The following is a 122,550-nucleotide window of genomic DNA, read 5'->3' on the forward strand; positions in this document are numbered from 1 at the left end:
TTTCCACTTTTATTGAAGCAATAAATTGATTTTATTTCTTAACATATGCCATAAACATATTGTCCCTAAGCATATTCTTTCAGCACAGGGCCATCAACCCCATCAACCAGTCAGATAAACAGTAGACGTGTTGATATTGAACGTTCATGCCAAATCGCTTGTTTTCCCCCTTTTTTTCTCTCTGGAATGGCATGGGCCTTACCAAAGTTGCCTATTATTTCAAACAACCTTCTATTTTAGACTCGGTTTTAAGACCCTATAACTACCGAACTACTGAGTGAGTCAGAATAAAATTTTATACCTTTAAAAGTCCTTTATCGTAAACACATAGGCCCTATATATGCCAGGAAAGAGTATTTCTTCCTAAATATTTTGAAACGTTTTTATGTGATACATGCTTACACCTGGATAGACGGTCAGGAAGTATTTTGACGTGGGGTAAAATTTGATCTGTGGCAAAGTGAAAGCAATGAATGAATATAAAGTGTCAAGCTATAATCATATAAGAGATAAGAAAAAAATAGTTTGAAATTATCTTTTTCCCCCTTTTCACTGTTTAATTTTAACAAACACTTTTGGCATCTCTCTCTATACTTATGTCATCTTATTATTTTGCAAAAAGTTTACTTAACTCGTGCACGATTATCACATCAGATTCTGGATTCATTCATTTCATTCATGCTATACCTCGGCACAAATCAAATTTCACATCACAGCGAAGAAAATTATCCCAACATAATCATTTACCGCATAAAAGAAATCAAATTTTCAGAGGGAAGATCTGGGAGGGGGCGGGCAGTCAAATGTGTTGCTGTACACATGCGTGACCAAATTATTTTCAAACACCTCCTATAACAAGTTTTTCTTGGTGGGCATGGGACCCTAAACTTTATCCTGATCTTATTTAATGTTTATGAACATCTATTTTTTCCCTCAATGCAGAGGTCAGAGGGTAGTCCGTACGTAGCTGTAGAAAAAGAAAACAAAAAAAATTGTTGTTTAGTATCGACATAACGATGATTAGACCAAATGGTAATTAGACCAGGGGCCTGCAATATAAAAGAAAAACACAATCAATCTCAAACATGATTGACATCAATCATAAATCTATGGTAAACCATGTACTAAATTCTAAGAGTTACAATTTGATTGTATCTCTTCATATAACAGGCACCTAAGGGATATTAGACCAAATGACAATTAAACCAAGGACTTATTAGACTAAATGATGGTAGACCAAATGAGGTTAAACTGGGCAATGGATCAAAATCAATGTGTACACCACATCGGTATAAGACAAATTTGATTTTAAACCATTTGATGGTTTGACAAAATGGCAATTAGACCAAATGATTAACACCAAATGGTTATTAGACGAGATTCCATGTAGGCAATATCTAAAAACAAAATGATAACACCAAAGACCCCCACCCATCAATGCCAATAAAGGATGAACAAAAAAATGGAATTTTATATGAAAGTGAAATTTTATTAGGAATGTTCACATTGATTATTTTACATTGAAATAAAAGTAAAAGCCTTCAATAAACTATTTTAAAAATAACAATTGCAATTCAGTAGCTCAGAAACCACTAATTCCCATTGTGTAAATACATTTACACACAAACAGTGCTATAAATTTTGAATACTTATTGTATTCAATACAATTACATAGAACATGACAATTAAAAACATAGTGTAAAAAACAAAATCAACAGAAGTCACCATATTCATATTTATATACTATACTGACATCCCAAAATATACAAAGACAATCTCAATATGAACCTCACATAAATTATGAATGAAATGTATTGACTCGCCTGGAGCTTTCGATTTCTGAGTGTTTTCTTTTTTATTCCTAAGACTTTTGATTCATGTCCACTTGACTGAATTCCAACAGACTGAATGCAATAAGTACATGTAAGCACATATTCATGTCTGCTCCAGTGTCATGCCGTTACAGTATCATATCTTGTTTGATTGAATTGCTGTTTAGCTTTGGTTGGTGTATAATCTCTGATACTCTTGAGAAAGGAAGTAATCAGAGCCCGGGGGGGGGGGGGGGGGGGGGGGGCCACTTACATTGACGAGTGGATACCATGCGCGACCAAAAAAAACACGTAAAAAGGATGTCTTTTTTAATGATAGGGCACGTTAAGTACGTAACGTGATAAGGGTGTCAAAAACACAAAAATAATGAAAAAAGGGTATCTATTTCGCTAGGAAAGCTACGTGTTTAGGGTCAAATTTGCGGGGATGCTAAAAATATTTGAATGTTTTATAAAGGATGTCTTTTGTGCCCCAACATTACGTGTTTAGAGTCTGATTTGCACGAGGTGTGGAAGGTGGGGCCGTACTAAACCAAATGGTGTGTAAAGGTAAACCGATGACCGACGGACCCGTGACATAATAAAATATCGCTGTACTTTTTTAGGGGTTCATTTCAGGGAATACTTGCCAAGAGTATCGTTTTGTTTCCAATGCTTGTTAAGGGTAGGGTTTCAGACGCCAATACTCGTTAAGGGGTGCATTTTCAGAATATGGAAAATACGTGTTTAGGGTGCTTTTCGAGACCCCATGGTCGCGCATTGTATCCACTCGTCAATGGAAGTGGCCCCCCCGGGAATCAGAGGGAAATTGGTTAAAAAAAATCAGCTTTACTGGTCTTCGGTCTCGTTGACCTCTGGTCAATAGGTTAGACCACTGATGATCCATTGGTTAAATGCTAAAACATACATATATAAATGAACATAGGGTGCAGTGATGAAAAGCCTATCATCATAGCTGCTAGCAGCTGAACGAACAAGATGTGGAACTCGGGATAGGTACAGCATTTCCAGTAATGATATAAAAATTGCATTAAAAATACTCGAAAGTAGCAACACAAACTATAACACCCGTACAAAACTCATTTGAGGACAATTAACATGGCACAATGTTGAAATAAATGGTTATCATTATTCCTTTTGAAGCTGTGCTCCAAGAATTTGAAATCATTCTACAGATCACCTCTGTCTTCAGCATTTTGCATACATGAAAAAGGTGAGCCATAAACTACGCTTACACATAACATTAATAATCACAAAATAAATGTTATGTCATATCGTAAAATGTGCCATCCACATAACTATGGATAAAATTACCCTGGTTTAAGCACTAGTGTCCTTATATAGTGATACAAATTTTTATCAATATTCTGAAACATATCCAGAATAATTTGTTATAATAAAGATAACAATGCTAATAGCTATATTTATCAGGAAATATGCAAAGGTCAGCAGCTTGCAATGGTCTACTAGTACTATAAGGGTAGAATTGAATATCAGGAAGTGAGATGAAATGTATGTGTTGCTACTAGACCTGGTTCAGAACCAATTTTCAAACTGATTCAGCTAGTTCAGGATTTTAATAGAGCAAATATGAGCTCTCAAAGCGATCCAGAACATGAACATTTACCCAGAGATCATACACAAGAAATGCTTTTATATTGAAGGGGGAGATTAACATGTACAGTTCTGAATTACAAGAGTACCTAAGCAATGTGTTTCCATAGCAACATAGCTAAAGGTGTACCTCGTAAGGGTTCCATCTGGTCACTCTAGGAAAGTGACTAAACAAAGTATGTATTAAGTATGCCTTACAAGAGGTAATTAAAGCATTGACATAGCAACACATTTGATTCATGGCATAATCCATAAAATACATTATAGACCTATTTACTAATATTCTATTACACTAAGGTTTTCATTGTCAACTCTGAAGATTGCCCATCATAGCAACAAGTAATGTTTGCACACTGGATTCCTAGTATTCTGTTTTTCTGAAGGAAACACTTTAATATCAAGAAATGTTTTGAACCGAAAGTTTTGAGAGATGACTCATTTGTTGTGAGGTAAAATGATTTGGAACTGCATATATTCTGTTTTCATTGAAAGGACAAGTCAACTTATTTCAGGAATAGTGTATTGTACCCGAGAGGGTAGGAAATAGATCTTATTTTCAGGGGCCATTTTTTTCCACATTGGGGGCAATTTGCAGAATTTTGGGGGCTATTTCTTTCATTTGAATGGCTTTTTTAAGGGTAAAAAGTAATTGTGCAGTAAAAGCAAATGATTATTCTTCTGCCATTTAGAATAATGATTTTTCAAATAGTCTTAAATATTGTTTGGAACAGATATTGAGGCGACTCTAGAAAGAATAGTCGCCCCAAAGCATGCATTTGATTTGGGCTGTCATGAGGGCGAAAACCCCCTCGCCCTCATATTTCCTATGCTAAAATTTGTACCCCTTTATATTATGGTGTAAAGGGTAGACAAAGAAAAATCATTTGTAGCTGCTGTGTATTTATAATAATATTTTTCCTGGTACAGGTATTGTCTAAACTTCCTACCTATCAGTTTCCACATGTTTATGATTTGCTTGTTATGTTTCTGATTCTTGCCCAACCTCTTTGGTTTTGATTTCCTGTTGTGCATTGCAGCAGTAGCAATGTGTAGATATGGTATCTTTTGTGTTGATTGAATAGAAAAATCACGAACAAAGAAAAATGACTTAAACTTTATCCAAAACTAGGTATATTCAGAAGATCTGAATGCAATACTAGTATGACTTCAGCTCATCCAATGCAGTAGAATTTAAATGAAAGCGTTTTTGTTATCCTTTCATATTCTCTGATGACAGATTTACAAGCGCAAAATCAAATATTAATTATGAGTGGATACTTTCCTTTAGTAGTAAGAAATAAATATTCTAATTAATTGAGACAAATATTCTTATTTCAAATACATTCTATTATCCAATCATTTTTTTTCCATTTACATTACCACTAAATGAACTTCTATCTTCTTTTAACCATTAATCATAAATCTTATAATCTGTTTTAATTAAAAAGGATAATGCCAGAAAACTACTGTAGGCTTCTACATGTACATTTTGGCACTGTCATATTACAAGATATATCATGAGTAAAGGATATTGACCACATTCACAAGTCAACCAAACCTTCAACCACAAATGAAAAACACACAATTAAAAAAAAAAGCAAGTGACAGACAAACAACAAGATTTAGTACATTTTCTCACACATAACCCTTCTGGTGAACAATCAAACTATGATTGTATTACAAGTAATCTTCTCAACTTTATATCAAGAGAGTACAGTCAACTCTACTCTAGCCAAACTTGCACAAGATGAAATATTGCCTTGGTTGATACTATATTTGATTTCTTGTTCTTATATTATACTGTCTTCAACCAAAATTTCTCCCCCCCCCCCAAAAAAAAAAGAGGCAAAGCTACTTCTGAGTCCATATGGATTCAACTTCAGCAGAGATGATTTTACATAAAGAGAAGACCAATGATATCAAAGATACATACCTTCACCATATTCATTTCCACTTTATCTTTTCTTAAACTACAAAATAGAAATGGACCAACACTATCTGATCAGTAGTAATCTGAACTAGATAAAATTTTTTCTTTCACAAATCAATTTACTCATATATGCATTTAAATAAAGGTTTAAAGCAGTACTTTCAAGACTTTCCAATAGTGTTTGAAATCACAATTTCACAGACATCAGCCAATCACCAATCCGCACAGATATTTTTGAATAGGAATAGCCATCAAACCCCATCAACCACATTTTCAAAGCTACTTGTAGTGCTGGTTCCTAGAATAAAATACTGAGAATTCTAACAGCTATGCATTATAATCTACACAGGCAAAATAGAGTAGGGATGAATATTGCTATTGCTATAAGTACTGGGAATAAAAAGCTAGTTTCGTCAGCTGCGTATGGGTCCACAGCTTTAGGACCAGATTTATATTTGGCCTTTGAGATCACCTTAGGTGCATCTTCCTCGTCCTTCTCTTCATCTTCGTCACCCTCATCCTCAGGATCCTCCAAACCAGGAAATGGAGGTAATTTGGGAACATCTGTATTCAAAAGGAAGAAAACTTTGAAAGATCAATGGAATCATGACTATTTAAAAATTGTGAATTATAGAGCAGAAAATAATAAAATTTAATGAGAAAGAAAAATCAGACAAACAAAACCCTGAAAATTTCATCAAAATCAGACAAGGAAGATCAAAGAACTTTTTAACATAAAGATTTGCATTATTTGGAGAAATAGTTCTATCCATGTCGTTCAATAAACAAACTGATGATATCATATCCCCACTTGTTCTTTTGTATTTCATTACATGAAATTATGTTTATTCGACTTTTGTCCTCCAAGAACTAAACAAATTGGATTGACAACTGATTTGGTGCATTATGATTAGATATTCATTGCTGCAACTACTTTAATTGTAATTGCATATAGCCGACCATTTTCACAAAATATTACTGAACTTTGAATTTCAATTACTTTGTTATTTGTTATCTGATATTGATGAAACTTGCGGCATTTTGCTAAGTGAATTTAACTCGTTTATTCAGATATAATTATTTTCAGCAGGGATTAGCCTACCCATTTAAAGGTTATTAATTTGCACAATAGAGGACTCTTTTAAAGTGCCTGTGAACCAAAGAGTTTACATGTACTGCATAATGCACCTAAGAACTGGTATTTGCTAAAAAGCAAAGGAATTGCCTACGAGTTTACTCATTTCTTCCAAAGGTCACAACACACAACTAAGCATGTATGGGACTACCCCAAAATTAAGATGCACATAATCTAGTGACAATGACTTATAACTTGGTCACATTTGTTCTACGGCGGCCGTACGGCGAGTCGAAAACAGCCGTTTTAACATTTTTTGTCCAACTACATATAGGTGGTTTGAATCAAAATTAATAAAACGGCTGTTTTCGAACCGCCGTACGGCCGCCGTAGAGCAAATGTGACCAAGGTATAACTATCATTGCATCAAGGGAAGGTTTGCGTTAATAAGTCCATGGTTTAATTAACCCATTTTCCATTTCCAATTAAATGTACATCGTCTGTATGCTAACCTCAGTAGCAGAAACAGTGGACACCGATGGTAAAGAATATTGAGTCATTACTCAAGAAGGACCAGATGTTGATATTTCAGCTGATGATAATCATAATATGGAATTTATATATAATATATATTATTAAATCAAGAATAAAATTGATTGCAAACTACACATTTCAAGGATGAATCTAAAGGCCTCTGTCACTATCCTCTGTACACCTTACAACAGGTTCCAAGATCTGGTTTTGGAACAAATCACATTTTGCTTATTTTTGAAAATGTGAAAGAAAAGCATCTTTCTGTTTCAGGATCAAATTAGCTGTCAGAATACTAACATAACAATTTGGGATGATTGTAGGCCTTTATTTTGGAGTAAAGGCAAAATTGGTTCCAAATCGCAGCCCATTATACGATTGCTATGATGTCACTACAACTAGATTCAATTCGCTTTTATTCTAATAAAGATTGCAACATGGTCACAGATTTGAACATTAATATTCTTACAATGGATTAGAACTTTGCAAAGTAACATAACCATGTCTCAACTATGCTTTATTCCAACATCAGGTCACAGACAAATCATAAGGTGTGGGTGGCCTTTTAATAGCAAAATTCATGTGGCTTGCATTACAAAGAGAGAGAGAGAGAGACTTTGGGAGTCATGCAAACATTTATAATTTAGCATCCAGCATCACAGGACCTCATTCCAATCGTAACATACTTAAAACTTAGAAATACTCAATAGGCCTACATAATTCAAAACAAAGCTGAACCTTATAACCTTATTTATTTCTTTGTGAATTTTGTGAAAAGATAAAAATTACTCACCATCCAATGTACCCTTATAAACAACAAGTGCATTGATTTTAGGATTGTCTAGATCACCCTGGAATGAAAGAAGGAAGAACAATAATTTAAAATAAGATTTAATATGTCTGTGAAAAATTGCTCTTGGCCAATGTCATTATTCCAATACCTTACATATCTGATTGCACATTAAGTAATTCTTAACTTGTCACTGATTATAAAGAGCAGAGCACAGACTTTATTTGGAATTTAGAGTCAAATAATCTATAAACATCAAAGTTGGAAAGGTACTCTAGGCTGAAAATGTGATTTGAACAGAGTAAAATTAAATAATCAAAAAAAAAAAAAAAAAATCATCAAAATTGGACAATAACAGAGTTGAACATATTTTTGCACCATTTCAGTGAAACATTTTTTGCACCTCTTCATGAATTTTCAATGAGTGAGAAGATCTTTTATATTATAGTGTAGGAAATTATATTCAAATCAAACTTCTAAGAATTCAAAACAAAACAAACAAACAAACAAAGCAGGATTAACTTCTGATCTGATGTGCTGGATCATCATTGCTGGAATTCATTTTGTTACACAGGAAACATGTTTTACACACCTATTATTATTTCATCATACAATAAAATAAGAAAAGGGAAAGTGGGGACCTGGCACCGTCAGCCCACCTATTACATATTCATTATAGTATGCATTTAATTTGTTACAAAATATCGCTAAAACATAGAGTTCAATAACTTCAACAGATTTTGATTGAATTTTATTTCATTTGAACTGTTTTACTTGAAACTTTATCAACTTAAAGATGTATTATTATTTTAGACAAGTCACTGGAGTACCCCTTAATGAATGGTATTGCACGATGCTTATCATATTTGCCCACTAATGTTAAAGTTGTAGCCTATATACACTGTACATGTAGATACTAACGACAACAACAAATACCTCAAACACTTAAAGGTATACATGTAGTTGCAGCAAACAATTATAATTTCTTATTAAGATAGTCTTTAAAATCAAGGTTGATAGAAATCTGTGTTTATTTTACTTATTTCTCAGGAATTACAAATTTTCTTCCAGAGCCATTTGTCACATGTATTTTTTATTTACATGCAGTACAAACACTTGAGTGGTCATTTTATTGGTTTCTGTTCGAACTCATTTTGAGATCGTTACCACCAACTGGTATCTCTTGTTAACTGCATTTAGCTTGGCTAGAATTGCATCTTTTGAAAATTTGTGCAATTGATAGAATTTCAAGTATATCTAAATCAAACAACTACATACATGTAAAAATACAATGAAAACTCAGAAGATTGATTATACTCTTACATGTACTTTGTAAACAATATAAAAAAGGGTGATACATAAAACTTTATTCAGGTGGAAAACATGACCTAAATAATCTTTTCTGCATTGTGCATCAAATTGAAGTACGGAATATTATTTGAGGTAACCAGTACAAGTACAACCATATTCTTGCTTTGTTTTCCTTTGTAGTTTTTCATGGGGGGGGGGGGATATCATATTAAGACACTGAAGAAAAAATATGGACTCTTTCCCTAAATGAGGAACACGTATTGTGATAACATGACTTTACCTTTTGAAATTCCACTCTAAGATATCCACTGATGGTTGAGACCTCTCCTAGTACCTTGAGTTTACTCTTACTGACTGTGAAAGGGACATACTCATCATGGGCCGTCCCACGCCCAACCTTGTGGTAAATATCCAGATCAGGAACAACTGTGTGCTGCTCATTCAAGACTACATCAAAGACCTATTACCAACACAGAAAGGAAAAAAAATATTGTTCTTACACCTACCATATCATCTAAATTCACAGACTACACATACATTCGGGTAATGAGTGTTCTTCCAAGGGTAACAGAGCATCTGTTGCAATTGCTATGCATCCACAATGCAGGCATCAGTGCAGAAAGCTATCAGTGAAAATCCTTAATATTGTTCGAAAATGCAGGTTCCTTCATGGAGATTTTGGACACCATACTTTTTTTCTTGAAATGATTCAGAATTTATTTGTCACTGTGTACTCAACTATTGGTGTCGCACTGTCAGAGTGCAATGAGTAGAGTTTTGGAATCTGTTTGTGTTAGTTCTGCTATACAAATAATGTGTAGTTCTTCTTTTACTAGTTCTTGCCTCATCTTTTCAACCCCAAAACTTAATATGATTACCCGACATTTGCTTCAACATAAAATCACAGGGGGGGGGGGTAGGAGGGGTGCTCCAAGAGTTAAGATACATGAACTACCAAGTAATACCTTCAAATTTGATTGATAAATGAATCTAGATGTTTTTTCCCACACTGCACTGACTTAGTGTAAGCCTTTGCTTTGATTTTTTTTCTGGGACACTGTTCGCTCATCCTATGAAACATGCAATAAAAATCACATGAGGTATGCACACCATATAAAATGCAATCTACCAATGTGATCCCAAGGAGCTTGCAGTAGACCTTCAGATAAAGTCACACTATTGTCCCAGCCTTGTATTGGTTCGTTCACATACAACAACAAAATCTGTACAGACAATCACGTCAGGACAAACATATCTGCAGAGTGTAACAGCTGGGTTTTTTTTGCCAATCATTTTGTAAAGAAAAAATAAGTACATCAGTTTGTGAGTTATATGAGTTATGACGAATGGAATGTATACCTCCAATTACATGTAAAAACTCAAATTTAAAGGAGTAGATCTACATGTAATGTGGATGCATACCAGTGCATGGAATCCATGGATCATTGTTACATTCGATCAGAAGTGCATACATGTATAATTGCCTCATATGGAGTTTTAAAATTTGGAGGTACAACATGGCAAAAAGCATGAAATGGAAAATCCTATTTAAAAAACTACATCTAAAATGATTGACAATCCATCACTGAAACTATATAATCATAGAAAGCGACCTCTCCACGAGACTCCACACTACATCTATGTCCGTCAATGTGGTATAGTCTACTATTATAGTCTTAGACTTATTTTTAGTAAAAGCCCTGGGGCGGTATTCTGAAAGCTCAATTAGCGGTCAATTAGCGCTCAATTAGCATTTTGGTATTCTGAAAAGTCACTTAAGTGCCCCTTTCCTTATTTGGCAGGGTTGCGTTGCGCGCACTTGCAACAGTACGCGTTATGACCGCGCGAAGACTTAATTGAGTAGTTACGAGACTTTTGGTATTCTGAAAAGTCTCTTAGCGCTCAATTAGCGGACTTTCCAGTGGGGAAAGATAATGGTGATAAGAGGTCCATTAAGTCTCATTTTCTCTTGCTAAATGTGGCTTTCATTTCGTATAAATATCATCAAATCGGTTTAATACTGCGACCAAATTTAGGAGGAAGCAAGAGAATAAAGGAGAAAGGTATACAAAGGGAATAAAGGGAAAGAAGGTGGTATGGGTGTCCAAACTTGGCGGACTTTTAAACAATATGTTTCAGGCTTAAATTTGTTCAAAAAATATTCACAATTTATACAAGTAAAATAAGGAATGGGGGCTATATTTGGTAATAAAGAAATTAGAAAAGAAGGAAAAAGAAAACAGAAATTGTGTACTTATAGGGGAAATATGACTATTATTTTTCTATATTTTCTTTTATTACAAGCATCATAAAGTATTTTTGCACATTATTTTGACAATAATGAGATTGCCAAGTAACAATATAGATGCAGCAATGTTCAGGGGGGAATCAAACCTTGTTTCCGACAATGAAAAAATAAGCATTGACCCCTTTGGTACAAAAGAAAAAAAATAGTGAGGGATGCCATCGTTTTCCCCACCTATAAAATCTTAAATATCATAACATTTGTACATCCAATTTCAATAAAATTTCGGCTTTTTTAACGATTATGCTAGTTTGATTGTTAAAATCATTTTATTCAAATCAGCATTTTGTTGAAGAAGATTTCTCATAAAAATGAAAAGTATGTTATTTTTAAAATAAGTAGGAATTAAGTTAAAGAAGAACCCCCCCCCCCATCATGACCCCGAGACAGAGGCAAATAAAATATTGTAAAAAAAAAAAAAACAAAGAAAGCTACAATAGGTGGATGTGAAATCAGAACGCGTTCGAAAAAAAAGAGAAAATCACAAAGGTACAATAAATGAGAGAAAGGGAAAAGACAACAATTAGCTTCAACAACATAATGACCCTCCTGTTAATCTCCGATGCAAATGCTTTTAGCATTATTTTTCAGCAAAAATTCTTTGTATCAATATCGTGGTGCAGTGCACCTGCAGCAGCCGGGCGCTGCGCTGCAAGCCAGCAAAGTGAAGAGACACTACGCGCTGGGAGAAAATTTTACGTTGTAAGAGCGCATTTGATTGGCTAATTCGGCTCAGTAGGGGCGTGGCCTAAAGGGAGTTAATTGAGCGCTAATAGAGTTTTCAGAATACGAATTTGGAGGTACATTAGCGCTCCATTAAATGGGTAACTTATGAGGAAACTTAAGTGGAAACTTACGAGACTTTTCAGAATACCCCCCCTGGATTATCAAGGCATACCTCCTTGACTATAAATCAAAGTGGTACCGGGTAATTAAAAAATGGGGAAAAAACACCTTGGCTTAGGCTTTGGATTATTAAAAGCAAACAAAAAATAAATAATTAAATGAACATTTATTCATGATGGTGATCATCATGATCATTGACATTGATAGACACCTTCATTCTTGAAGATGTGAACCAAACTTCACAAAACTTGAGAACTAGGACATAGTCGCCATCTTCCTTGATTGGAACATCATAACCAAATGTTGATAAATGGTAGCGCTCCGTCTGATACAGGATGGCATCACTTGGAGGAACCCTAGCTATCAGCATACTCTTCCCGTAGTCCGATGGGATGCCGATGGTCAACGGGTCTTCCTGATAATGAGTTCCGTACATGTCTGTGTGTGCAGGTCCGCCGCTATTCACTGCATAGATAACCTCACCGATCCCTGCACATTTTGACACCTCATGCATGAGGAAAAAGATAATTGAAATCATATGAGCTCCATAGATAATCAACTTCATTTTGATGAAAAGGTAAAGTGCGCCTAACGTTTAAAGAAGAAATTCCAGGGTTAAAATTTCGTGCCCAAACTACTGACGTTGAAATCCACCAATCCTCTTCACTGCACTGCCGCGCCAGAATACGGGATCAGATCGTCGGAGCGGAGCGCTAGCTTGCTTAGCTAGGCTAGGCGCAGGCCGTACTCCTTGCGCATCGCTCCGAAACTCCGAGATCTTTTGTACGGCTGGAGACGGCCAAAGTTTAGCAGTCGAGCCGCTCATTGACATCACATTAACCCTGACCCTGATTTTACACGTGGGACCCGTTTAGCCAATACAAAGTGCACGCGTACCGGTACCGATACATTGCCAAGCAGAGTAAGGTGAAATAACCGGTGAAATAATCACAAATTACAATGATATGATATAAAAAGAAATATGTTTTGTAATATTTTGAATAAATGAAATTAACGAAATGCCAAATTAATTTAAGATGTTAATTGAATAAATTACACTTATGGATCTATTTATATATTTTTTAATTATAAATGATGAGGATGTCAGACTCAGAGTCAGACGTAAATCATGAACTGAGTTACGGTACGGTACCAAACTAAAATGTTGAATAAATGGATATGGATCGGGCTTACTTATGCCTTCCTTTCAGTTGGTAATAGCAATGCAAGTAAGTTTCTGCTGGGTGGGTTTTATTTAGTGGTATTATAAAACTATTAAGTTTTGAGGACGTACTCAGCTCAGATTCAGATCATATCGTTTAATCGCAAGTTGATATCCGCGATGTTCAGTCCCACGCGTTAAAAAAATTTGTTGGGCCTAGTCCCTAGATCTGCTGCTCAATGAATGCTTTGCCTTTGCTTTGGCTTTGTTTTAAAATTTAGGTAATAAGCCCGAGTCATATCGATTATTTTGTAAACAGGTGTTTGACAGCTTTAATTCTATCAAACATCGCATGCATCGAATTTTGAAATTTTCCACAAATTTTACAAAATCTTCACTGCCTGTCTACCTCAGCATGCTGAGAGTAGACAGGAATAACCGTCGTTTCTGGGGATTTATTCAACAATTTCTGACATTTTACTGTAATCCCCATTTACCGACGGTAGGGTGTACGTGTTGGCTCGCATGTGTTCTCATTCCCTCCCTTTTGTCAATTCACAGTCCAAAGTTTGATGTAATTTTACACATCGAATTTACAATCTAAGGATGTATACAACAAACTTTTAAAGCTTGATATTTTAACATTTGAATACTTTAAACGATATAGATGGAAAAGGCATGAAAAATATACTTTACCGATGTTTAATTGGGTTGAACACGATAAAAATGGTCAAAATGGCAGCCAAACTATAAAATATTTACAAACGAACGTCAACAATCACGAATGTGATATCGATATTGCTTTCGATATTATACGATCTGCTCCATATGCGAACGAAACCGAAGATAAACGATACTAGTTATACTAGTACTAGTACTAGTTATAATCGCGATATATCGATTCGAGACATTAAGTTAATACGATAATGACGTCATTCAAGATGGCAACTTGCAAGAAAAACCGTCAGGTCAGGTGAAAATGTCTTAGATGACAGATTTCTCAATCATCCAGAGGATTTTTTTCAATAACTCCGGCCCAAGGTATGCAATTACTTAAGTTATGTATATTTCCCTGATAATGGAAACCATGAAACTTTCAATTTTGCTTAAAAAACAGTTTTAAATCGCGATCTATAAAACGCTAGTTCACTATACGTTGACTGTAGGTACGGGGCCCCATCCCCTTCAGTCTATGTATGGTGAGTGGAGCCAACGTAGTTCAGCGGAACAACCAAAATACAGAGACTGAAGCTTTTGGTCTAGCTGAGAGTGAGAATGCTCGGGCGATGTTCGTGCAGGCTCCACTCCACTTCACTACCGCTACACTACGCTCCACCTACCCGAACATCGGGACAGTGAACTAGATCGGATATTCTGAGTCATAAAAGGTGGGATGGCAATCATGGTTATCGTAAAAATTAAAGAAAAAAAATATAAAGAGGGATATGAATGACTTAATATCTTACTTTACACCCGTATTTCACTCCGTGTCCATCCTCCGGTTATCCTCAAAATTGGTGATTTTGGGCCAGTATCTTTTTCCTCACACGTATTATTCATGGCCGATTTCAAAACATCGCATGCGATCGCGATCGATTCGACTCAGGCTTATTAGGTATAATCAAAGATACTACAAGGGAAGATTGGACAGTACATAGACCGCGTAATGAAACGCTCGGGAAGAGCGCCCTACAGCGTTGAGTAAATAACGGCCAACCTCTTTTTACCTTCGCGTATCGCGAGATGGTTGTGTACACTCACATATTATGAGAGAAATGGTGAAGGAGTGAAGGAATAGACGATTTTTACCTTTTAATTTTTTTTCATTCAATTTTTTCCCCTTAAATTTGAGATGAATATATTTCAGAGGTTTCTTGGTAATAAAACGTGGAATCATTCCCATGTACCACCCTTGTTGAGCCCTCTCCAAACTCCCCTCTCATTTTACCCAAGGCCAGGGTTCATTACATGCTGCCGCGCACAGAAAATTCAAGCCATAGAAGTCGTGTGTTGTGGACCCAAGAAGTAAGATCCCAGCACGCGCGACCCACTAGTTAGAAATCCACTGCCAAACGCGGTTCGTGGTGCGAGGTTAGTATACTAACCTCGCAATACGTGTGAGTGCTCTCATTTTCCCCATATGTTTTATACACAGTCGCGTGCCGATATGCGAAGGTTTTCTTACTCAACGCTGTTGGGCGCCCTTCCCCATTAGCATTTATCGAGCGTTTCAAAAAATCATCGAAGTGTCCGATCTTCCCCTTGTTGTAGTATCTTTGGTATAATTTAGACCCTACTAGTACTGTTTACGAACAAAGCATGTGGTACTGCTGGTTGTCGTTGGCATTTAATGATTTAGGTTTTTTTGAAAAGTTCCATATGTACCTCCCCCCCCCACCAAAATCAACAAGATTGTTGAGACTTCCGGTTCATTCACCTTAGCCTGGGGAGTAAAAGTCTTTCTACTCAACGTAGGCTTACTCGATCCCATGAAGCCTGGGTCGCGATGCCATAGGCTCACACGCACCGACGAATTGGGCAACAATAATAATGCGCCAAACTGCTAGTTATGTTTAGAATGTGATGTTAACACTTACGTCAATGGGCGATAATGTTGGTTGGCAACGTTTGGCAAAAAATTGTTTTGTTTTTTTAGAATGACGCTAAAATGAAATTATTAAAAGTAGAAGAGCGTTTTACTTACATGTTATTGACGCCATCTTGTCTCCTTTATGATTGCATCCTAGCGACGCGACGCGTCTATAGAGGGTGGCAAAATCATGAGCAGTGCCAACCTAGATTTAAAAAATTACTTGCATCGGCCGGTAAATATAATATACAGTTCGTGATATTTACCGACCGATGCAAGTATTTTACCATTCATGAAATTTATTTTTAAAAATAGCATTTTTTTTGCCAAACGTTGCCAACCAACATTATCGCCCATCGACATTAGTGTTAACATCACATTCTAAACATAACTAGCAGTTTGGAGCATATTGTTGCCCAATTCGTCGGTGCATGTGAGCCTATGGCATCGCGACCCAGGCTTCATGGGGAGTAAGCCTACGTTGAGTAGAAAGACTTTTACTCCCCAGAAGCCTCCAGGCTAGTTCACCTCAGATTTTTCTATCATTTTTTTACTGTTGCTTACCTTAGTTGGGACTCGAACTCACCTCGTTTTATCTGCAGTCAAGACCTCTTCCCGCTATGCTAGCGAGAAGCGCTGATACTGGAAGGGGTATGTTTGACTAGTCTAGACTCACAGACCCTTTACTGACTAAATAAACCGATGTCTATGGACAATTACATGCACTAGATCCTGATCGAAATTTGACGGAATAAAGCCATATTTTGGTATGTATTTCCACTCCCCAATCATACATGTTCTATATTAGGGCTAGATGTATTATTCTGAACCTTTTCCATGTTTTTATTTTCAATTTTAGTGGGGGTGCATATGGAACTCTTGCGGTTTTTTTGTATAGGCCTATTTTCTAAATCTTTTATTTGTTTCTGCTAAAATAAAAAAGAAATTGAAGTTCAAACTTAAAAAAAAACTTCCATCATTGACATTGATGATGAACTGCAATGATGTGACTTTTCTGAAGGTATTTGTGCCATTATTATATCAAATAAAAGGATTGTGCATATGATGAAGTGGACGAAGTTTAAAATTGCTGATGTGCAGATGCAGATGTGCTGAATTAAGAAAGTGAATTCGAATAGCACCATCATACAGCTCGTAATCTACATGAATGCAGTCATATCTCATGTAAACCACTGACCAAACTGAGGGAATCCTTTTTAATCATTTTCTTATTTAAAAAAGAGTATTTCATTATTATCGATATAGTCTATAGTTTGTTTGGTCTTAATGAGACTGATTTTTGTCAAACATTTCTTCTGTTATGTTATGAAGCAATGTTTGCTGTCTTTGAAAATCAATAGTCACAGGACTAGCCCTGGATCAGAACGGACGGAATACCGGAATCCGTCTAATGTGTGCGGGTTCTGGTTTTGTTTTTCCTCTTCCGGTATTTCAATAAAACAATGTAATACATAACAAATAGTTTTAAAATTTTCTTCTGAAGAATATCTTAACATAATTATTGAGTATGTTTTATTTAGTCTTACCAATCATAACCCAGGTCTCTTTGTTACATTTCAGGTGACCGCCGAAAAATATGACAAGATGGGATAAAACTTGCCGATGTTTACATGGCCATCTTGTTTTCTTTGATAGTAGCTAAGCTACTAGACGCATATGGAGGGTGGCAGATTATATGCGTCTCGTAGCTCAGCTACTAACAAAGAGAACAAGATGGCCATGTAAACATCGGCAAGTTTTTTCCCGTTTTCTCATAATATTCTCGTTTTTTAATGAATGTTTGTTTAAAAATTAAATCAATATTGTATAATCTGTGACTTCATTGTACTTCCCAGTTCATTAATTCATTTATCGGGATACCGGATTTCGACCAGCGCAACACTGGCGGATTCCGGAACAAAAAAATTCTGAAATGTCTCAGGCCTACACGGGACATTCATTGTGCGAGTTCTTCTTTATACGAACCTCGCATTAGTTTGAGTGGGTAAAGGACTAAAGGTAACGGTAAATACATGCATATCAATTATTCTTAACTCTATCATCTTGGAAAACTGACTCACCAATTCATGATTCCATGTTTATTTCAGTTAAATTTCAGTTTTAAAGGAAGTAAAATCTGCAGCCTGTCTACTGTCATTAGACAGGCTTGATGGTGATTTATTTCTTTGTTTTTTATGAATAAAGATAAGTGTTTTCTTTTTAAAGACATAAGAAATCTGTAATTGTCTCTTTTTATTGTCCCAGGTGAAGCCAAGAATACCTCTGATATGTGGATGGGTCCAGTCGGATGGGAGTGGATGTGGCTAGCAGTTGCTGCAGTGATTGGAATATTTATCTTTCTTGGACTCAGAAAGAAGGGTCAAGGGTTACATGTAAGGCAGATGACTTACTACACTTATGATTAAAGATATCAATAGATCCTCTTGATAGTGTCTCTTTCCTCCCTCCCTTCCTTCCTCTCTTCCTCCTCATCATTAGCTTTCTTTTATTGTCTTCCTCTTCCTTCTGTTTATCCTCAACCTTTTTCTGCCTCATTTTCTTTGTCTTCCTCCTCTCCTCTTCCGCTTCCTCTTCTTTACTTTCTACATACAAAGTGAGCCAGAATTTTTTTGGGGGTATTGTATTACATGAAATAAAGAATATTTCATTTTTTACTACTCATAAGCAGTAAAAGGTAATTTTAGATTTAAATTCACTGACATTAGCATTTGTGGTTTGGTGATTATTCATGTATTCCTTTAAAATATTCTTTTCATCACATCCAAGCTGAAAAGTAACAAAGTGTGAGTAATCATTGGTATTTGACAGAAACCCAAACAATAGTTAATGTGCCAAAAGTGAGCAATGCAACAAATGATTTTCCAAATTGATCACTGATGTACTATTTTAGTCTTATGGTCTATACCATGCCTTTCTTTCTTAAAATTTGATTGCCATTGCTGGGAATGCTTACACATCTTCATTTGAAAGTGTTAGTGCTCTTCCAAATGAAAAATGGGAAAGGTCATTTGAGAAAAGTTTATCATGAGCTAACCTTGAACTGGTTTATTGAATTACATACTTGTACATTATGTATCATCATAGAGACATTGCTGATGGAAGCACTCCAGACGTTTAACTTGCCTCTGGTACATAATTCAGAAGAGTAGTGATGGTTGGCTAATAGTAATGACTACTTAGACAAAGTTATGCCAGCTTTGATAATTTTTTCTTCCTGTTCTTTCCCTTCTCACCATCCTCCTATCCATCTTCATTATTATTATTGTTGTTGTTACTGTTGTTCATCTTGTTATTTATCTGTTTTCCAATTAAATTTTACTTTGCATATTGTAATGAAATTATTATTTTTTAAATCAACATGGTATTTAACATTTTGGTTGCAGTGAATGGTGGTGCTAATCTTGTGCAATCATCTATTTCATTTATCTTCTGTAGGTAAAATGCAAAGATGATCAGACTATATCCATATCAACATCAAATGAGATATCTTCACTTTATATAATATCAAACGTAAAGATATTCTATGGAACTCAAACTGGTACAGCAAAGGTAAACTAAGATAAAACTTTTTTTTTGTTGGTTATCTCACCTGTACAGCTGAAACATGACATACACACTACTTTAACAGAGATAGTAGGAGCAGCATTGTTAATATCAAAATCTTTAAGGCCACCGCACACCTTACCATGGGCATGTGACGCGATTTTGGAATCAAACGTAGTAAAATTTGATGGGAATATGGAGACATGGAAAATCTTACTCTGTAAAATTATGAATCATTACACCGATTCTTATATTCATGTCTGTGACTTTGTTACCATCCTTATGAGGATTGGCTACGATTTGAAACTAATTTGGAACTTGCTGCAATAAAAAGGCCTGCAATTATCCAAAATTGTCATAAAAATTCTTACCCTTAATTTTAACCTGAAATAAAAAGATACTTTGATTTCACATTTTCAAAAAATAAGCAAAATTTGATTTCTTCCTAAGTTGGATCATGGACCAGTCTAAGGTGAAGGTTTTGAAATAAATTATTTATACGTTATCTCGGAACATTTATGAGAATTTAACGTAATTGATCATTTGACATTGATTTTTGGTCATATAAGCAAGTCTGGGTTTGTTTTTGTTCAATAAAAAATGAAAACTAGGCAGTTGTTATCAACTCGATGATAATCAATATGTTTTGTCCTTGTTTGTAGTCAAATTTTGGATCAATTTTGGCCAAATTGACTTGGTATCCAGAATTGTGTGTTTTCAAGTTCTAAAGCAATAGACAATTATTTCATTTTTTTTTTTGGGGGGGGGAGAGGTACATGTATAGTTATTTATCAGACCTTTAAGAAAAGCAAATTTTTTGGTTGTTTGTTGATAACTTGTTATTTCTAATGATATCGCAGACACAAAATACATATTTCATTTTTTGTAGGACCTTGCAACTCAACTAGCTAAAGATATCCCTAGCCCAGTGAAGAAAGATGTGATTGATCTGAAGGAGTTTGACCCAGAGAAACATGTTTTATTAGATGTAAGTCAGTTTTTAAAACACTTGAATAATGACTGGATAGATTCAATGGATACATCATTTTCTCCTGTATACCAGACTTGATAACCAAGGCTGTTTAATTTGACACCTTAGAATGGAAATTGATATACATATATTTGATAATACATAGAATGCCTGAAGGAGAGTCCAACCCAAATTGATTTTTTTAAAGAAAAAAAAAAGAATTCAGAGAAACATAAAACTGAAAGTGTGATCATTATCATACAATCTACAAAGAATATTGTGAAAAATATGTATAAACCAATATTTCAATGAGGATATTAAAATTAGTGCCCTTTGGATGTAGGGTAGGGACAGCTCCTTAATTTGCTCCAATACACAACATCACTACAATGTTATCTTTTTCAAATGCTTTACTTGGAGTGATTTTCTTATACTTTTGAGCCAGATTAATGGTGCTATGAAATGTAAATAATAATTTCTGTCTCTTTTCAGCAAGATGATGAGACATTATGTGTGTACATCCTATCTACCTATACGGATGGTGAGCCTCCTGAGGGTGGGGCATGGTTCTATCGATGGCTTCATGAATCCGTCAATGATTTTAGAGTGCCAAGAACTTTACTCAAAGGACATAGATTCGCTGTCTTTGGACTTGGGAATTCACTTTATCAGGATCATTATAACACAGTGAGTAGACCTATAGCAATCCATTTGTCCCATTAAGGTCATACGTTCAGTTAATCACTCGACCAAAACTGATTTTTGGGCTGAAAACCAAAAGTAAGTTGATTGGGGAGAAACATGACAAAAAACAGAGTAAATCACCTTTAATTCGAATCATTTTGCCAAAAGGTGATCAGATAATGCTGTCGCACATGGATATCTTCATTTCAATTTAGACCATATGAGACTTGCTCTTTCATTCACATTTGTGCCCACCCTAAACTTCCTGAGCTCAGCCGACAATCATGATAATCCCACTACCCTTACCAGCAACAGTGAACTAAACAGAATACTGACAATACTAATTATTCTACTGAAGGAAAAGGATCAAGAAAATTTTACCTGTAATATGCCTCTGAGGCCAGATTTTAGAACTGCATTTTAAATTTTGTCCCATACTTCGTCCATGCTGTCACCATCTCTTTCACTCGGCTCTGCTCTTTCGCTCAACTAATATTTCAGACAAAGTAAGAGGGACGAACATGGAGTCTCTCTGTCCGTGCCTACAGTGCAGAAGACGTTTGCATTGCATTTTTATTCCACAAGTTTTAGTTGACACTGCTCCTTATTTCTTCAAGAGTGTGTCCAAAATATCTTCATAAGTTGATATTGATTTTGCCTCATAATTCATTTTTATTGTAAGGGGTGTGATTTAGTATCCAGATATGTAATAAAGATTGTTATTTGGTTATAGGTCAGTAAAAATGTACATCAATGGCTGACAGACTTGAGTGCCAGGCCATTCCTCCCAAGAGGAGAAGGGGATGGCAATGTTGCAGCAGGCAAGCATGGTGGTAAGTTCCAGATAGGGACTGGTCCATAAAACTTTAAATTACAGCAATTTTGTATAACTTAATTGTAATAATTGTATATTGATTAATTAATGCATGGTTTCAGACTATAGATTCAAAACTGCCATTTGGAATTAATAATAATAATATAGGGTATTTATATTGCGCACATATCCACCTTGTTAGGTGCTCAAGGCGCTCCTATATTACCCGGCTTTTAGGAGCCAATGTGTTCTGTATAATGTATCTATATGAAAATGAAATATATGATATGTTCTTTACTCGGATCTTAGAGACTTACATATTAGTAAGAATTTATTGGTTTCTGGAGGAATCACTTTGTATGAAGATGTTAAAAGTGTGGTTCTATAATGATTTCATCCTAATTGTTTGAATATTGCATCTTAGCATTTTTTCACTAGCTGTGCTGTGATTGATAACCTGGTATGAGATTATCATGAAGGAAATGGATTTATTATGTTTTCATTCACATTCTTCAACTTTAAAGTAAAATATCTTAATCAATTATTTTATTTGCTCATTGATAGGTACTGAGGCGGATTTTGCTGCATGGAAATCTGATTTTCTTCAGGCTGTAGTAAAGGGCAATGGAACTGGTGATAATGCATGCAGTTGTAATCAAAATGGAACATGCCAGTCGATAAGCAAAGGTCAAATGTCATTGAAGCAGGTGAGGTTTCTAAATATGATGAAACTCATATTGCTTCAGTATCCCAGATTTTTTCCATTCTTAGTTTTTCACAAGCTTTGTATCTTCTATTTCACTGTATAAGTTATTTCACTGTATAAGTTTATCTGTCATTTATGGGTGGAAACATACACAGCAAGAGTTTATGTTGCACTCAACTTTATGTTCATTTGCTAAATATATGTAGAACATACCACTTTATTTTGTTGGTTTTTGTGTGTTGATTACTAGATTTCATACATTTGGTATAACTTGTAAGAGAAAAGAATAATAAATAAGTACATAGTTAGATAGATAAATGATTAGATATATATACAGACCAGTAATATTTCTGTGCTCTGTCATATGTGTTCCTTTTATTTAGAACACTGTGGATCAAGGTCTTGTTAATGATGATGAGGAGAAGGCTGATGATGGTTTGGACAGTGACCAGGAAGATCCTGATGAGATGGATGTCATTGATGTTGAAGACCTGGGATCAGTCATGAACAAGATGAAGAATGCCAAGGTTTGTGTGTTCTTAGACTTTGATTCTTTTGATAGGGGATGTGGTAGAGAAAGATAGAGTTGGTCATTTGCTCTGGTTAACATCCACTTTGCCTACCATCAGATGGTCTAATTCTCGGGTCATATAACACCGTCATGGCTAAACCCAGTTGGTCTAATATCAATTTGGTGTAATTACTGATTTGTACAAATATCACTTTGGTTTATTACTCACTTGATAGAACTGTCATTCAGTTTACTTTATTTCCCACTTTGTTAAATGAAGATTTGGGTAATAAACAGTTTGTCTTATGATATAGACAAGTTGGATAGACCAAGTAAAATGGGTATAACCCAACTGGTGATAAGGCAAGGTAGGAAATGGACTCAATTAGACCAAACTGGGTCGTAGACTCACTGGTTGTAGACGAAGTAGTGTTAGACAATGAAGGATGATACCATACAGAAAATAGACATTGTGGGTGTAGACCAATTTACCTTTACCACATGAGAATGAGAACCCTCCTGCAGTGTTTTCTAAGTGAGATGCCGGATGATGCAAATAGGAGTTGTGACTGGGAAAAATATTTTAGCAAGTCAAGAAAGGAATCAAGTTTTGTCTACTGCGTCGTACTGATCTTTGATTAATTGCTGATAGGAATTGTTGAATGATTTATCCAACAAAGTATGTCTTATCTGACAGTTGATGTAGTAACAGTCATACAACTGTGCTTCACTGGTGCAGGAAAGTTGTTAGATAACAAGTTATGATGTAAGGCTGTACCTGATATGAATTGTTAAAAATAATAGGTTTTACCTCAAAAGTGCTGGGGAATAAAAATTTAAATAGTTTCTATGGCTTACTAATGGGAAATATTGTTAAGTAACATTCATGATATGTGCTTGATTTAGTACCAGTTATGATGGTGCATGATTCTAGTCACAAATTATCAAGCATCTTTTATGACTGTGACTACTTAAAAATCATTTGGAATAGTTTTAGTGTCTAGATACTAAACATCTTTATGTAAAGGTAGTGAAATCTTAAATGAATAGTCAATTTGAATTTCATTGTTGTGTGTAGGCCATGAATGGAGTAAAACAAAGCACTGAACCAAAGGAAATGGTCACGCCTACCATCAGGAAAAATCTTACAAAGCAAGGTAATTATTCATATAATTTAGTAGAAAGAGAGATAAAATGTCATCAAAGTTTTGAAAAAGAATAAAAAATTGAAATGCATTTTTGTTAGTATGAGAGATTCTATGTTTATGTAAATGAAAAACTGAAAGTTTGTAAAGTTTCTAGTTCATTTGAAACTGCATTGCTCTTGAATTATCATGGCTTTTGAAGTTTTTTAAGTGTCATAAGAATGGAGAAAAATGGGGGTTGGAATTATAAAAAGGTTGATAATTTGATGGAATAGCCCAGAAGATTACAAGGTTTCATATTTGAAGTGAAGATATCGGTATGCAGATGGGGCTATTTTCAAATGTTTTACCAACAAACATCTCATTGTTATTGTTTTACAGGTTATCGAATCATTGGTTCTCATTCAGGAGTGAAGTTATGTAGATGGACAAAGGTGAGCTATTAATCATTATAACTCTTAACAGTTCTTACCAAGAATAGAATGTTGGTTTGCTTAGACTCAACATAAGGAGTCATTAGGCTCCCAAATACATTTTTTTTCTTGATATGCACAATGGATTACATTTTAAAAAATTGTCAAACAATTAACATGTCTTATCTGTTTTTTCATGTTGTAAATAAAATGAAAAAGTAATTTTTTTTAAATGATAATTGATCAAGCCTATGAGTTTTACCCCCAACCCCCCCCCCCCACTAAACTGTAGTCTGAAGTTAAGTCTGATTGAAGGCTCCACAATTTCCACCCCAAATATTCTAAACTGTAGTCTGTATATGATTGAAGGCTCCGTCCAAACAGCTTGACCTATGACCTGATATATTATACATAATCTTCTCGGTCATAAGGCTGAGGAGTGATGTTTTTGTTACTTTTTCTTTGGCAATCTTGTTTTTCAAATGCATAAAGTTACATAACAATGTAGGACTTATCCATACAATAAGAGTAGAATAGTCAAGAAAAATTGAGGGTTGAATAACATGATGAATGACTGGAAAATAAAGTGTCAAACTATTTTACAATATGTGTAAATAAAAACTATGATGTTTTACAGAGCATGCTTCGTGGTAGAGGTGGATGTTACAAGCATACATTCTATGGTATTGAGAGTCATCGATGCATGGAGTCCACACCCAGTCTAGCATGTGCTAATAAATGTGTCTTCTGTTGGAGGTGGGTAGTACTAGGTTAACTCACAACATGAGTAACAATTCACATAAAGCCTGTATAGCTGCAAATTCTGTAGCCTTTAACCCTAATATGACTGGGGGCTGATTCACCATCCCGTCAACTTTTTTCGCTGTAAATCTGTAAGGTTAAAAGTTTGCACTGTGTTGTTTAATGACCAAGTTTGTGACCCCCGGATACATGTTTCCAAAATTACATAAAATTTTGTATGTGCATGTCAACAGAAAATTGCTATATCATGTACAAATCCAAAGCACCTTAGAATTTAAACAATGCCAAACTCTGGCTGTTCTCAGATGCGATTGTTATTTGCCTGTTTCTTTAAGACAGTTTTAACCACAAGCAAGTTGAAGCTTTAACCTAAGTAGTCATTATATATCAGTACAAGATTTGAGATATTTGTTGATCTTCAAGCTGTTATCCCTACTCAAAGAAATGAAGTAGTTTTGTTTTACACTTATTTAACTTGGGTAGCTTTTCCCATCATAAGTCTGTAACAGCAGATTCATTCATTATTGCATGCTAATGACCTATTGAAACAAGACCAATCAAAACTAAAATTTATTTATGTGTGTGTGTGTGTGTATGTGGGGAGGGGGGTTGTATTGTAGGTAAGGTAGCAGAGGAGGGGGTGTGGGATAACGGTTTAGGTAGCATGGGGGGGCTTACCTACATGCCACTTTTTTCTTTTCAATTGCTTATGAAGCAAATGTCACCATCTAGTTCTAAATGCTCAATTCGTCAGGGAAAGTTCTCTGTAATAAGCCGAATAGACATTTGGGCTTCTAAAACTAAACTTAGAGTAACCCTTCCTTGTTGTACCTGAATTTTAGCCGAACTCAAGATACAAGCATTTTTGTATTGCATCTATGAAAGCTTCAATATGTCTTTCACATTATAAAGCATACTCCTGATTATATGGTAAATAGCATATATCCATATTATTATTAAAGCTTAGGAAATGCTTTTTCAAAATCTGTAGAATATTACCTGACTTGTTGTGAGTTTTTAGCTGAGTGGTCAGAAATATTCAGAGACATCATTGAGCATGCAGGAATAGTCTGCAAGCATACATGTATTTGTCATAAGATTTTTATTTGTTATGTTTCTCCTTCCAGACACCATACAAACCCAGTTGGTACGGAGTGGAAATGGCAAATGGATGATGCTGAAACCATCGTAGAGGGAGCCCTAAAGAACCACTATAACTTGATTAAACAATTCAAAGGTATGATTCTGGTACAAGATGAGATTTTGCTCAGTAATTACCAAAATAATCCTGCCATCCTAACCGAAATTATTCTTAGCAATATTGATATACATGCCCATGTGTGCTTATTTATGTTTGTGTGATTTTGAGTAAAATGGGTTTTATTGAAGTTTTCATTATTAATATTTGGTTCTCTTTACATATTTCAAACTATTTCAAAACTTAGCCCCCCCCCATAAAATTGTTGACTTGGCGTAATAGGCCAATGAAAATTTGGGTAGGTAGGGTGGATTTTTTTTTCTTTTGGTCGTTGTTGTCGCTTATATTTGCATATTATATGAAAGTAGCAATTTATACACATACATACAGTGGCGTAGCTAGATCCTCAGACCTTGGGGATGATCTGATGAGGGGTAGAACACAATATCATATGTTCAAATAACTCTCCCCACATATATACACACTAATATATATGGACACAGAACGAGCCAGAAATTGTTGAAATCATGAAAGCAAAGAACATCCAGGGTTTTTCCGCATTGCAATATCGATGTTTACGCGATCGATCGCGATCAATATCAGATTTTTTTTTTTAAAAGCAAAGGGTCGGCGATATATTTCGGGTCGGGCGGGTTACGCCAAGTAAACAATTTTTTTGGGGGGACCTTAGTTAGATCGTTGATGATTACAATTTTCTATTGCTATTTATTACTCACTGCAACTACTCCAGTTTGACTGTGACAATGATTATTCTTATGACACATCCAGGAGTTCCAGGGGTAAAGCAAGAAAGAATGATTGAAGCGATGAGGGTGCAACATTGCGCCCTATCACTGGTAGGAGAACCCATCATGTACCCTAAGATCAATCGTCTTGTAGAACTACTCCATAAGGAAAAGATCTCCACCTTCCTTGTTACAAATGCTCAGTTTCCTGATGCAATCAAGTAAGTCTTGGTGGTTTGTTACAAGAATCTATCATTGAAAAACCCATGTCATGTTTATACTGCTGGTAATATTGGCATAGGCTGAAAGGTAAAATCCACCCCAACAAGTCGATTTGAATAAATAGAGAAAAATTGAACAAACATAAATGTGACATTGTAATTGGAATCAAAAAGTTAATTAGAAAGTTATGACATTGAAGGTTTCTGTATTTTTGCAAGACCATTTTTTTTAAGATTCTGACATACTATTCATTTTATATATTGCGATATTTTTACCTTTCTCTTGTAGGAATCTGCTACCAGTTACTCAGTTGTATGTGAGTGTTGATGCTAGTACAAAGGAAAGCTTGAAGAAAGTAGATCGCCCTCTATTTAGAGACTTCTGGCCAAGGTTCCTTGATAGCTTGAAAGCCCTTTCTGATAAGGTAGGGATAGAATCAGTGTACTGTATACGTAATTTACATTTTAATGTTAGTATATACCTGTACATGTACAATTTGGGATTTGAGTCAACGTGGGTAATAAAGTTTGGCAGATAATTTTGGTCTCAGGCTGAGAAATGTATTAATACAAATTATTTAAAAGAAAAGAATATAAAGTGGTGCTCAAAAGCTAGTGAACCCCACCAGAAAATGAATATATTTAAAGTGTTAAAATGTTCTGCCATGTTTAAAGTATTTAATTGTAAAGCAGGTGATAAACTATTCCATTCAATAAAGTTGATTTCTCTGGGCTTGCTGAACATTGTAGCATTGTTGTCTCCATTCAATATTCAGCTTGATGGATTGTATTTACTGATAGGGTTCATTAACTTTTGAGTACAACTGTATATACTCTGTAGCAACTATAGAATCTACAGAATTACAAGAGAACTTGTCCATAATTGGTACTGAATGATTGGCATCATTTCCTTTAGACCCATAAACAAATGTTAAGGCTCTCTTTAGCAACCTGATCCTTTCTTTTAACATAAACACTGCACTTAAAATATTCTTTTTTTTTATTGAAACAGGGCCAGAGAACGGTATATCGTCTTACTCTAGTCAAGGCATGGAACGATGAGGAGATACAGTCCTATGCAAACCTTGTACAACTCGGCAAACCAGATTTCATTGAGGTCAAGGTATAGACCCTCAACTCTTTACATTTAGCCATCCCACCTGGTTATACACAATACTGATGATCTCTCCTTATGGTCTAGGAAATAGTCTGAATTGTTGTTTTTATTGTGGTTTGGAGTGAACTTTGCATGACCTTAGTAAACTTGAAAAATCAATGATCTAGCATTCTGATTTTTTTTTTGCAATGAGAATGATAATCTACATAGATTTGAACTGAGCAGATGTGAATGAAAATAATTAAGAATTTAAATTGGCCACAATGAATAGGTCACAAGCCGTGTATAAAGTTGTTAATGACTAACTAACAGCTTTTTGAAACACCCCCAGATCTCTAAGCCTTCCCTTGTTCTGTTGTACTGTGTGATACAAAGTTCTAGGAGAAACCAGTTGTGCCCAACCAGCTCATAAATCACAATAGGTCTGACGAAATGAGCTCCAATCTTTTAAACTAGACTTTAAAAATGATCTTACATGTAAACAAATTCTTGAATACTAGTATTATTTTTTATTTTACTTCACAATTCACATTTTAATTGTAGGTTATTGATTTAAAAAGGCAGATTTTAGCTTTGAATGAGGTTTAGTCCTGGTCAAGAGTTCAATGAAATAAACCACCTCAAAGTGATTGTTAAAGGTTGTTTATAATCTCTTTAATTGTCTGATTGTGATGGTTGTGGATGGGAAATGTTGAACTTTTAATTTGTTTTATTTATCTCAGGGTGTAACCTACTGTGGTGAATCTAAAGCTAGCACACTGACCATGCAGAACATCCCTTGGCATGAGGAAGTTGTTCATTTTGTACAGAAACTCATGGACCTTCTACCAGAGTATGAGATAGCTAGTGAACATGAACATTCAAACTGTGTTCTGGCAGCTAATACAAAGGTACAACTATTGTATGGTATTGTCCTGCATATAGATGTTACTAAGTTAACAACGATGAGAATTTGTAATACATGTGAAATCTGTTTTCTATCATAAAAAATGTTGTTACTTTTGATTTATGAACTTGACTTGCCCATGTAAGACTATTATTAGTCAATATTGATCTCATCATTGACTGAAATATTTGTTCTGTATATAGTTATTTGTTGTGTTTTATGTTTGTGTAATCAGATGACTCTTGAATTTTCAAAAAAAAGGTGTAGATGTGTTATGTTCTAGTACAGTTGTCACTGTACTTTATCTCACACTCAAACTTTTGATTATGTTGCGGCAATTTAATCCTTTGATATATCTACATTTGCCACTTATCTGACACCACCAAGGTGTAATTGGTTTTGGTAGGAAGGAATTATCCAAATACTGGAAATACTTGTTTGCCTTGTGCGAGTCTGGGATAATATGGGAGTATTTAAAGCAGCTTGTTTGTTGTTCAAGTTTGCTGTATATGTTATAGCCAATAAGGCAACCTACCAATAGTCAGAGCTGTTTCTTTCCTTTAGTAATCTTGCAAGTAGCTTATCATTGCTAATTACATCATAGAAGAAACAATGAGGAATCTAGGAAAACCACTGATAGTGCCTTTCACAGTGAGATTCCTGTTAAAAAAGACACTACACACACTTTTTTTGTAAGGTGCTTTTTCTTTAATAGCAGAAGCAGTTGTAGTTTTCATGTTTACTATATTTTTTATTTCCATGCAGTTCAAGAAGAAACAGAGGAATCTAGGAAAGCCACTGATAAGTGCCTTTACTGTCAGATTCCTGTTAAAAGACACTGCACACACTTTTGATGAGGTGCTTTTTCTTTTCTAGCAAAAGCAGTTGTAGTCGTATTACTGTATTTTTAATTCATCTTTTGTATATTTGATTGCCTCTGGTATTTTCATTAGATTCCTTTATACTTTATTTTTGTTTCCATGTAGTTCAAGAAGGATAGTGAATGGTGGACTTGGATCGATTACCCACAATTCCATGCGCTGATGGCTGAATATGATGCGAGCGAGGGAAAGAAAACATTCACGGCAGAGGACTATATGGCAAAGACCCCTTCATGGGCTGTGTACGGGTGCAAAGAGCAAGGTTTTGATCCGCAGGAGACTCGATTTTACAGGAAGGGAAAGAAGAAGGATATGGGTGGATGCTGAGCTGTCAAGTCTTATAGATAAAGATTCAATGTTGAAGTTAAGAAGCAGAAAGAAAGGAAATACCAGAGGCATTGACTAGGAGTATTCAGATGCAAAGTTAGTTACAGTGAAACAGATAATACCTTGTCAAGTATGAAACAAAATAAGGTATGTCATTTCATGATCAGGTTTAACTAAGTTGGGCAAACACTGTGCTTGTTTTCTGTGGAATACTTGCCAAGGACAAAAACTAGTGTTTTGTTCAGAGGAGACCTGATTCTTCAGGAAAAGAATTTAGTGGATGGTGAATTTGGAAGTCATAAGCAATTTCTAGCTAGGAAATAAAATTGGACTTTCAATTGATGATGGAATAATAAGGATTGGTTGGGTCTACATGGTCTTTAAAGGGAGAAGGCCTATCTGTTGAACGCTATCAATGTCATCTTGGCATTATTCCTTAGTTTTAAACACATGTGCAGAGTATTAGTTACCTAATTAAGACTAAAAACATTTTAAACAATAACATCAGACTGCATCAGGATAGATCAAGGTATAAAATTAGGGCTAAATTATGCCGAAAATGTTTCTTTCTGCATTTCCATTCTGTCTTAAGTAGAAATGCAGTGTTCCATGGGATGGGTTTCTGGAACATTGATGCATTGAAAAGTACATTCTAAGCTATGTATTTTGATGTTTCCAACAACTAAAATGCTGTCTCTGTGTTATAGATATTGTACAACATTGGTTTCTGAACTTCAACCAATGAAATAAAAAGTTAGAAGGATGAGCTTGTATTTTCTCCATTTTCCTGTCTGACGCCGCCAATATTAATCATGTCTCTAGTAAAGAAGAGACTGCCACAGATGGGACTCTAATTTTTAAGATTGCTTGGGCCTACTACAGCCAAAAAACTGTTTACAAGACACATTGTTGAATTTGGGCAATGAAATTAAGTTTTACAGCATGCCTATCAGTATCTTCTATTGGTTGACTTTATTCATGTAAGATATGACTTTGAATATTTTAACTGAGCAGAGTATGATCTTGATTGGCAAACTCAGTGGCTCAATGAGATAACTTGATTATTCTCACTGAAACTCCTGTATTGGAACTAATTCATGATATTTGATGGTCAAGAATATTGATCTAACAGAACTAGTACCTCATTACAAGCATCAATATTGTTTTCTAGTAGTTGGTTAAAACACTCCTAATTTATATGGTTAACCAATACTCATATGACCTAAAAAAATTTGTCAAAACCTTCATCATCATTATATCATATCTTTCACCTTCTTGATTGATAAGTTCATTTTGAATGAAGGGCAAAAAAGAATCTGAAGAGGTGGCTTGCAGATTGATTTTGCCAGGTTTTATAACCAATATTGCTTGTTGGAAGCAAGCAAGGTCATACTTATCATGACAATTTTTTTGTGAAGACTATGAAAGTTTTTTGTGTGTGTGCAAAATCATATATTTTCATTCAATTTTACATATTGACATATCACTTGAAAATATGGCTGAATAAAAACATGTGAATGCCGTTCAAATGACAGTTAAACACGTAAATTTATTCCTATTTTGACAGCCATTGACACTATAGAGAAAAAAGACTTCCCCAGAAGTTGCCAAAATTACACATTTCACATCTTTACATCCATGAAAATGAAATGGTCATCTGTTTTCAATATACCTTGAAATTATTTTGATTAAGTTACAAACCTTCTTCTATCTTGACTCTGAAAGATCATTTTTAGTTGATATCACATGAGATCTTACTATAATGCATGTCTGCATGTGGAATAGAATGCCAAATTCTCTCCAAATATCATACCAATGGATGAGCCATGAATAAGTTATTGGATCATTGATATTGAACTTTATGCCTTTAGTGTCCTTTTCTCAACTTGAAAAAGAAAAATCAAGATGGAGTCAAAAGGCAGGTAAATCAATGAAGTTTTGCTTTACCCATAATGCAACACGATTCTATCTTGAAGGTGATACAATCTTTATCTGTACCCACGGCCTGCTAGTTAACCCTTATCGCCCATTTATTAATAACCTTTTTCAAAATGAATGTAATGACTTGGGCCTACTCGAAAGGAAAGCATTTTGTTGAAGTCTGTTTTGCATTTTATTATGATAATGTTCATATCATTGTGCATATATTTGTGATGCAAAAAATAATAATCATTATATTAATCTATAAAAAGTATGTTCTACTTTCTGTGCCTTGATATGATGAATTAGTGTTAAAGCAGTGATAGATTGATTGTGTAAAATTATTGTATGAAATGTGAAATATTTTTATTTTCTCTTCATTACAACGTGAATCAAAGTTGGATTCCTTCCTGAACATGTGTAATGGTTATCATTGTGACCTACTGTTATTCAATAAACAGTTTCCTTGCTATCAATTCTGCAAGAATTAAGATAAAATTCATGCAATTAATTACAAAAGAATAAGCGAGTGAATGTACCAACTTTCTCATTTTCATATGAATGTGATGTGCATAATATTGTTTTTTTGAAAGATAAACAAAAATTAGAGAATTCATAACTTTCTTAATTACATCTGATTTTGATGAAATTTTCAGTGTTAATGCTTGTTTGATTTCTCTTCTTTTTTAAATTCAAATCAATGTTTTGTTGGATTGGACTTGCCCTTTTTTAATTGAAACACAGGGGAAATGTTTTATTATACAGAGGGAAAAATGCTTTTTATGAAATGATATTTTGAAAGTTTAAAAATTCTTGTATACTTTTATGATCCTAAAATAAGCAACTTTGCTTCATATTGTACCCTTTTCAGAGACATCTTATGTATCCTGGAGGAGTCTTCTATATTATTCTTGTCTCTTGAAACAATTATTTCTAGAAAGTGCCACAAGAACATGTGCCTATAACATTCTCTTTATATGCATTTGCTGTCATGTTGTGTGTAATATATAATATTACTCATATTAGGTATAAAACCAACTTATTTCCATCATACAGGTTACTCTGCCTTAGTCAAATATCTATGGACCCCAGAAGTCTGTTCAACCAAGGAGAATTTTGACTTAAAAGATGTTATTAACACACGTTTTGCATATTCTGGTCTATCAATAAATTGTGAGCAATTTATGGTCATTATTTGGGAATCCCACTACAGGAAAGCAACATTTCAAGTAAGGTTGATATCGTATTTACATCTTAACATTCAAAAAATGAATTTTGCTAAAGATGCAGTCACTATTTGTTCAGGTAGTTTAAGACCTGATCATCATGAGCACCTTGAAAAAAAAAGCTGTGCACACAATTTTAATGGCCCAGCACAAAGACTTAGAATGATTTATTTATTTTAAATGCTGTAAATTATTACACCCTTTGATGGAAATTAACAGAATGTTCTTTCATCGAAGGAGGCCCCTGTTTCATAAAACTTGTTACCAATGACAAGTCTCTAGCTAATGTTATAAGCTACTGAAATGGTGCCATATGATTGATAGACAGCAAATTCACCATCAAATTTTTCGATTTGTAACCATTTAGTTTTATGAAACAGAATTATTGTACTGCAATGATGAAATAGTCAATGAGAATTTTCTAAATATGTGGTATGATGTGGTTTTTATTTCTTTACATTATGTGTCAACTAATTCAGATGAAAATGCAGGGATCAATGGAATTATTCCAATGATGAAAAATGAAGTTACATGATGGGAAAAAGAACCGGTTGGTCAGTGTAAGAGAGGAATATATAATTGTCGAGACAATTAGTCATATCCTTTTTTTTAAGTTTGCTAGATGGGCCTCGAAAAAAATCTGAGAGTCAAAGTGGTCCTCGAGTAAAAAAAGGTTGAGAAGCACTGGTTATGCTATAGTCACAAATAAGTTTATGAATACCATACGAACGGATGACCATGTATTGCTATGTATAAAAATCGTTTGTAAAGGTATTTGCAACCGTAGCTTTAATCATGATTTGAAAGTTAATGAAACTATAATACCCTAATATGTAATATCATGCTTATTTTTATTCTTCTTTGTTTTTGTAAAAATATCTCCATTTATGGATTCATAAGTAAATTGATAATTTAAGTGTGTACATTTATTCACTGACATATTTTCCATGAATAAATTATGGAGAAAAGTCTAAACATTTCGAGTTGTATACTTGTTCTTGAAAATTTGAAATTTTCCAGCTGGTTTGCTATGCTCCCTTTTAAAAATAATTGACACACCTTGAAAAGATAGAATTACAGCCTCCCCCCCCCCCCCCCGATTCTGTCTCCTTGCTCCCCTTGAATGAAGCACAAAAATTGCACGCACTGTTTACATGTAGATGAAAAGACTCTAAAATACATTAATAAAGTTTGAATATGATTTTTTGAGCTCACTCGCAGCTCTATCTCTCACATATTTACTGTACGGTCTATTTAATTACCGAGGCAGGAGGAGAGGGGTTGGGTTGATTTACAGACGGTACGATCCTAGCCCCCTGGCCTAGTAGTTCCCTCTCCATTTCTCCTTGTATGGAAATGAACAATGTCACAAAATTGTATAGCCTCTAGAAGACCCACCCCCCAGAAAGAGATTCAGAACTGCACCAGCAGTTAACATAATATCGAAAACGAGCACAATTTCGTAATGCTCATTCATATTCAACAGTACACAGTAAAAAAAAAATTATACAACGCTGTTTACTATATGAACCTTACACAGTAATTGTTTAAACAGCTTAAACAAGTATAATTTTCAATATCTAATCTTCAATAAATTAAACATGATTGTTTAAACGGTTAAACAAATACTGTAAGGTTCATATAGTAAACAGCGTTGTATAAAATCTTGAACAGCGTTTTTACTGTGTAGAGTTAATTCTGCTCCCATGGATCATGATTTCGTCCCCCCAAAATACCATTGTTCATTTCAATTTTATTATACTGTATAGGATAAATGAAGAAAAAAAAACATAATTGGATTGGCAAGACGTTATTCGATATGAATTAAAAGAAAGGGGGTGTAAGCAATGGAGGAGGAGGGGGGGGGTCGAGATATAAAGAAGAGAGAGAGATATAATATAGATTGTTAGAGAGGGTGAATTGTGAAAGGGGAATCAAATAAATGATTAGTGTAAGTTTACCCGCCAACCTGAGACCATTGGAGAAGTAGGTGGTGTTAGTAGAAAGAATGAGGGGGAATGCGAAAAAGATCTTCATGCGTGCTGCTGTGACATATTTTGCCGACTTCGACTACTCGTTCTGTGCATTTGCTTCGCGGGCTCTGTGTTATTTTAAACCGCAAGCATGTCATTACCACGCGGTTCCCCCGGCATCACATTCATGTTCGTGATTCGTTAGATTGAGCGGGATATTTATGCCTTTGTCGATCATGGGGATTCCCCAACCTCCATCATGGCGTCGGATACAACAATGTCGGATACAACAATGTACTCCACTGTTTTCACTGACTTGAATATGCGGTTCGAATGGTTAATTGGTGAGTCAGATTTTTATACAATAAATTAGAAATATTGAATTCTGATGATATCGCGCTGGTTTTCATTAGCTCTGTATATCATTTTAAGTAGAATAAACTATAGGCCTATTATATATTACTCTAGCTGTATTTCTGAAAAACCACACTGGCAAGTCACGTTGCTTATTATATGGGCATACGCAGGGCATTGAATATGTTTGAGCTTTTATGTTCGTGATGTGCGATGATCTACATTCGTATATTATGTCTCCCATAATGCCATGAATGTATAATAATTATGTAGGAAATATGAAAAGCAGACTATTCGTTTTTTAAATATATTTTGACAGGGATAAGGGAGAGAGAGTGCGACTAAGAGAGAGAGAGAGAAGGCGAATAACGGCGATTCTTCTGTTCAATCATCTAATTCGACTAATTACCGTGGCGGATCCAGTATTTCTTCAGGGGGTCTAAATAAGTCGAACATTTTTCATAAAAAATCAGACTAAAAAGAGGTCAAAACCAAGGTCACCACACTGTTAGTTTCTCTCTCAACCCCCCCCCCCACTCCAATCGACCCCCCGTTGAAAGGGGCTCCAATAAATTTTGTTTCCCCCTATTTTGTAATAGTTTTTTCCTCCCCTGGATCCACCACTGCACTATTCGAGTGTCCAGAATTAGACATTCTGTTTCTCTTCCCACTTGAACGTCAAGTCCACCCTAGAAAAATGCATGATGTGAATAAATAGAGATAAATAAAATTAGCAAATGAGCATAATGCTGAAAATTTCATCCAAAAAAAATTCAATACATCGGATGTAAAATAAGAAAGTTATGGAATTTTAAAGTTTCGATTATTTTTCACAAAACAGTAATATGGACTACTCAGTGACATGCAAATTAGACAGTTGATGATGTCCCTCCCTCACTTTTTCTTTTATTTTTTATTGTTTGAATTAGACAATATTTCATTTGGTTTTCCAGATTTGACAATAAGGACCAACGTAACTGAACTGATATAATACTAAACAATGCTAATTCCACATGTTCAGGGAGGAATTAATCGCTGTTTCACTTGACAATGTGGAAAAAATAAGAATATTCCATGTTGCATTTAATAATATACAAGAGAAATAGTGAGTGGATGATGTCATCAGTCTCCTCATTCATTTGCATACCGACAGCGTGTGTGTATAATTGTTTTGTGAAATTAAGCGAAACTTAAAAATGTCATAACTTTCTCATTCTAAATCCGATTTTGGTGAAATTTTCAGTGTTATGTTTGTTGGGTTTTCTTCTTTTTATCCAAATAAAGTTTTTGTTGGGGTGGACTTGTCCTTTAATCAGAAGACAAAACAGACTATTGCCTTGACTGGCAATGCAATTACCATGATGATGGTTATGGGTAAAAGCAAATGCTATGTTCATTATCCTGCTAGTATTAAACTTACATAATATTTGATTCGGTTATGTAAATACCACAACCTATATCAGCCTTGATAAAAAGTGGGATCTGAATTTAACTTTTGATATGATTTAAAATGTCTGTGTCACGCCTGTGTCATGTTATTCTTGATTATTTATTGAATTCTTTGACAATTATCTTTGGAAATTTTTCTCTTATCGCTAGTACATTTCATAAAAAATCATGTCTTCACAGATTTTGTTAGAAATTTGGGTCTGTATTTTCGAAATAATTATATATATATTATCTTTGCATTCGTTTTTTCAGATCTCTTCAATGAAACGTTGCATAATTATGAACGACCGGTTAAAAGGGGTTTCTTCTGTTCGGATACTTCTATCCGATATCCATATTTTTCGGATGATACTATCAGCATATTCACTCTGTTGTGCATCATAACCGTGCCACTGTTATTTGTAAGTTCAAATGTTTGTATATATTGACCCCAAACAGGGACGGACATTTTAAGGACTATATTTTAGGAATCCATTAAGAGTATACATGTACATACTCTTACTCTGTGGTTGCCACGCAGCCAAGCTAGCTTATAGTGGCAACCCCTGCAACCTTCTAAAAATCGATATGTTTTAATAGAAAATGCAATTTTGTTCAATGTTTTGCTTGTCAGTTATATGTATATTATTATTGTATTTTCTTTGTTAATGTGTTTATGAAAAAGTATTGCAGAAACCAATAGATGAAATGAAACACATATATCTCACCATAGTCATCTAATTCGAGTGCCGAGGCGCCTGCTGATTTTGTTAGAATTGCATCTAAACACATGAGACACTTGTAGTCATTGTAATCAAGATTAACATACGCATCTCACCAATCAAATATTGCGAGCGCGAAGCGCGAGCTGAAAATTTAGGAAATTCAGACCTGAAGAGGGACATTTTAAGGCTTGTTTGTAGGAATTCACAAAGACCATACGCATTTTACTAACCAAATGATGCGAGCGCGAAGCGCCAGCTGAAATTTTTGTATATATTGACCCTAAACAGGGATATTTTAAGGACTATTTTTTAAGGAATCCATTAAGAGTACACATATCTCACCATAGTCATCTAATGCGAGTGCCAAGCGCATGCTGATTTTGTTAGAATTGCATCTAAACACATGAAGTACTTTTTGTAGTCATTGTAATTATGATTTAACATATGCATCTCACTAATCAAATATTGCGAGTGCGAAGCGCGAGCTAAAATTTAGGAAATTCAGACCTGAAGAGGGGCATTCTAACTCTTGTTTGTAGGAATTCACGAAGACCATACGTATTTCACTAACCAAATGATGCGAGCGCGAAGCGCAAGCTGAAAATTTTTGATATTCAGATCAGAAAAAGGGACATTTTAAGGACTGATTTTAGGAATTCATGAAGAGCAGACATATCTCACCAATCCACTAATGCGAACGTTAGCACGGACAAGAAATGTTTTATATTAAGACCTTAATATGGGGCAATCACTTTAAGCAGTTATGAACTGAAAAGAAGCATATGTCACTACATAAAACAATACAATAATTCGAAGAGCGAGAAAATATATATTTTGTGTATATTTACTTGAAAACAGGAGGTTTTAGTACAACAGGATTATATATCTCGTTAAACAGACAATGCGAGCACCAGGAACACTGAAGACATAGGCCCTGATCAAATTATGTTTCATAAAGTTATGAAAAAAATGTTTTTATGTAATATAACATAACATGATTATGATATAATATAACTACGTTTCTCTTCCCGGCTTTATCCCTCTTTTTCTCCTTTTCACCGTTTTTATTTATTTATTTTTTTGGCCAGCCAATGATAGTGATGGTAGTGGTGGTAATGATGATGATGATGATGATAATAATATTAATTGATGATAATGATGGTGATGATGATAATTATGATTGATAACAATGATGGTGGTTGTGGTGGAGATGATGGTGATGACGAGAAGGAGGATGACGAAGATGCATGATGGCGATGATTGTGTCGGTATTTTTTGTGTTGGTTATTATGATGATTGTGATATTATCATCATAATTATCATTATGCCACATTTGAATGATTATTATTTAAAATATTTAGCCAACCCTAGACCCGTTTAATTATCGATTGGCCATTTCCTTTCTTTTCATTCATTTGAAAAATTTCGTCTTTTCAGATGATCTGGCACCAGAGTATAAGTTGGATGCTGGCATATCGAAGAAGTGACGTCGATTCTATCCTCCAACGACCACACCCTATGGGTGTGGTGGGTGGGGCACTTCTCACAACTCTCCTCACTGTCTGTATGAAGCTCGGCATAGGGAGATTAGCGCCCAATTTTTATGAAGGTTGCATGCCGAAGTCAGATTGTTACAACAGTGGCTACTGGAGTGAAGTTCTTAGTCACATGTATATAACTGATTTTACATGTTTCCATCCAGAGAGGTTAAGGGAAGTAAGGTACGATTTATATCATCTTACTTTCTACATTGCTTTGTTTGGTTTTTATTTTTTCTTCGAGAAATTTATTTTGTCTACTATTTAAAGCCATTTTAGAATAAGTTCGAGGCCTTGAAACTGATACTTTTTTTTTATACAAAATGAATTCTACACTTGATTAATGCTCAACCTTAATGAAAAGATGTTATTAATTGAGAGATAAAAAGGCTTAATTTTCTCAAAAAATCTGTAAAGAAATGAGTGATACAAGCGTCAAAAGTATAAATTACTTCTTCATAAACATGATGGGCAATTATTGTGGAAATTTATATATTTTGTACTTTCGGTATTCAAAAAATACTCTTATCTTCACGTGAATTTGAAGCAAAATGCCGGTGAATAGCCTCGTATCCTGACCTTAGAGTGTACGAAGGTATTTTTGTTTTTGCGTATTTTTACGACGTAACTATAAAACCCAAACTCTATATACCTTTATGGCAAAACTACACATTGTTACTGATAATTGTGCACTAATGTATTTCATTTTTACAGTCGATCATTTCCCTGTGTGTACACATCATTGTCATCATTTTCTTGGTTCTATTTCTTGGTAAGTTTTTTTTAATCAATAAATCTTCTTGATCTTGATTAGATATTCACTGCATTCTAAAAAACACTATTCTATTTACATTCTCATCCCCTCTCAACTTAAGATTGACGCCGAGCCATCACAATTTCATTACATAATTAATTATTGTCTTAAAAACACTGACGGTTCATAATTCGGATGAGATGATTTCTATTTATTATTAATGACATATTGTTTTCAGTTCTCTTATGTTTATTAAAAGAAATCAGAAGTTTAAAGGCATTAATAATAAAAGCACAAACGACGTTGCATTGAATAGATGGACGGTTTTTAAGGTATTTTATTTATTTACTTATTTATTCATTTATTTACTTCTGTTACTCCTTTCATTCTACCAAATTCGCTAATATAACAAAATTTGATCAGGCCAGATTATGATCTTTACTTCTTCTGAACTACTTTAGATATACTTGGTATACAACTCCCCAACGCCTAGTCTCCGAAGAACATTCGCTGTCATTACCTGTCTTGCAATCCCCGCCTGTGTCGCATTCACTCGTCTTCATGACAACAGGAGTCATTCAGGTGACGTAATTGCAGGATGCATTCTGGGTATTTCGATCGCAGTTATCTTGACAGTCGGTAGAAAGGCAAAGTCTGATTGGGTGAGATATATTATGGTTTTAGAATGTTTTTGACGGTCATGTTAAAGGATGTCATTGTGGAAGTATATTCCTTGTGAATATGGTTGTGGCTATTTTATTGACTGTGGTTGGTTTTGGTTGCCGCTGTGGTGATTGTTGTAGTTTAATGGTTGTGGTTAGGATTGTTGTTTGGTGGTGAATGAGGTTCTGAATGCCGTTTGCGGTTGTGGTTTTGGTTGCGTTTGAAGATTTGTTGGTTACTGTGGTTTTTGTTTTGACTTAAAATTGTTGCATTGGTCTTGGTTGTACGTGGTTGTGAATGTGGTTTGTTTGCGGTTGTGGTTTTGATTTGGTGCAGTTGTGGTTGTTAGTTGTTACCGTGATTTTAGTTTTGATTAGTATTGTAGTATTAGTTGTGGTTTTGGTTATAAATATCCCTGTGTTTGTGGTTTTTGTTGCAAAACGAAATTTGCACCCCTTCTTCTGCTTTCAACAGCTGATTTTCCAAACTTTAGTTCCACCTGGCCCCAAGATATGCACCCCATACCACTTTAGTTCCACCTCCCCAGGATGTGCACCTCCCCATGCTCAAACCAGCATATGCCCAGCAGATTGCTCTTCATATTTTATCCTTCTATTGGTATTCTTATTCTTTTCATATTTCTAATCACATTCCCAATCGTATTTGTTATTCTACTCTGATGCCCATTTCCGATCAGATATATTCCTTTTTCCGATTCATAATTCTATTGATGTTCTCTTTCGCATTCCCATAATTATTTATATCCCCGTGCTCACAGAAGAATTCCTGGCTCTTCCTCTTCATATTAATATTACAATGATTACTATTCGATTCATCTTAGTATTTCCCCTCCTTTTCATAACTTTTCATTTCCCTTTCATCTAAATATTAATTACTTTGTCATTCTTATTTTTATTCAACACAACACCCCTCTTTCTTTTCCAATTCTTTCCCGGTTTTTTCCCTTCCACTTCCTCTTAATGTTGTTATTTCCCTCTTTTTTTTTCATTTTCTATTCATTTTCCTGATGCTTCTATTTCCCCTTTCTCTGAATTTTCGTCTTGTTCTCTTCCCCCCTTCCATTTCCCCTTCTTCTCGTTCTCATTCATCTCGCTCTTCCCGCTTGACTCTAAACTTGGAAGAAGAATAAAGAAGATGAGAAAATGGAGGAAGACAACGACGACGTCAAAGAAGAGGAAGAAGAAGAAGAAGAACTAGAAAAAGAAGAGGAAGAAGAGGAGGAGGAGGAGGAGGAAGAAGAAGAGATCTAACATAAATCTAATTAAGATGTGGTGTACATGATATTAGAATGATGAATCAAATTTAAAAAAAATGATATAATTATGAAAATAATAAGGTCCTTTTCCATCATTTTTTTTCAGACTGAAGATGATAAAGACGTAGACTTTGAAATGCTATCTATGAGGGAATCGGAGGAAGGTATAAGCCTTAGACAGAAATTTCGTTTTTTAATGAGTTTTCCTTTTTTTTCTTTTACTATTGTGGAGGAGGCTAGTCGAGCCAGACACATTTTCTGCAAAACACTATAATGCAGAATAGAGACTGAAGATTTCTGTATAATGCGGCTTAATGCTCTATTTGTCTTGTTTCCAAAGTAGACATGATTATAATTGTCAAATGCACATTTAAAAAAATGGTCAAATGAGCTAATCTCTTTGTGAATATAATTGTTGGTTGATAAATTGGTTAATATCAGATACTAACCGACACATTGGTTATTTTGACCGATACTTTTTACATGTTTACGAAGGTATTGACTTAGTTGGTGGAAAGGAGAGAGAGCGAGTAGTAACAGAAGCAGCAGCAGCAGTAGTAGTAGTATTACCATAATTTTATTTCCTATTTATACAACAGCGTCTAAAGAGAAGAACCTCAGACCGACGGTTAGAGTTTGCTCATCGGCCTTGACGTCTAACATTCAAGGTTTCATTGACGAGCTCAAACACCGCTTAAACGATTATGTCGTAGGCATTGATCACGTCATACTTCCATACAGCGATCTCGATTCATTTAAACCGACTGGCTGGAATAAGACTGATGTCGTCATATTGTGTCATTCCATCAATAATCGAAGGCTATCGATCACTGACGTGACAGACGCCCTTTACAATGAATTCCTTAAGATGGTTACGAAACATTGCGGTAATTATGTTTTGGTATTTCATAAGCTTTACAATCATCCATTATAGTGGAGCGGTTATGTGACAAAAAATGGCCAAGATGCTCGGATCTGGCAGAAAGTGTGAAATTTGGCATACAGGGGTATTTTTGGGCGCTGATTTCAAAAATTGCCGGCCCCAAGCGATTTGACCATCGGGTCGGCCGCCATTTTGAAATCCAAAATGGCCGCCAAAAAAAATCATTAAATGTCATTTTCTTGAGTTTTACACGGCATGTGACACTGAAATCTGGCATATATGGGTATTTTGGGGCACTGATTTAAAATATTGCCGGCCCCCACCAATTTGACCATTTGGCCGGCGGCAAAATGGCTGCCATCTTGAAATCCAAGATGGCCGCCATGATATATTATTGCAATCATTTTCTCGAGTTTTATATGAACTGCGGTACTGAAATTTGGCACATAGGCTTAATTTTGGGTGCTGATTAAAAAAATTGCCGGCCCCAAGCGATTTGACCATTGGGTCGGCCGCCATTTTGAAATCCAAGATGGCCGCCATGAAAAATCATTAAATGTCATTTTCTTGAGTTTTACATGGCATGTGACACTGAAATTTGGCATATATGGGTATTTTGAGGCACTGATTTCAAATATTGCCAGCCCCCAGCAATTCGACCATGTGGTCAGAGGCAAAATGGCCGCCATCTTGAAATCCAAGATGGCCGCCATGATATATTATTGCAATCATTTTCTCGAGTTTTATGTGAACTGCGGTATTGAAATTTGGCATATAGGCTTAATTCGGGGTGCTGATTTTAAATATTGCCGGCCCCAAGTGATTTGACCATCGGGTCGGCCGCCATTTTGAAATCCAAGATGGCCGCCATGCATATCGAAAAATAAGACCTCAAATTTCTTCTCCCTTTCACTGCAAACGTTCGAGTGCACTTAAGCGTATCACCAATACATAAAGACACGTTGATAGGGGTGCATGGTAGATATACATGTCAGGTGAACAATGGGTGCGAAGGGTGACCGTTGTTGTATGAGCTTGATTTCACCCTCCATGGAATACACTATTCCACCACACAGATTTGTCATGGTACTATCGCCAATCCTTGCTACGAGTCTGAAACTGCGTAGATTTCCCATTTTACAGGCAAAACGATGGGAGCTATATCGCATATGATAGATTTCAACAACTGAACTTCTCTTGCAAATTATATATTGTGGAATTCATAATTTTTCGACAAGAAAATGTAAAATTTTGAGCTAAACAATGTATATCGTCATGGGTTCGATGGCTAAAAATGAAACACAAAATTTGTGCCTGGAAAGTGCAATACTGCAGATCATATGAAGAAATAATTTACAGCCTCTCAACAGAAAATGATTGTTCCGGATGGTTATTATTCAACCAAAGCCACTTCAAATGTGTAACTGCAGAAGAAGCTAGCTGGTTTGTGTATGTATGGTGCTTCATACTTAAGTAACATCTATATCAGCAATTAAGGGTGCCAAAGTATTGTAATCCTTGCAACGGACAAAGATGTGCTTGTGTTCGATTTGTTTTCAGTGCCTATACAATGGGTTATACTCACCATTATAATGTTGTACATCGTTCAAACTTGGTAACCATATTGGAATTCAAAATAGCATCTATTTATTATCTTCTTTTCATTGATCAACAATGCAAAGATCAAGTTTTTCTCCAAATCTAAAGTGTTACAGGCCATACGTAAGACTTGAGCAAATTATCTTTCATGGCGGCCATCTTGGATTTTAAGATGGCAGCCGTTTTGTCGCTGACCTGGAGATCAAATTGCTGGGGGGCGGCAATATTTGACATCAGTGCTTCAAAATACCCCTATATGCCAAATTTCAGTGTCACATATCATGTAAAACTCAAGAAAATGACATTTAATGAGTTTTCATGGCGGCCATCTTGGATTTCAAAATGGCGGCCATTTTGCCGCTGACCAAATTGTCAAATTGCTGGGGGCCGGCAATATTTGAAATCAGTGCCTAAAAATACCCCTATATGCCAAATTTCAGTGTCACACATCATGTAAAACTCAAGAAAATGACATTTAATGATTTCTCATGGCGGCCATCTTGGATTTCAAAATGGCGGCCAACCCGATGGTCAAATCACTTGGGGCCAGCAATATTTGAAATCAGCACCCCAAATTAAGCCTATATGCCAAATTTCAATACCGCAGTTCATATAAAACTCGAGAAAATGATTGCAATAATATATCATGGCGGCCATCTTGGATTTCAAGATGGCGGCCATTTTGCCGCCGGCCAAATGGTCAAATTGCTGGGGGCCAGCAATATTTGAAATCAGTGCCTCAAAATACCCCTATATGCCAAATTTCAGTGTCACATGACATGAAAAACTCAAGAAAACAACATTTAATGATTTTTCATGGCGGCCATCTTGGATTTCAAAATGGCGGCCGACCCGATGGTCAAATCGCTTGGGGCCGGCAATTTTTGAAATCAGCACCCCAAATTAAGCCTATATGCCAAATTTCAATACCGCAGTTCATATAAAACTCGAGAAAATGATTGCAATAATATATCATGGCGGCCATCTTGGATTTCAAGATGGCGGCCATTTTGCCGCCGGCCAAATGGTCAAATTGCTGGGGGCCGGCAATATTTGAAATCAGTGCCTCAAAATACCCCTATATGCCAAATTTCAGTGTCACATGACATGAAAAACTCAAGAAAATGACATTTAATGATTTTTCATGGCGGCCATTTTGGATTTCAAAATGGCGGCCGACCCGATGGTCAAATCGCTTGGGGCCGGCAATTTTTGAAATCAGCGCCCAAAAATATCCCTGTATGCCAAATTTCACACTTTCTGCCAGATTCGAGCATCTTTTTCACATATCTACTGGACTATTAATGCTTATCCTAATTTATGACAGTTATTTGGGATGTTACAAAATTATAACGTATGAAAGCTGATATTCTTTGTTTAATTGTGATTAATAACCTCCGGGATAATAACTGATGAAATATTTTAACTTTGGATTTTGTTTGTATTATTCAGGAAAAGACTCTGTTATTGTGATAGCACATGATTTCGAATGGAAGGAAGATCAGTTACCTAAGGCCCGAGAGGATATTGAAGCGACACTTCGTATCAAGCAGCCTACCACCTTCAAATGCGCGGGAACGGTCATTTTGGCGGGAAAACTAGACAAATGGAAAGCATCTACCTGTTTGTCAGATGTTGACTGGAAAAACATCGAAGCTGTTATCCCAAAATAAAAATTTGCCTGATCGTTTGCTTTAAAAATCCTCAGTTCAAGCTTGAAATGACCGCTCATTATCAGAGAGCCGAGAGGGAGATGAATACAAAGAATGGGACCCATCAAATTTCGCTTAAACCTGCTCCGACATCCTACACTCATGAATGGTAGAGCGAATTACACTTTAAAGAGCTGCGCAAAATCATTTTATATTGTACACGCATGGTGCGCATATTACCCTGGCTATATCATGTATATAGGCCTACTTTTTAAAATGGCCATCTATTCCTTACAATTTTCTTTTTCTCACGTTGTTATGCACTCTTATTTTCCTCCCCATTTATTCAATACAATCTGAAATTTCCTTTCTTTATATATGTATCATCTATATAGTGGAAGTGTCGTGGTGTAGAATTTGATTCTTAACCAATGGTCGATGGTTCGAAATCCCACTGGCGTTAAGGTCCCTTGGCAAGGCACGTTGTCTCTCTCCATCCAGGTGATAAATGAATAGGCCTACCTTGATAGGATGTCAGATTGGCAAGTGTGCACTGGTAAAAGCTATTGCCTGGCCAGGATACTCACCAAAGGAGTGGAGATAATGTACTTTATGGGTGGATGAGTGGTGAATCAAAATGAAAGTGGTATTGTAAAGCAATTTAAAACACAAATCGTGAAGTGCTATGAAAACGTATTTATTATTATTTTTAGTGTGGTTTTGGCAAAACTTATTTCGTTTAATATGATGTAAATATTCATATTTGATATCTTGTACATATAGTGTTCAGTACAAACTCATACATCCTATTGGAAATATGGGGGAGGGGTGACGCTTTGAACTAAAAATTGTATCAAATTTTCCATTTTGCTTTTTTACAGGTCTGTTAATCATTTGTTATCCTCTTTTTGTCAAGCTTTCTTAAAATAAGAACCTCTAACTAAAACGATATAAAATTCAGGAAATTAATCTGCATAAATGTATTTCACATTGCTTTATTTTAAAACAAAGTTCTATTACCGGGGAAAAAGAGGAAGAAATGAAGACGAAGAAAAAAAAGAAAGGTATCAGAAAGACAGTCTTGTGTCGCATAATAACTTGATAATAAGTGATCATTTAATGAACTCAAGGATGTCATCTGCATGAACGTTTCGCAAAGTATATTGTAAACAATTGGTTAAAGTTTAAAAAATGATACGTTGCATTTAATATGAAGTACGGGATATTCAGGCAATGTTGCAATCTCGAAAATATTATGATTACAATATAGAATTATACATCATTCTAGTAATTTTTCGTAAAACCCTTTTTTAACTTTAACTAATTGTTTACAATATGCTTATATTGATTGATTTTTGTATCTATTTTGTTGTCATTTTGTTTTAATTTGCATTACCCCCATTTTTGTCTCACCAGCATAGCAGAGTGAGACTATAGGCGCCGCTTTTCCGACGGCGACGGCGTCAACACCAAATCTTAAATGACAGCATAACTTAGAAAGTGTATGGACCTAGTTCATGAAACTTAGACATAAGGTTAACCAAGTATTACTAAACATCCTGCCTGAGTTTCAGGTCACATGACCAAGGTCAAAAGTCATTTAGAGTCAATGAACTTAGACCATGTTGGGGGAGTCAACATCAAAATCTTAACCTTAGGTATACCTAAGGTTAAGTTTTCGAAATGTCATCATAACTTAGCAAATATATGAACCTAGTTCTTGAAACTTGAACATAAGGTTAATCAAGTATTACTTAACATCCTGCCTTAGTTTCAAGTCAGATGATCAAGATAGTCAAAGGTCATTTAAGGTCAATGAAATTTGGCCAAGTTGGGGGTATTTGTTGAATTACCATCATAACTTTGAAAGTTTATTGGTCTAGTTCATAAAACTTGGACATGAGAGTAATCAAGTATCATTTCAAGTATCTTTCATGTCACTATATAAAACAAATTCTTGTCACTAAATAAAATTTTTGCTCGCGCTTCGCGATCGCATTGCCTTTTAGGTGATTTACATATCTTGTTCAATATGAAGTTTAAATATCAAGTTTGGAAGTCTATATACAAAACATATTTCATCTCGGAAATCGAACTTTCATTATTTTGTGTGATTTACAAATCGATTTTTAAAAAGGGCTCCGTAAAAATGTCAGTTCTATGGTCTGAATATTAGCATTTTCTGCTCGCGCTACGCGCTCGCAAATTTTGATTTATCAGGTACCTATTATCTTCGTATATTCCATAAAGTTTTCAAAATATCCCTTTTCAGGTCTGATTTTCAAAACGTATCAGCTAGCGCTGCACGCTCGCATTTTGATTGGCGAGTTGTTTGTCTCAATATTGATTAACAAAAAACTACTTAAAATCCCCTTTTCATGACAGTGTATACAAAATTTAGGCTCGCAATTTGCGCTCGCATTAATGGTTAATAATATATTAACTGATGCATCCTAGTTATAATTACAAAAGTGCTTGAAATGTCCAGTTTTCAGGCCATCATATCATCACATTTCGCGCCCTCATTAGGCATTAATGAATAAGATATTTATTTCATAATTGATCCCTTTTGTTTCATCTCGCGCTTAGCAAGAGGAATAGGAAGACAGTCTTCATTTTTATATTATGTCCCAAGGATGTGCCGGTCCTATGTCAAAACTCAAAGTAATAATAATGAAAATATCAGCTCTTTATTAAGTGCGATGCATATCCACCTCATGCACAATTTTCCTACAAAGTGCTTGAAATATAGAGCTGAAATTGACTCTTTTTTTCAGATCGGAATATCAAATAGTTTGAGCTAGCACTCGCTTGATTTTCACGATTAAAGATGTATTTAGAATGCCTATATTCTAGGTCTAAATATGAAACACGCGCGCGCATGTTTATTCGATACTCAACTTGTTCTCTATTCAAATCATTATCCAGTTTCAGATCACAATATCAAAAATTTTCTGCTCGCGCTTTGTGCTCACATTATTAATGTAGAAAGATCCCCTATTACTCATTCTATTCATGATTTACAAAACATGAATAGAGTGTCCCGTTTTTTAGGTCTTAATGTCGATTTTTTTTTCTGCTCGCGCTTCACGCTCGCATCAATTGTTTAGTTATAAAGCTATCTTGTTTATGATTAAAAAAAATGATTAAAATTTTCCATTCATTATGTAGAAATGTCAATTTTTTTCAGCTCGCGCTTCGCGCTCGCATTATTTGATTGCTGAAAAATGTAACGTCTTCATGGCTAAGTGGCAGTCCTTAACAGGTACCTTTTCGATCATTTCAAAACGCATATGGAAATTTTCTGCTCGCGCTTTGCGCTCGCATTATTAATGTAAAGAACATCCCCAATTACTCATCATTTTCATGATTTACAAAATATGAATAGAGTGTCTCGTTCAGAAGGTCTAAATCTCGAAATTTTCAACTCGCGCTCGCATCAATTGTTAAGTTATATACCTATTCTGTTTAAGTTACAAAAAGTGCTTAGAATCTCCATTCTTTGGGTAAAAATGTCAAAAATTTAATCTCGCGCTTCGCGCTGGCATTATTTTATTTTTAAAATATGTAACGTCTTCATGGCTAACAGCTTGCAGTCTTTAACAGGTACCTTTTCCATCAGTTCATTTCTGCTCGCGCTTCGCGTTCGTAGTCATTATTTAGTTGCATACACATCTTTTTCAGGATAACAAACATTGCCCAGAATGTTCAAATTTTAGGAAAAAATACATAAGATTTCCAAAAAATTTAGCTCGCGCTTCGCGCTCACATTATATGAATGAGGATTATGATATTATATATTTATGTTGATTAATAAAAATAAAGCTAAAAAGTGACTATTAGGACTACCCCTTCAAAGAAACCAAAAATCATCTTCGAGCGGCCGATCGGGGAAAATATGTAACGTCTTCATGGCTAACAGCATGCAGTCTTTAACAGGTACCTTTTCCATCAGTTCATTTCTGCTCGCGCTTCGTGTTCGTAGTAATTATTTAGTTGCATACACATCTTTTTTCAGGATCAAAAACATTGCCCAGAATGTTCAAATTTTAGGAAAAAATACATAAGATTTCCAAAAAATGTAGGTCGCGCTTCGCGCTCGCATTATATGAATAAGGATTATGATATATATTTATGTTGATTAATAAGAATAAAGCTAAAAGTGACTATTAGGACTACCCCTTCAAAGAAACCAAAAATCATCTTCGAGCGGCCGATCGGGGAAAATATGGCTGAAAAAAAATTCCGGGTCCCCCTATTGGCGAAGGCTGGATCCGCCCCTGGGTATCTGTTGAATTCCCATCATGATCGACTTTGAAAGTTTATGGATCTAATTCATGAAACTTAGACATAAGAGTAATCAAATATCACTGAACATGCTGTGCAAGTTTCATGTCACATGATCAAGGTCAAAGGTCAAAGATCATTTAAGGTCAATGAACTTTGGCCATGTTGGGGGTATTTGTTGAATAACCATCATAACTCTGAAAGTGTATGGATCTAGTTAATAAAACTTGGACATAAGAGTAATCAAATATCACTAAACATCTCATGCGAGTTTCAGGTCACATGACTAAAGTCCAAGGTCATTTAAGGTCATTGAACTTTGGCCAGTTTGGAGGTAATTATTAGATTGCTGTCATAACTTTCAAAGTTTATAGATATAGTTTATAACATGTGGATATAGGGGTAATCAAGTATCACTGACAAGTCTTAGGTTGCATGATCAAGGTCAAATGTCATTTATTGTCAATGAACGTAGTATTGTATCATTATATGGTGTTTTTTTGTGAATAATTATTTCATAGTAGTTTTCAAAGTCAGCAGTGCTGCTATATTGAATCGCGTGACGCAGGTGAGAGTGCCAGAGGCGCTCCACTTGTTTATGTTCAATGTTTTAATCTGGTATATTTAATTATATCATATTTCATAATGTCAGGTAGTCAGTTTCCATTTTTTTGTCAAGGTGTCAGCACCATGTAAAGGCTTTTCTTTCATTTTCTGTCATTCATATTTTACTATTACCACTGTTTATTCCGGGTATATTCTGTTATCTATATTTTCTTTGTGTACATATAATTTTGTTTTTATTGTGTTCTGTTTAATGAATTCATTTTAAAACAATATGTACTTTTTTCAAACATTTTCCAGATTTTGATGAATATTGTATTATTTTACGATTTTCCATCTAATGTATTTTGGACTTTGAATGTACCTTGTTTTGTTCTGTTTTATTTCATGATGAATGTAATAAATACTTTCGTTAAAAACCAGTACAGACCTATATACATCTGAATGTATTTAGAAGAACTGACGTCATCTCATGGTCGACCAGGCACTACTTCTGTTCGGGATATTCATTCATCAATCATGCTATATGTTCATATAATTTCGCATTACCTTGATTTGGTGTATTTGGGAGAAATTATGGCGTTTGGATTTGTAGATCTCTGTGGTAAAGGCCCGGGGGGGGGGGCACTCAGTATATAATGCATAGTGGGTATGTGCCGCGGAGGGGACCCCCATTTTTACACTAAAATTTCCGTTCCAGGGCATAGCATTTTCATCTTATTGAGAAAAAGAACTAAGAAGGCCGCTCCGAAGCATAGCATTTTCTTCTTATCGAGAGAAAAGAAGAAAGAAATACGCTCCAAAGCTTCGCATATTTTTCGTTACGCCGTTCCGGTCGCATTGATCCGCCACAATGAGCTGCAATTTTGGTGAAACGCGACCGCAGAGCGCCGTCCGACCATCGCCTCTGCGCGAGCGCACCCGGCGCCCGTGCCGCTGGGCTAGCTGCATACACGTTGACGTTCCATAGGGATGCACACGCAGGCGACCCGTTCCAAGGACCCCCGTTTTCACAAACATTTGTAGTTCCGAAGCCCGTTCCGAGGACCCTCCTTTTTACAATAAGTCCGCTCCAAGGCCCCCGGTTTTTGTCTCGCCCGCGGCACATACCAACCACTTTTTTGGTCGAGTACCCCCCCCCCGGGGGGTAAAGGCCTTAAATGTGACTAGTTTATGCCATCAGCTTTTCACATTTTATACTTAAATAATCATGTATTTTAAATATTTAGGAATCGTCCAAAAAATGACAGTATAATTCATTATTGCATAATGGCGCATGTATTATAAAACATAAATTCACGCGTGAATAATGAATACCGTATAATATCAAAACGTGAATTCATTGTGCTTGAGAGGGCTACTCCCAATACCACCAAAATAGCTTGCCTCACGAATAAAGTATCCTATAAACTTGTGGGTGACGCGACATTTGCTCCCGCGATAATTGCTCCGGGTTCAATTTTGTCTAAGATGAAGGGTTAGGTTGCAATAGGGTTTTATGTTAGGTTTAGGGTAGCATATAGTGCTAAACCCAGGGTTGATGTTGGTCATTCGATTAGTGTGTGGAATTTAGAGCTGAGCAATTGTCGCCGGAGCAAATGTCATGGAACCAAATTTTGCCACAGGAAGCTCTTCAACTATCCCCTTCCTTTTCTCATCCTCTCCTATCGCTCGTTGGTATGCGTGCTTCTGCTCCTCTTTATGGCCCCCGCTTCACGAAATCTCTTTCCCTACCCTCCCCCTCTCTCCCCTTCCATTTCTCTTCCCTCTCTCTCCCTCCCTCCCTCCATCTCTCTCGCCCCCATATATATCTCTCACTTACACTCCCGTCTTACTCCCTCTAAATCTTTTTTTATCAACCCCATTTATGCCACGGTATGACCTCCCTCTCTTTGTCCATTCACCCAAAACTCGGGGGACGCGTCAAAAGATGCAATTCAAATTTTTGGAAATCATTTTAATATGAATCTATATCTGTCATCAAACAAAAAACATTTTTTTTTTTCTTTTCCTCGTATCAGAGGTATTTATTCATTCAATTGCCAAATCAACATGTATTTACATCCAGGGTCTTAGAGACAACATCCGAGATGTTGTCTAAAAGAATTTCATATTTAAACACATGCCATATAGAATAACTGTTATATGGTTTACCTTGGAAATAGTTAATCATATACATCAAATAGATTGCATATTGAGCATACACAAGGACTGTATTTATATCTGTTGCTTTTTCATGTGTGAAATCAAAACCAACTATTAATAATTTTTCGTTTAATATAATTTTTTCTTTAAACATTAAATTAATCAAATTCACAATACGTTTCCAGAAAAGCTTTACGCTTGGGCATTCTAAAACGACATGATAAAAAGATTCTGTTGTTTTACAGAAAATACATAAGTTGTCTGTTACAATTTTCCACCTCCACAAGTTGTATCTAAACGGTAAAATCCTGTGAAGAGTTTTGAAGTTGAGTTGCTTTATTTTATTATTTTTCAACGTCTTAAACTTAAATTTCAATGTGTCTTTCCAGTCAAAATCAACTGCAAGGTTCAATTTACCTTCCCAGAATGTTAAAGCAGCCGGTTCTCTTTTCTTAAATTCACACAATAAACTATAGAAATTGCGAGACTTCATTGATCGTAGTCTAATAAAATCAAGCGTTCTAATTTCGAATACGTCGCTTCCGTATTGTGAATTTGATTCATCGTTATCTGCATAACTTATGTCTAGAATTCTTTTGATCCAAATTTTTGGTATCGCATTTTTCAGTTTCGAATACATAAAGTCAATTAACAAAGAATTTAAGCCAAGCACTCGACAAATATGTTCTCTTGGCCGAAATCGTCCATTTTCTACAATGTCATTAATCGTTATAATGCCTTTTTCAAACCATCTTTTAAAAAATAAAGGTTTTCTATCATGTGTGATATTACTGTTGTACCACAAAACTTGATTTTTAACATTTACAATATCTGGAAACTGAATATATTTAAGTTCACTCCAAGTTATGAGACAGTCTATATAAAAGTCGGGTACCTTTTGTTTTACGCACAACTTCAACATATCTTTACTGAAACAATTTGTTTTCAAAATTAATAAAATAGGACATATTTTTTCAATCCAATATCTAAACATAAACTTCCACGGTGCATCATTATCATTTTCAAAGAATCTACTCAACCATGATAAATGTAAGGATTGGAATTTAGATTTCAGATCTATCATTCGCAGTCCTCCCCTTATAATATCATTAATTAAGACTGCTCTCTTGACTTTTTCTCGTTTTGAATTCCATAAAAAATTATACATCAGTTTATTGAGATCAACAAAAAACATAAGTTTGGCATATATCCTGTATTTGAAAATATACCCCACAACGGTTATTAAAGCGATTTCAGTGATCCCTCGCCTACTCTTCATGCATACCATTTCCAGACTATTTGTAAATTATCATACAATTTTCAAACACGGAATACATGTATTCCTAATCGGCATAGGCCAATAATCATCAGTGTATGAATTAAGCAGTAATCCGTTATACATTAAAATTCGATAATCGTTGAACACTTAAAAAGGGGGTTGTACGAAAAGTTCTGTATTAAATCAGATGGTTTATAATTTAACAGTATATCGGTATGGGGTTGAAATTTCATAGAATGCTATTTACTATATCGACCTTATATACTCGTTTACAGCTGAAAACAGCTGATTAAAAAATAAACTTTATAGTTCAAGGTTTTATACACTTGTTAATCCATTTAAACTACTATGGGGTTGACATAGTTAACAGTGTTATTTAAACACTTTAAACAGCATTTTTACTGTATAAAGTATCCTTAACGGATAAGTCCACCCCAACATAACCAGCATAACACTGAAAATGTCATCAAAATCGGATGTAAACTAAGAAAGTTATGACATTTTAATGTTTTGTTTTACTTCACAAAATAGTATACACATCGCGGTCGGTATGCAAATGAGGGACTGATGACATCACTCACTCACTATTTCTTTTGTATTTTATTATATGAAATATGAAATATTCTAATTTCCCCCTCATTGTCATATGAAACAAAGTTTTATTTCACCCTGAACATGTGGAATTACCATTGTTTAACATTTTATGGTTCAGTCAAGTTGGTCCTTATTGTCAAATCTGTAAAAATTGAAATATTGTATAATTTAAACAATAAAAAACAAAAGAAATGGTGAGGGACATCATTGATTCTCTTATTTGCATGTGACTAAATTGTGCGTATAACCATTTTGTGAAAAATATGCGAAACTTTAAAAATGTCACAACTTTCTTATTTTACATCCGATTTTGATGAAATTTTCAGGATTATGCTTGTCTGATTTTTCTCTATTGATCCAAACCAACATTTTCTAAGGTGGACTTGACCTTCAAGTTTTGTTTATTCCCAAAATCCTTTTACAATGAAACTTTAGGGTTTATAATACCTAAATAAATTCGGACCTTCTATTCCCTTTTTTAATCGATGTACATAGGGCCTCCGAAACAAGAGGGTTTGAATCCAATGTTAATATCAAATGAGTTATTAACTTGACCCTCCATCATGTCCATAAGTCGAAATCTGGTTTCCAAGTAAGCCTAACCCAACATAGCTACATGTACTGTAAGAAATCCGGTTTCCAAGTTAATCTAATCCAATATAGCAACAAGTACTGTGTGAAATCCGGTTTCAAAATAAGCCTAACCCAACAGCAACAAGTACTGTACGAAATCTGGTTTCAAAGTAAGCCTTACCCAACAAAGCAACAAGTACTGTATGAAATCTGGTTACCAAGTAAGCCTAACCCAACATAGCAACAAGTACTGTACAAAATCTGGTTTCCAAGTAAGCCTAACCCAACATAGCAACAAGTACTGTACGAAATCTGGTTTCCAAGTAAGCCTAGCCCAACAAAGCAACAAGTATACTGTACGAAATCTGGTTTTCAAGTAAGCCTAACCCAACATAGCAACAAGTACTGTACGAAATCTGGTTTCAAAGCAAGCAGTAAGTACATATCGCTGTCTGTTAACGTTTATACACGTCTCTGAACAGCTGAAGAATTGGTATTTAAAAGTAAAATGAGTGTACTGACTTATTTTGTCCGACTGGTACTGTGCAGGGGCCGCGGAAGCGGGGGGGGGGGCTGGGGGCTTCAGCCCCCCCCCCCCCCACTTTTTCCAAAACCGTGTACAAAAACGTAAAAATGACCATAAGATTGTGATTTTTTGCATGGTCAGCCCTCCCACTTTTGGCTCAGCCCCCCCCCCCCCCACTTTGAAAACAGTTCCGCGCCCCCTGCTGTGCAGGAGAGCTGGGAGGCAGTATTTGACAGGGTCTTAATCTTCGAATCTCTACCTTACAAATAAATACTCTACATATTACTGTCAATTTTAGGTGCACGTTTGCATATCATAATCATTACCTCTCCCCCTTTGCATACAGAGTCATATTTCATACTGCAATAATTAATCAATATTTTTTCATCACTTATTCAAAATCAATTACTTGGAAGAGTATTACAAGACAGTGGAATGAAATATCATGGAAATAATATACATGTAGAACTGCATTACACACATAAACATATACAAATAATTATAATAAATAATAAAGCTAACATTTATAGGGCGCTTTATACGGGTGTTTCAAAGCGCACAGGTGGGCTAACTAAAGTTAACAATGAATCTAGTAAAAAAAAGAAGAACGAACGAACGAACGAATACGATAAAACGACAGATGTGCATAACAAGCAAATGGTACGGGAGGGGGGGGGGGCAGCCCCCACTTTTCAGCAAAAACATGAAAATGACCATCAGGCGAAATGATGATTTAAAATAAAATTTCAGTCGTTTAAGAATATCAAATATATAAGAAAAGATACATGTTATAAACAGGAAATAAACTTTCAATTAAAATACACACATTCGAAAAACCTTTCATACATAGTAAAAGAAACGTCGGTGTGGGTGTTGCTTTTTGACAATGTGGTTGCTTTGTGGGAAAATGGAATTGATTTTTTGTGGGACGGAAATATTTTAATATCAATCAAACCGTTCTGTCGATTGTCAAACAGGCCATGACTATGGCATGTGCATGTTATTTAATGAATTCTATTATCCAACCTACACCACTCCACTAACGTAATAACTCAATATTTGGAATGGTTTATAAAAACATTTTTTCAAAGGTCTCCTTCTGAGAGTAATATTCAAGGTCCGACTCAAGATGGCGGGCTTTCACTTCATCATCATTCTCTAGTTTTCCTGGAGACTTCAATATCAACATCAATACAGGCACAACGCCCGCCACAACCACCGTTGCGAAGAACTCTACAGTCGCTGGCAGGTCACTGACTCCGTCAATGAAAATGATAGTTGTCAGTCCGAAAGCGACGACGATGGCGATGAGTAACAGTTGGAATACAATGCCAGCGACCTCGAGGTAAACTGGCTGATACTTTTGAATAACAAGTTTGAAGAGATGAAATGGAATAATGGGAACGCCGTTCTCGTATTTGATGAGCTTAAGGTTTGTTGCAACGGCTTCATCCTCTCCAACATTGGGATGAAGTTCAATAGCTTCATGGTCGGTTGCTTCTGTATCGCTCATTTCACCTTCAGTTTCGCTATTAGGTCGAGCTTGCATCCCCGACGGCTTCTTCGAATTTTGCTTGTCCACCTCCTCTGCTTTCTCAATAATTCTCTTTAGGAGAACACAATATTTGTCATAGAAATTGGTAACTGCCGTGACTAAGTACCCGAAAACCGTGATTATGACGACAACTACCGGGCCTGCAAAATCCGAATTCAAAACAAATCCGATGAAAGTGTATCCGATTAGCTCAGCGACATAGACGAAAGCAGCTACGAAAATGAAAATGACCGCGAAGGAAAGGAACATGGCAGAGAAGGCGGCGAAGATTTCAACGGCGTTGGGCTTTTTACTGGTACACTTGGCAACAGTCCATGTCACCGTGTAGAATAGAGGCACAGAGTTGAATAGGAGGACCAAACAGAATAAGATTAGAGCAAATGGGAAGACGATGACGAAAATGAGAAAGGTGACAAGAAGACGACATTTATTCTTGTTTTCCTCTTGTTTGACTCCTCCTAGGAGACCATAAGTAAAGTTCCATATTGGTGAGAACCAATAACTCCAAAGTGCAGGGTTAATGGCCATAAAGGTTCGATACTTCATGGTATACATAAACGTGCTAAATGCTGTCTTTGGTGAACTTGGTTTCTTTGGGACATACAGATTCTCTGTCAGGGGTATGACAAGCCCAAAGTCAACTCGATCTTCATCCTTTACTTCAAGACTAAACAAATCGTCGTATAAGTAGAGACCAAGGAAGAGCATGGCTATTGCTAAGAATATTACATTCACAAAGATGAACCAGAAGATGACAAGGCCTTTGCTAAGCAGGAGTTCATACGCGACTTCGAGGCGGTAAACGAACGCCTCGCCACTCACGGTGTATGATACAATGAAAGGAATGAATGGAATAATCATGAAAGCGACAACATAAATAAACCACCGGGCAGCAACAACCACGGTGTACTTTTGACAGCTAAAGCATAGTAGGTATTTGAGTCCAAGAGGAAGGTCAGAATTGAGTGCGATGTAGTCCTTTCCATCTCTCTCGATAAGTTCTTGTCCTCTGATGAAGAAACTCCCTGATAATGGCGAGAAAAGTGCCATAATCAATCCAAGGGCAAGGATGACACCAAGCCAATCATGTTTACGAACAAGTGTTGATTCAATCTCGAAGGGATTCCCATCTCCTGCCCAACACTCATAAAGTGTACTCCCTTGAATGATGTAATAAGTACAGAGAGGAAAGCCATATACCCCAACTAGGTCAAAATCGTCAGACCTTTGCTTTTCTAGACAGACCATTGCTCCTTTGTCTGCATAGAATTCTTTGTTGGTGATGTTCAAGGTGTCGTTTGTAGATTGAACGAGACTACTTATGAAGCTAGCTAGAATCCGTTCTTTATCATTATCTGTGGCCTTCTGGAAGCAATCATCAGGAGGAGTATTTACAGGTACCTCAATATTGACCACGCCCAAACTGAGAGTCCCAAGCGAGAGCTGTTCAAAGTCAAAGGGATACGAGAGGAGCAACTCTCCCTTTCCCTCCAGGGCCCATACCCAGGTAGTTGGATCAATGACGTTAGATCTGTTATCATAAACATTCTGGAGATCCGAAATTTTCAGTTTAAAGTAGATGAAAACAGCATTATCCTGGAAGACTTCACGTATCTTATCATCAACATCCTCTTTCTTGTCTGCTTGGAGGGTTAATGTACAATCCGTAGCAGACGACGATTGACCTTGTGTAACCTCCAACGAAGTGTTTTGGGGCACGGCAGTCGTCGTATCGTCACTCCCCATGATTGCCTCAGAGGTTGTTGTAGTATCCCCAGACGCCCATGTCACCAACAGACATATCATCACAATCAGAGTATAGTTCAAATGTTGATATGATTTCCCCATTTTGCTAGTTCACATGCATATGAAGAATGGCTCAAATATTTACCTCACACGGGACCGTTTAAAATGTCACGGGTCATATACACACTCACATTCAGATCGTGCCCTTACATACCAAACACAGCGGGCCTGGAATACTGTCTTGTACTAGAACATGTAGAAGCTGACATACTTTTCACATGCACCACCGAAAAGCCAGAAGTGATAGAGTTTTACTATAAAGTGTTGATTGACCAAAACACATGGATATCTCCTTGAAAATACTTGGTTTGATATTGTAGGCCCAGTACTGTATTTCCCTGTCCAACGCCAAACGCATACATGCATGCCACTCCCGATAATTGTTATATTTATTGTACACGGCTTGTATAGAGCGTAGTTCTACATGTACACTAGGAGGAGTCAGCGGTCCGTGGAGAGGGGCAGTTTTGCACCCATTGAAAGAAAAGTTTTTGTGTGCGGAGCAGGTATATAGAGGTCGGGGGTCTCTTTGCGTAGGCGTAGTGTAACTGTAAGAATGAAATCTGTTCTATTGTCGTGGTCGGTGCATGAAATTCATTGGCGGCGGAAGCCAACAATTTTAGGGGGGACGCAGGAAGCAATATTGACAAGCCCCCCCTAAAAAAAAAAAGGTTATCAACCAAAATTTCAGGGAGGGACTACCAGAAAAATTTGACATGCAAAAAAAAAAAAAAAAAGTCATCAACAATTTTAGGGGGGATCGTCCCCCCACCTCAAATTTTCTGCCGCCTATGATGAAATTGTGTTGGCATAACAAGTATTTCATACTCTCCCCTAACCCAGGGAGCTCTCCCAATCATGTCCATCACATTACCTTATCCATGTATCCACGTTCTCTCTCTCCCCCTCTTACTTCTCTCCCTCTCTCTCTCTCTCCCTCTCCCACCCCAACAACCGTCCAATGTGGTAATATTGAATAGTATTCCTATCAATGCAAAATTACTTTGGGGGTAAAATCGCACTTTAGAAAAATCATCATTGGACTCTTCTTCCCTCACAAGATAATTTGCATTATGATGACTGAATTTTGTTGTCGCGGATAGCTTGAACTTCAACGGACAAATTTTCATGATAATATAGACATAAATTACTTTGGAATTATCTAATCGACATTTAAAAGTATATAAACAAATATCATAATCCCGTTTCATAAAGCTCAAAGAAAAAAATGAAGTGAATTTCATAAAGCTATTTTTTTTTTTTTTTTTTAAACAAGTTCACACCTAGTTACCATTAATGCATATAGCATTTCCATTTGTTTGAAAGCAGGATAAAAGAGCATTGTAGATTAGATGCCTTGCTCACGGGCATAGCTGCCGCGGCCGGGGATCGAACCCCGGACTTTTTTATGTATAGCCAGGCGCCTTAGACCACTCGGCCACGGCACCTCCTAATTTTTTTTTTTTTTAAAGGATGTTTTATTGTATTCTCTCAAATCAAAATAAACATTCACATTCCATAAGCAAGTTGTACAAACTATTTGAAACATGATTATAAATTATACAATAAATCCAGAACAAATATAATTATACAAACTATACATCAAACTTCAAAGATACTAGAAATTAATACTAATGCGTTTCAGCAATTACAAAATGAAATATTAACAAGATGTATGAATGATAAGAGAGAAAAAAAAAAATAAAAGTGTTGTTCTACCTCCCAACCCCCCCCCCCCCCGTCCCTAGGTTAGGAGCACCCTCCCCTTTTTATGCCTATACTCTACATGGAAGGGACTACAATTCTCCGTATTTATTTATTTTTGTATTTTTTGTGTGGTTTTGTCTCTCGTTGTATATATACCTTTGCCTCACTCTCCCTATATATTCTTTTAATTCAGATTTTCCCATTTCCTTAAATGTAGAGACATCTTACCTCTACCTAGCGCCAGCCTTCTTTCTTCCCATTCTTCTTCTTTAAATTTCCTTTTAATTTCATACATGGGTATAAGTGCTCCCTTTTCCCTCCCTTTGAAGATTAAAAATTTAACAAAGATTAGAAAATGATTGACTAAACGTTCCTTTCCTTCGTCCTTTAATTCTACACCTACAAGAATTTCCTCCCAGCTTAAATTGCCCGTCGAAATAAAACCAAACATCTTCTTACAATTATCCCAAACCAGACAAGCATATTCACATTCCAAAAATAGATGGCGATATGTTTCTTCCTCTTTTTTACAATAACCACAAAGATTATTCTGTGAGATTTTAAAACGGAACAAGTGATGATTTGTATAAGCAATGCCGTGTAACATTTTAAACTGAAACTCTCTTAATCTACTGTTCAGAGTACATTGTCTTGGTCCTTTAAAAATCTTTTCAATCTTTTCATAAGAAAAACTATATTTGTTTTTTAACCTTTCGAAAACATCAGGTATTGTGAAGTTACATTTCATAAAATTTGCATAAACGTTTTTAGATACTAACTCCTCTATTGACAAAATTCTTTTTCCAGATATAAATGATATTTCTTCCCTAAGAGAAGCCTCTTTGCTATCTATTTTCATATTTCGTTTCCAGCTGACTGGAAAAGTTTTATAAATTGACTCTATCAAATGAAAATCATTTATGTTTAAACCCTGTCTTTGGAAGTACGAAAATGACCTTAAGTTTCCATCACAATCCATAATATGTTTCAGTCTGTAAATATTTTTTTCATATAATTTTTGGTTAAATATGCATTTCCCTTCAATTCGTACAAATTTATTGTTAAAAAATATCTCATTTCCTTTATATGTTTCAGATTTTAATCGAAAATCCTTCGTCTCTATCCATACTTCTAGCAAATCTATATAAAACTAATTTTTTTTTTTTTTAAAGGATGTTTTATTGTATTCTCTCAAATCAAAATAAACATTCACATTCAATAAGCAGGTTGTACAAACTATTTCAACATGATCAAAAATTATACAATAAATCCATAACAGTTATAATTATACAAATTATACATCAAACTTCAAAGATACTAGAAATTAATACTAATGCATTTCAGCAATTACAAAATGAAATATTAACCAGATGTATGAAGTGATAAGAGAGAAAAAAAAGATAAAAAGTGTTGTTCTACCTCCCAACCCCCCCCCCCCCCCCCCCCGTCCCCAGGTTAGGAGCACCCTCCTCTTTTTATGCCTATACTCTACATGGAAGGGACTACAATTCTCCGTATTGATTTTTTTCTGTGTATTTTTTGTGGTTTTGTCTTTCGTTGTATATATACATTTGCCTCACTCTCCCTAGATATACTTTTAGTTAAGATTTTCCCATTTCCTTAAATGTAGAGACATCTTACCCCTACCTAGCGCCAGCCTTCTTTCTTCCCATTCTTCTTCTTTAAATTTCCTTTTAATTTTATCCATGGTTATAAATGCACCCTTTTCCCTCCCTTTGAAGATTAAAAATTTAACAAAGATTAGAAAATGATTGACTAAACGTTCCTTTCCTTCGTCCTTTAATTCTACACCTACAAGAATTTCCTCCCAGCTTAAATTACTCGTAGAAATAAAACCAAACATCTCCTTACAATTATCCCAAACAAGACAAGCATATTCACATTCCAAAAATAGATGGCGATATGTTTCCTCCTCTTTTTTACAATAACAACAAAGATTATTCTGTGAGATTTTAAAACGGAATAAGTGATGATTTGTATAAGCAATGCCGTGTAACATTTTAAACTGAAACTCTCTTAATCTACTGTTTAGAGTACATTGTCTTGGTCTCATAAAAATGTGTTCAATCTTTTCATAAGAAAAACTATATTTATTTTTTAACCTTTCGAAAACATCAGGTATTGCGAAGTTACATTTCATAAAATTTGCATAAACGTTTTTAGATACTAACTCCTCTATTGATAAAATTCTTTTTCCAGATATAAATGATATTTCTTCCCTAAGAGAAGCCTCTTTGCTATCTATTTTCATATTTCGTTTCCAGCTGACTGGAAAAGTTTTATAAATTGACTCTATGAAATGAAAATCATTTATGTCTAAACCCTGTCTTTGGAAGTACGAAAATGACCTTAAGCGTCCATCATAATCCATAATATGTTTCAATCTGTAAATATTTTTTTCATATATTTTTTGGTTAAATATGCATTTCCCTTCAATTCGTACAAATTTATTGTTAAAAAATATCTCATTTCCTTTATATGTTTCAGATTTTAATCGAAAATCCTTCGTCTCTATCCATACTTCTAACAAATCTATATAAAATTGCGGCAATGCTATCTCCAACAATCCAAGCAAGTAATCACATGAAAATATAAAATTTCCTCCCAGATGTTTTGTGGCATAATTGAAATATTGTTTCCATTTCATTGCATTATTTTCTTTTAGTTTTTTAATCCACATAACTCTCTGTGCCTTTATTAACCATTGAAAATTCATCATTTTCAAGCCGCCTTGATGGTAATCTAAATACATCGTTCTTTTGTTAATCTTATTTCTGCCACCCCACAAAAAAGTAAAAGCCAACTGATCAAGTTCAACATAAACCCATCCTGGGATTGGTGTGAGAGATGCCACAAATATGAATTTTGAAAATATAAATTGCTTTAATAATTGTATTTTGCCCATCAAGGTTAAATCTCTTTGCTTCCACCAGTTTAACAACTTCTTTATTTTACTTAATATTTCTTTATAATTCAATCTTTCTTTTACTTCTACATCTAAAGAAAAAAATACACCGAGAATCTTTATAAAATCCACCTTTTGGCCAAAAGATAAATCATATGATTTTCCTTGAGAGGAACCTAATAATAAAACCTTCGTCTTATCGCTATTAACTCTAAGTCCTGATACTTTTCTGAATTTTTCTAAAATTTCTATTACTTTTTTGACTGAATCTAGGTCTCGAACAAAAATAGACATATCATCTGCATACATAACCTGTTTTACTTCTTCCTTTCCAAAGAAAATTCCTTTAACATCATTATCATATCTTATATTATGCGCTAATACTTCTATGCATAAAATGAAAAGATATGGTGAAAGCGGATCTCCCTGCCTTACCCCTCTTTCCACATGAAAATAGCTTGTAGAATCTCCTCCGTTAAAAATACAACTTTGGCTATTTGTATACAGTATTTTGACCCATTTGCGAAATTGCTGACCAAAACCAAATGAACCTAATGTTTGATGTAAAAAATTGTGGGATACCGAATCAAAGGCTTTTTCTAAATCAATTGCTATCATATACCCAGGGATATTATTATATAACGTATGAAAAAGCATATCATCAATCAATCTGATAGCTTCTCCTATATTCCTGTGTTTAATAAATCCGATTTGATCTGCTAATACAACGCTTTCCAAAACCTCTTTAATTCGTTTTGCTAAAACTTTGGATATGATCTTATAATCTGTATTCAATAACGAAATGGGTCTATAATTCTTTACGTAATGTGGGTCTTTCCCTTCTTTAGCTAATAAAATAATAATTGCTTGTTTTTGTGATGCAGAAAGTTCTCCAAGAGCAAAAGCTTCATTGAATGCCCCAATCAATACATCCCTTATTTCAGCCCAAAATGTACAATAAAATTCAACTGTTAACCCATTATTTCCAGGGGATTTATTTTGCTTCATTTCTTTCAGCACCGAAATACACTCCTCTTCTAATATATCCCCTTCACAGCTTTCAGAATCTTCAGATGTTAACATTGGTACATTTCTAAAGAAATCCTTAAAATCTTCCGTGTATTCCCTAGCATAAAGATGGGTATAAAATGATTTAATTTCATTTAAAACTTCTTTCTCATTTTCAGTAATTTCTCCGTTAACCTTAACTAATTGTATTATAGTACTTTTCTTCTTGTTAGATTGTAATAGTTGACTAAAATACCTTGTATCCCTTTCTCCACTTTCGTACCATGTCGCACGAGACCGAATTTTAATACCTTCATTAATGTAATCGTAACTGTCTGCAAGTTCTTTTCTTTTCTTTTCTATCTTTTTAATCAATTCTTCATCTACTGGATTTACGCAACTACCTTCTAAACATTCCAATTCCTTTTCGAGAGATTCTTTTTTAATTTTTTTTTCCTTAGCCAGTTTTTTCGAAAAAGTTCTTGTGAAAGACATTATTTTCATTTTCAAATAATCCCATACAACTCTTCTATCTTTAACTTCTGTCTTTATTTTCTCCTTTAATGTAAGTATTTCTGTTTTCATCTTTTTCACATATTCTACATTACCACAAAGGCTATTATTAAATTTCCAATAAGAACCATTCTTTTTACGCATTTCCTTATCAGTTTTATCATACAGAAACAAAAAAATAGCTGAATGGTCAGGAGCTATAGATGGTAAAATTTTGCAGCTGATAACAACATTTACCAATTCGTCTGATATTAGCCAATGATCTAATCTGCTTTGCATAAACGGATTATTTTTAGTGAAGGTAAATTGTCTTTTCAATGGATTTCTCTCTCTCCGTATGTCTATTAATTGTAGTTCCTCCATGAAATTTTCTACTTCTTTACTAACGTTGTCATGTATTTTTTGTTTCACTGTTCCATTATAATCTAATTCAGAATTCATAATGATATTAAAATCTCCTCCCATTAAAATAGGTTTATTACAACTATTAATTTTGTTTAATTTTATAAGCATATCCTTTAAAAATTTTATTTGATGATTTTCTTTATCTCTCGTCGGTAAGTAAACATTACAAAGGACCATTCTATGTCCTTGGATTTCACAATCAATGAGTATGTATCGCCCTTCGTCATCTTGTTTTATATTTATAAGTTTAAAGTCTATTGAGGTTTTGATAAGAATGAGTACTCCTCTGCTATGATTTGATCCATGACTATAGTAACATGACCCATCCCACCCAGAACTCCATCTATCCTCTACATCTTTTGTACTATACGTCTCCTGTAAAAAAATTACATCCCCTTTTTCTTTGCACCATGAAAATATTCGTCCCCTTTTCGCGCATTCTCTTATTCCTCTAACATTTAAGGAAACAAAATTACAATTTAAACATCTATTCATAAAGAAAATCTAAAAAGATCATTCTACCATTTTTATTGTATAAAAACTTTAAGATTTTCACTACGTTATTTATAGGGAGAGTGAGGACTAGACATACCAACATATTTCCTAGTGTAACTGCAGTACATAGTCCAATGATAAACTCTAATTTATTGCGCCATTGTTCAAAACAAAAATAAATGTCTATCAATTCGAGTATTACTATCCCTTCCATGTAGAACATTATCTCTAAGAATCCTAAAAAAGGTGCTCGTAATACCTGCAAGTAAAAAAAGAAGGGAAGGAATCCCATCTCTACGACCTTCCCCAAAGCAACACTCCCTCACAGCTCACCCTTCTTTACAGGTTGCTGTAGTATTTCCAAGAATAATAATCTACCCCTAATTGTTGTCTTTTTTCTTTGTTATAATCTTATTGAATTTAAACGAAATAGCTGTAAATAAAATCAATAATGAAAAAAAGAAAAACTGACATGCATTCAATCAGCATATACCGCATTAATAAGTTAAGTTTTAAACTTACACATACTAAGCAAGTAAATTTTTATGTTAATAATAACCTATCCCCACAAAACAATACAAGTAAAATAATGGTACATGTTTAAATGAAACACAGCCAAACAAAGTCCCAAAGCATTCCAAATCCCCTTGTTTCTATAACTAAAAAACAACTTTCAAACAGTCCTGAGATTCACCTTTTGGTAACCAAACACCTAATCCCTATATAACAATGTACCAAAGTCATGATATTGGATTCCATATGAGCATATTAAAGGTGTTACACTTTAAGGAATTAAATCATTAATTCCATCATTAATGCCAGGAATAAAGAACGAAATACTTATGTAACAATAAATTCCACTGCAGGTAATGCATTTATGTACCCAATCATTGGTTCAAAACAACAAACCTTGCATTTTGGGACATTGTATTGAGAATAACTTCCTTTTGAATATTTAGTTCTATCTTGTACAAAAGGAACACCTGGTATTCTTTTCTTTCTTAAAATCTAAGCAAACAAACACTTGGAGCAAACTATTACAATAATAGGCACGTTCCACAAGTAAGCATTTGTATTATACAAGTATTCAAGTAACATATTATCACATGACAAAATCCTAGCATAAGGTTGTTGAACGTCGTCAGAATTATGATTTTTCAAATTCCATTGTACTCAATACATATATTGCAGAATTGCAGTAATCAAGATGTTGTCCTTAAATTCTAAGAAAATCTCAAGAATTGTGATTTTTTCATATTACTGAATATACAAAAAAAAACAAAAAAACAAAGATCCAAAATGTTACTTCTTTGTTTGAATTCGCTTTGGTTTCCCCAATTAATGCAAGAATGAACAAGAGATGCGATCATGCGCAACCCCCTAATGCAAGTCACCATATACCTCAATCAGTGCCTCATGTTCCAAATAATCAAAGAAAAAACTGAACATCGTGTCTCTCCTTTGGTATTTGTGCAACATTCCTCAAGCCTGTGAGCATACTGGTGGTCTTGTTCTTTTCTCTAATTCTATAGGCCTAATTTGTGTAATGAATGAAGACCCAAAAAAAAAAAGCTTTAAAAGCAAGCAGTACAATACTTTGTGTTCCTAATCACTGCTTCAAGACAATAAACTTGCATTTCTTAATACATTTCAGGCTGCCCTTTTATTTCAAATTCATCCCTGCATCAATTGGGAAAGAAGAAAAGGCAACACTTTGTTATTTTTTTTTTGATATCCAAACAAATATACACTTAAACATACATACTCCTGCTATTCAAGTATCTAACACATTACAACAGGAAAGTTTCCCCATTTTAAGGATTTGCTCTCCTTTTCAAAATTCTCCCTTTTTTAAATTCCACTGTACCGTAGTACAAGAATGACCAGATTGCATTATTCTGGCTTTGCTTCTTTTTTGTAAGATACTCTCAAGAGTTATTTCTTTTCATAAGGCATTGAAAATTCAAGGTGTTATTTTGTTTATATAGATTCACCTTGTTAACTTAATTCTTAGAGGATGAAAACGAGAAGCGATCATGCGCAACTCACCATAGCGTTAATGGTATGTTTTGTACACCAATCAATGCCTCGAACACTCCAAATTCCATCTTATGATTCTAATTATAAACAAAAACTTCATATTATCCCTCCTTGAATATGAGCCACATTCCCGAGCCGGGCAAGCAATATTAATAGTGTTGCTCCTGTATAAATAGGCACTCCAATTCTATGGGCCTTATTTCTTTCTTCATACATTATAATGTATGAAGAAAGAAATGCTTGTCTAACATTAAATACTACTAACAATCAATACGATGTTTTACGTTCCTCATAATCAGTTCTTCAAACAATAAACTTTGCACTTCTTGGGTAAGATATTTCAGGATGTCCCCCATTCAAATGTTCCAGATTCATCCTTGCATTGATTGGGAAAAAAGAAAAGGATACACTTGTTATTCCTTTTGATTTTGAAATCTAACCATATAGGCACTTAATTGCAACTATTCAACAAACATAATAGGTTTACATTTGCAACAAGGAAATTTGCCATTCTTAAGGATTTGCAACATTTTTTCAAACTTCTCTCTCCTCTCTCTTATTTTCAACTACCACAATATGCCTGATACAAAATGGCCGAATTGTGTGATTTCTTTTTACAAATACTCTCAAGAAGTATGTCCTTCTAATTAATCGTGGGCATCGATTGCGAGTTGTTAGTGATCGATCTTGTCATATAAATTTTACTTTTGCTATGCGATATCATGAATCTGAACCCGATGTTGAAATAAAAACCATAAGAGATTTTGATAGTTAAAAAATGTAAAGTTTTAAAGGTCAAGTTCACCCCAGAAAAATGTTCATTTGACTCGATAGATAAAAATCAAACAAGCAGACCGCTGAAAATTTCATTAAAATAGATTCTAAAATAAGAAAGTTATGATAATTTCAAGTTTCGCTTATTTTTCACAAATCAGTTATATGCATATGCAAATGAGAGAGTCGGCGATGTCCCTTACTATTTTTTTTAATTGTTTGAATTATACAATATTTCACTTTTTACAGATTTTACAAAATAAGGACCAATTTGAACTTGACTTAACCCTAAGCTGTTAAAGTAATGGTCATTCCAAATGTTCATGGAGGAATAAAATGTTGTGTCACATGACAATGAGGAGAAAAATAGAATTTTTCATATTTCACATAATAAAATACAAAAGAAATAGTGAGTGAGTGCTGTCATCAGTCTGTTGATTTGCATACCGACCAGGAGGTGCATATAACCGTTTTGTGAAATTAAGCGAAACTTTAACCTGTCATAACTTTCTTATTTTACATCGATTTTGATGAAATTTTCAGTGTTATGCTCTTTGGATTTTTCTCATTTTTTTCAAATCAACTTTTTGTTGGGGGTGGCCTTGTCCTTTATAAACACGTGGACATTTTGAGACCAAACAAAAATAATGCACTCTGAATAAAAGCACCTTTTCAAATTATATTCATAGAGCATTTTTAGTTGGAGTGATAACATGCCGATTTGATATGAGTTTTACCTGAGAGTATAATCATTTTTTCCTAACTTGGAATTTATTGAGAATTTTATTGACTAATTAATGTCATGTTGCGTGAACTATCCGCCAACACCATAAACATGCATACCTCTAACATGGTACTTCTTATAATCATCATAATAAACATTTCAAGTTTTAAAGGCGAAGTCTCTTTGAATAGCAACAATTTGATCACGTAATAGTCTTGTTGTATATGCCCTGAAAAACGTCCTGCATGGGCTTCATTCCAGGGGCCCGTTGCAGAAAGACTTGCAATCAATTGCAACTCTAAAAATCATGCGCAACTTGATTTTCAACCAATCAACAGCGCGCATTTGGGACATGCGATTGATTTTCTGACTTGCGTTTAAAAGCAACTCTTTCTGCAACGGACCCCTGAACAGACAGCACTCTACTCATGTTCCACAGATCAATACACTCATAAAATAGTTGGGAAAAAAAGGCCCAAATTTTATCCAACCCTGGGCAACATACTGTCCACATAACTATTGGTTGTAATCTGCCAAAAGTGGGTAATAAAAAAACTAATAATTGGGTAATAAGTTTGCTCAATTGGATAATAATTGGCCAGAATATATATAAACTCCTCAAAAAAGGTTTGGAAATCTGACGTTGAGCGATAATCCCTCCTCGGTTTTAGTCAATATCAATGTGTAATTAACATCAATGAATAGATCATTTTATTATCTTTAAAATGATACCCTACATGATATGATTATGGTTCACATGGAGGTGCAGTGCCTTGAAATGTGGGGGCAAGGTCAAAACTCAAAAGTTGCAAAATGACACAATATTGAAAGTCACTGTTCTTTTTTCCGTGGTGATGAGCGAGTTTCTCATCGGTTTCTTTAAATTGTTTCATTGCACCTTAAAATCAACAAACATATCAAACACACCTCTGCACAAGCAAACACATAGCAAACAAACAAACATGCATGGGTATTTCAAACCACGACTCAAACCATCACAGAACCATCACTACATAAACCACAACAAAACATAAACAATGAAGAAGCAGGGGCTTGATTCGAATGGATTTTCATCTCTATTGACACAGACAAAAGAATTATGTTCTGTATTAACATAATAAGCATGGTATCATTTTAATGAGAATTAAATGATCTTTTGATTGATATCAAAAATGCATTGTGTAAAATTGGGAGTTGGGAGAAATTAATGGCCAAACTCAGATTTCCAAACTTTTTTTTGCTCGTTTTGCAGCTTTTCAATTTAGACCTCATCCAACACTTTTGAATCCTGCTCTTTAAGTGATGGCATGATCATAACAAGCAGTGGAGGAGCCGTGATGTAGTGGTTCTGACTCTCGCCTTGTAAACAGAGTATATAAAACATTCTATTAACTAATAAAATTTCATACTGTATATCTAAGTGTTCGAATCCCACCGCGGTCTGGCGTCCTTTGGCAAGGCGTTAATCCACACTTTGCCACTCTCGACCCAGGTGCTAAATGGGTACCCGGTAGGATGTGAAAGTCATTGTAGCTTGTCCAGTACTGTGTGCGCCTCACCGGCGACTGACTGGAATACTCCCCAGGGAGTGGAGGATGTGCACACATTGTGTGCGGGAATGACTGATTGAATCCGATGACCGGGGTAATAATATACCTGTAAAGCGCTTAGACACGTCGTTCCGATGTATTAAGCGCTATATAAAAAACGGATTATTATTATTATTATTTTAAAGAGAATTAAATCATCTATTGAATGATGTCAAATATGCATTGTGTAAAATTGGGAGTTGGGAGAAATTAATGGCCAAACTCAGATTTCCAAACTTTTTTGAGGGGTTTAGTAGTTTTTACCAACATACATTACCCAACACAGTGAACAGTAATGTTGCCCAACATTTTATGTGTGTACCAAAGCTGGTGACAATGCTTTTCAGGCATTTCAGGCATGTGCCTGAAGATGCTGGAACGATCGAGATTCCAACAAGATTTATGAGTCTTTCACCATCTTTTTTTTTAAAGAAACATATCAAAACTCCGTTTATCAATCAATACTCTTACATGTATTATCTAGGCCTATTTATTTCTGTTCCTAATCATTTTGTAAGAGTGCTGTATAAATAAACAGATTATTATTATTATCGTTCTCTTAGCGGATTACAGTATACGATTCCTTTAAATGGCCGATGATTTCCTATTTAAAACAAAGTTGTATAATATAAATTCAATCGTTTTCTGAAAATGTTTAGTGTGTCAATACTATCTCTACAAAGCACACTGGTCTATAGCACATCACTCATCGAGTGACATGCATCCATGGGGAGAAGAAACCTATAACATGACTATCGACAGTGATAGGATACAAATATTTTGTATGTATTCGGTAGTATATAAAACATTCTATTAACTAATAAAATTTCATACTGTATATCTAAGTATTGTTTTGTTTCTTCTAAATAAGACTTTGATTATATTCCATATCACTATGATGACTTCTTCTAAACAACGAGGTATAAAAATTCACCTGTTCGTTTTTTCAAGTAGCGGTTCTTCGTAAAAAAAAAAGGCGTCGCGATATTCACCCTTTTCTTCCTTCTCCTCCATCCCCTTCTTTTGCTTCTACTTTTCTCTTTCTCTTTTCTGTTTAGTTTTTGTTTTTGTTTTTTACTTTTCTTTTCCCCTCCTATTTTGATCCATGAATGATCATATCATTATGTCTACATATTCCAATTTCTCGGGGTTTGTTATATAATTTCTGAAGGCAGTGCTAAATGCTCCGTAAATGCTTTGTTTTTGTTTTAGTTTGTATCCTCATAAACCCGACTATTATGACTATAGCAGAAGAATAAAATCAGAGTTCAGATTCTTCACCGTCGTATTCTACCTCTCTCTTCGGTTCGACATGAATTACATTGTTTTTAGTTTCCATGGCTTGGTATTCATACTCCTCCTAGTGCAGACAAAAAAAATAAAGATAAACAAAGAATCAGAATGTTGTTTTTTTTATATGGAGGAGGAGTAATAGCAGCAGTGGTAGTCGGGTGCATTAATCTTGTTACGACCAAAATATGTTTCTTATGCATATATTAGCATAATAATAATAGTAAAAGATTTGTAAAGCAATTGAAGAAACAAAATGTCGCATCAATTTATTCGTGATTTGCAAACTAACAAACACTATTTTCTCTGTATTTAAACTCTCTTGCTGGGAAATATTAGAGCTTACCTGTAGATAATATATACATATCACGGAAACACATTTTTAAGTGACAGACGTTTCAAGTTTTGTATTAGATAGAAATTTGATGAGTACCGAGAAATCAAGAGAACACTTTCAATTTGGTTCGTCTGTGACAAGGAAGAAGGTGACAACCCAACCAAATGTCATGGTACTCTTTACAATATAAAAAGGACACAACATATTTCATAGCTGATTTTTTTTTTGTAGGCTCTATAACTTAAGTGGGCCAAAATAGATCATGACAAACTGATCAGGCTTATCGTATTTAACTTAATATATTTGATATGTGATAACCATACTTACCACATCTTTACACTCCTCTCCTACCCTACATCGTAATGGTATCTTCCATTTCTCTGGTAGACAGCAGTACATCTTGTCGACGATTGGACATATTAAACGGGGGTCAAGTTTCTTTGGATCCTGCGGACCTGATGATGCAAGATTGGGAAGCTATAACACTTTCAAATAATGTGATGAGCAAATTGTTCTGATCGTGATCTTGGACAATTGATCCTTAACCCTAAATCTCCCGGGGCATTTTGATTCTTGTCATTCCCGGGGGGGGGGGGCATTATGGCCCCCCCTTAAGATCTCGGCCGCCGATCGCGCAAGCGACGCAAAGATGTAATCTACAAGGCTGTATGGTGAAATTATCCAAAATAATGAGATTTTATTTTATATGAATTAATTATGCTAATTTATGCATAAATCATACTTTTTGCTCTAATTCACTAAATAAAGCTCCTAGAATACTAATTTTTGGTAAAATATTCTTTGTAGCATTCTTAACAATCGCAATTAAAAAAACTTCGGTTTGGAAATCAATTTCCTATGTATTTTATTGTTTTATGAATTTCTTATGTATTTCTTTGTTTTTTTACTTTTTGTTTTTTATTGTTTTTTTCAATGGAAATCATTCCAGACTTAATTCTGATCATAAACAATGCAAAATTAATTAAGTTTAATCAGTAAAAGTAGAAATAATGATACATTTATGAATTTTGGCTAAATACACAATTTGCATTGGATTTGTACATGAAATCACGTTTTTGAGCAATTTTGGGTCCGACATGCACTTATATAATGTTGCGTAATGTTGCGTAATGTCGTAATTTGGTCTCAAAATTTGCGCGAGACTTTAAAGTAAAAAGTCTGTGAGCGGCGAGGTCAAAAAATTTCGCGCAGCAGATATATCGCGAAAATTGTCGAGGGGGGGGGGGCATTATGGCCCTCCCCCCGGGAGAATTAGGGTTAAGGGCAGTTTATACAAAATAGTGCTGATTAGCAGTGGACTATGAAAAGGTTTTCAATATTACCCCAATATACAAAAAAAAACCATGAGGAAATATTTTTCTTTTGGAGGCTTTATCCCTCAAAAATAGAAGAGCATTAACCTAAAAAAATTGTCTCCGATACTCTTGTTCACAGCCTTTTTGTACCCTAAATCATCATAATTTTTATTATCATTTATCACTAGTATTTTTATTATTATTACTATTATTAGTATCCTTATTATTATCGTTATTATTATTAGTATCATTATTATTATTGTCATTTTTAACATGATCACCATTGCTGTTATTTTGTTGAATAGCCTTACCAGTTATAAAGCTGACAATGTTAGCCACGAAAAGAACCACCAACCATGAACTTATTCCATACCACGTATAAGAAAGTTTGTAGAAATTCACCAAGGCAGATCTGAAAGGATAAATAAAGCCGGTGATTCGAATGAAAAGGTATTGGAGATGGTAATGATACGCGATTGTGAAGGTGTAGTTTGTAGTTGTATTTTGCATGGATTCAATGTTTGTGGAGGTCAGGTGGTGGTCAAATTCTGATTTTAAGGAGCAATTTATCACTCAATAATCGGTCTCTTTTTCTTTTTCTCTTATAAAAGAAAATTATTTTTATCTCAATCTTCCTCACAGAAGAAGCATAAGTGGGTGCATCGAGAGGGTGACGAGAATTAGTAGTCTCTGTTAAAAGTCGATGATAAGTGTTGAAGTTGAAGCTATCGATGTAAGTTATGGTGGACGGTGGTCATTGTTGCAGTCATGGCAGTGATGGTGGCTTTGATGATTCCGGCCGGGGAGGGGGGGGGGGGGTAGTGCGCCTGACGGTGGTGAAAGTGATTATTCCGACTGTGTTATGAAATGTATTTGGGTATGTCTTAGAATATAAAGAAAATTTTCAATTCAAAGTAGATAAAGTAACATAAAATAAAAAACATGATTTTTCATATTTGTGAAAGAAAATATGAATTGAAACGAAGACATAACTACGAAATTTGCTAATCGAAGAAAACTTTATCATCTATCATAAATGAATATTTAATTTGTGAAATAAATTGCAATTTCTATAGTTACTCATTGGGGACCACCATAGTTAGGTTATCGAAGACGGGTGTCGTCGAATCCAGCGTAGAAAAATAACTCGTGTTCATCATCAAGTCTGTCGTCGTGTTTGACATCGGACATTGGTCGGTGGTGAGCGGAGGATCGTCGGGTGGGTTAGGATACATCTGCACTCCAATCGCAAGCCAACATGAATAAGCTAGACCAGTAATAGTGCCCAATGTGACGCCCTGAAACAAGATAATGCCAAAATTTACTCCTACCATGCCTATCTCCTGTTCATCGTCGAACACGTTGAGGAATATTGTTTCAAGTTTTGATGACAAATTACTTTTCAACCAATGAGATGCAAAGATAATGTCACATTGGAAAGAGAAATTAATCGACAAATTGCTTTCATGAAACGCTCCCTTGAAGCCGTATTGGCATAGTCATATTTTAAGACGTTTAAATTGTAAAGAAAATGAATTCTGATATTACATTTTTCGAAATAAAAACGTAAGGAATTCAACGCTTATCATGCAGTGTGGGTAACCGTGGTAACAGCACCCCCTTCCTTGAACATAAAATCATTCAAAAAAATTATCGTCTCAGTGTAAATTTACAAATGCATTTAGATAAAAGGTATGAATAGACATGATAGACATGGCTTAAAATGTTAATTGTCTATAATTATCGATTACTCTCTGAAGAATGACACTTTACAAAGATATATTTATAGATTCAAAATTAGGAAGTGCATCATCAAGAAACCCGCAGAGAACACCAATTGGATATTTTTGCGATTACCGCTCGTTATTTTGATATTTTAGTCCCACTTGGTGCGCTAGTGCCCTTGATAATGCATTTATCCTCATTACCAGGTTCATCGGATAGGACCTTGAGCCGTCGGTCCTCTGGCTGCTTGCTTACAAGCATTCATGTTTTCTTAGCAATCAGATTAAAAAACCACCACCATTTATCATTTACCGTTATTCCGAAGGTGCGATATTCCGTATATGCTTTTTAGTCCTATACTTCGTTCATACAAAAATGAATTACGGTTCGTTTAGTTAATTAGTTATTTTCAGACCCGTATTCCATTTTCGGAATACTTGAACCTTGGGAATGAGAGGCGTTATCCCCTAGCAGCTCAATCCCAACCTTTCGTTGGAGAACGCGAACGCTTATTTACGACGGTAGTTGATTTTGGAAGAGACTTTTGGGCCCGTCGTCATGGTCGTAAAACTCTGTCCTGCAATGCAAATTGTGTGACATGAGATTTTTTTTCGTTTCGCATCTGCAACGGAAACATTCAATATGCGTTTCGTGTGCAAAATTCTGGTTGCTACTACTAACAGCGATATATCCGATTTAGGACGACTTTCCAGAGCCACATTTGGTTCCGCCCAGAGCTCGAGAGGCCGCCCGGGGGGCCCACTTCCATTGACGAGTGGATACCAGGCGCAACCACGCGTAAAAGGGGACAGAGTGGGCAAGTACGTTTCGTATATAATATAGGCCTTTGTAACGTTATAAGGGTGTCAAAAACGATGTTTAAAATACTGAAAAAAAGTGATATATTTCCAATACTTGTAAGGTTTCACAAGCCAAATACTTGTTAAAAGATGCATTTTCATAATCTGGAAAAGCCTTGCTTCCCTTGTTTAGGGTGCTTTTCGAAACTGCATGGTCGTGCCTGGTATCCACTCATCAATGGAAGTGGCCCCCCCGGGAATTTGAATCGTATCCCCCATTTCTGGGGAAAGTAAAACATAATGCCCATTACATTGTGTGCTAGAGGCATATCGTTTGTGTAGGAGTAACCAAAAGAAAAAACCCCGCAATTTCGACTGGTATTCAGACGTATACATGCTGTGTACATATCAACGCATGCGAAATGGTTTCAGCTGGAGAGGTCATCTGACCCCATGGAATCAATTGCCAGTGATCCACCAATAATCCTCATTAAATGCAATATCGATTCGATGGACTGTAATGATCTATATCTAAGTAAGTTTTTCCCCATTCAATATGTACTCGATTTGTTTGAAAAACCACTTTCTTATCCATATCATAATCTATTGTGGGCCCTGCATTTCGAATATCTCCAGCCAGCTGTCATAGCTAGTAGAGGTTCGCCGCCGGCTCAGGGGGCATATACGATGATGATCAGACGTACACATGCATGAAAACGGGTGTCGCGTGAAAAAAATTTGCACACGAAAAGCACATCTACAGGGCCTGTATCACAAAGCTTAGCAATGAATGTAAAACAGTTTTCTATGATTGATTCCATTGATTATAATCTACAATTACTCGTGAAAATCGAATGTACGATTAATCGTTAATTTTTGTGTTAGGGGACCCTAATCTTACCGTCCCTGAGGTTTGCGAAAGGAGGCTAGTTATTAGTCTTGTCCGCGGGTTTACGATGACACACTACCTTTAAGATATCTAACCTTTGCATTGATCCATGGAAAGAACATACCACATGAGAAAAGACCAAGGACAGGACCTCCAAACATTCCAAAAATGTTCATCGAAAACTTGATAAGAAAAAAGGCGATGTTAAGAGAAGAATAACAAATGTAACAATAACAAAACAAAATTAATATCTTAAAATTCGCACAATATCCGGTGAGGCAACATGTAGAAACTTTTTATTGCTATAAACCATTGACAACTCATTCGTAAATAGTATCGGGCAAGAAAACCTTTATGAACAAACTTACACTAACATAGGTAGAAAATTTTGTAGTCATTACTATAAAAGCTTTTTTTTCCAAAGGAAAAAACCCAACATAGATATAAATGCACAGTATTCATTACACTTCGATGCAATGAGCATAGTGCTTTTCATCTCCTTGCAAAGAGATCGCCACAACATATTTGAAGTCCCTATAATCTTAGTAGGTCTCAAAGACATTGGAGCAACAAATTTAGACCAACATCTCTGAGGTATCCTTTGAATCAAGTTGGTCATTCTGGAAGGCGTCATACGACGTCTCCTCACCATTTCTGTTGTCCATCAGGTCACGAATACGTCGCCACGAAGTCTCTTTAACGTCATTCCATCCAACAGGTCTTAAATACGTCGTCACGACGTCTCATCGACGTCACTCGCCTCCAACAGAATGTCTCATAATACAGTTTTAAGAGGAATGATAAGGGTCGTCCTTATGATTTTTTACATGATACGAGAAACAACTTATATTATAGATCATGCAGCTTAATGTATTAGTTGTGAGGAGTGGAAGATATATTACAAGTAGAACAGGGGACCGTAAATTTCATCAACATCATCTGACACGTTGTCAACATCTTAAAACATTCCTTGAATGATTGAGTTGTGCAGGTGACTGACTGTTACTATAGTGACAGTTGAATAAAGCATCTGACAAATACTTTCATGAAACCTTACGACCCGAAATATTAAATGAATTTACCTGTAAAATAGCCCCCATTCGCGAAGCAAGTAGTGCAGAGCACATGCTAATAACGCCAAAAACTATTGCTGTAAGAAAAAAAGAGGAAGAAAGAGGATATCAAACTGTCATACTAAAATTGAAAAGATTGATTACGACTGTATTAAAAATAAAATTGACAAGTTTCCCTTCAACATCAAAGTCGAATATAATATGTGACGTGGACATACTAGCTTTATACTCTCTCTTTTTCGCAAGAGGCAGTGATATTACGATTTATTGTTTTTTAATGAAAATAGACTTTCAATCCGATAAAATATAATATCGAACATGTATTCCACATTTCTCCTACCCAATGAACAAGAATACAATAAGATCCAATTGTAAATATCATAAAGTGATAAGTGATTTCATTTTGCATTTTCCTACCAAGTCCTTTGGTGACCCAGGTGTATCGTTTATCCGTGATGTCAGGCCAGATACTCTTTACGATATCTTCACCAGCTACTGCAGCTAAAGCATTTAAACCTGAGGAAATAGTACTGAGAACAAAAAATATAGTTTGATTAAGGGCCTTGATGTGATGTGATAAAACGAACCAACCAATTTTGTTGCTCTTGCCCCCCCCCCCCCCCCCCCCCCTGGCCACCGACCCCTGTTACGCCGCTGTATATAGAAAATAAAAAATTCGTCAAATGTGTATGTTATATCAGGGAACAGTTACTCAAATTATGTTCAGTAAAACATGTTGAAAATTTGTTATGAATTGTATGTCTTGGACGAGAAACATCACTCAGTACCTGACCAGGTTAATGTCATAAACTGAACAACAGCTGGGAGTTAAAATAAGGTGTAAACCTTTTACCGCTGCCACCAAATGTAACACTGTATATTTTTATGATTGTTAATATTTTTTTAGTTGTGGTAGCGTCCGATGGCGTATTGAGGCCAGTGTTACAAACGAAGAAAGATGACGAGAAGACGATGATTATTCGGTTCCGATATAATATATTCATTTAAACCTTGCGAGTGTAAGTAGACAGTGAACAGGTGGACATAAACAAAGTAGTATTGGGTTAGTGAACTCTTTCGATTACAGTTCAACTAATGTTTCTTAATTTAAATCATATAGTGATTATTTCTACTATTACATTATGTCCTAACCTAAGTAAAGCTTTGCGCTGGCTAGATTTACAGTAAAAAGCCTGTTACTTTGGCTAAATGTCCAAAGCTACTATCAAATAAGTAGAATTAAATCATTTTTAAAGGCCAATTTTTCTGGCTCGCTTCGCTCGCTGGTGACTTTTACAAATTTTCCCATATTTGCTATGTTGTGCTGCCTCAAAATATTAAGTTTATTATCCTCAACTACGTTGAAGTTAATAAGTGTTGTGTACACTATGCACCCACGATTTGGTAAAACAGTGGCCATCTGCAATGTTTAAAAATATCACGGGGTTCCGGGGGCTCCACCCCAGACCAGTGGCGGCACCAAGGGGAAGGCACAGGGGGCGTTTGCCCCCAGTGAGTTGGCCCCACCCCCGAAATTTTGAAAAATAAGAAAAATGTATAGTATATGTTGTCATAAGCATCCTACTAAAGCTGCAAAGTGCTCCAAAACAGCTTTTTCGTTCCTTAAATTTTGAAAATTTTCTCATCTATTCACTGTTAGCTCCCAATAATTTTTGTCAGTAACATAAATCTCTCGGGTCATTTTATAAAATTCAAAATGTCGCCCGCGCTATACACGCTCACAGTAGCTGTTGACTGAGATAAGTAAATTATCTGTTCAAATGGGGCTTAAAAATCCAATGTTCAAGTCAATATGCTTCTCGCGATTAGAGTTTTCATTATCATTATTTGTTTTAGCGAGATACGCATCCTGCGTACTCATAATTTTCATAAATAAAAAAATTTCAGCTCGCGCTACGCGCTCGCATTAAAAGTTTAATTAGATAGTCATCCAGTTCATGATTACAAAATGTGCTTATAGAACGTCCAGTTATCATCTCAGGATGAAAAAAATTTCAGCTCGCGCTTTGCGCTCGCAATATTTATTTGGTGAGATATATCATCTTCATGACCCAATGCAAACAGCTAGTCCTTAACAGGTCCCTTTTCAAGTCAGTAGGGTATACATGAAAAGTAATAGCTCGCGCTTCTTGCTCGATTTTGAGAAAAGGCAAAATATTTGTGTGTTGACCCGCCCCCAAATGTTCTTTTGCCTCCCCGAAGTTAAAAATCCAGGGGTCGCCATTGCCCCGGACCCGATCCGCATAGCACTGGCCCCCAAAATTTCTACAACTGATAACAAAAAAGAAAGGATGAAAGAAAAGGAAAGGAAGATGTAAAATATGATTTCCTGAATACCATGTCAAAATCAATCTGAAAGTAAGATTCTCATGAAAAGCTGATTTTTTTCTCGCTCGCTTCGCTCGCTCGGGACTTATATTAAGCAACTTTTTGCTGCACGCGCCACGCTGTGCCCCCCCTTTTTTTTGGGGGGGGGGGGGTACTTATCACGTATTGAGCTTCGCCCTAATGCTCGGGGGACAATCATAAAAAATCCTGTTCATACCATGATATGACCGGGAAATTTTTGGCTCTTGCCCCCCCCCCCCTGGCCACTGACCCCTGTTACGCCCCTGATAATTGCTTGTGTTTAGAAATACTAAAAGATATCGACGATCAACATGATTCCTGTTATTGTTTTCAACAAAAATCACATCCACCTTGGATCAGTCCTTGTGTTCTAACTTCCAAGGGTCAAGAGTAACATTATTTCAGACCACTGTGTTAGGAGGCTAACTATTTTATTGATATATCTGCCACTTTAATTTTTGCGACTTTATTATGGCATTGATCAGGGCCAATAAAGCTTATTTATCGTAATGGGGATTTTTTTTTACCCGAACGGCCAACGCCAATCACTAAGCTTTATGTTAAGGACCCAAGTGCACCTAAGCGATTGTCGCCAATTTACCTGAGAGCTGCGCTGAAAACTGCTGACGTCAACAAACCAGGAAGTCCTGGCATCGAACCAAAAAGATCCATTATAAAATACGGCATCATCTAAAAAGATATGAAATTAAAAACTTCTGTAACTGAGCACTTTGTGAGAAATAAAGGATATATATCTAAAAAGAACTACAGTATGTAGTTTTGTCTATTAGTTTAACGATAAAACATGTCTTTGTCGAGATAACTTCAATTTGACCCATAATTGATCACTGATGATGGAGATGATCTGCTTAAAGTGATTGTTTATTATCAATAAATATTATTAGAGTTATCGTTTGAAAACCAAACAGCACACCTAAACACGTACATTGTCTAGAATAATGGGTGACAATAAAGACACTAAATCATATTTGCAAGCAAACCACTGAACGATAAACTGGAACATATTTTTGTGTGCTATATCTGAATCTCAGTCATTTTATTCCCATCAGTCCAAGATGAAACTTGATCTTGTTATTATCATGGTTATAAGTCAGTATTTTTAAAAAGTTACATTATTTGTAAAAAAATGATTAAATGTATATGAACTAAAAGTGTAATTTGTCACAACACCAGAGATCTGTTTGTTTCAATCAGTGGCAGATCTAGGGGGCACACCGGCATGTGCCCCTCCCCCATTTGAGAGTCATATTCAATATTTTTTATGTAAATATACCGTTCTTACACAAGTGTGCCCCCCCCCCCCGTTTTGAGAGTCTCAGCAATTAATTTTAATTGAAATATATGTAATTCATCCACAGGTTAGGACCTTTTTTTTTTTGGGGGGGGGGGATTGTCAAATTTTACGTGGGACAAAGTGATCTTCATTTTCCTTTAAAAAAATGTGCCCCCTATTGGACAATCCTGGATCCACCCCTGTTAGCATAAAAATGTGTTCATGTCGTTTTTAAGGCATGCGTAAATATGCATTAGTTTTTTTTCTGAGATTTCTAAAAATGTCATTATTTCTATGATTGTTTAGATTTTTAGAGTGATAACAAACCTGATCATAGCTTTCCACTACACCATGCAGTTTAGGGTCACATCCAGCGTAATTAGCATACATGACCACGCCCACTATATGAGGTAACAATTGTACCGCTATCATACCAAATGTTGCAATTAAGATGGCTCTAGAAAAAAAATCGTTAAAAGGGTAGCAAAGTGTAAATAGAATGATTATTGTCGATATAATAAATCCTGAAACCCATAGCTGCCTATTGAAATGTAATGCAGTTAAAATACCTTTTTTTTTTATCTGCTTCAGCCAAAGTCTTTTTTATAATTAAGTATTTGATAGGAATATATCAACATAATCATTCAACTTACGTCAGTCTTTGAACTGGGAGTTCACCTGCCTGTATAAGGCTGCAAAGGGCTGGAAAGTTTCCAGGGAAATTTTCAAACGCTAGGAACCTTTTATCTTGTACACAATTTGATGAATTGTGTTTTTAAATAGAAAAAAAAATACCACTGATATCCCCTTATACTATCATGCTTATAAAATCCATGTGTATACATCAGTTCTAATTCGTTAATTAGAAGCTAGAAGTTATTCTGTACTTCATAATAATTTTCTTGAGCTTTTCGTTAGTTCCATTTTCTTGTATATACTTTTATCATCTGCTGTTGATAAGTAAAACAGCCATTTCCTATAATCTTGTAAACTCCAAATATAATTACCGTATCAATTTCAAACACCTCTTTATGACGAAAGTAAATATGGTAAGTTAAAGAAGAGCATATACACACCAAATACATCCACATTTTGCCTAACTTTATTCGTCATTGTAATTATGTGTTCACAGGCGCGTAGCCAGGGGGCGGTCGCCCCCCAAAACGCTTCCAAAAAGAAAAAAAAAAGAAGGAGAAAAAGAGAAAAAGAAAAAGCGAAAGGAGAAAAGGGAAGAAAAGTATAGCTTTGTTGTCCTTTCCCTTCTTTTTTGCTTAAAAGAATAAAAACCTTAACGAGACGTTTTTCTCTCTTCATACAAAATTTTCTTCCGCGCTTCGCGCGGGAAAAATATCAAAATTGCTTTTCCATTTTGTTTCCCACTCCTTTCCTGTACACCGGCTGTGGGAATCGTATATTCTTGCCAGAAATTATTAAGTATACATGGGTGTAAAGAGTATGACAAGTATTTTTTTTTTTAATATTGCATTGACACAAAATTTTGGCTCTTCTGTTCGGAGCGGGTAAACATTACCATCAGTCCCTGAGTCCCCAAATGCTATTTCTTCCCCTTTTCAGCAAGTAGTTGGCAAAGTATCTGCTCAAAGGGGAGGCATTAAATTTGTGCCGTGCTATATGCAAAAGTATGTACGATATGAAACTTTATTCTACATCGCTGCACATCCATGTCTCGTTTTGCGCCATTGATTTGAAATTTTGAATATCACAAAAAGGTTCTTAATCAAAAGGAAGCGCTTATAATGAGCGAAATTACACCTTTTTTTCTCCAAAATATATCACAGAGGTTTCCGTGATTCGCGAGCATATGGGAAAGGAAAAGTCCCTCTTCTAGCTTGCATCATCCCTTTCACATTTTGAGCTCATTTTTCTTCTTAATCGAGTTATATAATCTAAGAAATATCAAAATTAGAACAGGTTAACGTTTCAGAGAAATTCTTTTAATACTTAAAGCTTCAACGCTATTCGCGGGAAGGAATAGCGCAAATTTCCTTTCTGTATATACCCGTCTTCTACTCTGTTTTGCGACTTGAGTAAGCGAAATTGAATGTGGATACACTTTTTGCAATCAAATCTGATGTGACCGAGGTAGGCAAAATCATTTCTGTTCTCTATTCTTATAAAAAGTTTTTAAGTTTCTACGCTTCGCGCGGTAAGAGGAATTATTTCAAATTCTTCAATCTTTTCCCATTTTTGGGGCGCTCATAATTTCTCTCGAAACAATTTTGTTTTAATCATAGCAAATCAATATTCGAGTTGATAAGGGTAATAGAGACGCAAGAGACGCCTTCTTTTGATTTGAATTTGATGAGATATTGAAAACTTCGCGCTCCGCGCGGGAGGGGGGAAACTCCCCCCTCCCTGCACCCCTAGGGAGCGCGCTTCGCGCGCTCTGTAAGTGTTGGCCATAGGTGTTGGCACGCTTCGCGTGCACTTACCGCCCCCTCCAAAGTTAAATCCTGGCTACGCGGTTGTGTGTTCACTAACAGTAAATAAACACTTCTGAAACAATCCTTCACATTATTTACTTAAATTTATTATATTTGCCGCAAATCTATCGAGTATCGATGTCATTGAGTAAGATACATTTATAAAGTCAAAACACCCTCATCACAAAAGAGGTATAATACAAACACATAATTATGCACCCCATGCACAATCAAACATCATGCTCTCTCTCTCTCTCTCTGTAACAACACACTCCCACACCCATACGTACACCCCGCACCCTCCTTTACACACACTCACACACCCCCTCACACACACACATCCCTTATATAACACTCATGATCAACTCACACTTTTGCTCTTTGAATGGATCCGCATGTGAGGTATCTTTGAACCTGTGCCTGGTTCACTCCAAATACACTGGTCCAGTTGAAACCTCCACCAATCACAATTCCCCATATAGTGTGACGCACCGTGACGTCAGTACTCCATCTAGAAGAAAATAACACATTTTTTTTCTTTACAAATTGCAAATGGACAATCTATTATCAGAATAATCCTAACCACATACTATTTCTCTGGTTAAACTTAAAAAATAAAAATAAATAAGCAAAAAGAAAAAAAAAACGTAAAAGACATTGCTAGCTGAATGTCTCTAGGTCTTTTTTAATACGTGTTAAAGATACAATGAAAAAAAATCAGAACATTAGTAGACAAGTTAGAATTTACAATGCATGTTTTTTTCCCCTTCGAATAAGGCCCTCAATTTGTCCATAAAAGAAAAAAAATCAGAATAGACGCATTCCATAACATGATGTATCAGTATGGTATGTCAACCCTTGATCGGATGGACTACTCTAAGATCTGTTGTACAAAGAAGGTGGCTGTACAGAGATTTAAGATGGTTGCATGACCTAGCAACAATTTTAAAACATTTTCTACTTAATGAAATGCTTGTCACATGCGTATTCAAACGAAAAGAAAATATTAAATTTCAAACATTAACTTGGGCACTAAAGTGGTTATTAGCCAAAGTTGATAGCCTGTGATAACAACAAGATTATAATTTACATGTACATGTATGATTACATAAAATATGAAAATATGAAATTATAATTGGTAAAGTGTCGAAAATCTGTCTATCTGACGGTCAAGCGGATCGGGGTCGCCCTAGCCACTAACCCGTCTCTGTGGTCTAGTGGTTAAGGCACCGGCGTTCAAAGCTGGGGGCCCGGGTTCGATTCCCGGAAGAGACATTTTTTCGGCATCACCAATTTTTCCAACGGGTAGATAGCTCTGGGGAACCTTGATTTAAGCTACGCCTACCATTGTTCTCTTCATCCATTTCTTTACAATATATATATATATATATAATTTGATTAAGGTTTGATTTATATATGATTACTTTAGCACCCCAAAAAAAATCAGAAAGAAATAATAATAAAATGGAATAGAAAAAAAAATCAATAGATAAATAAATAAGAAGAAAAAAAAAATACTTGAAATACTTACACCCACATGTCCAATCTTTGACCAATAGCAGCAATATGCCATGCCTTATCAAGACCACCAACATTGATAGCACCCTGAATGATGACAGCTATGAAACCAATCACCATCAATGTTACCTGAAATACATCGGTCCAAAGAACTGCTTTCATACCCCCCTGCGGTATGTAATTATACAAAATATATATAATAATAACCAGTTTTAGTTCATGATGATTATAATAATATTTCAAATTTATGTAGCGCATAGATATTAGACCTAATTCAAAATTGTTTATTTGGGTGCGATGACCATTTTCTCTGTCTTTTTTTTTTTTTTGCTTTTCATTTTTTAAACGTCGCTGTCGCACATGCACTTCAGTGGTTTAGACCAGTGGGGTAACAAGCGGGGGGGGGGGGGGCAGGGGGGGCAAGCTGCCCCCTTGGCGGATTTCTCCGGGAAAAAAAAAACGGGAAAAAGAGAAAAGGGAGGGAGAAAGAAAGGGAAAGGGGAAGGAAAGGGGAAAAGGAAAGGAGGAAAAGGGAAGGGAAAGGGAAAAGTAAAAAGAAAACGAAGAAGAAAAAAATTAATGGAAAAGGAAGGAAAGCGGGAAAAGAACGAAAGAGAACATTTGAGAAAGAACAAATCATTCCGAAATAGGCCTATGTACTGGGAAATCAATGAAAAGATGACAAAGTGGCAAACAATAGCGGGAAACGAAGGTAGAATGGAATTCTTAAAAAAAAGAAGCTAAATTAGAAAACAAAGAAAAGGGACAAGAAAAAAACCCCTTAATAACACGACCGGGCCGCCGATGATTGAAAATAAAGAGCGGGCCAGAAGAAAGATGGACAGCATACAACATTGTGCTATAAGCTTGCTAAATTTTATGCATATAAGCTACCAGGGCTTTGCCCCAGACCCCACGCAGTAGGGGCTCTTCATCCATAACCTTCAAATGGCTCTATAGCGTCCCCTTGTAGGGACCCTTCCTACATTAAGCTTTACGTTCAATCACTGGCGTACAGGCGCGCGGGGGGGGGGGGGGGGGGGAGGTCTTGGTTCCACACCCAAGATGAAATAAAAGAAATTATAGGGGACAACGTATAATGAAACGAGAGGAAACAATGAAATGTGTTATTTGCTGAATATAATGGAAAAATCTATCACATAATTAGAATTTAATTTCAATAGGCAATTTTTTTCCAGCTTGCTTTGCTCGCTAGCGATTTTTGCCCACTCAAAATATTTGGTTCATTACGCAACTGGGTTGAATAAATGTGTTGTGTAAAAGCTATATTCTGTATATACCCAAGATTTGATTAAAAATAGCGGCAATCTGCGAGGTTTAAATGGCTTTGATATCAAGAATTTCCGTGGGCTCCGCCCCGGACCCCAACCGCATAGCACTGCCGTATATGAGTATGGAAGGGTTGGACCATAGCCCCAAAAGTTCTACAACCAAAAACCAAAAAAAAGGAGGAAAGAAAAGCAAAGGGCAAGTGTGGGGTATGATTTTATTTACTGAATATAATGTCAAAAAATATCTCAAAGTTAGATTCTCATAAAAAGGTGGTTTTTTTTCTCGCTCGCTTCGCTCTCTCGGGACTTATAGCAGCTCTTTAGCACATGCACCATACTGCGCCCCTCGTTTTTTGTACTCTTCACGCTACTGCCGCAAAGAATCCTGTTCACAGTGGCGTACAGACCACAAAAAAAGGGAATGGAAAGAGAGAAGAGTGAAATATATTATTTTCTGGATATCATTTCAAAATCTATCACAAAATTTGATCGCTCACTAGCAACTTAAAAAAAAGCCCGATACTTAATATCTGGCCCTCTCAAAATCGTCGCCTCATTACACCATTACGCCTGTTCATACCATGATATCACCGGGAAATTTTTGGCTCTTGCCCCCTGGCCACCGACCCCTGTTACGCCGCTGGTTTAGACCAATCACTTGTTCAATTTTTATCATGACGAATATAATTTTTGTAGTATTTATGGCTCAGGGTACTATTAATTGCTTGTGACGTCAAATGTCAGGATTCAAAACATTTTTGCCCAATTTTGTGAAGTCTGTTGAAACTAACTTTGGTCACATTATACGAGGTTTAAACCAATCACCTGTTCAGATTAACATTACGACGATGAAGTGTATAATAAATACTAGCACTTTAAATCTTCTGAACAGATTCATTGACATCATAAATCGATGCTTATCGCATACAGATCACACCCTTATATATGACATGTTTGACCTGTATCATAAAAAGCGATATTGAAATTATTGACATTTTGGAATATATATCTTACAGATCAATATCCGAATAAGTGTACGGCACAAACACGAAATAGTCTTAAATACATGTTTTCATTTTACTTTTATGTCGCCTATTCAAATATATCAGGCTCTTGGATTTACAACCTATTGCTATAACGCACCTGAGTGTTTCTACAAAATATACAGGTCAATTATAAAGTGTATACTTATTATTGCATGTGCATGTTTGCGAGAATAAATACAGATCAAACATGACATTGCCGTTTTTCAACTTTTATTGCCACTGGGGGATTTTCCCAGATTACTAAAATGACATTTACAATTTGTTACCAAGAACGCAGTTTCTATACAATATTCATCACGCCACAATCAACCAGATTTTAAGGGGGAAATCGAGTCACGTACGTGACCTCCCAGAAAGAAGAGATCCAAACGGGATTCCAGGACTAGCTGGTATTTCCTGGGGTACGGATTCCCCTCTTTACATTTATCATCTACATGTATTCAATACAAGACTATCTCATGACTTTGTGTGTGAAATAAAGTTGGGGGAAAGGCTTCAAGACCAGAACGTGAATTCTTGGAAGGGGGAACCTGCCGGGAGGAAGACATCCAGTCGGACTTCCAATTAAGCCAGGAGACTTTGGGAAGCTGGATTCCCCTCTCCCGGTTTTCTTGACATAATTAGTATACAGTGCCTCCCCCTGCATGGTGTTGAAATTTGACCGATATAAGAAAAAAAAAGACCTCGGTAATCAGGCCAAACACCATAACCAGCGAATCCAACCATCCAACATGTCCAATGCAAGCCCATCCAGCCATCCAAAACAAGCCCAATCAACCAAATCAAGCCCAACCAACCATTACAAACCCATCCAACCAACCAGTGCAAGCCCATCCAGCCAACCAATCAAGCCCATCCAGCCAACTAATACTAGCCTATGCAGCCAACCAATATAATTCCATCCGAACGCAAGCCCAACCAACCAACCACTACTAGTTATCCATCAACAATATGACCAACCAAAGCTAAGGCTATTTCAACAAACTGTAACAGGCAAAGCTTGCCATCATTCAGCAATCTTGAACCCTGTCATTAAAATTTTGCTATTACCACATTTAAATTGATTAGCACAATTATTGCCTTCGACAGATTTCATTATTTGTGTATTAACAGAAATCACAAGAGAATTGTTAACATCCATGTATTATATGATCTTATCAAATCTGGTTTCATATAATACCTCATTTTTTGAGGCATGCAATGCCCTCCGACCCTAACAATATTATCTCACAACAACCATTATTTAAATGGGCGGGAGGGAGGGCAAGTTGACGTCTGCATCCCCCATGGCCCAGTGCTGAGTTGAGAACGAACATGTGTTTCCAAATATGTCGCGTATTGCGCGCGTCCCTGAATTCTTTAAATGCATGTCATTGGCTCTTTTTGGCGTAGAGGCTGTGCCCACGTTGCCGTTTCCTAGCTGTCACCAATGGTGCTGCGTGACGGCGCCGCCCATGACGTGTCCAGCCCTGGTCCAGCCAACCACAGACCTGTTGCTGGGGCGTGTCCGTGGAGAATTCCCACGGAATCGCAGGGTAGTGCATTGATTTTCGCGGGCCGTAATGGCCAATAATTGATTTCCTGTCTTCTCTCGCAAACGTTTTACTCGCTTGTTCTAACAATAATCTTTATTATCGCGCGTAATTTTATAGCTTATATAAGTTTTCTTAATTCTTCTAAATCAGGATATTAAAGCATATGACAACAAAATGAAACAAATTTTGAAAGATATTGGCCATGCCCTAACTACCATACATAATTCATTCAAAAGAGTTGCGCAAGTAATTTTTATCAAATTGTACTCGAAAGACTTCCAATTTATTATATATATAGATAAAGATCGAAATGAGACAAATATTTGATATATTTCATGATGAAATTTTCAATGATAAACGATGGGGGGGGGGGGGGAGGGAATGACTGTCTACATTAATTTTATAGTGCTGTTAAATGGTGAATACAAATTAAAAGTGATTTTAGACGAAGAATGAAAGTGTTTAGATCTCTCTCTCTCTGTCAATATCTGTTCTGTTGCATAAGCATTTTATTTGTATTGATGTATTTTTGTGTATTTTAAAGAAGTGTGAAATAAATTAATCTGAATCTGAAAACATAAGAAGGGACCTACACCCTGTGAAATCAATAAGGTATACTATTACCATATAGATAAATTTAATAACACGAAAATCCTTAAATGTTTTTGCTTACTATTGCGGTGTACAGCGTGCAGACGATACCTATTGAAAACACAGAACCCCAGAGATCCAGTCCAGTCACTGTATATGGAGTGAGAGACAGACCGTAGACACAGTCAGAGATAGCAATAGAGAGAGAGAGATCTAAACATTGTCATTCTTGGTCTAAAATCATTTATTAATAAAAGAAAATATAGCTCCCCATAGTCGACTGTGCACCTTTCAACAGCACCAGAAATGTAGACAGTCATTTCCCCCATCATTTACCACAATAAAGAAAATCTTATCATGAAATATATCAAATATTTGTCTCATTTCGATTTTCATCTATATGAAATAATCAACTGGAATAGTCTTTTGAGTACAATTTGCTAAAAAGTTTAATTATTTTTCTTTTAACCTATACAGTGCGTCCCAGAAAAAACGAAACCGAGATTAAGCGATGATTTATCATAACTTAATCACAAATACAATAGACAAATGACCTACCAATGCAAAGCTTAGAATTTCCTCTTTCATCTGATATTACTAAGATTATTCCCCATTCACGCATGAGTGAGCAAACACAATTTGAAGAACGGATACCAAAAACTCATTTGGCGGGGGGTATCTGAATATCAAAAAGAAAATCACATGCCTAAAAAGTTCAATATCTGCTCTTTTATTTGATACCTTATTCACAAAAAATGGTCAAGAAGTAAAAAAGTTATGTTCCCTCGAAACAGTGCTTGTAATTCCATAATTTCATTAAATAAACGTGTTTTCAACCGGTTTCCCACAGAAGCTATCGCATGGATAACAACAGACTTAATGCATGGCTGTTCGTCAACAAAACGGAGTGTTAAGTGAGTTTGAACGCTAGCCTGTAGAACCTCTTCATTTTATGAAATTATTGAAATTCAAGCCTTATTTCAAATAACCAGAACTTTGTCATTTCTTGACCATTTTCTGTAACTGAGGTATCAAATTAAAGAGCAGATATTGAACTTTTTAAAAATGTGGTTTTCTTTTTGAAACTCAGATACAGCCCGCCAAATGACTTTTTGGTATCCCCTCTTCAAATTGTTTTTTCTCACTCATGCGTGAATGAAAAATAATCTAAGTAATTTCAGATGAAAGAGGAGATTCTAAGCTTTACAGTGGTAGGTCATTTGTCCATTGTATTTGTGATTAAGTTATGATAAATCATCGATAAATCTCGGTTTCGTTTTTTGTGGGACGCACTGTATAGGGAGCGATTTTGAAAAAAATGCGAAGAAAAAGGAATGTGTCGGATCAAATCATTCGAGTAAGGTTAAGCTATGATGATATGAGGACCTCTTCCGTCAAGTTCTATTGAACTCCAATAAAAAAAAATCTTGAATGAACAACGGTATAATTCTGGGCAACACCTTATCAATATTCACTCTATTCAAGAAAGGTGATACAAGTATGTTAAAGGAGTTCGAAAAGGATTGAAAAACCATTCTTCAAATGAATCAAAATTACCCCGCCAGATCGAATTTGAAGGGCAAAGGTTTTTAAAGTTATCATGGTTAGTCCGCCTATAAGTTGAATTGTACTCAAATGTGACGGCTGACTCACCTGCATTAAGAGCCAGTGATGGAGCATACAAAACAATACCAAGATACACCAGCTGAAACGTATAAAAAAAAATCGAAAAGAGAAGGGGACTGAGGAATTGTAAGGATAAGAACTGTATCATCACTCTACATGTAACAAACATGAGGAGTGCTATTATGTACATGTCTAATAAACATAATACCTTCGACTATGTATAAGAGTAACAGTGCAACACATAGCCAATCTGAAAAATCATAAGGTAATGAACAGATCTGGATCGCTAGTTTTCATTGAAAGAACATTATCCAATTCCGAGGTAGACCTATTACAAGCATCGTTCAGAGGCAAGGGAGCCAGCCAAATCAAATTACAATAAAAAAAAGTTGCACAGTTAATCATTTTGAATATACAGTGCGTATCAAAAAAAAGTTTACACTTAGAAAAAATCCTGTAAAATTATATATTTGTAATATCCTGAAGATTTTTCCACATTTTAACATTGGTACAGATCCACTTAAGCATATTACGATATAACTGTCGAAAAATATTTCCGCTTGAATGAGCACCACTTACTTTTGAAAAGTTAGTGAAAAATTATTTGCGCAGACCTCTGAAATATTTATGCGAATAAAAGTAGACCTTAATCATGAAGAACACGAGGAATTTAGCTAGTAAAATTGATTTGAACATATCTTTTACCTTTTTAACTTGTTTCCTTGGCCAAAACACTTCGAAGAGTGCATTGCACCTCACCCCACTCCCCCCACACACTGAGGCCATCGTGACGATGTTTGCTTTACACTGAGATGTGATTTACATAAAATGGCTTAGGCTTCATTTTCATTTTTTTTTTATTATTGTCAAGCTTGGGAAAAGTGTGGAGAAACAAGTATTAAATGAAAAATGAAATGTAAACCCACTTTAAATTATACAAACTTAGGGAAAATATGCTAGAGATGTCTGATATAAACTTTTGTTCAGATTCAGTTATGTCCTCAGATCCAGCTGGCAAAAAAAGGGTAAAGGTTGTGCTTACTAAGTCTTAAAATTTCAATTTGGGTGGCAAAATTGTTACAAAATGCTTGAATGTATCCGTTTAATTTCAATTGACTAAAAGTGCAAGGGAAATGGATGAGAAATGTTTCGCAGGGTGAGTTTGATTTCGCCCTTTCCCCTTTACACAGCGTGAAAACAAGCATTTCTGCGCAAACAGATTTCTACGAGCTTTACAAAAATGGACAGTGCTCAGTCAAGGGTAACATTCTGTCAAAACTTTAACTTGCATTAGATAGATGAGACCCAAACCCAAGATTATATGTGAAAAAATTACCCACATGTTGCATATTTTTAAATTCCCAGTGCTTTTTCAAAGTGTAAACTTTTTTTTGATACGCACTGTATAGGCCACTCTGCCACTGGTTAGCATAGCATTACTTCATGGAGAAATAGAAGGGTTGGTATCTTTAACTTCCTAACTAATCGATTGAGTCCCAGTAAAGGAGCCATTTAAAAATTAATCTTCAAAATTTATGAGGCCCGTGTGAACATTTTTTTGCTTGCCTCAGATACAACTTTTAGTAATCTAAGGGGGTGTTGCAAGAAAATATTTACAATCAATTGCAAATATTCTGTAGCAATTTTACAACTGATAGATAAATTTTAGCTCTAGCAAATCAGATTACACTCCTTGTTTCAAGGAGCAGATAAGCAATCAATCAAGAATTTGCAATTACTTGCAAGACAAATAATTGATTTAGGGACCCCAAAAGGCTTGCAATTGATCGCAAGTTTCTTGCAATACCCCATAAGTCGTCAATGTATTGCTAATTGGCTGAAAATCAAGCTTTGATTCCCCCGCTAGTGTCTGGTGTTCAAAATTACTCATAAACTGTAATTGGACTCAGGGACTTACCATATAGAATGAAAAAGCAAAGGTTCCAAGAATGCGAACTCTTTTACCAAATCGTCTCTCCAGGTACTATCCAGAAATAAAAAGAAAGATGTTGTTCAGTTTATATTCTGAGGAATATTGTATTAACAAATATAACTGTTTTTTTAAGGAGGGTAAAATAGAGAGAAAGGAAAAGAAGGGAGAAAGGAGAGTGAAAAAAAAAGAAAAGGGAAAAGAAAAAGTGATTTGTGATCCTTTACATGAATCAAAACGCTGCTTAAAATTTCCCGTTCTCAGGTCAGTATATTTAAAAGAAATTGGCATGAATTCCATGATTTCATTATTTTTGTTTAATGAAATTATTTACTTATCATGTTCATGAATGCAAACGCTAATTAACATTACCCGTTTTCAGGTAAGCGTATCAAAAAAATCAGCTCGCGCTTTGTGCTTGCAATATCTTTTTATGAATTCAAACCAGTGCTTGGAATGTCTCTTTTCAGGTCAGGAGAAAACAAAAATTGCTTAAGTTCCGATCTTACTTTTTGTGTGATTTACTTAATGCTTTTCATTAATAATGCGACTTAAGCTCTTACGTTATCAGATTAGTACATCAACAAAATCAGATCGCGCTTTACGCTCACTTTATTTGTTGGATGAATCAAATAAGGTGAGGGAAAGAAGCAGAAAATATAAAATGTTTTAGGTCACTACTTTCCCATGGTTCGCGCACGCTTTGCCTATTTTAAGATATAATATATATCTTGTTCAGGAGGATTACATGACTCTTGGAATAGCCAGTTTTGGAGTTACTATCTAACAAATATTTCAACGTGCACATCGTGCCTTCATTTTTTTGTTTTAGTTACAAATCCCGTCATGATAAAAAAGAGTGCTCGGTAAAATGCCCCATTTTTAGGTATGAATTTATTTATCTTTTGCACGCGCTGCGCGCTTACATTATCTGATTAGTGAGGTGCGTCCTGTTCATGATTAATAAAGAATCCTGTTTTCAGATCTCAATGTTAAGAGTTTTCAGCACACGCTTCTCGCTCACATTTTTTGATTATGGAACACATCCTCTTTATGAATCTCTGCAAAGCAGTCCATAAAATGTCCCCCTTTTCAGGTCATTACATACAATATTTCACCTCGCACTTTGCGCTCGAATTCTTCATTTATGCCGTATATGTAAACCAATCTTGTTTGTCAGAATAAAGCTAAAATATATTCACCCCCTCCTTATCAGCCAAAAAATAAAGAGGGGGGGGGGTTAGCTCTTCGAGCGGCCGTTCGGAAGAAATTTGAATTATTTTTGTCCATCCCCGATCCGCCCCTGGATATCCACCCCCAGAGTGAGGGTATGTACGTATGTGTATACTTGCGTATCAGACTTTCTTTCTTGATGTGTTACACCGAGTAGGCATATACGCCTAAAAATATTGTTCTTATCATTTGACACCCCCTATGAAATCTTGGATCCATCCCTGATATAACTTACCTCATTTGAACTGGTTAGGCCAAGATTGTAAAACGTTGGCAAGAAAAAGACAACTGTTGCGATGGATGATAAAATACTGCCAAGCCAATTCCAGCTATGCATGATACCATGAACATAGTTTTCAGAAGGAGTTCCAAGGAAGGTTATAGCTGAAATAAAGCTCGCCACCAAAGACAGAGCCACAGGAACAGGGTGCATGTTACGATTTGCCATCAAGAATTCTTCAGCAGTCTTCTGCTTACCCCCGCTACAAGCCTGGTAGAAACCTATGCCAAGAGAAAATGCGAGCATGGCGCCAAGAACACCATAGTCCGCACCAGAAAATGACATTTCTTTTGGTCCGTCGACTGTAGAGATATTCATCATTTTTGTTTCTTAGTTCACGGTCTAGCATAAATTCAACAACTAACTTCACAACTTCATATATACCTGCATGTCCCAGTATATATATTTTTTACCAAGTTCACGCACGCATGACTCCTACATGTGGACCACAACACCAGGTGTTGGCGACTTAAAATAATTTTACGCGATCACTTAATATCGGTTAGCCAATCAGAAACGATCTCTAATGGGACGTTGCAAGAAACTTGCAATCGATTGCAAGTCTGTTTTCGGTCCCTAATTCAATCATATTCTTGTAATTGATTACAAATCTGCGACTGATTGCTAATCCGCTTCTTGAAAACAAGGAGTGTAATCTGATCTGCTACACCCGGCTAATACAGCTAAAATTGATATATCAGTTGTGAATTTACCCCAGGGAATTTACAAGATAATATTTATAATTGATTGCAGATATTTTCTTGCAACACCCCCCATTGACTCATAAAAGGTCCCTTGTAAAGAAATTGTACTTTCTTTCAGTCCGAACTAACAGACTAGAAAACAGGGGAATGGCGTTTCAACAAGTAGATTAAAATATGAGATTAATTATACCTCATTCCGAGCCCACCAAAAATTGTATTAAATTAGCATATGGGCAGTTTTCAAATTGTGAGTGCAATACAAGTAATTTGGTAGTAGACGAATCCAAAATTGAGAACGAAAATATTAATCTATTAGATTGATTTTAAACTTGTTTTTTATTGGTCTATCGTTATAAAAATATCCCCGCAGAATGCACTAATGCCAACCCGACATGCATGTTATCATTTCTCAATTAAGTTTGCAATTGTCATTATGATTGAGATTTTAAACTGCTCTATAATATTATTTCAGGACCTTTGAATGTAAATAAATGCATCCGTTTTAACGCCAAGGATAATAATAATGAGGGTTCAATGTCACTTTTTTTAATAGAAGTGGTAACGTAGGCCTATATTCTGAAGGTCAGCCATAAGTGGCATTGACATTGGGTTCATTCTTCCGCTTGTTATACTGTCATATAATAGTGGATGCCATGATGAAACGTACACATCAGGTAAACAAAAACCATACCCCAAACCTCAACTATTTCCAATGTTATTCTGAATCCAGAATACCTATTACAACCTCACGCTAACCCTTTGTCGCCTGAGATATCGTTATAAGGACTGAGTATTTCAAAATCTATATATATAAAAAGGGCACATTATTTTGCCCGATAACACTTGAAATACCCCCCACCCCCCAAGAAAAATGACACAGGTTTCTGATGATTCTGGACACAAATTAATTTAATAATTTTGAAAATGTGAAGGTGTCTAATGTATATTTTTTTAAATTGAACTTAGATACATTTCGTCATCATGCAAATGGTGAACATAAAATGGCGTTTAAATATCGACCCCATTTCTTACATTTATAAGTTTATATGTTCATACATGTCTCATTGGAACTGAAGACATTGCTAAACATTTTTGGTTCACGAAATTCACAGGAGCTTTTTTATTATTCGCAGTTGTATCCAATCATTACATAAACACCTGTATTGTTTTGTTTGTTTGTTGACAAAAACTTGAAATAAATTATTTAAAAATATCAACATAAACATGAGTTAAGAAAATATCGACGTTAACAAATAAGCGCCGTAGGTATAAACTGTATTATCAGAGCTCATCTGCACCAAAATTATATAAATACATAATTTTTCTTTTGAAACTGAAACAATTAGTTCAATCTAGTTGCAGTTAAAAGAAAAAAAGATCTCGAAAAGAAAAATCAGGGGAAGGGGAAATATATACTTAAGAGGTAAAGAGGTCGGGGTCTCTTGGCAAAGGCGTGGTGTAAGAATAAAATCTTTTCACAGAAGCGGTGTTTTCCTAATGACTTTAAGATATCGATCGACTTCAGTTTCTCTTGTCGTGGTCGGTGTGTATGTAACTTTCCCCAACATGAATATTTTAGGGACATTACATAAACTTTCACTCGAGTTAAACGGGTCTGAAATGAAATTGAAACAGCAAATTTTACATGTGCTTGTCTTGCGTGAAGACCCACTTGTTGATCAAAGTTTCAATCAGGGTCTGTGCCTGCAGACTAGATTTAGATCATGCTCTCTCCATGCTCTCCATCGCCCTTCTCTCTCGATCTCTTATACTCCAACCTGTTTTTCCCCTCTCTCTCCCTCTTGCCTCTCTCTCTATCTTGCTTCTCTCCCCCATCCCCCCCCCCAACAACCATCAATTCTGGTACTATAATACTAGCAATTGAATTTTTACTAGAAAAAAAAATCGCACCTTAAAAAAGTGTTGAATCTACTTCCATTTTATTCCTCAAAAGATTGCCTTGATCCTTATTTTCCCCTTTTTCGTGTATTTGAAAGCTAAAATTTATTGTACTCTTCCTTCGCACAGCATAATCATGATGACAGAATTCTATCGCAGATAAATATTATTGGTCGGATAACTTTTCATGATAACTTATATGAGGCAGAAATTCATTAAAACTTAATCTAATCCCCGTTTTACAGTACATAAAAACATGGTCCCGTTTCATAAAACTCGTTAAGAAAAAAAATCATAAAACTAAAGAAATTGTGGCAAATGATTGCAAGCTGATTATGTTGGGCATTATTAAGTTGGAGCGATGTGTTGGCTCAGTTGATAGAGCGTCCGTATCACAACCGGGATGTCGGGAGTTCAAACCCCGGCCGCGTTAGCCCAAAACGCGTTAAAAGATGGGAGTTGCTGCTACCCTGACAAGGGATAGAGTTATGTCAATCTGGCGCTGCACAGTGATTGCCGGGCCCACATTTAATTGGGCAAAACATATTATCGGAGGGTTTTTGTTTCGAACAATGAAATATGGATTTTCGCCGATTCGGTTTCGATTTTTATCTGAAAGAAGGTATTTTGAATGAGACAGCTTCCATATTTCAGTACTGTAACAGTCATAATATTTAATATTTCTTGAGAATTTGATTGACATGCCATGCTGAGGGAAATTTATTTTCTATCAAAATATCTGTGATGCAGCTATCCACTGAGATCGTCATGATAAATTCCGACATCTCTTTATTTGAACATCTCTTCTAAAGAATGTCATGTCTGACGAAGTGACTTTTAGACGAAGTGGCTATTGGATTAACTGGATTTTGGACGAAATGTCTTTTGAACAAAATGATATTGGACTAAACAGCATAGGGCGACATGGCCATTGTGCGAAATGGCATTGGACGTTGTGGGTATTAGATCTTAGACCAACTTGAGATTAGACAAAAAAATCAATGTAGAGCAAATGGGTTTAGCAGACGTGGTTTTAGAAAACAGAGACAAAATGAAATGCCCTCCTTGTAAAGTTACAGGGTATTTTATTTTTTATTTTTAATGCAAAGAATGAGTACAGACAACTGAGCGAATAATCCCAGAAGTTACCAAAATGTGCCGTCAATGTCCTGCACATTTTGGTAATTTTACCAAAATGTGTCGTAAGTTCCGGGACATTTTGGTAAATTACCAAAATGTGCCGTAACATGGTGAGATCCGAGATCTTGTCATACGATGAGATCCGAGATACCAAGAAGTAAACACTTTAGATACATATCTACTAACATTGTGTGAAAATATTATATGATTTTTTCATTCAAGATAACACTTAACATGCTTAAGGTCATGAATGAGCTTTAACAACAATCATATTTATTTCTTATATATTTGTAATTCGTCAACAAGACATGAACAATAGGATTCTATAATATTAGACTAAATATCGTATTTAAATAACTATATAGTAGTATGAAATGACTTTGAAAGAGAGAGAGAGAGAGAGAGAGAGGGGAGAGAGAGGGAGAGAGAGAGAGAGATAAAGAGAGAGGGGGTGGTAAATATGAAATATGAAATAATTATAAATCTTATCGCTTATGACTGGATGAACGACATAATCAATAAATATCAAATTTCTAAAGTTATTTAGGAATCAAGACAGCTGATTTCAAAATCCACTGCACTTATGCCATTGAAAGTACTTTGAATGTTTATATACAATTAAAGCATTGATAAACTGGCTCATCTCTTATAAATGTGACTTTCATATTTACAGAATATAATATATAGTATAAAAGCAAACAAATATAAAGAATTCGCTTTCGTGCGAAACAAACGGTATATACATCTCACAATAACTGAATGGTTCACATGTAAATAAAATAGCAGATTCTAGCGTTGTATCTGAAATAATTTTCCATAAATGACAGGTATGTTACATCTTACATTAGAATTATGTATTTACATACAAAGGAAAATTGTCGACTTTTGTCCGCGGTCTCAGAATTCCATTGGGGTATGAAGCCAAGACTAAATGCTTGAAAAAGTCGCATTACATTTTGAATAATATTATACGCTTGCTTATGAAGAATAGTTAAAACTTAGTTACAATTATTAGCACACTTGACATTGAGATTAGATGCTAAAGAGACAAAAATTACATGAAAATGCAGAATACCACCGCAGAGGGAGAAGTCCAAGGTAATAAGCGTGAGCTTGACTAAAAAAAAAATAACCGATCTATTTGGGAAGTAATACTGGCTATCTCTGACCAAATGATATCGTATTATCAATGACATATTAGAAGATGCGTTAGTATGTTTAATGAAAATTACTTAGAACAGAGCCCCTTCTCTATTGTTATTCTGAACCTGGGAGAGTTTATTTTTCTTTCCAAATTGTTGAAATACTTAATATTACAGGACAAAGGGGGCTCTCTTCTAAGTTGGATTCATACATTCCAATTCAAATTCGATTTAAAAAACAAAATGGAAATGAGGTCTATATGACTTATTAACTGCGATCAAGGAACAAAAACGTTTATCAGTTCGAGCACTTTTAAAAGTCATAAAATGATTCTGGGTTGTTTGGAGTCTTGGCTGGTCTTCCCTTCCTTTTTCAGAATTATAAGTTTCATTTTAAGTTTTGCAGGAAACAATATCTCGGGCTTATATGCGAAGCCAAAAAAATCGTCTTATCTTTTCATGCAGGTCTGGGAATAAATTCTGAAAATTCATTTTTTTCCTCTGAATATCATCGGCCCAGTTGTATGTCATTTCTGCGGCCAAATAAAGTACATATCGAGTGGCCAAAGAAACATATAATGCCCTTATAATATAATAGTTTTTATCCCTCTTTCCCCTTTTTTACGATTCCTTTTGTCGAATTCATCAATATGAATATTGTTAATTTAATCCTCTGTATCACGTTGGAATACTATTGTAAAGTTATGTTTAAATATTCAAGAAAGAGGGTTTGTACAAAAGTTTAGCTATGACTAAATCATAAATTAAGAGTATCTTCTTGAACCTAAACATTATTAAAGTTAGCTTACCAATAACTTCTTGCGAATCCACCTAGACGTCATTGATACACTGAATTTAATCACCTTCATACACGCTGACTTGTCAGAGTCATAAACTTACTTGAGGTAAATTTTGTATTCAAGGTTCATGATTGTTCAGGGCCACCATACCATTTTCTTACGAATTGTTTTGGTTCGCGTTGAAATTTTGAATATTCATATTTTTCACATTCTACGAATATCAATTCCCCATTGGGCACTATAAACACATTTATGATGGTATATTAGCATCTCACCACATGGTCTACCTTCATTTAGTCTGATGCCATTCTGTCTATCAATATTTCGTCTAACAACTATTTGGTCGTCTAATAACCATTTGGTCCAATCATCACTTCGTCTAATCACCAGTTCGTCTATTACCATTCCGTCTATTACCAATTGGTCTAATACCCATTTTCTTTTCATTCATTTTGCACAATTAACACTTTAGCTTGATTAGACCACATGGTATATGGACTAAATGGCTATTGGACCAACTTGTTATTAGACGGAATGGCATTAGACTAAATGAAAGTAGACCATGTGGTGAGTGGACGAACTGATGGTAGACCAAAATGATAGTAGACGAGTTGGCAATTGGACGAATTGGCATTAGACAAATTGGAAATAAACCTTTATGATGCAGTTTGTCATCGTCAAGTTGTTCTCCCATATTGCTGTTCGAGGTCTGAGGTCAAAAGTCATCAAGCCAGGGTTATAATCAAGACTAGGACGAGGATACCTAATAAGACTCCACAACATATCGCGATGTAGAATTTCTTCTGCAAAATAAGCAATGATACACAAAGCGATTTAGTTTGAGTAAATGCAAAGGTTAGCACCAGTAAGACAATTGGATGAGAGGAGGGGGGGGGGGGGCTGAGGTGATGACGATGAGGGAAGAAAACAGGAGAAAAGGGAGACAAGTTCGATAAAAAAAAGGGAATTGAGAAAACGAAGAAAATATGACATTAGTATAGGCCTGATAGACTCACAATCCGCTTCCCATTCATTTATAAGGGTATCAGTATCAAACAATATGTGATCTCTTAAAGTTGCATAAATTAACTATTCTGATAATGAGTAATTTCGAAACCTTATTCTGATTGGATGCTGGACCCTGTTATTCAGTAGCATAATGAAATGACCCCTTTTTTAAAAGGAGACATAACATGGAACACGGGGCAAAATCAACACCTTATAGTTGCGAGCGAGCAAAACTTCTGACCTTTAAAAAATAAATCCTAATAGATTTTTGACATAATATTCAGAAAATAATATCACATTTCGCCATTTTCCCTTTGTTTTTCTCTAGGTTGGTGATGAAACTTTGAGGGTTCCTGTGCCTCAATCCCCATCTATACGCAAGTAAATATAGACTGTGGAAAGTGAGATAAAGCCCGTGTCCTGCGGAGAAATTGGTGAACAGGTGACAAGAAGAACATCAGCCAGGATGAGCCAAGCTTTATCTAGGTTCGGTCTTTGCCACTATAATTTTTACCTTTCTGACATAAGCTTTAAAACCTACTTTTTCCAGTATCAAGACCAACCTCTTTTTGATGAAAATATCAACATTATATATGCATATGGGCGATTTCACGGTCAGTCGCATTACACTTTACGTGTCTTTTCTTATACTTGGTGCTGTCTGTTTTACAGGGGTGAGTCTTTCTGTTAAGTTTATACTGTCAATTTACCTTGACAACCGAGGCTTTAAAACAATACATACAGAAAGGTTGTATATTGTGGACACCGTGACGTCCCAAAATCGGTCAGTCGCATTACACAAAAAGGACATGGAAAAAAGTGACTGAATACTTTTTAATTGTTCTTTCAAATCAAAACACTTTTACCAATTTCAATACCTGCAGAACATTAATTACATATTGAAGTCTCAAATAAGACATTTGAATTTGGGAATCAACTTCGAGTTTCTCTTGTGGATAGAAAAACTCTGGTAAGTCGCATTACACTTTGTCCGGCACCACAAATTTGTTGACATTTTTTTTTACCTTTCCCGCAACTTATATTTGAAAATATTTTTTTGAATTATGTAAAATGTTGACCTTCAGAATATCCAGCAGAAAAAACAGTTTTCTGTTAAATTGAAATTAAGTAAAAAAAAAAATTGCATGTAGTCCCATGTATACGGTTCGGATTCTCCTATAAGGAGAAGCATAAGAAAAAAATTGAGGCAATTATGATCCCCCTTTGTATTTATGAACTTCCATATGAGTTTTGATATGAAATTTTGATCCAGATTTGAAATAGAGCAAATATAAACTTTTATAAAATGTCCGCTTTTGCTTGGAATCGCCCAAATACTTTGAATATAATAAGAAACTAGCCAAGAGCTGCCAGCTTTGATATCCATATCTAAGACAGATTTCATTGAGAACTCTCGAATGTTCAATATGTAAATTTGTTCACTCCAAAAATATATATATATATTTTTTTCAATTTTCAGGGATTCCCATAATATCAAAGAGACTAGATGACAATGTGGTCTATTTTGGTACAGACTACCATTATGGAGAGATGGCATATAAAATGAAAAATAACATGCCACAATGAAAACAATATTTCAATTACATGAGGGAACACAGAATATATACAAAAACAAAGGACAAAATGAGATGAATAATTTAAATTCCATTACAATTTAATACTTCATTATGCACATAATTCATAGATTCATCATACTGTCTCATAATTACAGTTTTTACATATCAGTAATATATTTAGCATAAGCCTATAGCATGGAATAATGTTCGAATTGATAATATATACTCAAACAACAAGCTTTTATTCCAGTTTGTATATCTACAAAATGTATACATAGACTTGATAAACATAATAAATTAAGCATGGCCATATAATTATCTTATTGTAGCAATATACAACAAAGATGGAATTTTCATGATAGGTGTCATATACATACACCTCAAATACACCCCAATAATGATTGATCAATACAACTAGTCTAATTAGATCATTAAAGGGAAAACAAAATATGGGGTCACTGTTTACAAGTGAACTAATAATGATGATTATGAAACAAAAGAGGACATACATGTTGATGTTACCATAACAAAGGAATTACAATAAATATATAATATAAGTGAAAACAAGGAAGTTTACATTCTTGCTAAGAATCAGTCATCTATATCAATTCAGAAGGATATTCAAAGAAAGTGGCACTCTTGTCTTGATGTTTAATTTAATGAGGCAGTAACTGAAACCTTGTTTTTTTTTCTTAGAAGATACTATCAAATTATTAATATGTAATGATTTGCTTCAATGCAGGTCTGCAAACTTAAAAACAAAGGTCGTTACAAGAAACTTGCAATTAACAAATTATTAGTTTGATATAGCAAAGTAATTATCTCTTTTGCCAGAAGCAGAACAGAACTCGACTGTACAGTATATTCAGGACCAGTGACTGATTTTATGAAAGTTCATCCATAATTTAGTTTTACTCTCTTGAAAAATATCCCATGATGGTTTGGAGAAACACGAGAGAGATTCTTGTCCTGAAAGGTTTGCCAACTTGTCATGAATAATGAATATTTATGAGAACAGATTAGATGTCTTTCACAAACAAGGGGGGGGGGGGATCTTGGGAAAGATGAAGTGTTGGGGAAATTTGAGATAGAGTCAACAAAATAAATTGGAGGTATATCTATATTTGTTCTTTTCCTATAAGTATTAACACTACTCAATGTATGTGAATTTAAACAACAAATAATGCAGTAATGCAGAGAAGCTGTTAATTACACAATAAAGGGGAGGAGTAGGAGTGAGAGAGAGTCAGACAGACAGAGTAGGAACAAGACGACGGGTGAGGGGGGGGGATGACGGAGGAGAAATATGTCATCCACAAAGACACATATTCACACACATATAAACCAATGAACAAACACACAGGGTTAAAAATAAATAAAAATGAAATTTCAAATCACAGAATGAGAGTGTAAAAAATAAACGGAAAATGAAAGAGTTCAAAAACATGGATACAAATAAGTCTAGAATGTATTAATCATTTACAGTTGTATATAACACTTTCTTCAAATAATGCAATGTAATCAATAATCTAATCTCTTAGCAAATGAATTAAAAAGTTACATCTAATCTATATGTATTTCATAATGCCATAATAATATAATATCATAACAATTTTCCATTCAGCTCATGTGTGGCTGTATAAAACTCTGACTGAAATACATGCTAAGAATAAAAAAAAAATTTTGTCCTCCTTAACTCTACATACCGTATTCCATTTCAAAAATATGATCAGCCTTAAAAAAAAAAGCAGTTCCACGATGATATACATGTCAATGAATGTGGGATCATTTCAAAGTTACGTGAAAGTCATTTCCCAACACAGACTATAATTACAGCCATTTAAAACATAAACGAGCATTATGAACCTTAAAATTCAAACCTCTCTTGCAATGCAAATCTATAAATATTTGCTAACAAGGATGGTTTAAAAGTTGGAATGCCATAGTAATAGAATAATGATAAATCAAATAATTCACAGCCAACAATCTCCAGCAAAAGTTCAGAGGCAGAGACCCTGAGATTATAGAGTACCGAAGTTTGACATCATCAATTTTCACTTTGAGCATATTGGCGTTTTTGATACCATATTTTGGCAGAGCATGATGAAAAACCCCCACAACCCAAGTTTGGTGGGAATCGGTCCATGGGGCTCCCAAGATATGACCTCATGAATACATATTTAGCCCCAGTCAATGTATTATTGGCCCGGTTCCTAACATTTAGAACCAGGCCAATAATACATTGACTTCAATGGGGCTAATTATGTATTCATGAGGTCATATCTTGGGGCCCTATGGACCGATTCCCACCAAACTTGGGTTGTGGGGTTTTTTCATCATGCTCTCCCAAAATATGGTATCAAAAACGCTGAAATGCTAAAGTTTTTTGTGACGTCATCACTTCGGTACTCTATTACTGTATACACTAATGTGAAGATATCACTCCTGTATTTAACTGATGTTACAGTCACATAGATGAACCAACTCAAGACCAACAAAAGCCATTACATTATACCATTGGTCAGTTTCAACTTGTTTTTGTTGGTGTGACTAGGGAATTATTAGTGAGCATATCTATGGTTTGACTGTAGCATAAGACAGAGTCTGGTTTATGGGACATAGAATGGGTCTATAAGGAATCTGATATTAATCATGTACTGGTTCATTTGAAATATTGTTCTTATTAAATAATTTCAGTCCTGTATCCTTCATGACAAAATGAAAACCTAAACAACAACAAAAAAGATATCACGCCCCCTCAAACAAAAAACATATATAAAAAAAGACTTTATTACATCAAGTAAACTTTCACAAACACTGCTTCTATCTTCATGTCACAAACCCTATATGTCATATTTCTTCTTTGCAAATGATTGCCAAAATTTGCATCATTTCAACAAGTTTTAATGACATTAGGCTTGAACTTTAATTTAACTTTGAATTTAATATGTATATTATGTATAATCATAATGCATATATGATTTCTTGAATTCATCACCTTGTATATGAATCTTCTCAAAATGGCACCATTACGGGTCTATATATTTTTTTTTATAGCAAAAAGCCCTAAAAATATAAAATAACTAAAAGTATAATTTAATTTTATCAATAAGGAAAATCATTTTTGAAAGAATGAAAATGTATTTTATTACAAAAAAAGAAAGAAAATGCAATAAAAGAAGATATCAAAATTAATAAAATCTATATTCTAAGATAGCTGAAAATGTAAGATATATACATATTGCATAGAGAAAATTTTTAACCTAAAACTAAAAGTTGAATTTTATTATGTTTAAAAATTGTGATGTAGGAATAGGGAAGGGATGGGGGCTCTCGGAACAATGTTTAAAAGAAATATGTCATTTTTTGTCAAAAAATAAGAGAGGGGTATAAATCTGAAAGAATAACCCCATTCAAAGGGGTACAGGGTCTGTTCCACAAATTATTTTAATGTAATTTCAGAATTAATAGTAATTTCTAAGGAAAATTCAAAATTCAAAATTCATATTTCTTATTCTTTAAACAATGTCACTATGGTAGTAACTATAATGACAACTACCATAGTATTTTATTATCTTTCTGAAATGGGGGATCAGATTCCATTTGATGAGTTTTTCTGAGTGTTAATCTGACCTCCTGATATGGAATGGTTGAAAATCTCCCTGCCTTCTCAAATTGAATGTTGTCTTTAATATATCAATTTTTATGAACATAATCTTGAAGAGCATACTTTTGTATTTAATGCTTATATTTTCATCCACCTAAATGCAGTATTAATTCTATTTCTATAAGTGTAACTCCCTTCAGCACTGGATATAACAGTAGCTTAAAATCAAATAATAGAACCCTAAAATGGGGAAGCACTGCATGAGCACCTTAAGATGAAACATTGGGCAACAAAACCCAATAACTACAGACAAGGTTTCATACATATTTCAATAAAAATATCGAACATTTCAATAAAGCCATTGTTGTTTGTGATCAATCTCAAGTAATTGTATTATGGGGCCCTTGACAAGATCAGCAATTAAGAAGATTAGGATTAAAATGGTAATAATTTCTAAATTGAATTCAAATATTGATAAGTAGGCACCAAGCAGTATTGTTCACTCAAATTGAAAATGTTCAACGATAGATTCTATTGGATTTATGCCATCAGCAGGAGTATTTTTAAGAATTGTGAAATTACTGATACAATATTAAAGGCAGTTAAAGGAATTTAGGTAAACTACATTAATATACCCTAGATATATCACACTTGAAATATTACTCAGTATTTTTTTCTACTACACATCAACTGAATGGATTGATATTCAAAAGAGTTTAAATAGAGAATTTGGGTGCATTTTTTCAACATCAGACTATACAAGGATGGAGTGGATGAGGAAATATTTTTCCCTGCTGGCAGTTTGAAAGTTCATCACCAATAAAATGTATTTATCTTCCACCATGTGAATATATTGAAATACAGTTCAAAAGAGAAATAAATTTCGAAAAATGTGTCTAGTTACTACAAACATTATGATTACTTTAGTTTTGCTCCATCAAACCCAAAATAGTATTGTTCTCCGTAAAAATCTATCAACAAAAAATGAAAATATAATCATTAGAATAGGAGTACCAGATACCTTTTTAGTAAGTAAGTTAAGTCTCTTTTGCAGAATGGATATCAGGCTAAATAAAATAGACTATGTACAAAGTAAGTAAATTCCTTGTTGCTCAATCCAATAACAAAATAGTTTTTTATGGGATTCCCACCTTATTATTTAAGTAGATTTCTCTTTACAGCAATTTCTAGATACAAACAAGAATATTAAGAATTACAGGGATCATTTATAGGAACTAATTATGTAAGCAGATATTAATATGAGATGGAGAAGGGGGTCTCACTGTATACAGGAGAGTTGCCAAATGTTGGTTTGATTGATAAGAGCTTCAAAAAGTAACTTCCTAAAATATACTTTAGTTTTTGGTGTTGTTTCTATTAATTATAAACCAGTTTTGGAGTAGAAGCATCTTTAGTATATCTATGTAGAATTTTGGTAGAGATGATGAAACACACCAAGTAAGAATGATGGGAATAATACTACTGACTCGCAGTCAGATGGTCTACTCATGCTGAGTGAAATCTACTTTCTCATTTTCTCACTTATTTAATGCCAAATAGCTTCTTCTTATCTTTCCAAGTAAGAACAAAACCACAATATATGACCATGTTCATAAAATGAGTCACATGTCACAAAAAAAGGAAAAAGATTTTTGGTTTATTATCATGCTATTAGAATTAAACACGTTTCCACTTTCATTTTGCTCAAAATCCAGATAAAGAGAATGATTGTTTTAACTTAAGATATCAAAGCTGTCAACTTGATAGATCAGCAAAATGCAGACAAAATTATGATTTATCAAGTGCTTCACCATTCATCAAATGCATTGAAATATTCTTTAAAAAAAGTTTTACTTTTTTTTTTATTAAACATTCAAAATCTACAAGGACATTGTAAAAAGTTGCTGTCTCCAAAAATGTTCTCATGTACACAAATGATTTGGAAGGATTGGGCCATGGGTCATCTATTACGGTACATGTTAAAAGAAAAAGTAACATCAAATCCATATGTAAATACCCAAGTTCGACCATGAATGAGATGATGAAATATAAATCTAATTTACAATACATACAACACTCACAATGTGATTTATCTAACATCAAATAAAAATGGTAGAAAAAGATCATACTAATTCTACTTTGTGGCACTACAATTTATTTTTATTTAGAGATGGTCATTAATCACAGAAAGACCATGCACACCAGTAAGATATGAAAACATGTCATTTTATTCCAGCCAATGTAGTAGTAATAACATAATTTCAGTTGGTAAACATTGGTTCATTTTCTTTTTGCCTTACAGCCCTGGATGATGGCTAAACACTTGATAAATTATGATAAATTAAGAAAGATCACAAGTGTCACCTCTCTTATCAGTTCAAGAAACTAAATTACTGAAGTGGTAGTTTCTTTATTCATTATCTATAAAAACAACCTTGGACCACCCATTTCACTTTCTTGGGGACAGTTACTAGTGGCTCACAAAACCATAGTCAGTGATCTACATGCCTTGCCCACACAGATGGTCTGAATTAATTGATTAATAGCTCCATGGTATAACTGTGTTGTACAGAAAACTGCACACAAGTACCACAGCATCTAAGAACTGTTGATGATAGCAATAAATGTCATCAGTCTATGGGGAGAGTTTGATTTTACTACCAACCATACCACAAATGACAAAGAAAAGTAAATGTTTAGTGATATTTAACAGTGATTAACTGGTGGTGTTTTTAAGCTGAATGGTCAGAAACCATGAATGCTTGTCAGTAAGTATCCATGATAGAGTGATAATCTCAGATAGATCATGTTAAGTTAGATTAATTAGATCAACGGTAGAGACAGTGATTTTCCGTTTCAAAAAATGGCCTTTTCCGTTTCTGAAAATCTGTTATTCCGTTTCAACTTGATCTAAAAATGGAAACTCCGTTTTGTCACTGAAAATGTACACAGCAAAAACCTGAATTCTCTTTCTCATACTTGGACAAAAATCAGGGGGGGGGGGTATAATCCCTTTGTCCCTCCTACGGCACCACCCTTGCATACCATTACTGTACACTTTCAATATGCATCAATTGATTTATATCTGGTCCAGGTTTCATAAGAAGATTAAACACATAGATTATAAGTGATTGTTATGAAATGATCCTTCTGTGTCTCTTTGATGAACAGCAACATTCCATGAGTAGGCAGCGCTGGCTCAGCAATGGCTGGATGAAAATGAGATGTGTGTGGAAGATGTAGACTATAGAGGGCGCAACATCAACCAGCAAGCGGTACTATAATGGCTATCAGTGCTACAACTGTTAAAAGGACTACACAACATATGATGATCATGATCTTTTTCTGTATGAAATAAAAAAACAAATAACAGAGATATATAAAAACATTAATGAATATGTGCGGTGTTTACATGCAACATTTTTCAAATAAGGCGTTACCTTGATCAGGACACTAAAGACAGATTTGAATTGTAATGACCTATTATACTGGTTGTCCAATACACAGATCATTAGACTGCTGCAAATACAAAATGAAGCTGCCAGGGATGTCACTAAAAACAGTCTCGAGAATCAGTTTCCAAGATACTTTGCAATTTGGTTACCAATTATAGATAGATTGATATTCAAACTTCTTGTAATTGCGTTATATCAGCATGAATCAGCCCCTCTTTACCTACAACAGCTTCTCATTGAGTATCACCCAATAAGGCCTTCAAGTTATTTATCCCCCTTAAGGACGTTCCCCAGTTATGTTTGTGCACACGCTGATCTGCGCATATTTTTACGCTTTGCGCAATGACATCACAATGAATGAACAGGTGAGTTATCAGGCTCACATACCAGCTGATTTTTCCCATGGTCTGAACTCTAACTGCAGATCTAATGTATTATTGTACGAAGCTCATTCGCTGAAAATAATCCATGGAATCATTTTCACCTCATTTTTTCAGAAATGAATGTGCTACTAACCTTAAAATAGCAAATGGATATCAATATAAATCAGTTCGCCATCTTTGGTATACAATCCTGAATGGGACTGTAAAATTTGATGAAATTTTACAGGTATAAACTCAGCGTTTAAACTCAGCGTTGTGATCTTGTGAGGTCTAAAACTGCCCAGTTCTTTTGATTGCGTAATTCTCGAGAACTGTTAATTTGGTGAACTTCGGAGCACAATAGCAAAAAATCAAGCACATGGACCAATGTTACTTTTTGCATTTTTTAAATATTTAAGTCAATTAAGTTCTAAAGTAACTCTGTGCAAAATTTTGTGAAAATGACATGGATTTCCCTTTTACTGTGGAACGTCCTTAATGGATGCACAATATCATCTGGGCAAAGAGCATTTCAATATATGCAGTCCATCAACTATGGAACAAACTTCCAAATATCAATGTTAAAGTCTTACCTTTCCCAAAGATATATTTCAAATTTTCCTCAGTATAAGAAGTTCCTAGTCTCAAATTTGTATAATGATGCATGTAGGTTCTAATATATGATTGTTTTTTTCTTCTTTCTTTCTAATTCCACCTTTTCAGAGCGTCAAGAGACTTAATTGTAATATGCGCTAAATAAAAACTGCATATTATTATTATTATTTTTATCATCCAAGGTGAAATGTCATAATTTCATAACAAATGTAAAATGAAAATAACAACTTAGTCCATGTTAATCTGCTTTTAATTTTTGAGTAAAAATCATTCTTTGTCACACAATTTGTAATTGCTATTTTTGTAGTAAAAACCTATATAAATAATGCCATTCACTCCTATTTAAAAAATGAAATATTCTTATATAATTTTGGTGCCTGATCCTGTCCCAATGGAAATGATTTCTATACTATTTACACAAATCTGATACTTACCGGAGGTTTGCCAATCTGATTCCCAACCCCCATAAAACCAATAATATTAATTATGCAATGGACATAATTGAGGACAACAAAATGAAAATAAAATCAACTCAAAATCCAAAATGTAATACAACTCTACTAAACAATACAACACCAATGAAGTGAAATAGCAACATATAACAGAATATAAAAACAAATTCAGAAAAAAACAACATTTATTCATGGTTTCATGAATACTAATATGGAGATCTTTTGTACAAGATTAACAGTCTGAATGACAATAATACCCTTTTCATCGACTCGCCCTCAAATAATCAAGATTAAAAAAAGATCAGAATAGTGCAGAGCTGGCAATAACAAAATGTTCATGAATTTAGAAATAAACATGCACTATTTGAGAATCCTGTTCATAAATAAAAATATGAGATGGAATGCGGACCGAGTCCTCCTAATGAAAGTTGTCAAATAATCTGGATAATTCTGGTTCTCGACCTTGCATCCATGAAAGGGATATAACACAATATATTGTTGTATCGGTGCAAGAATGCATTTGGAAAAACATTTTCGCGCACCCATCAGTGCAAAATCGCCCTTACGCAATGGCCTTTTGTGTGCTGCTAAGAGCGTTACAGCCCGCATGCCCAAAAGTGTGGAGTTAAGGGTGTTCTTGCACCGACACAACCATATGGATATAATGCATCTTACACATAAACACTTAATACATCAAGCTGTAATCAAACAGTTTTTCAGACATAATAATTAAGACAGAAATGTTTGAAAACAAAATTTAAAAAATGCAAAATTAATGTACAGGTAAACCAGGGACAACATCAGTATAATGAATCCGAGGTAAGTGCATGGTTTATTCAACAAGGAAATAACGTTTTTGAGAAGCAAGATGACAAGAAAAGATTTTTCACTTCTTATGCATAGGAAAGGAGTTAATGTGGTATACATATCTGAAATATTAAACAGATTTATTCAAAAAGAATGTAGTGCAAGTAGAAATCAGAAATCTAAGAGATACAGAGTGAATATGCTTTTAACAAGGGTCCAAACCTTTGCTTTAACAAGAGAGCAAATTAGTATCATGCTTCATTACATTGTTGGTACTGTAGTTAGTGCAATCAGAGTGAAATAATTATGGGTAAGAATCAGATCATGATAATTGCATGATAAGTAAATGCATGATGGAGTTAATGTCCTTATGCCATGGATTAAAAGCTAGAATACACCTTGCATATCAGGAAACTAAAATGTCAAAACTTTCCAGTTCAATGTTAGATTTTGATGAAATTTTCAGTGATATGCTGTTCATTATTATTCAAATCATATTGGTATTGTATCGGAGCTGATATCTAAAGATGCAGGGAAATAATTATAAGGGGTCTTGGGGTGATTTCACCCCCAAAATAATCTAAAAAACCCCTGAAAATCTCAAAAGAGCCCAAGAAAATCCCTGTTCACTGCAATGTTAAAGGTCAAGTCCACCTCAGAAAAATGTTGATTTGATTCAATAGGGAAAAATCAGACAAGCATAGTGTGTGATGTCATCAGTTCCCTCATTTGCATACCGACCAGGATGTGCATATAACTGTTTTGTGAAATTAAGCGAAACTTTAAAATGTCATAACTTTCTTATTTTACATCCGATTTTGATGAAATTTTCATTGTTATGCTTGTTGGATTTTTCTCTTTTTATTCTAATCAACTTTTTGTTGGGGTGGACTTGTCCTTTGAAGCTCATCCAATGTTTCACATTCAGGAAGTAGGTTATAAAAAGTAGCCCCTGAAACTAATAAATTAATTTTGTGCCTGTAAAGATATTATGTTACATCTTGTACAGGCACTGGCATGGGTATGGGATGGAGAAACATTATCTTTGGAGATGGTTTTCTTTCTTTTAATCATTAGGTATACACAATCAGGCATGGATACAAGGGGGGGGGGGCATACACCCCTTTTTGAGGATTTTGTTTACTTGAACTATTGTTTTTACCCCTCCCCCCACAAAGTAACATCTAAGGTTCATACATGTATATAAGTTACATCCAAGAAGACAAGAAAAGTAAATCCACAATAACACAAGACAAGAAGTCATGCACAAACACATGTTTGATAACATGAAGAACAAAGCAAATGCCATAATCAGATACAAGCATGATAACTAAATTGAGGGACTAGTCTGCTAAAATGTGCACCCTTCAAATCACATTTATCACAGAGCAAAAATGCTAGACACCATGAATAGAATTACTGCCTCAATGTTACAAATATTGTACAAGCACATACAGCATATCTTATTCGGAAACTACCATGCAAAAAAAGTTGAAGCAGGAGAGATGAGTTATATTCATTTGCTGCCAGACATCCCAGCATACCTCTGGTAGATTGGAAATAAGAGTGTTTGAATTTACCTTCATATTGTGTATGTGAGCCATTATTGTAAGGCTACATTAATGAACACTGAAGCAAATAATGAAGGATAATTTGGGAAAATTTAATAATCAAACTGATTTTTAACATGAAAGAAATACAAACTTTGTTCGATATTCTCAAATTAATCAACATTTCTTTGTGAAGAACGAGATATATGTATGCAAATACAATGGAACTTCAGCATAAATAGATTTTTTTGTTAGAGTAATATAATGTGTTTTCAAAGACATCGCAATACAAGAGATGAACATAATGCGGTGTAACATATATACATCAAGATGTTTTTTAATCCAAAAGTAAAGAATGTGATATATTTAACGTAATGAAAAGTCACAGTAACAGTTATATTGCAATTATTTTATAACAATATCAACTGGGACAAAAATCAAAGGGGATAAACTTAGAATCACAAGTAAAGCTCAAAACAAAACATCAAAAGCACATACATTGACACAATACAGACAAGGCGAATACAAAGGCATCACTATTCCACGATATTCTCTTGCAACACAACATTAATATTCCATGTCCACTTGATCTTTACTCACCTAGATAATATGCAGAAATTGAAGTAAATTCAAACAAAGTTCCAGGCTTAAATGAACATCATTTTATTTTACATCAAATTCATTTTTCTTACCCTTTTCTTCCATCATTTTACCTTTTTAAATTCCATTTCTTTTATCGTATTTCCCTGTAGCTCTTACCTTACCTTGAGAATACCGTAATATTTTGAATTTATATTGTAATTTCTGTATATTTCTTTATTCCTTTGTTATATTGCTTATTTGTTGATTTCATTTTTTTTTATTGTAAAACATCTGTCAATTCAGCTTTTAAGCTGCGATCACATGTTTTTTAATAAATCTTGAATCTAGCTCTTAATCTTTTCTTCTTTACACATTTCCCTGAATCATTTCTTAGTAGGTACTGTAGTTTTCTCTCTGTGATGTTCGGAGGATTCTAGACCACAGTAAATGCTCGTCAAATGATAAAGAACAGCTGGGAGGTCTTTGTTGAAAATTGGTGAAACAGAACAGCAACTTTGTCCTAAGTAAATTCGAAGCTGACGAAAAATTGCAAATATCGTCGGCTTCCCGCAAGAAGGGACTTATTAACGTTTTCTTTAATTTTTAATTTTTTTTAATTGCTGAAATGGAAAAAGCATGTCATGAACTTTCTTCTTGTACCATTCTCGAAACTAAATGTGACGTCATTATGGCGTAATGAGCAAAAACATTCTAACGTGTTTTATGCACATAGATGCGTTCTTTTTCTGGTAACCGGATCGTGCATTTCGTTCCCGGAAAAAAGGCAGTTCTTCGTTCAATGTGCTTACGCTCATAAACCAATTTGCGCTAGCTACCTTTGTCTGGGAACGGGATCACAAAATATCAATTAAGAAAAAATCTTGCTTTGTCAGAAAGTTTGAGTATTAGTACAGAAAATAATACACTATCTGCTAAAAGCACAAAAATAAGGTCAAAACATAATTTGCCTTTTCTAAAAAATGTACGTTTTGCGCACGTACATACTAAGTCCTTTCTTGCGGAAAGCCGAGTACGTCATTTGTCCAGAGTCAAGGACTAAACTGCTGTTTTGATTCACCAATTTTTGACAAAGACTTCTTGGTTGATCTGTGTCATGAAGTTCATGTTACAATAAACTATCTCTGTTCTTCACTCCTACGTACGTACATTGCTGTGCGAAAACTCCCAATTTCATCATTGTCACTCCTCTGAGATATCCATCAGTCTTTCTTTCTTTTTCATTCATTGTTTGCTACTTTTCCTTCCCCTTTTCTTTCCCCCTCTTTCCTTCCTTCTATCTGATTTCTTAATTTTTTTGCTTCACTATTTCCACTTTCTTTAATCTGCCTTCTTTCTTTCTTCTACAGTTTCTTTCGGTACCCTTCTTATCAACTCACTTTCACACTTTTATTTCCTAATCACTCTTTGTCCAATCTTTGTTCACTCACTCACTCACTCTCTGTCCACTATTTTATTAGTCTTTGATTGCAACCAGGTAGGGTAGATCTTACTGTGTAGGTACAGAACTTGGCAACTTGACTTTCTTTCTTTTGAATTGTGATATTTGATATCTTCTTCTGAATTTTGTGTGTAATTAGTTATTCATCATTGACAAGGTCAGAGAAAGCATTGAGGAATATTCCACATTGCAGATTCCTTAATGCTTTCTGAAAAATCCCTGACCTTGTCACAGGTGCAAAACCATTTGCATTCAAAGCTATCCTGCAAATGGTACAACTCAGAAGAAAGAAAGTCCAGTTGACAAGTTTTTAATCTATGTAGTACTTGACAAATTATCATTTCTCTTCATTATGTTCTGAAGTATAAAGCACTTTGCAGTCATCAAGTTGATGTTAACTTCTACATCCTAGACAAGCTAATAAAATCAAGCCATCTGAAAGTCTCTACTTTAAGATGGCAAAAGCAAAACCTTAATTTTGAAGAAAATGTTCTTAACATGTCAGCAATAACGCACAGTAGATCGAGCCACATAAAATTTACTTTTCGGATAACATCTGAAAATTTATTCACCATAAGATTTCAAATAGCTACATATACAACAACAAAAAATGTCCCTTTTCTTCTTTCTGGTAGATAAGTTGCTAAGCTAGGTATGTAATTACACCCTTCAATAAAAACTAAGACATGGTTATATAATGAATGATATATATGAATATCAAATAGGATACTAGAGTAAACTTTACAAAGTGCATATTTAAAAAAAATGAACATCACAAAATCAATTTTTGAGCTGCAGCAATGAAGAAATTTTCAAATCCTTACTTGAAAAATGCTGCCTATTTATGTTTAATGCATACTTTACAAAGTAAATATTTCATGAGAGGTATATATAATTACAATTGATATTCATGGTTTCAAAGAGACTATTACTAGATTATCAATCATTATCCACCATCTACATGTATGTTAACTGACTTATTCTATTGGGGTCTTAGCTAAAATTCAAAGTGAAAGAATTTTGGACACTTAAAGAGTTGGGGGTATAGTGAGATAAATGTTTACCTGTTAAATTTTGTCATACCATTATTAACTTCATACTTAAAGGGGATCAGCAGTGCCTTCAAATAACCCAGACCTGAAAACTATCATAACCTTCATTGATATATTTCGTTGACTAAATACCTTTATCTTGTGGCCTGAAATATATTCCAAGGGATTGAATTCATAATTTTGTTTGGAATGTCATGTTTAAATTTCATGAAAATATTTCATTTTCAATTTATATTTAAATCAAGAATATATATTGCACTTTTAATACCTTACGCATTAAAAAGCAAGATTTGGCACTTTGTAAAACTTGTATTCTGTAATCATTATTCTACCTCAACTTCTATCTTGATATTAGGGTCATCACCTAGCAAAGTTTTGTTAGGTAGTTTATAGGTAAAGTCCAATTATAACTACTTGCATTCCTAAATAACTGAACAAATTAAATGAAAACCAAAATTTAATTTTAGATTTACTGATGCTCTAAAGGAATTTATGGGGTAAAAATGAAGGGCACTTTCAGTCGCTCATTCATTCAAAGGTTAATGACTGCAAACACACCAATTTTGAAAGTATGGTCCACCAGTGTAGTGTCACTATAGTATCATCAGACTACCAGTGTACTTCCTGCATAGTATCAGTATGGTAACAATTTATTAACTGTATGTTATTACTGCATTACCAGCCAGGTACTAGTATGGTACCAGCATAGTATCAGTGTTACCACTGTGTTACCAACCAGGCTAGTATGATACCAGGCATAGAACCAGTGTTACCAATCAGGTACAAGTATGTTACCAGGCATAGAACCAGTGTTACCAACCAGATACAAGTATGGTATCAGGCATAGAACCAGTGTTACCAACGAGGAATAAGTATGTTACCAGGCATAGCACCAGTGTTACCACTGTATACCAACCAGGTACAAGTATGGTACCAGGCATAGAACCAGTGTTACCATTGTGTTACCAATCAGGTACAAGTATGGTATCAGGCATAGAACCAGTGTTACCATTGTGTTACCAACCAGGTACAAGTATGGTACCAGGCATAGAACCAGTGTTACCATTGTGTTACCAACCAGGCTAGTATGATACCAGGCATAGAACCAGTGTTACCAACCAGGTACAAGTATGGTACCAGGCATAGAACCAGTGTTACCACTATGTTACCAGTGTGATTGTAATGGTTTCATGTTACAACATGCATTCTTTAATGAGCACCAGAGTGTCATCGGTGTGTTACATGTGTCATACCACTGTGTTACCATTGTGTTAACCGCAAGGAACCAGTATGATATATTATTCAACACCATTGTTGCCAGCAAGATACAATCATGATACCCTTTCTGCATACATCCTATTAAAGGTAATGCTTCTCAACTCAACCAGGGAATTACCTTGCTTCTCTGTTGTATGGAGCAGTGCAATTCAGTATACATTCAAGGTAGTAAATCACCTAGGATTGCATCTGTATCAAATGCATTTTATGAAGAGACTAAATACACCCTTCTTCATAGTGATTTTGAATAGAAATTCCAAATGAATGAAGGAAATACCCTATTCTTAATTTCTTCAACTTTTACAATGTTGTGACTTTTTGTAGTAAACAATTAGATGCTATCTGAACATATTGCTCTTAACTCTCCACGTCCATGAAAATGTAGTTAAAAGCACATTTAAAAAAATGCATTTTTACACTATGAATACTACAGAGAAATATCGCTGATACTATAGCAAACATTATTGACATTTACTTACATATATATTGACTAGAGGAGAAAAAATGTTATTTTTGGAAAGAATTGTATGCATAAAAATGCTCTTCAATTGAGAAAGCATGTGTATAATAACGCAAAGCATTTTATCAACAAAATCAAAACCTGAATTATATTGAAAGGAATCAATTTAATTTCAGTATATTTACAATACAAATTTATTTTCCCTTCTTTGTTCACTTTAAGCAAAATACTCATGTACACTTCCCTATTTAAAGACATGAATTCACTATGATTTTGTTGGATTTTCCCCTTTTTGTTTAAGTTTTCATACTATTAAAGCATTAAGTATTTGGTAGGGTTTGATGCATTACTTTCTTCATTTCACGAACTTTGCTTTTTTGTAACTATCGTGAATGCAGTTGATTTTACTTATGAATATGGATCTGAGAGTGGATGCTCAACAGCACCCTCACAAGGCCCTAACAAGTCAATCTCATTGTGAACATCTCGAGACCGGAGAGAGAGTTGGGATCTGCTATGACCATGGCAGAATGTTGGTATCATCAATACTTGAGCAATTTTTAGACATCAAAATTTCTGACCAAAATCCTCTTTTTTTGTTGAAAGGAATACAATATGTACTATCAATTGTAAATATTTCATGTTTGGTTTGGCACAGATGTTTATAATTACAATAAATTATTCCACTGAATGTATTTTTATGATGCAGGGCCCGTAATAGCATATGTTTGTACCCCCCAACCCTGATGCATCACACACAAAATTATCTGAATACTGATGGACATTAATAGAGGGCACTATGAAATTATCCCACAATAAGGAAAGTTTTTTTTTCTTCAAAAAGTGCCTCATAAAGACAAACAGCATTAGGTAATATTATCTATTTTTTCTTTACATTTCCCGAGAGTCAGGTTGAATAATTCGATTTGCTAAACTTTAGGTATTTTGTTTTAGTGCATCAGAAATATGTATAGCTGAAGCCATATTGGAAGCAAAATAATTTTCCCATATCAATAGCTAAACACCTTTATACAGTGATAAACATGTCTTAACCATTTTATTCTACATTCATAATAATATTTACTCTTTATTTACTTTTTTAATGCATTCTGATACAGAAGCTATCTGATTCTACTGTTAAAAACCTTGAAGTCAAATAAAATCAAATTTAACATTTTTTTGTCTAGACTGAAATGAAGTTAGTAGATAAAATCACACCATCACCTTTTACAAATACATGTTTATAGTTTACATAAATACAGAATAAATAGTATTTTGTGTCAATTTTTTCTCAATCAATTATTACTAAACAATGAATAACAATGTACATTCTTTTTATCAGTAGAATATAGGTAGTATCGATGTAGTTATAAACATGTCATTACTCATTCATTACATTAATTGTACTCTGTACATCTTTACATCAAAGCAATAACTCAAATATCTTCATTATTTTCTCCTTCGTTGCGATCAACATGGTTTATATTCTATTCTCTTCTTTTTCATCTATACTACATGTACAAATATTCTGTATAATAGCTACAGGTGTGTATGATAGTTTGTCATATAAGAGCCATATT

General features: G+C 35.1%; 5 protein-coding genes across 9 annotated transcripts; 2 read left to right on the top strand and 3 right to left on the bottom strand.

The window, feature by feature from the left end:
- Window positions 1–1,465: 1,465 nt before the first annotated feature.
- On the bottom strand, window positions 1,466–13,196 carry LOC129254984 (malectin-A-like). Its single transcript, XM_054893531.2, has 4 exons — window positions 12,446–13,196; window positions 9,364–9,543; window positions 7,776–7,833; window positions 1,466–5,940 (listed from the first exon to the last, which is right to left on the bottom strand). The coding sequence occupies exons 1-4, from the start codon at window positions 12,797–12,799 to the stop codon at window positions 5,711–5,713; spliced, it is 822 nt and encodes a 273-aa protein (XP_054749506.2). The 5' UTR covers window positions 12,800–13,196; the 3' UTR covers window positions 1,466–5,710.
- LOC129254981 (S-adenosyl-L-methionine-dependent tRNA 4-demethylwyosine synthase TYW1-like) lies at window positions 12,900–35,310 on the top strand. Of its 3 annotated transcripts, none has more exons than XM_064107576.1 (17): window positions 12,900–13,161; window positions 18,252–18,379; window positions 19,443–19,556; window positions 20,440–20,538; window positions 21,013–21,207; window positions 21,938–22,037; window positions 22,583–22,725; window positions 23,108–23,251; window positions 24,314–24,392; window positions 24,762–24,814; window positions 25,431–25,549; window positions 26,683–26,792; window positions 27,543–27,720; window positions 28,010–28,145; window positions 28,733–28,843; window positions 29,560–29,727; window positions 30,710–35,052. In XM_064107576.1, exons 2-17 carry the CDS (start codon window positions 18,275–18,277, stop codon window positions 30,929–30,931), a joined length of 2,076 nt encoding a protein of 691 aa, XP_063963646.1. In that variant the 5' UTR covers window positions 12,900–13,161; window positions 18,252–18,274; the 3' UTR covers window positions 30,932–35,052. The 3 variants fall into 3 exon arrangements, with proteins under 3 accessions (XP_063963646.1, XP_054749504.2, XP_063963650.1); XM_054893529.2 differs by lacking the exon at window positions 12,900–13,161 and adding an exon at window positions 13,322–13,463 and having other exon boundaries at window positions 30,710–35,310; XM_064107580.1 differs by lacking the exon at window positions 12,900–13,161 and adding an exon at window positions 16,556–16,753.
- A 703-nt stretch (window positions 35,311–36,013) lies between these two features.
- LOC129253660 (phospholipid phosphatase homolog 1.2 homolog) lies at window positions 36,014–52,196 on the top strand. Its single transcript, XM_064107592.1, has 8 exons — window positions 36,014–36,394; window positions 38,106–38,254; window positions 39,995–40,278; window positions 40,810–40,867; window positions 41,311–41,511; window positions 42,895–42,952; window positions 43,388–43,675; window positions 46,723–52,196. The coding sequence occupies exons 1-8, from the start codon at window positions 36,310–36,312 to the stop codon at window positions 46,941–46,943; spliced, it is 1,344 nt and encodes a 447-aa protein (XP_063963662.1). The 5' UTR covers window positions 36,014–36,309; the 3' UTR covers window positions 46,944–52,196.
- A 2,874-nt stretch (window positions 52,197–55,070) lies between these two features.
- On the bottom strand, window positions 55,071–60,743 carry LOC129254980 (uncharacterized). The gene has a single exon (XM_064107598.1). The coding sequence runs from the start codon at window positions 60,291–60,293 to the stop codon at window positions 57,960–57,962; it is 2,334 nt and encodes a 777-aa protein (XP_063963668.1). The 5' UTR covers window positions 60,294–60,743; the 3' UTR covers window positions 55,071–57,959.
- Window positions 60,744–71,689: 10,946 nt separating this feature from the next.
- On the bottom strand, window positions 71,690–97,689 carry LOC129253659 (sodium-coupled monocarboxylate transporter 1-like). 3 transcript variants are annotated; one of them, XM_064107605.1, is made up of 15 exons: window positions 96,977–97,689; window positions 95,497–95,562; window positions 93,606–93,657; window positions 92,035–92,102; window positions 87,502–87,656; window positions 86,341–86,481; window positions 83,854–83,983; window positions 82,834–82,922; window positions 80,280–80,392; window positions 79,872–79,939; window positions 78,885–78,971; window positions 76,456–76,673; window positions 75,687–75,787; window positions 74,387–74,514; window positions 71,690–73,792 (listed from the first exon to the last, which is right to left on the bottom strand). In XM_064107605.1, exons 1-15 carry the CDS (start codon window positions 97,340–97,342, stop codon window positions 73,694–73,696), a joined length of 1,881 nt encoding a protein of 626 aa, XP_063963675.1. In that variant the 5' UTR covers window positions 97,343–97,689; the 3' UTR covers window positions 71,690–73,693. The 3 variants fall into 3 exon arrangements, with proteins under 3 accessions (XP_063963675.1, XP_063963678.1, XP_063963684.1); XM_064107608.1 differs by having other exon boundaries at window positions 87,502–87,617; window positions 96,977–97,469; XM_064107614.1 differs by lacking the exon at window positions 92,035–92,102 and having other exon boundaries at window positions 96,977–97,477.
- Between the last annotated feature and the right edge of the window lie 24,861 nt (window positions 97,690–122,550).

Source organism: Lytechinus pictus, chromosome 2 (assembly GCF_037042905.1).
Source record: "Lytechinus pictus isolate F3 Inbred chromosome 2, Lp3.0, whole genome shotgun sequence".
In the NCBI taxonomy this organism is placed as follows: Eukaryota; Metazoa; Echinodermata; class Echinoidea; order Temnopleuroida; family Toxopneustidae; genus Lytechinus; species Lytechinus pictus.

What these genes read in the sequence shown, in the direction of transcription:
- LOC129254984 (XM_054893531.2), bottom strand. Translation starts at nt 12,799, where the DNA reads ATGAAGTTGATTATCTATGGAGCTCATATGATTTCAATTATCTTTTTC. An exon ending in TTAGAGTGGAATTTCAAAAG is followed by an intron (nt 7,834 to 9,363) that starts GTAAAGTCATGT and finishes CTTTCATTCCAG; the next exon opens with GGTGATCTAGACAATCCTAA. An exon ending in TTATAAGGGTACATTGGATG is followed by an intron (nt 5,941 to 7,775) that starts GTGAGTAATTTT and finishes TTTTGAATACAG; the next exon opens with ATGTTCCCAAATTACCTCCA.
- LOC129254981 (XM_054893529.2), top strand. Translation starts at nt 13,397, where the DNA reads ATGTTGAATAAATGGATATGGATCGGGCTTACTTATGCCTTCCTTTCA. An exon ending in AGTTATGTAGATGGACAAAG is followed by an intron (nt 24,815 to 25,430) that starts GTGAGCTATTAA and finishes GATGTTTTACAG; the next exon opens with AGCATGCTTCGTGGTAGAGG. An exon ending in TTCTGGCAGCTAATACAAAG is followed by an intron (nt 29,728 to 30,709) that starts GTACAACTATTG and finishes GTTTCCATGTAG; the next exon opens with TTCAAGAAGGATAGTGAATG.
- LOC129253660 (XM_064107592.1), top strand. Translation starts at nt 36,310, where the DNA reads ATGGCGTCGGATACAACAATGTCGGATACAACAATGTACTCCACTGTT. An exon ending in GAGAGGTTAAGGGAAGTAAG is followed by an intron (nt 40,279 to 40,809) that starts GTACGATTTATA and finishes TCATTTTTACAG; the next exon opens with TCGATCATTTCCCTGTGTGT. An exon ending in TATGAGGGAATCGGAGGAAG is followed by an intron (nt 42,953 to 43,387) that starts GTATAAGCCTTA and finishes TTTATACAACAG; the next exon opens with CGTCTAAAGAGAAGAACCTC.
- LOC129254980 (XM_064107598.1), bottom strand. Translation starts at nt 60,293, where the DNA reads ATGGGGAAATCATATCAACATTTGAACTATACTCTGATTGTGATGATA.
- LOC129253659 (XM_064107605.1), bottom strand. Translation starts at nt 97,342, where the DNA reads ATGATGAATATCTCTACAGTCGACGGACCAAAAGAAATGTCATTTTCT. An exon ending in ATCACTGGCTCTTAATGCAG is followed by an intron (nt 92,103 to 93,605) that starts GTGAGTCAGCCG and finishes CTCCATATACAG; the next exon opens with TGACTGGACTGGATCTCTGG. An exon ending in GTTTTCAGCGCAGCTCTCAG is followed by an intron (nt 80,393 to 82,833) that starts GTAAATTGGCGA and finishes TTTTGTTCTCAG; the next exon opens with TACTATTTCCTCAGGTTTAA.